Genomic DNA, 121,176 nt, shown 5'->3' on the forward strand with positions numbered 1-121,176 from the left:
ATGAAACCTTTTCTAGACTCATTGTAGAATTTCAGAAATGCTTGGCCATTGATTGAAAAATACAGCTGCTTCTCCTTAAAAGGAGAATGTGAATTTTGGAGGTACAAGGCTTTCACTTGACAATAGGTACATTGCACTGTCCGAGAATTGCAGTTTTCGTTCCTGATGACTGTTGGTAGTAGTTGGATTCTGAGGTGTGTTTCATATGTTTTCTTTGATGAAGGGAGTAAGAGCTTTGACAGGGAGAAAGGGAAACAAAGGAGTTCTTGGAAAACCTGTGAGTTTCATTAATATTACTGTTCTCTCTATCTATGTATACTATACCTTCCTTTATTTATCAAACCTAATCACCAACTCTTTAATCAAATCTATTGCTTAGGGAGCTAAAGGTCCCTCAGGGAAACCTGGTCCTGCAGGAAGATCTGGAAAACTCGCAAGTATCCCTTTTGACCACATGATTCAAATACACTTAATTTAGTTTTTAAGGTTAGTAGTACTGCAGTATCGAGTCTTTAGACGTATGGTAGAGTTCGTGTTGTGGGATCATCATGGTTGTACATGGATACAAATACATTAACAATTAGTATTCTGATCAGTGATCTGAATTTCATTGACTCACTTGATGTTGACAATTGTTTTGATATCATTTTGGGTTGTGTTCTCAGGGTGTTGCTGGCTTGGATGGTTTACTGGGGGTGGAGGGAAATGAAGGAGATCCGGTAAGATCTAACATCGATTCTGTGATTTATTGGTTGTTTGCACACTCATTCCTACATTTCATTCCTCCCATACTTAATCCAAAGGGTAATACTGGTTTCCGAGGATCTCCTGGAACACCTGGCTCCCGCGGCCCGATGGTGAGCTGTATAACGTTTATAATGTACTTATAGACTATACAATCCTACTGTAAACTCAAGCATACAGTGATAATATATTGGCACAAACAGCAGCCGTTATCATATTTTGACCCACTAGTACGTGTGATAAATTGGAGATTGGTTGATTTCAGGGTAAACCTGGGCCGCCTGCACTGAGGGGCAACAGAGGAGTGATAGGATTCAAAGTAAAGTCCTTTATCTATGTCTTAAATTGGTCATACATTGCATTGTTTAAATAGAGCATTTTGTTATGCTTTACTTTTATCTCTCAATGCTGTATCATATAGGGTAGAGTTGGACCAAAAGGAAAATGGGGACCTCCTGGACCAATTGGACCAAAGGTATGTATTCATTGTAAAGGTTTCAGCTAACACAAATAAATTACGGTTCATGTAATCTATAACTACTGTACATCACTGCTTGTTTCTACATAGGGTCTTCCAGGCCTGAGAGGTGTTAAAGGTTTAACTGGTCGTGGTGGCACCAAGGTAAACACCATTGGCTCAGTTGCTGACTACTCTATCTATCGAACATAACAGGTTTATATTTCTGAGACAATTTACACAAATTAAATGCTTAATGCATGTAGTATTTAATGCAAAATTGGTTATTGTATAGCTTAAGGATTTTACTGCCTTAGTCATGGAGAAACATCAATGAGAAACCTCACAGATACCACTTGACACCTGAGAAGCTTTGTGACAAATCTACTGTTTCAAACAAAGGGCCTGCCTGGTGATAGAGGCATACCAGGACCAATCGGACGACATGGGCCAAAAGTAGGTTGAAATGATTTTATATTCAAGATCAACAGTTTTGAAAGAGAAGATACTACACCGTGTCTGAGGATTACACACATAAGCAAATCTCTCCTTTGTATTCAATTGTGATGTTTTTGTTATCTCAGGGGAATCGAGGTTCGCAGGGGTTTAAAGGCAGAATAGGTCCCAAAGGAATACAGGTTAGTTCTATATTTTAAAATCGTGCATGCATTTTCAAAACATACCACACAAAACATACCACACAAAGAGCAAGAACAAAATTCTTGCTCTTATCCATATTTGAGGCATTTTTATAATTAATTTGTGCAGGGAGATATTGGTCCTCGTGGCCCACGCGGGCGAGAAGGCTTCCCTGGACTCCCTGTATGTACATTTTATATACTGCATTTCAACAGTACATTTTATTTTTACATTTATCTGTGGTTTCAGCACAAGTAATTTTCATCTGTCTTTCAGGGCCTCTTTGGAAAAAAGGCAAGTATCCAAGTCTGATAGTCAAGCAATATTATATCGTGCATAAGTACTGTTGTACCTTGTGCCTACCGAATTACAACTGTGGTCTTACCCATCCTTGACTGTATTTGGTTCTTTACAGGGGCTGAAGGGTATTATAGGGAAGACAGGACCAAAAGGAGTTAGGGGCCGGCGTGGATTACCAGTAAGACTAAATAAATTAAAAACACAATATTGTTTACATGACAATAAACATTTGGTGCTTGATGGCATACTTTAATTAGGTTCATTGAATGTTACATACACTGAAGTAAATGCACCATCCTTCAGATACAAACTCATGTATTCCACAGGGGAAGCCAGGTGCACCAGGCCCACGCAGGGTCCAGCAAAGACTTGGACCAAAACTGAATCCAAGACCAAGTCAAAGATCTAAATCAAGGGCTGGACCTAGAACCAATCAAAGACCTGGGCTGAAATCTAGGCAAAGACTTAGGCAAAGCCTCATCCTTGTGGGACGAAGAAGAGGACTACAAAAAGTTGGTATAAGCTTTTATCCCATCTATGGTTCATTAACACAATAACTTTATTCTGTCATTGGACTTGTTGCATGATTTATCATTAATAATTAGCTTTATTGTGATGATTTAATTATTGATGTTTTAATAGACTAGAGGTTTGGGCCGCTACGTGGCCCTCACACCTATGTCACACCGCCAATCCGACTGATATTGATACTGACAAGTTCACAAAGGTTGTGAAACAAGTGGCAAGCAAGCTTCTTCCATCTGGCAGAGTCAGGTTAGAGTCATGGTGACATGAACGTGACATCAGAGGTCCGTCCGTCGACCTGCCCGCCGGTCGGTCGGTCCTCCCTTAAGCCAATTTTAATATAGGATGAAGTAAATTATTAGCTGGCTGATAACTTGAATAATTCACTGACAGTGTAACTGACAGGTTGGCTGAATGTATTCACTTTTAGATTGGCTGCTTGAAAAACTGATTGGACATAATTGGTCTAAGAGACAGACTTGGTGACTGATTGACTTATATATGTGTTCCACAATAACAGCCTCGGTCAGTGTCCAGGAGATGGACAGAATATGTGAGTGATGAGGCTGATGAATACCTCAGCTTGCCGCAAGGAACCAAGGATAGCCCTGGTACCACCTGCCATGAGCTGGGACTCATATACCCACACCTGAATGATGGTGAGCTATGAAAAGCTTTATGACATTACCATTTGAATTGTCTGAAATCTGTGAATCATGTTATACATATTGAATTGCTTTGAGTCGATATGATAGAAAATATACAGTAATAATAGCCCTGGCCCGTAGCCTCTTTATCTTTATCCTTATTATCTACAAACTTTCATCACTTATGATTAGTTTGCATAGCTGTAATTATGTTATCAGTCAAATTAAACCTTTGTGAATAAAAATAAATACATTCTGCTAAGTATGTGAGCAACCAACAAACTGAGAAAACAGTTCATTGCAGAGCTTTAGACTCGAGACTTGGATTTGAGTCAACCTTAAATTGTGTGACTTGTGATTTGACTTGGATTGCACCTACTGTAAAGACTTTAAAACAGCTGTGGTTCATCGTCTTTCAGGGTATTTCTATATGGACCCTAACCAGGGCTGTCCTTATGATGCCTTGCAAGTGTTCTGCAATTTCACAGCCGGAGGAACAACATGCATACCGCCTCTACAGTCACAGGTATACTTGTGTTTAGCTGCTCAGAATGATATTGATATTGACTTGTGTCTACATATTTAGATTTATGCTAGTTATGTTATTGTCTCCGCCAGGCCGATAGGCATGGCGAGAGAGTATGTTTTACCCTCCGTCCGTCCGTCCGTGTGTGTGTCCGTGTGTGTGTCCGTCCTTCTGTCTGCGACCAGCTAATCTCCGCCACCGTTGGCCCGGTCGCTGTGAAACTGCACACACACACTCCCTGGATGCCACAGCAGAACCTCTGCCACACATTTTTCAGATCAGCCTGTCATAGCGCCACCATGAGGCCGACTTTTGCAAAACACATTTTTTAATGTTACTCCTACAGATTTTCTCCAAATAACACACAAATCGGTACACAGTATCTCTACAGTCATGTGATCAACACGGATCTGTCCGACTTTCCATATTCCATCCCGATTGGCTAAGATTGGCTTTCAAAGTTAGCAGGATTGGTTCATTTTTAACAAAATGCCTCAAATCATGAACGCAGCATGCACTTTCCGTGCAATTTCCACGTACATTCCCACTTGGCCCAGGAAGAAATGTCACTTGAAAACTTTAAAATCAGCCTCATGGTGGCGCTATAACAGGCCGATTCACGCTTTTAGCTATAACTGCACCGATCTGCTTGCAACTTTGCACGCACACTCCTTAGAGGCCAAGGAAAAACCTTTGCCATGCATTTTTCACATATGCCTTTTAGAGCGCCACCAGGAGGCTGAGTTTTGAAAAACACATTTTTTGCTCTTACTCCTTCAGATTCTGTTAAAAAATCACGCAAATCGGTACACAGTCTCTCTATAGTCATGTGATCAAGATGGATGTGTCCGATACTTCATATTCTATACTACTTGGCTAACATTGGCTTCTAAAGTTTGCAGGATAGGTCCGTTTTGAACAAAATTCCTCAAATCATGAACGCAGTGTGCGATTTCTGTGAAAATTGCACACACATTCCCACTAGGCCGAGGAAGAAATGCCAACCTCTTCACATTGGCCAGTTATAGCGCCCCCAGCTGGTCTAATTTAGCAAACCACATTTTTGGTCAAAATGCCTCAACTCATGAATGCAGTGTCCGATTGCCGTGCAAAGCCTAAGAAGAAATGGCACCCTTTTCACATTGGCCTATTATAGCGCCACCAGGAGGCCATAATAAACTAGCTGACCTAGCGGAGACTTGTGCTCCGAGGAGCACTTTTTCTAGTTCAGAAATGTTTTGTTTGTTTGTTTGTTTTTTGCTATATACATTATTTAGGTAAATCTATGCTATTTGCTTGTCCACAGGTGCCAAGTATGTTATTTAGGTAGTAGTACTGTATATTAGACAGCTGCTATGTTTTATATCTACCTGACATAGTTACTTTGTAGCACTCTAAAAGCTCATATTCCTGCCACCTATGCCAGTCTTGCACTGTAAGTATATTATAGTATAATATTTAGCATACATGTAAGCGTATGCTAAATATTTAAATTGTAATAGTGCTGTTGTGGTCAATGGATCTTTGGCGTAGTGATATAAGCCCCATGTCTGCAGATTACAGGTAGATGGGAAAAAGAGACAAAGAAGCCTGTTCAGTGGTTCAGCCAACTACTTGGAGGAAACAAGGTAAAACTGACAAACTAATTGACACGCTCATATAACAACTGACATGGATCAAATGTTTCCTCAGTGTGACTCAAATTAATATTTTCTATGTTGTGTAGTTTGGGTATGCTGGTCTCGACATTGTCCAGCTGAGATTTCTACGGTTACACAGCCACACATCTTTCCAGAGTGTGACAGTCGGATGCCCAGCCAACCAATCCACTAAAGCTGTTGAAACTAACACATCCAATAGAACGTTCCACTTCCTGGGAGACTCCAGTACAGAGATTGGTCCCTGCTTTACCTCGTTGACCAGGAATGGTTGTGAGGTAAGTCATTGAAGAGTGCCTTGAGTACTTAAAATCTACATTATTGCCATTGGAGCAACTGTAACTTAAAGGGGCACTATCGCAATTTTCAACATGATAAATGTGTTGAAGGACTAACTTTCCATTAGCAGCTGTAAAAGTGAGCAGTCTTCTGTGTGTCTCCGAACTATCACTGAAGATATAGTAATAAATAAACCTATTTCTTCCCGCTGGGGAACTTCAAGCTTCACCCATGCTGATCAGGAATGCACATCAACAGTGTGATAGTGTCCCTTTAACAGTTAAAGGTTAAAAAAAATCCTATTATTTTTCTAGAAGTTACTTCATACCAACAATCTTACTTTAAAAGTAAGTCCTCTTCACATGTCTGTCTGTCTGTCTGTCTGTCTGTCTGTCTGTCTGTCTGTCTGTCTGTCTGTCTGTCTGTCTGTCTGTCTGTCTGTCTGTCTGTCTGTCTGCCTGCCTGCCTGCCTGCCTGTCTGTCTGTCTGTCTGTCTGTCTGTATGACTTGTCTTGTCATGTGTCGGTCTCTTTGATTATTGACCAGGTGGAGGTAGTGGTGAAGGTTAGAGGGAGCTCAGAGCTCCATCGAGGTGATATGGAGCTCCTTCCTGTCAGAGACCTGGGAGTGGAGATGAGAGGGACATCTCTCCAAGAGCCTGAGATATCTGCTGTTGTGGGACCTCTCTGCTTCTTGTAGCCCATGAGCAGCATGTGTGTGTGTGTGTGTGTGTGTGTGTGTGTGTGTGTGTGTGTGTGTGTGTGTGTGTGTGTGTGTGTGTGTGTGTGTGTGTGTGTGTGCAGGCAGGCATACATCTGCGTGTGTGAGACTGGTGTGAGACTGTATGTGTGTGCTCCGTGCACGTCAGTGTATGCATTTATGAGCATTTTGTGTGTTAGCATTTTGTGTGTTTACGTGTCGTGTGTGTGTGTGTGTGTGTGTGTGTGTGTGTGTGTGTGTGTGTGTGTGTGTGTGTGTGTGTGTGTGTGTGTGTGTGTGTGTGTGTGTGTGTGTGTGCATGCTTGCGTGTGAGCATATTCATGTAAGCACTTTCTACAGTATGTGTTTGCATGTGAGTGCACACATATCTGTGTGACAAATGTGTGATTATGCGACATGATGAAATGTTCAAATTAACTGACTAAATGTAAATAAGTGTTTTTAATCATGAACAAATTAGCCTAGTGTTTGAATCTTTTGCATGAAATATTTTGATAGGATTATAGTGCTGGACTTGATTTTATTTATTAAATTGTCAAACGCCTTTGTAATGATGAAATACAATTGTAATATATAGATCATGGGTTGTTATTATTATGGATGTAATTTATATACTGAAATCACCATGCAACTTGATTTTTCTTTTCTTTTTTAAACTACAATCCTATACTCATTATGTGCATGATTTAAGGCACTATCATAATAAACAGATCATCATGTGAAACAAGCCATCTGCATTTGGCAGGCTACAATGCAGATTTTGTTCTTTCTGTGTAGTAAATATGCCATAACAAAATACATTTCTACACAAACCAAGCAAATGTTATGGTTATATTTGATGCCACCATATGCTCCGGCATCTGTGGTTCTGGTCTTTTATGTTCAACTAGAGGTCCGGGCGCTGGTCTTTTATGTTCAATGCTTGGAAATGGGAAATTTGTTTTTAGTTTTTATAAGTGAATAGAAATGTACCCAGCATTGCCTGTGTTCAATAGGCACAAAGCAGTTTGTACACATGTTCCGGAATGGTTAGACAGTGAATAATTTTTATAAACATTTTATTGATTCTTGATATAAATGAATGATCTCACATGTATGCGGAAGAAGCAGTACAGCTTCCGTCATGGCTTGCGAAGAAAGCACAGCATATGTCTCCCTTGTGTTTTTGTACATGCATTTTGTTTATTATTTTGGTGTCAGCATGTTGGCACTGGAAATACTGTGTTCTTTCAAATGTGTTTGAATAAGCCCGTAAGGGATGGGCTGTTGAGGTAGCCAGACACGAAAATAAAAATATTATTATTCATTCATTCATGCAGATCTACTGACTTACAGATGTACCAAATAATGTAATGAAGTTATTTACTTGAAGCTTCTGGACAGAAAATGTTGGTGGCTTTGCCATCTGTAAAGAGCATTTACAGATTGTTATCATTTCCAATGCGGGAACATCCATCATAGGGCTGACCAAGTTGAGGCCACCTACAGTATGTAGTTTGAGCAGAATATTTGGGGGGTGTAATATAGCCTAACATAATTATGAAACATGATGGTTAGAGAATAGGGATGCTTGTAGGGATGTTCCAGGAAAGTTTTTCATGGCATTCCACAGTTTTGGAATGGGTATGGGCATGTTTGGGCTCTTTTGGTGTGGGCATGTCATGGCAATTTAGGAGGCTAGGCCTGGGTGTTGGAGTGGGCTTGGCATGGCATTTTATGGGGTTTGGATTTTATACGAGTGTGGCATGGGTTTTGACCTACCCATAAATTCCCTGGATCATAGCACACCGCTATGCAAATGTGAGGGCGTGCATGAAAAAAGCACGCACGCACGCACACACACACACACACACACACACACACACACACACACACACACACACACACACACACACACAGACACACACAGACACACACACACACACACACACACACACACACACACACACACACACACACACACACACACACACACACACACACAGACACACAGACACACACACACACACAGACACACACACACACACACACACACACACACACACACACACACACACACACAGACACACACACACACACACACACACACACACACACACACACACACACACACACACAGACACATGCAGAAAAGTAGGGACGCCCAAGTACTGCTTCTAGGGAGCAGAGCCTGGGTTTGCCATGGGCTTTGCTTGGCATGACCTTGCTTTGGCATGGCATTGTGTCTCTTTTAATGAAAAGAGAAACAGGCCAGCCAGCACTCAATAATGTTCTTTGTAAAGTTTGTTTGCCTCACCGAGCACTACAATGGTTACAGCCTTCTTCAGCATCTTTTCATTGAAGCCGTGCACCTGTAATGTTGCGTGGAACACCTTGCCATGACTTTCCCTTACTTACTTACTTCTTACATCTAGAGTATGACCTTCCCTGGATCATCTGTCTCTATGCAAAGCCAACCTGGGATCATGTGGGCATGCTGTTTTAGGGGGCGTAGCTTGTGGGCATGGCCAGACAGACAGACAGCCAGACAGACAGACAGACAGAGAGACAGACAGACAGACAGACAGACAGACAGACAGACAGACAACTTCAACTTTATTATAGATTTACAATAGAAACCCTGTCCTACTCAGAAGAAAGACTGGCACCATGGGGGATTTTATTTGTGTTTGACAAAATACTACTTAGCGTCTGTCTTTCAAACAAAATACTAATTATTAGAGATGCAAATGAATGTAATCCTTATATAGGCTATATTTTTTTTTTTTGAATTACTGATGCAAGCATGATACCCAGCCCAGGTCATAACAAAAGAAGACTAAACATGGATGAGAGCAACGGTGACGTGGAGCAGGAGAAGAGACTTTTGACCAATCACAGCGAGCTGCTCATCACATCACTTCATTATTTACATAGTGGGAAGCAAGTAGGTGATCAGTAGTAGTGTTGCCATGTCTGCTTATTACAAGCGACTTTGGGCTTGTTTTTCTGTAAAGTTGCTTGTAAATATTGTTTAGTTGCGGGTTGCAGTTTTTGGGGCTTGTTTCTAAAGTGCTGTTGCTTATTTGGGCTTGTTTAAAAAAAACAAAAAAAACAGTGGTTCTCAAATATTTTCATGTCAAGGACCCCTAAATGTATGAATGTATTTGTCCCTTAACCCCCATCTGAAACTGTATTGTGCCAGGGTATCCCATACCAAATTTGTGTTGTTAGAATGTTAAAAAAAATTGGCTAATTAAAAATAGCTTATGAATATAGATTTTTATTGCTCATGTGGCTTCTTTTGGGCTTGTTTTCCTAGACCTGGTTGCTTATTTCTCTCCCAAAAGCTGGCAACGCTGATCAGTAGCACTGCTGCAGATCTGCTTTCAAGACAGAAGGAGACCTGACAACTCAACATAAATAGTGTGCGGTTTGGAACAGTCGAGAGTAACTGACTAAACTGAGGGACCTGCCGCTGGCTGCACGGAGAATCAACAAGTAAGCATTGAGGAGAGGAGAGACATCAAAACATTGAATGAACGTTGAATGAAGCCACAGCTACTCAATATCAACCTGTTTGCTACTGTTTGTCAACTACAAGTACCGTTTTCTCATGTGACATTAAGCTGTCATACGTATTTGCAGTTATAATTACTGTTCATGATGAAACCAAGAGGTTATTTACTAGGAGTAGCTTGCTGGCTAGCTGTTTAGCGTTCACTAATTGGTCACACACACACACTTGTTGTCATGCTGGCTGTCGTGAGCTACCTATTAGCTTTATGTCTCTGTCACCCTTTGATTGGTTTCATTCATAGAGGTATGGTTTCATTCCCAAGTGGGCTTCATTTGTATGTTGGTCAGGATACAGGATAGGTGGGCATTAGTAGGGACATCTGGGCACCTGGATGTAAAATTGGCTATTTTGTCTAAAATATTAACATAGAACATTAGAAAAATGGTCTTGAGCAAAGAAAAGTATACATGATAGAACATACTTAAAGTTTTTTTGTTAAAAGGTTAAAGCACTATTAATATTTTGATAGTAATCATTGCTTTTTAGTGTTAGTTCAGTTACAGTCTCCCTGTCTCTCCAGCTCTTTAATAAACAGAAAATACATATTCAGGTGGGTGACAAAATCTCAGCCATTCAGGAGAGAGTACCCATTTATCAGCTTCATTTTTATAGTGTTCCAGTTCCAATTGTGTCTGCTCATTTTTTTAATGTCTTCATTAACCATTTCACTTGTTTAATCTATATCCCGGCTGAGTTCTCTATCCTGATGGATAAAACTGGTATCCCGACCTGAAAATGCTTTTTCTGTTTAATAAAGAGGTGAAGAGACATGGAGACTCCTTACTGAACAAACACTCTATAGCAATGGGTACTATCAGAATATAGATATATAGATATATTTTTACCAAATCACTTACCCTACCTTTTAACATTTTGGACAAAATAGCCAATTTTACATCGAGGTGCCCAGATGCCCACCTATCCTGTATCCTGTTGGTTAAACCAACATCCCTGGTACTCATGATTTTTTTTTTTTAGGTAATTGTTGGTGCGAATCATAAATAACTATTACAAAATAATAGGCATAAAGGTCAGGTCAGGTGATTTGCTATTTATCAAGTGTTACCAGTAACTTACCATTAGTTTGCAACTTTCCATGATAGTTTCCAGGATGGCGAGTGAGGATGCCAGTGGTTTGAGGTCCAGGAGCAGAGCCCTCCCCAGGATGCCAATCTTCCCTGATTTAAATTCCAACTCCATTGTCGAGGAGAGCCCTGAAGATACTGACCAACCAGACAGTGGAAATGAACACAAAACCAGCAATGGTGAGACTGACTGAATACTTCTGAATTTATGCAAATATATATTGTTTGTGTTTTTAATTAGAAATGAAAATGTGAAGAATTTTCATAATGCAAATTAGAACATTTGTGGAATTTGAACTCGAATCACACTAAACTGTCCATGAATATCTTTTTAAATGTAGGATTGAGACATAGCTGCTCTGTTATCAGTATGTAAATAAACATTTATTGTGTCACACATGGGAAAGCATTGGTCAATAAACTGATTATGAGGTCATGGTGACACTGAAATCATGTTGCAAAATATAAAGGATTTTGATCTGTACTTAGTCCAGCAATGAACATTTGAACAAATTAACACATTTCCGTGTTCGATGCTTTGCATTTGCGTGATTGATTGCAAAATCTAAACGGATGTTCTCATACTTTAGGATTTTGCCAAAATGTTATAGTGTTAAATTCTGTTCCCTGTGTTGACCTACAATATGAATTTATGATTGACTATCTCTGGAAATGCTAAAAAATCTTTGACTCTTATCTTTTTGGTGCTTTATTGGGATAGTGTTGTAGAGTAAAACCAACCATTGAATCATCTGATGATAGGGAGATGATTAATAAATATGATGTGGTTTAAAAGCATTGTTATGGCTTGGGCGAAGGCCAAGGCCAAGTCATGTAAAACAGGATTTGTCTTCATGTCCCTTCAACGTAGACAAACACTGCTCATGCTGCTATAGAACCACCCATGTCCCACGGCCATAAATGAACACAGAGCATTGCAATGTGCCCCAGGAATGCCTGCTGAAGTAAAAGTCGGATTATAAGTTAACTTAGGCTAAATGTGGAAATGTTGTCAATCTATAGATTTACCAGTAAATGCATATTTCTTACCAGTGGGGTGGTTAAATCTATTGATTCCCCCCAGTATATGTGTGTATTCATTTCCTGCATCGTAATGCATGTATATATTTCCCTGGTAAAGCTAGCCCCACTGGGAAATGTAACAGTAAAGTAAATGTGTATGATTCCTGTCTTTCCACATTTATTGTTAAATAAAAGTATTGTAAAAACTTTAACTTTTTTTTTTCAATTAATCTTAGCTATACCTGCATTCAGTGCATTGCTATTATGAAGCACTGTTGTACTTGGAGCTTAAAGCTACCCTCAGTAACTTTCTATCTCGGATCTTTGAAACCCGGTCTCCAGTGCAAATGCTGACATATTTTACCACTGAGCTAATGTAGCGTTATTATACTCTCTGTCTTGTTTTTCAGAATGTTTTGCCACAAATGTCAAGCACTCAATCACTTGATATCAAACAAAATGGCCTAAAATGTAAGTCAGGATGGCATTTAGCCTAGTTGCCATTTTACATCATAGAATTCAACCAAGTGAATTGCTTCCACAACCATACCTCATCACCCCGTTGAGGCAAATCATCTCACAAGGATTGCCCAAGTCTTTAGTCATGAGATTTGACGAGGAGTGGCTTATTTACTCATTGCCATCAGACAAACCTCTGACCTGAAAACGAAGACATCCGGGAATGACCTGAGATGACCTTAAAGCAAATCAGTACTTACTCACTTGTTCTGTATAGACAACCAGTTGTCTGTTTCCCATATTCATGATAAAATGTTGGGAAACCGTAGCATGTGTGGAGGAGAACAACTTCTCCTGTTGAGATTTGGCAACATGAGGTCTTTTATAACTAGTTAAATATGACTCAGACTGATGCAATTCAGCTACCCTGAACTTTGCCGTTGTGTGACACTTGCTATTGGCTAGCATTCAATTTACTATACCACAAGATGAACTATAACTCAGTCATCAGCTTTCTGTAGCCTACTTGTTAAGCAAAAAATCTCTGAGGAAGACGCTAGAATGGGTTAAATGCAGAGATCACCTACTGCAAAGGAGTGCAGACCAAATTATTATTATTATTATGCTGGAATTAAGGGAATTGGAATTCTCAATTTACAGTTTTAGAGTTGACCAAGCAGAATCTCACTCCTTTATGGAGTGATTTGGTGCCAGGAGGAAAGTGAAGAATACTGTATGAAGAAGAACTAGATTTTGATTTGATCTAAGGCAGTGTTTTCTCTTATTATATATTTACAGTTGAAGATAATAATGACTGTCAATGCTTAAACTTCTCTTATCATTTTGGTTGGTAATGTGTTGTCATTTTAGGGAGTGGCAAAGGGTTCATCTTGTAATGTCATTTGTTGATATCACTGTTGGCTTACTGCAGGCTTTGTCTTTCTATATCATTTCAGGAAAGATAGAAGTTGAACGTGTAATCAGCAAGAAACTGCAGCTTAAGAGGAAAGCAGAGGTCAGTCAATCACATTATGGATTTGGAAAAAGACTCTTTATGTCGGAGAGAATTGATCTGCTCCACGAAACCGCTTCTTTCCTCGCACCTGTGCTGTACATTACGAAGAGATGTGAAATTGAGTAAGCCATTATCTATCATATGATGTGATTGGTAATGTGATGACCGTCTTTCAAACAATCAGCCATACATTAAGAGACTCAAAGATTGATTGACTTCTTTATTGATCATGAAAAACATATATGTGACAATAACATATAGTGTATGGCCCAGCATAAGGATGAATGCAAAAAGCTCACTGCTTGATTCCATTGCGGTCCATCGTATGAGATGTGGCTGTTTGCATGCCTGGTTACTAGACTTTAGGTGGATGTACACAGTACTTAGACCATTCCTTAGCAATACAGCTGAGTATTATTATTTTCCCCCCATGCATGTTTTGAATTTACATGGTACCAAGTCGGTGGAGCTCTCTTGTGGCGTGATTGTGAACATCACTGACCTTGGTGAAGTAATTACAGACATACTTAAGAACTAAGTTGCTAACTATCTTATGCACCCTACTTAATTTAATTAGTGATACTCTTTCTTCCACACACTTTTTCTTGGACGGTGTGAGACATGGTTTAGGCCATTACTGAAAAGGATCTAAATAAATATCAGATTGAATTATCGGTTAATCAGAAAAGACTATTTTGGTAATTTTGTCCGTAATTTTCATATCATAAAATAAATCAGTGATATTTATAAGATAGTGTTATGTGTTTTTATGCCTTTATATAAACATTTTACATAACTGCATATAGTTTTTATATTAATGGTTATATTAACCATTTATCTGTGTCTCTGTCTTATCTGTTCAGTACTTAAAGAGTGACCTGATACGTCAGTTTGACAGCCATGTAAATGAGTTTATGGAAAGTCTGATCGAGGAGTCGGCCAGCCTGGAACCTGCTCCTGTGCCTGTCGTCTTCTCACCCCATCTGTCGGACAAGGAGAAGAGGTATTGATTTTCACCATCTTAACTGTATGCTGACTCAGACGCTGTTCCTTACACAGTCACACACTGTGACTGTCTGAACCTAAGCCTGTTTTATACTTAGTTGCGTACGGGTTTCGTACACTGAAAATGGCAGATCTGCAAGCTGTGAGCTTGTACATATTTTTGTTGCCCAACACCAATGCGCAACGAAGTATAATTAAGGCTTCAGCACCCATTTTTTTGTCCTATGGGCCACCCATTTTGCCACCCAAAATGGGCACCCGATTGTTGTCCTATTGGCCACCCAACAAGCACCAACGTAGGCTAAAACAAACCATGATAAATATTTACTCATATTAATTGACCCCAAGTCTACCTTTTGCACTACAAAATCAGTAAAAATGTTAAATTAACACTTTAATCAAATGCACTCATTCTTTCAAACATACTACTGATTCATTCATACAATCCTGTTCTTAGTTTGATAAAACTGCAACTTGTGGTTGTCTCCCTTTAGGCATCTCCGTCTTCCCCATGGCCCGGGCAAGCAGTTTGTCAGCCGCAGGTCCCTCTTAGAGTGAGTTACATTTCTGAGATAGAGTGTGTGTGTGTGTGTGTGTGTGTGTGTGTGTGTGTGTGTGTGTGTGTGTGTGTGTGTGTGTGTGTGTGTGTGTGTGTGTGTGTGTGTGTGTGTGTGTGTGTGTGTGTGTGTGTGTGTGTGTGTGTGCGCGCGCGCGCTTACTTTCTCTATTCCCTGTTTGTCCACAGTGAGCTGTTTGAGGTGAACCATATCAGGACCATCTACCACATGTTCATCGCCCTCCTAATCCTTTTCATCTTCAGCACTCTGGTGGTAGACTTCATCGATGAAGGCAGGTAAGGTACAAGACCAGGATGGTACAGTAAAGAGTTGGTGGGGTTTTGAAAAAAGTGATGTGCTTGATTTGTGTCAGTGTGTGTGTGAGAGCTTCCTGTCCTTCACAGTCATGCATTTTGATGATTAAATCGGATAATTCATTCTGATGGTGAGATGTTTTTCACCCCCTGTCTTGTTGAAAGACATAGAGTCAAAGTCACAACAGAAAACAATGAAAAGTGTCCTGCCTTTAAAATGTACACAAAGTCTCTCATCTCTACAAGGTGTTTTGTCTTTGTCTCTCTGCTTCAGGCTAGTACTGGACTTTGACCTACTGGTCTATGCATTTGGACAGTTCCCCCTGGTGGTGTGTACATGGATCTGCATGTTCCTCTCTGTGCTAGTGGTTCCCTACACCCTCTTCCAGCTGTGGGCGCAGAGTCAGTCAGAGTCTTGCAGCCACGCCAGGCTTTGGAGCCTGCTGTTGGGCTCACTGTTCTTGCTGTACCATGCTGTAGGCCTGGGGTTCCTGCCTACCTATGTGGTGGTCAGTCATGCCTTGCCACCTGCATCCTGCTTCGCCATTATACTGGAGCAGGTAACTGGTGTCTGACTAGTATGGTGGAGTCTAGTCTGGTCAAAACAATTACAGCTAGAGTGAAAATCCAGTCTCTGTTGCTAAATATTGTGATCATATGTCACAGATTGTGATAATCCTGATGGTTTAGGCTTCATGAATTTAGAACATGTTTTATTTTTTCATGTTCTATTACTCTCTGTTGTTATAGCAGGCAATTCTAAATGAAATTACATTTAAATATTGGCAAATACCGGTATGTAAATATTCTGATTACTTAAACTACTTATTCTTAATAAATTATTCATTGTGGAAGTTTCTTTTGTAGTAGGAAAGCTGCCATGGGCTCATAGGCTATTCATAGGCTATTTGCTAGTGGTATTAAGGCACTAGGTATGTAACTTTTGTATTTATTTATATAAATGTTATTTTGACCAATCGGTAGAGTATATTGATATTAATACAATAGAACTTAAACAATTGCGGTGGTTGTATTTGGTCTCCCTGCTCTTCTATTGAGACCTTCTATTGGTCTGATTTCACCACTATTGCCAGGTGGTACTGCCTAGAGGTAAAACATTCCGGCATTCTCTTATACGCTCAGTGGTAAAACTTTCAGCACTTGCGCAGGTATGTGTGGTTTGAATCTGGCATAGGACATCATTTCTCTAATATGTGTCTATTTTTACCTGAATCCAGGTGCGTCTGATGATGAAGGTCCACTCCTTTGTCAGAGAGAATGTCCCCAGAGTCCTTTCCTGGGCAAAAGACAAAACCAGTATGTAACTGGCCTGTTGCAAGACACTATTGGCTTATTTGGCTAGTTTTCCTCTTCTGTATTCAGTAGAAACTATTGATTCTGACCCTTTATGTGCTCTATTATTGTTGTGTGTTGCTAGATTGGTGAGCTGTCTTCTTCTTCCCATCTCCAGGTCCAGGTCCGGTTGTCCCTCAGTTTTCTCAGTACCTCTACTTCCTGTTTGCCCCCACTCTTATCTACAGAGACAAGTACCCCAGGTAAATCATTTGCTTTTGCTTTTTTTTTATGTCATCATTGATATTATTGGAGGCACTCCTCACTGTCCTCTGATAGTAATCATTTCTATCTATCATCTATAAAATCATTTAGATGTATTCTAATATAAAACTGGTAAGGCCTCTGGATAAGTGCATAGATGAAACTATAAATATAACCCATATGATTTATGAATCTTTATACCTCACTTGTTTTGGCAGAAATCCAGTAATCAGGTGGGGCTATGTCGCCACAAAGTTTCTACAGGTAACTATCTCAGTTGTGTAACTCACTAATGTGTTGCTCACTGTGGCATTATATAAAACTAGGCTCTGGTTTCTGGAAATTGATAGTCTCTCTCTTCACATCTGCCTGACACCCCAGGTGCTTGGTTGTCTCTTCTATGCCTACTATGTATTTGTGCGGCTGTGCATACCACAGTTCCGCATCAGTCGGGGGCTGTTTGACCTGAGGGCCATGGTTCTTTGTGTCTTCAACTCAATCCTGCCAGGTAGGCCCATCATACCTAATGAATAAACGTTATATAGGTATTAACTTTTTGTACGTTAAAATAGGTTCTATATTTCTTCAAATCGGTGTAATATATTGTAATGTTGAGAGGAAGGGAGACTGAGAAGTATTTAGTGTTGTGTGCGTTATTATCACAAATGACTTCTGTCTTTTTTCCTCTCCCCTTGTAGGAGCGTTGGTTCTCTTTCTGGCATTCTTTGCCTTCCTCCACTGTTGGCTCAATGCATTTGCAGAGATGCTTCGCTTTGCTGACCGCATGTTTTACAAGGTACTGTTCTCAAGAGAAATCCTGTAGTGTAGAGTCACTCTCGTCATCTAAAACTTGTCATTAAGTATTGTTATGTTTTGCATTTTGCAAAGGATTGGTGGAACTCAACATCCTTCGCCAATTACTATCGCACTTGGAATGTAGTTGTCCATGACTGGCTGTATTACTATGTGTACCGGGACTTTTTGTGGGTGAGTGTTTGTTTTTTGCCATCTATGCAATGCAAACAAGATTATTACAGTCATGTAAAACTTTCTGCTACTGATACAAATAATCAATGTTAAACAAAGTTGAAGACTTGTCTCTTTTCTCTCTCTCTCCTCCCTGTTTGTCATTCTAGATATCACAAAAGCGCTTCAGAGCAGCAGCCATGTTTTTTGTCTTTACAGTGTCCGCGGTGGTCCATGAATACATTCTGGCCATCTGCTTTGGCTTCTTTTACCCCGTCCTATTCTGTCTCTTCATGTGCTTTGGAAGTAAGAGGAATGACATCACATCCCACTTGATTGAATTTATATATCAACACCCATTACAAACGCATAAGACTTTGACACATTAGACCATGTCAGATATTGTAGGTTTTCAATACTGTTGTGTACACTGTTCAGTGCTAATGCTGTAAAATGTGTTTACACCTAATGGATCATCTATTTCCTGTCTATTTTGTGGGTCACAAAAGTATGGCTCAAGTATGCGACTCTGCCATTTTTATTCTTTGATCCCTCCACCCATTTCCTCTTCTCTTCCTCCTCTTCTCAACAGTGATGTTTAACTTCATCCTTCATGACCAGAGGAAAGGCCCCATCTGGAACGTAATCATGTGGACATCTCTCTTCCTCGGTCAGGGGGTCATAATCTGTCTGTACTCTCAGGAGTGGTACGCCCAGCGACATTGCCCCCTGGAGGAGGTAAACAGTGCAACAACATGTTACTAGTTACTAACATAGACTGTAAAAAATCACACCCCGTGTGAAGAGAGTGGTGCCTTTGAAGAGCTCCGTATCGTATTGATGTTGTCATCAATGTTTGTTTATTGGACATACATACATACGGACACACGGACAAAGTCAGATATAGGAGTGGTTGGCACCACTAAAAAATAATTATCGAATCATGTGGATCTCAGGATCTATTATGGGAAGGACAGTAGAAGAGTAAGTTATGGTCATGGTTTTATAGTCGCTGAGTCGTTGGTGTCCTTTTGTTTCCCATGGTGCAACGTTATTCATTAGTGACTTGTCTGCTAGCTACGTAATGTTAGTCATTGGTGACAAGTCCACTAGCTAACGTACTGGTGTTAGCTGTAACAATTAAATGGGTATGAATTAAGATGGAGCTGTTCCATTATCAGAGCTAGGTCTTCTTACACTACAAGCCAGCAATAGCAGTAAGATGCTTTTGGGGGACGATCACACTGCTCACCTGCTGCAAACAAGAGTTCTTCTGTTTGGTTGGGAAAGCTGTAGATGTGTTAATTCATTGGTTCTGTGTGTGTGCGTGCATGTGTGTACTATGGTATACTTGGCAAAATAAATAACAGACAATGCTGAGCATGACCTCTGGGTTGAACTGTCAAGAACTGAGCCTAGAATAGACCTGCTGAAAACAAACACCTCATTAGGACTGACTGAGCCTTTCTCTCATCCTGATAGACATACATATAGAAAAATATAAAACATCCTGTCAGGTCGGTAAAACTATAAAATAAAACTCAATGTTAGGGCTGAGGGAGATGGTTTAAAATGTCATTATTATTTGAAGAAAGTAAGTATGGATGTGAATGAATGTATACATACAGTATGCACATTTGAATTCACAGTAATTTGTCTTTGATAGTTGACCAATTGTTATGACAATTATTATACATTAAACACATGTCTGTGTGTTTGGGACCCTGGGATACACCATAATTTCACTTTAGGGTCCCAAACTGAAAATGTATAATGCTGCGTTAACATTGGCAGCTACAAAGCTACCTGCCACCATTCATTTTCAATGGAAGCCCGATACAAACTGATGGCTGATACTTGCTGCAAAGCTAGAAAATAAAGTTGAGCTGCTTTTAGCTGAGTTCACACTGGCAGCTACAAAAGATACGAAGCGATGCAGCATATCAAGGAAAATATAATGCCTGGCGTTAAAAAGAACAGGAAACTGACTGATGCAGATTTTCTCGCTGCCAGTGTGACTGCGGCATTAGACCCCATAGACCTACTTACCAGCCATAGTGAAATACACTAGTATTTGGGTAGTGGCTGGTATTTATAACATTGTATCAGCTGGAATAGAGTTGTATTTACTAAAGTGTGATGGCGTTTTTGTTTCAGCCCTCCCTCCTAGAGTTGTTAAAACCTCGGTCCTGGAGCTGTGACCATCGGAGTCCCAGCGACAGACTCTGACAGTGCGCATAGCGGATTGACAAAGACCAATCACCGATCAGAATGAATGTGACCAGGAAGTGGACAGAGACGACCAGCCTTTCCATAACTGTCTAGACCTTTTTTTTTGTTTGTTTGTACTTTTCTGTTTTCTTTTATTGCACTAATGTACTGGCTTGATTGAATGATTATTTATACTGTAATTATGTACCGAAGGTCTTGTAAGAATCCGCCAAAACCAAACCCCCTCTTTGGCAAATTCACAAAGATGCCTTATTTATTGTAATTTCTGTAAAGGATATTGAGGACCACAATGAAACAAAAATGCAGCTACATTACAATGTTTGTTTGTTTTTTTTTTTGCTGTGATCATGTCTGTGAAAACGCACTGTGCCAATATGATGAGATGGCAGCTGAATGGAATCATTTAAGCCTAAATGCAGTAATAATTTATATGAACTAAAATAGCAATTCCTGTTATGTATTTCTATTGTCTGACAAGGTCTGCTGTTAGTGGCGGAGAAGAAATTTGCTAAACAACTACTGTTTGGTTTACTGTGTAGAATTAAGGATTTAACCAGACCTTGAAGTGAACCTCAGTGGCTACTTAAGCCTGATTTATACTGTGCTGTGTATAAGGTGTTGTGTTGTTCCTAGAAATTCTAGGTGTTGTGCAAAGAGAATAGACATTATTGTAACCTTTAAAATTGTATTGGCTTTACTGAAACGGAAAATGAAGGTATATTATTGGAATTACTTTATGTAGAGGGTGGATAGAAGAATATGATGTTTCAAATGCGGAGGCCTTTTTTGTAAACCATATAAACTCGTTCCCAGTGAACGGTTAACATTTCGGTCAGATTAAGCTATAGTTAGTATTTTTTTCTGAACATACGGTACAACAGCTGAATGCATTGTAGAATACAATTGAAGTATTGCAATGTACATTTTTCATGTTTATTCAAATATATATTTTATTCTAGAACAAAATTAAGAGTGTTTGTATGTACAGTGACTAGATACGTAAATATATTTTGGATTGGACCAGTATTGTATCTTTTGCTACTTAATTAGTGAAAAAATGTACTGTGACTGAGTAATTTAGACATGGATACACAGCATAAATATGTTTTGTAGTTTAAAGCACATTGGGATGGATCTACAAGCCAATGGGAGGTGAACTGCCTACCTGACCAGTTGTAGTTGTGTGAGCAACTATTTGCTTTTGTACAAGATTACAAATTCATTTCACAATCAATATTACCAATTCCCCATGGGAGATTCAATGAAGGTGCTGTATTTATTCTCATCCAGAATTAAATGAACAATGTCAAGTAAAAACCAATGGTCTAATGTGCACTGTCATGTGTAACCACAAGGTGGCACTGTATCACAAGGTTTTACTTTCCTTAGATCTCACTTTGCTCATACCATAGGCCTACTTGTCACTTTTTCTTCATGAATAAAGTGTAATTTTGTCAAATCTGTATAATGGAGTATGTTAATTGGGGTGGTTGTGTTTTGTCTCCCTGTTCTTTTATTGAGACATTTACATTTTGTCAAAGATCATGTCTCACTTAGACACAGGATCTGTCAAAAATGTTGACTTGATGGTCAAAATTCAGTTTATCCCCTGAGCAAGTAGGTAGGCTCTATTAGCCCAATGGTAAAAATGTCAGCACTTGCACAGGAAACCGGGTTCAAATCCGGGGTAGAAGAGGAAAGTTACATAGAGCAGCTTTAACTTATGGGCAGGTGATCTTTAAATCTTGTATATACACTGTATAAACTGTAGATATACAGTGTTTAGCCTACTCATTGATAGGCTGTGGCCTAGGCCTACATCCACTGATAGATGTATATTGTATGCTTTCATATTCACTGTATTTATTTAATAATAGATTGACTGTACAAATGTTCACTCATTCAGCGATCCAGTACAGATATCTATGGCCAGCAGTTCAGTATTTTATTTTGGAATTTATTTTATCTCTGATTACTGATATATGACTATTTGAAATGACCTGTTGGGGATCAATAATAAAGGTTTAGACTTCAAATTAGAATAATTTGCGGTTTGGCACTTTGATATAAAAAAGCACAAAGTACAGTTCTATACTAAAGGATGCTAAAAGGATTAAACCCAAGAAAGCACTTTGGCTTGTTTTCATTGGAGTCCTGTGTATTCAATTCATCGAAACATTTAATGACAAACAATAACATACAATACTATGCAAAAACATCATATAAAGGAGTAGTACTCAAAGAGAAAAATATGTACAGTAAACAGTTCGAGGGTGCATTTCTGGTGATAGGCTTGGACTTTTTACAGGGTCCAGTTCTGAAATGCAGCCACCTGTAAGTGCTGTTTTAGAGCGGTTTTGAAGTAGAGTAAGGATTCACACTTTTGTTATGACTGTTGGTAGGGCATTCAACATTTTGGTGGCAGCAGTAGAACAAATGTAACCCCTTGTTTGTGCCAAATCTGGGTTGAACGTGATTTGTGGAGCTACCTCTCTGGTGTTGTGTTTGTGGACTCTTTGACATTTTTGAAGTAGTTTGACAGATACATGGCCATGGGTGTCTTTGTGGTGTAGTGTATCTTGTAGACCAGGCCCATTGCACGTTGCTGTACTCTGTCCCCTACCCTGATCCATCCCACCCTAGCAAAATGAGCAGGGGTTAAATGAGTTGTAGGTGTGAGGCCAAGCAGAAGTCTGACCAGTTTGTTTTCGGATGTCTGAAGCCTTGTTTTTAAGGCCTTTGTGGTGCTATGGTACCATGAGGACGGTGCATGCATAGTCAAAGTGACATTGGAGTGCTCCTGCTAGAGTCCTCAATGTATTCCTACTGACCAGTGAGGAGATCCTGTACAAATATCTTGTTCTTTGGTTGACTTTTTTGATTACTTAAGTTGCCATTTTTTCACTGGAAAGATTTGCCTCTAAAATACAGCCCAGGTAGGTAATTTCCTCTTTTCTTGTGATAACATCACAAGAACTTTGTCACCCACTTTGACTGTGAAGCCATTGTCCTTGCAGAGGTTTATTTTGGACCCAAAGGCAATGGATTCAGTTTTACCCAGGTGATTTTGTTATCAACTAGCCTGTGCAAATTTTACCGAGTTTAGAGCTAACTAGGGTTTTTTCACCCTGCAATTTGTCCTTGTCCGAGGCCAGGACAGCCGAGTCATCCACGAACAGTCACAAGCTGATGCCATGTATTTTACATATAATAGGAACAGTAAGTATGCTTCCTTGCTGAATGCCACAGCTCACTGGGAAGGGCGGGGACAGGGTTCCGTTCAACTACACCACCTCTCACCTCCAGATAGGATTGCATCCAGTTCACAGATGTGATATCAGTATCAAAACCAATTGCTTTTAGCTTATCAATCAATATAGAGTGATTATGGTGTCAAATGCCTTTTGGAGGTCCAGCATGACAATGCCCCAGTATTTGCCCATGTCCACCTCATGTTTGATGTGGTCTTTCAAATAGAGTAGGCATGTGTTGAAACCAGATTGGAATTCGCACAGGTTTTTTTTTCAGCAAGATACTTTTCAACCTGTTCATATACTATGATTCTTCTGAGCATCAATCAAATCAACTTCACACCTATCACTTTTACACAATAACTGTGCAAATGTACCATGCAAATGTAACGGCAGAGTAACGGTCCCATTTGGTTAGATTTTGCACACCTTCGTCAGAGTTCATGAACTGTGAGGATGTCTGTGTGTGTAGCAGCAGAGCTGTTCAGAGGGAGCCCGGAGCCACTGCCCACTGGGGTTGTTGTTGGGTTGAGGAGGTGACCGTCCTGTCCGGGGATCACACACACCGAACCCCCTCCTCCTTCTCCTCCTCCTCCGTTCGTTCGTTGAAACCAAACACATCTCGTTCTATCCTGCGGTAAAGATGGCGGCGTCTGAGGGGGCGCGCAGTGGCCGGAGAACGGCCAAACGATCCGGATTTCACTGACTCTCGGACGTCGGGTAACAGATCAGTGACCTTGCGGGCGTTGGTTGGAATAGAGTGGATCGTTGACATAACGCCGGGTTTTTGGCTTTGTTTGCGGCGGCAGGGTGGGTGGGTTTCACTGATAATAACTGCTAACGCTAGCCGAGTGGCTAAGCTAGCGAGCTAACACAGGCTAGGCAGCTAGAGAGGGGGTTGAGGAGGAACGCTATTCGGAACAGGCCGCTCCAGTTGGGGGATGTGAGCCAACGGCGCCCTGCAGGGGGGGGTTTGGCTCGCTTTAAGTCCCGATCGTCGGTACCACAGACTGCGGGGATGGGACAACAGGTAGGCCGTGTGGGTGAGGGCACGGCGACCACCGGGCTGCAGGCGCCACAGCAGCCGCACCAAGTGAAGGGGAACCGGGGCAGCGGCGGCGCCGGGAGGAGACCCCGAGAAAGCAGCGGCACCACCGGGACACCACCGGGCAGGGCTGGGGCTGCAGCGGTGAACCTGCCCGACCCGGGGATCAACATATTCACCCAGCATTCAGGTAAGGCTATATGACACACTATATAGAGGGGCTGTGGTGTGTGGTTGGGATGAGAGGAAGGGGGTCGTTTTTTATTAGTGTGACTGATTTGTATGCGTTTCCTAGTGGAGTGACTGTAGGACGCGTTAGCGGAAATGGCAATGCCAACCAACCTTGCCATCCATGCCTCATCCACTTGTCATCAACTTCAGTCAGTGCTGAGCCATTTGCAAGTTGCAGACAAAATGCATTTGATCATCGTTATGATGACCATTGACCGGAAGACTCGCCCCAAAACACAGTCACCCCCAAACTAGTGGTTGTTGTATTCTTGTATTCGTTTTACTGAGGTTAGGAATAGTTTTACTGAGGTTAAGGTTATGCATAGTTTTACTGAGGTTAAGGTTAGGAATACGTTTAGGGTTAGGCATAGTTTTATTGAGGTTACGTTTAGGAATAAGGTAAATTTTGGGCAGTGGTGTGTTCTCTACCATGTTACGCTATACATTATGACCTGCAGAAAAACATCGTAGCCAAGCGTATCCCTCTTCTAACCATTTCATCCATTGAAAACGCGCTAGCGTATCTCCATGACGTGGAGGGAATCCGAAAAAACCTTGAACACACCACAGGTTTTAGGCATAGTTTCACTGAGGTTACGTTTACGAATACCTGGCGACGGTTCCGAGGTCGCCGGATTTGGCCCGGGTCGAGCGTGTTTTGGGCCGAGCGTTCTTGGATTCTCTGGTTTACTACCCTCAGGTTTAACTGTGTGTTCTTACATGTGAGTGTGTTTTATTCCATGTGATCTGATCATCCCACCCAGATAGATAAATAGAGACTGTTTGAGGATATATATGAAGAAATAGTCATCTGAGGATTGCACAGCTGTATCCTGCCTAAGGGACATGCCTCTGGGTTAATGCATAGCTAGTTTAAGTTCACTTTTAAGGCCCCTCTTTGTGGTACTTTGCCTGGTAAACAATGATGTTGCCACTGGGGATTGAGTAGCAATTCCACTCCATTAACTCACTATAGCAGCTACAACAGGCTCGCATTACTACAACGAGTGGTTTTCACAGGCTCACTTACAGCCACCGCCTGATAATGTCCTAAATGACTGGTTCACTGCACCCTTTGATTCTATAGCGACCTTGTGATCTTTTCTATTGGTATGTGATTGCAACCGTCCAAGTTACAGGGAGTATTATTATTACCAATTTACAACCAATCACTCATGCTTAGCAACATCTTATCAAGTCTAAACTGTCCACAACTGTCTCCTAGAGCAGATCTATAGTTATGTGTTGTGGAATGAATCTGGGTTTACAGAAATATTCCGAGCACCAGGTTAGGGGTGCTCCCTCACCTAGTAGCACCGCATCTATCACTCACGCTCTTCAGTCTGAACCCTGGCTGCAGACGAATGGTCATCTCATCTGTGAACCGTGAAGAATAGAATAGAGTAGAACATCTACATGGCATGCACAGAAGCATGGAGAAACAGCCCTAGCTTTAAATTCTTCACGCTCTGAATAGACTGACCCCTTCCTCCCAACTCTCTCTCTCTCTCTCTCTCGATCATCCCACTGCCCTAAGCCAACTCTGGAATCAGCACTGTCATGTGGATGACAGGATGTCAGTGTTCCTCCACTGGGTGACATGTCTGACTGTCACACATCCTCTGGGAAGACGTGTGTTAAGCTTTCTCTCCGCGGGTTAATGATGGCCACTTTATGCCTTCAGTTTGTCTGTGTGACTGGGCGCATTGTTTTGGGCTGTTCCTGTCTGTCTTTCTGTCCCAACAGCACTGCACTGGGTCCTCCTAGATAGCTGCGTAGTTCAAATCTGCCATGTTCCCTTCCAGTAGGTAGTAGGGAAACATTGAAGAGAACAAGGAAGACACGTGAAAGGTTACAGCAATCTAGAACTGAGTGCATTTGAAGCGCCTGACTGTCACATCCTCACAGCAAAGTTCCTCGCCTGTAAGCACGTACACAGGCAAGGGCTGCAAAACACTTACTGTCTACACTTCACTTTTCTCTCTGCTGTCCAGGCAGGAGTGGCCCTTTTTAGAGCAGCCTGGGTGCAGTCAGTCAGTCAGTCAGTCAGTCACTCTGCAGAGAGACACTGCTACTTCTCAATGCACACAATGATGGGAACAATGACTCTTAAGTGAGGAAGCTTGAGACTGTGCACTCAGTCTACTTCTGTCCATTAAAGAACCCATTTTATTGGAGAATATTTATAGCAATAATGACACAGCATTTCATTGCAGTTTTAGGTTGGTAAAAGCTGATCAAGCAGGTCTTGAATGGTTCTCTTTATGAGTTCACTTTAATCATTTCAGAATTGGGCACCGAGCTTTGGACTCAGCTCTTCATATAATTGGGTCTTGTCAGGATAAAGTTGTGATCCGGCTGATGGGATGATGTTGTCATTTGAACACTAAGGCGATTTATCTCCTTTTTTTGCCAGGGGAAGGGTGATTACCTTCTTTACCACAAACCAACACACAGTTTTAATCTTCAGCCTAATCCTGATTTATGTAGTATTTAGTAATGCACTACACCACTTCCTAGGTTTGCAAACCAGTGTAATGCAGAACTGAAGAATTAATTCTGTAAAACATGTCTTTCTGTGTGGCTTATTTCTCTGTGTGACTTTTCAGATAAGTGCCAGAGTGGGTAACTGGGTATTATTTGATTTCTTGTCACTAGTGTGCTTGAAACCAGTGAGTCACATAGGAAACAAAAGGCTATGTATCAACAGCAGGCCTACCCGCTGGCTTCATGGCCCCCTTAATCCCCCCCCCCCCCCCTCAGGTGTTGAGTGTCAGACCATAACCTCAAGGCAAGGTGAGTCAGCTGCCGCCTCTGCTCAAGCCACCCTGCTGTTTTGCTAGGATAGATGAGGTGTTGGCAGCCATCTCATGTGCTGATCCAACAAGGAAGACAGGCAGACACCTGGAAGAAGTATTGGTTGAAGTGCAGCAGTTGAAGCAGTGGCAGCAATTTATTGACAGGTCCTTCAGCCACGTCATGATTTCAGACCCCCCCCCCCCTTTACCCCTGTCACTGCAGTTGGTTAATCTGATACAAACACTGCAGTGGGGGTAGACCTTCAACTGAACTTCAACTTGTGTGTGCATCTGCTGGAGAAAAGGCATTACCGTCATTTGAGCTTCTATTGTATGTTTATGCGTAAATTATTATTTGTGTTATTATAGTAGTCGTTACTTTTTAGTAGGCAATTGGAGTTTCCTCATGATAATGCAGACATGATAATGACGCATAATGTCCATACTTGGAAAGCAGCATTAATCAGCCTTGTAAGAAGTTTAGCCAGTCTCTCTGATTACTGTATTATTGTATTATTTAAGTGTGGTGATTTTACTTCAACAGTAGCCCCAATAAGGCTCCTCTGGAGGTTCCTTTATGCATATAATCATGCAGGTTTTTTGATGGTGCGATTTAGCCTTTCTATACTCATAAGATCAAAGACATTGGGATGGATGAGAGGATCATAGTTTTTGCTGGCAGCAGTGTACGTGTAAACGTGCAGCCTGCTGAAGCTCAGTAAAAGCTGCCCAGAGGAGAGTGGAGATGACCGCATTCAGGATCCAAGGGCTGTAAGCTGATTTGCATCAGGGGTGAAATGAGATTAGAGACAAATCCACTTTTCTATAGGCTATATGGTGCAAAAGCACCCACAACTAGGATAAGGCACGCAGCTGCACTTTCTTTGGGCAAATGGAGTTTCAGAAGCAGTGGAGGTCACGGATGAGACTTTAACAAGCTTAAGAAGTTGATATCCAAGCATAATGAATATCATTATGGAAGTGGTTGGCCACTCCTAGTGACTGGAGGTTACCACTAGGAGGAGCCATGGACACACCTCCTCTTGGTGAAACTGTGGAAATTAATGGGAAACGGACAAGAAAAATCAATGGACATGGCACACAGATTGTGATTAAGAATTTCCCCCACTCCCTTTATATAAGCATAATGAGAGTATGAGGGCCACAAGTAATTCTGTCTGTGTAATGTGTGTATATGTATTAATCTGCTCATCTGCCTCTGCTCTTGGCCTGCTTGTCACATGAACATAGTTAAACATGGTTTATGTTTGAAGATTTAATGTAGCTGTGTGTTCTCTGTATGTAATGGTTGCACGTTTAATAATTTATGTCTCTGTGGCTTCAGTGTCAGCCAAGCCTCCACTACCACTGACTGCCAAACCTATCTAAAGCCCCCAGGCAAAATCCCTGCCATTAGCCTCATAACGGGCGCACTGACTGACTCTCACCTCCACTTTAGCCTTAAACATCATCTCATTCTGCATACCTATGCTTTGGATGCCTGCCATTGAACGCCAGATAAAGCCACAGATTGTATAGAAAGAGATGTACCAAATGTCAGTAAAAAAAAACTACTTTGGACTGCAAAAAGCAGTTTCCCATTATTGCCACACACAGGAAACACTGTGTATTCTATCTACCCGGTAAGCATAAATGAGGCTAAGATTTGCCTAGTGACAAAATTGTGTTATAGAGAAGTGAGAAAATGAATTACTGAAGGCTAGCTAAGGTTACCAACCCTCTTAATAAGGCAGCCTTTTCTGGATAGTACACAACTATTTCCAATCTGAATTATGCCCTGGAGATTGAAATCTGACTTTTGACCACAACCCCCAGCTCCAACCCTAGCCTCAGCATATGCCACCAGTTCACCCTATTCAGCTCCCAAACCACAATCCTCTGTTCTCCTCCCCGAGCCCCTGGAGCTCCACAGCTCATATCATTTAAGCCTGAGGATTAATCAGCACACAGAGGTAGTGAATGATTGGTATCCCATGCTGGCTGTGCAGATGGCGAAATCGTCCATGTCATGTCAGGCTGACCACTAAAGTTACTGTCTTGCCATTTGTTGCAGCAAACACAGTGCTTTCCATCCTGAGTCTTGTCAATAGAGAGATTATTTGTGATTTCTGTGTATGTACAGTAGGAGGGTTGCGCTGTGTTGATGCAGCAGTTGGAAAATGAGATTTGGGTGGGGTGGTGTGTGCCAAGCCTGTTTAGTGTGGATTTGTTTCAAGGACCAGTCCTCGTCTGCAGCCATTATCACTGCTGCTTATCTGCTGGTTTGCAGGCTGGAGACTTGGCCCAAACATGCACCCACATAAACAGATAAGCAGCACTGAGAGAGAGACACCGAGATGCACACATACACCTACACACCACCCTTTCCCTTTTCTCTGTTCTCTCTCTCTTAATCACATAAATCCTAGCCTCCCCATTCTCAACATAATAGGTGAACATAGGTGATCTACAAGCTCACAACGCGTCACAGTGTGTTGTGAGCTCAGCTTACCGATCGCATATTTTCGACGAAGAGATTTGGTGTAAAGGGGGAAAATGAGGGGCCCAAGTATAGACCCATAGGGGACACTGGTCAACAAAGTTTAATTGGTTAAGGCCAAAGTAAACCTTTGTCGGCCAACCACAGCCAGGTCCATAGGGGCAAGCATTGGCAGTGCCAGTTATGAAAAAATACCACTTCTCTGACAGAGCGCTCTCGCTGCGCCAGTGGGTCACCTCATTTGCAAAACAATGCCCGTATTAGTTCTCAGTGTGGAAAATGCTGCAAACCCCACTTCCACTCTCTCTGCCCAACTGTATTGATTGGCTCGAAATTTACCAGCAACAGGCAACGATCAAGTGCTGATTACTTTTTCAAATTGGTTTCCCCATCTCTTCTGTGACTGTGAGGTCCATATCTATACCCCAGCACCCCAAAATTAATCATTTACCAAAATTCTAGAAACATGTTTAAATTGCATTTAAGACTAATGGGCATATTTCATTAACAAACCCACCTTGTAATGCCCGACATTGAAAAAGGATTTTTTTTTTACATTTTACATTCATCGTAAGTACACTAGACTTAATTGAATTGCATCCAGCCACCCACATGTTCTCTCTCATCACTGCATCCATAAACCTCCTGCCTTCCTCTTATCCTCCTCTAGCCTGGCAGCTCCATCTTCAGCATCATTTTCCCAATATAGCCCTCATCCCTCCTCCGCACATGTCCAGACCATCTCAACCCCGCCTCTCTTGCTTTATCCCCAAACCTTCTAACCTGGACTGACCCTCTCATTTCTGATCTTGTCCCTCCTTCTCAGTCATTCCTAATGAGTATCTTAAATTCTGCCACCTCCAGCTCCACCTCCTGTCTTGTCGTTGCCAAGCCGTACACTATAGCTGGTCTCACACTACCATCTCATGCCTTCCGTCTCACTCTTGCTGGTACTCTTATGTCACGAATCACTCCTGAAACCTTCCTCTCCTCCATCTATTCCACCCTGCTTGCACTCTCTGGTTTCAAATGAGATGTGCTTTTATGTTGTTCTTATGAGCGTAAAACACATTTTAGGTTGTGAAACTATGTCAGGACAAATTAAACTCCACAGTTAATTAAGGGGAAACACTGGGGTACAAGTGGCCACTGGTTGTCTTGCTCAGCATTTTTTGTGACCAGGGTCGTCGGGGAAACAACCCTTACTGTTTTTAGCCAAAGCAACCACTCTCTGCTGCTCCCTTGGTTTCTCACCCTCCTTTCATAAAGTTCACATTGATATCAACTTTATTTGAAAACTCAGTTTTTCAATGAGAACGCCTTCTGTGGCGGTAAGTGTTGGAAAGTGCCAGGAAAGCTACCTTTAGTGTAGATTAGGGTTTAAGATTTTCTGGGAATTAGCTCATTTTAAATCCCGGGAATTTGCAGACATTTTCCCGGGAATTCCCGTTAAAGGGTAAAAAAAAGAAGTGCCCACTAAAATGCATTTATACGTAGATACTTAAATAGACAATTTTACATCGAGGTGCCCAGCTGTCCCTATATTGTGCCCACCTATCCTGTATTCCTAGTAAGCATTGACACCTATCTATTTGCTATTAAATGTGCAAGAAAACTATCAGATTGATCACATTTAGAACAAGATGTTCCATACCATATATATCGGGAGATGATTGGGGTAGCCACCTGTGTGACACTGGCACTGCTGCTGGGGTGTTCTGTGTTTCTGACGTGATGTTACGTTACGGGACTGTTTGCTCTTGTTTTGGGCATTCTGTTTGATCAGACAGACCACCATGTGTTGTGCCGTTAACACATTAACTTTAGTCTGCGTTTTCTCTTCAGTTCTGGAGATGTGGTGGAGTTAGTAGGCTTACTAAGCTATCATCGGTCTAAATACCCAGGCGCTGTGCTGGTATTCGTGGCAAAACGCTCGCCCCAAAACACAGTCGCCCCGGGACAAATCCGGCGGTATTCACCTGGTATTCCTAAACGTAACCTCAGTAAACTATGCCTAAACTAAACTTAAACGTATTCCTAATTCTTAACCTCAGTAAAACTATATTTCTAACCTTATCCTCAGTAAAACGAATACAAGAATACAAGAACCGCTTGTCTGCGAAAGAAATGGGGGTGACGTGTTTTGGGGCAAGTCTTCCGTTTACCGTTTCTACCCGAGCACAGAGCGGCGCAGACTGAACATATTCCACAGGAGGTCCAACCTGGCTGGGTCCTACGACTCCTACGACAAACTTACTGGCCTTCTCCTTGTGTTTTATTTTGTTCATTACTGTTACATTCAGTGCGTCCCATATTGGTTCAAAACGGGACGATGGGACCCTGGTCGGCAACGCGGCAAGCAACTTGGCTAAATATAATAGTAATAATTCCTCCGCTCTGTAGATAGGTTTTTCTACTAATTAGTAGTAATTTCCAACAAGAAAAAAACAACCTTCGGGATCCCGGGAACCAAAGTCAATTCCCGGGACGGTAAATACCTCCGGGATTCCCGAATTCCAGGAATCCCAGGATTAAACCCAAGTGTAGATGTAGCTTAAGTGCTGCTATTCCTGGGGAAATCTATCCTCTCCCCTCTAGTCTCTTACATTGTAATCACCCTCCAGTTGACCAGTGGGTCAGAGGTCCTTAATCTGCAATCCAGTGGCACTGGGCTGGGGACAGTAGTAACATTTCGAGTTGATGGATAGTGGTCGGCTTCCTGCGAGCTATTGCTGATTTGTAGATTGATTTGTTTGATGATTGCTCGACTGTGATTTCCTAATGGTGAGTCATCTCCTTGTTACTACAAAGCTGTTGTTGAGATTGCAAATTAAGCCAATTTGAGTCTTAGTGAGAGATTAAGAGGAAAAAATAATACAATTTATGTAAACGGAGAACCTTAATGTTCAGTTTACAGGTGACGTTAGGTGCCATGGTCTCCTGTGGTGCATTTGGCAACCATAGGGATTTTAGCTGTCTTACTGCTATAACTGTGTGGAAGTGAAGTAATCAGGGCTTCATCCTGTCTTTTATACTGTGAGTGACTCTTAAAGCAGATTAAACCTACCTACACCACATCTTAACCACACCACACACGGATTAGCTAGTCAGACATTCGGCTTAGTCTGGGATACATGTTGTCTTACGCAATCACCACAAAGACACAGAGAGGGAATAGCCTCTTCGTTGTGAATAATAACACACCTCTTACCTGTGGCATTTGGGGAGTTATTATAGATAGATGGATAGATTTTCTTTTTTAAAGATCCCCTGGGGGATTTTCAGTCGCCCAGAGGCAGCACAGCAGAGTTACAGGTATAGAGTAAGGAAAGTACTGTCGTATAGAGCGATACAAAGGCAAGAAAAACAATAAGAACAATTATCTAACATGTGTGCATGCATACCGACACACACAACCAACCTACCATAGCCATCCTTTTTTACATCATCCTGGTTGTTTGCAGTCTTGTAGCTTTACGAATGATTTGTGGGGCAGATCAGCAGTGAAAACAAGACAACGCTGACAGTGAACATAGTCATGTCGGCATCACCTTTCCACACTTTGTAGTGCTCTACTATTTCACATCTGTCTGGCTGTACAGGAACAATAGTCCTTCATTATTTTTGGAGATTGAGCGGAAATACCTGTCAGCTGCTGAGAGCCACAGTCTCACTAAATTTTCCACATCAGGGTGACTGACAATAATGAGTATTGAGTCTTCAAAACGACAGCTATGAGAAAGAGCAGAATCAAGCCTCTCTGAGACGTATCTAAGCTCTGCATGGAGTGTACGTTAAGAGGCTATGCGTTAGGCTTTAGCTTGACAGGCCATATTGCAGGCTGGCCCTGAGGTGTGATGCAAACCACAGCGGAAGAAAAGGAAGTTCCTCCAAGCCATCACAGGCCACTCTGCATCCTCTCCACTGTCACATAAAGCAGCACTTAGCCATGCTGCCTGGAGGGAGGCACTTATATCCCATTATTAACCCATAACAGGCCCTAAGAGGGCTGGGCAGCGCTGGGCTGGCCGAGCTGTGGGTTAGGCCTCCATTCATCTCCATTCTCCTTGATGATCCATTGGCCCTCAGGCCCAGCCTGGCCATTGTCCACTCCCTAATTGGTGAACATCGACTCCAGCAACAGACAGACTGGCTATATTGTATAGACAAGAAATGACTAGACAGCATTCCCAGCAAGTAAGCAAGCGTGTGTGTGTGTGTGTGTGTGTGTGTGTGTGTGTGTGTGTGTGTGTGTGTGTGTGTGTGTGTGTGTGTGTGTGTGTGTGTGTGTGTGTGTGTGTGTGTGTGTGTGTGTGTGTGTGTGTGTGTGTGTGTGTGTGTGTGTGTGTGTGTGCGTGCGTGTGTAATTACTCATGGAAACTTATGTTACGTGGATGTGTTTCAGGCGGGGCCAGGGTGTGTGATTGAGGATAGACTGAGGTTCTGGACATGAGGGGGAGGAAGTAGCAAGTGTGTACATGTACCTACAGGGGCGTAGTCGTAAGGTTACAGTAGTAGGGGGTGGCAACCTTTTCGGGCACGTGATCACTCTATTGTTGTTCAAGGCTGGCGTGATCAGTGAAAATCTTATATGTAATATAATTTGAATAAAACAAGCATAGAATAAGTAAATAATGTAATAAAACCTAACAAAGAATGAGTTAATCATTTAATATAAACATTAAACAATGCATGTAAGATAAATTCTGACTATCTGGGGAAGCTAATGTTGTTTTGTTTGTTTGTTTTTTAATCAACTCAATTGATCACCTCAATAGCCCAATCTGATTACCTGGTAATACAATCAAAAATATATACAGTATGTGTCTATCCCTCGGCAATGGACTGAACTAAATGGTGTTTTAATGGACAGTCTGTTTATCACTGAGCAGACGGGCTACATTGTAATAGTATTGACTTGATGGTGAAAACAAGGCCCTAAAGAACAAGAGAAGGCCTTCCTCATCCAATCTACACACTTGATGTGGCATCAATGAGGCTATTGTCCTGTGTCCTGTTTTCATCAACAGCTGGCTCCTCTCCTTCCGTCCCTCAGTCTCTCTCCACTCCTGCGATGGCAAGTTTATAGACTGCTCCTCGTGGGGCCGAAGCACAGTAGAGTGCTAGCTACTGGGTGTTCTGTTGTTTGTTATGCCGTGGTCAAAAGCCATCCTGACCTGTATAGAACAGGGGTTGTCTGCATGCATGTACAGTATGTATGTATGTCTGTTTGTTTGTCTGTCTGAAAAGAATACCAGTCACTGCATGATGATATGAAACAGAACCACCTCTGGCCATAAGTGAAAGCAGTATGAACAGTCGGCACAACTAGGACACAACTAAGTCGAAGTGAAACTGATATAGTGTGAAAGTTGGATCATAATTGAGGGATGGACTTTTTTTTTTTTTCAGTAGACTAATGCCAGCCAATTTTCAAGTTGAGTAGACTAGTCACATCAAGTTATCATACCCATATATGTTTTAGGACATCTGACTAAATGTGTCCCAACAAGAGCCATATGATGGCAACAGCCTATGTTTTTTAGGTGATTTCCACAGCAAAAGTTAAAAACTAGAAGAAAGAGGACTGTGCCACACACTCATGGCTCTAAAACTACAGCAGTGTAACGTTTATTTGCCCATAGTTTGACTGCCCTTAGCTTAAACACTGACCAAACTGTTTATTAATAGCGAAATTGGTGATCAATTGAAAGCCATTTAGATTGCTACAGAAATAAATGACCAGGCCAACGATAACCAAATAGCACATAAGGCAGCACACAATAAAACATTATTTTCAGTGAATCTTTCTATATCGTGAAGCACTTTTGTACTTATAAATGAAGTATGTTATCTAAATTCCATTAGCTATTAGTATTTCCATTTGGCCAAAGAACCAAACTAGTCATTGTGAGGACAATGCCATGCAGATTCACCACTGAACACTGCATTGTTATTTGTGCAGCTTATTATTAAATCTGGAATCAGTGGAAAGTGTCGGTGTGGCATATGGATCAGGGGATCACGCTGAGTGGAAAGCAGCAGCAGCTGCATTGTAGGTGAGAACTGGCCTTAGATAACCTGTACACCCCACAGTCAGGATTAGTAAACCAGTGCTTTACCATGAGGCAAAGGACATGTATGTCATTTCAGTTGTTTTATTACTACTTTCATAGATGTAGAGCAGGGTTATTATAGTTAACTAAATCTAAAAGGGAAAGAAATATTACCCTAACCCTAACTAAAGCATAAGCAATGCAAAACAAAATCAATGCAAAAGTAAAATCATCTTGGTTTTAGTTATTCCACCATCATATCTGATGTCATGCATTCTTTCATCCTACCCTTTTCAGCTTCTATAAATAAGGTGTTTCCTCAGCTGAAAAATGTAAGACTAAAAAATAAAACAAATTTTGCAGAATTTGCACTTATAAAACTAACTAAAACTAAACTGTAATCAAACGCCAAACTGAAAAACGAAATAAAAACTAAAGCTAATGAATATTTCAAAACTTTAACGACTCTGATGTAGAGGAACGCAGGTCCATCTCGTCTCCATGCCTTCTGTCAGCTATCTTCCTTCTGCCTTCCACTGTCCCCTGGCCTCCACAGGAACGGCTCCGTCCTATAGGGTTGTGTAATACCTTGTTGTGGATGTGGGTCTCATCCGTGACATTGTCTCAGCTCATTGTTAGGGGCTTCCTAAGGGCGGACAGCCGCCTATCTCCGCACACACACCATCACTCTGCTCTCCACTGTTCTCTCCTGCTGGGTTATTTCTGGATGTTCACGCTGCTTTGTTTTGTTCACCCAGCAGCTAAAAATAATTCCCCCTGTCCAGGGGCTTCAGATATGGTCTGTATTGTTTCTGATTAGGGCGTGTAAGTGATGTTGTTGTTAATATTCTGGTACAAGTGGGCATGTGTAGGGAAGGCCATATACACAGACACGGGCATGAGTGTACACACACACACACGCGTGTGTGCACTGCACACACAAACAGCTGCAAGAAGAAGCAGGGGTCCCCTATTGAAGCCAAGGAGATTCAGTATCACTATGGCGATATGTGTACAGCATGCATGCATGCGTGTATACGTGTGTGTCCCATCTTTCAGGACCAGGGTCACCTCTGTCCCAGCTGTCTTGGGGGCTGTAGTGGGGGAGGGGTGCGGGGGGGGGCACTCAGATTCACAAACGCCATCAGCTCTCCACTCCTACACAAAGGCAACAGTCTCCTCAGAACGCACATGTGCTGTGCTTCACAGCAGACTGACAGACACACACACACACACACACACACACACACACACACACACACGCAGGGACACAGGCGGACACACGCCTTGCACCACGCACACCAACTGCTGCCTCAGTCAAAACTCTCAGCGCTTAAAGCATTGATCTTTGCCAAGCAATCGGAACAGCATTTATTGATTTATTTATCCATGTATTTTTAGCAGTCGGAATTCCATTTAGGATTTATACGTGATTTCATTTATACAGCTAAATGTTATTTTCGGTATTCATGTTTCACTGGAATCGAGACTTGAGAGTAAATATGGGATACATGGAAATGAAAGATGCCAGCACTCACAGAGATGTCTTTACGGTACTTTTTTTATTTACATAGGCAGTAGGCACAGGATTGATGGGAAGCATGCAGCCGCGTTTTGGCAGAGCCTTCAATACTCAAGCGTAATAATGAAACGAAAACTAAATGTGAAACATTCCGGTGTGATTAAACATTCCAGGGAACACGGCTATTTTGATAAACATTGTCCTAGCCTGCATAGAAAAAAACCCATTCATACACACACACACACCCCCACACACATAGGTTACATTCATTAGAATGACGTATCATGAAACATACCAGGGAAGACTGCTATAGGATATCGGGAAACATTGTCCTAGAACAGTTGCAGACACGCACAGCACACACACACACACACACACACACACACACACACACACACACACACACACACACACACACACACACACACACACACACACACACACACACACACACACACACACTCCTCCAAGCTAAGCATGGGTCAATAGGATCTCTCCCCCCGAGGAGAGAGACGTGCCATCTGCTGCAGACCACAGGACTGGACTACGCCTCACACACTCCTGGAGGACCCACACAGCAGATTCATCTCATCTTTCCTCCATACCATACACGCGGCCCTGCCCCCAAACTCCAGTATTCCCCCATCCCCTTTGCAAGCCGTCCTTTCTCCCACCGGCCTCCTACCACCACGTTTTTTTGGATATGCCTCACAGTGCGTCCAACCACAGAGAGCAGCGGTCATGGCTCTATGTTCTCCCCAGATGAACCTTGGAAATCCTCACTCCTCCAGGCCACATCAAAGGCAGTAGTGAGCGCCGGTAGACCAGACCTCAGGGGCCTCCCGACAGACTCCTACTGAGCCGGAGGCTCCGCTGGAGCCTCAAGAGGTGTAGACGCTCTAATTCAGGGAGCCCGCGTGGGCAGAGTACTTCGTCTGGGGGGTCTGGGTTTCTTTCTGACTCCCTCCGTGTCTCTGACCATACTGGTATTCATCCCGTTGGAAAGTTTAGAATACCAGTCAGGGTTTGGGGGTTTTTGGTAGGGCGGTGGGGGCTTATTCTGACAGAAAATGTAAGCTCATGGTCATAGTTTTTAGCATTTGGAGGTTGGTCAGTCGCTGCGTAGTGACAGGGCGTTCTAAAGGGACTGAGACTCTGTGGTCCAGACAGGGCCAAGTGGATTACTGTGACGGTACCGGACCACACACCAGAGCAGAAGATGTACTGGGAGCTGTGGTTGAGTCAGGTCACGGCCACGGCCGCGTTGCAATGCAAGTTGGTCCAGAACAAAGGTAAGGGAGAACCAAAGTCAGATCTATAGGTGTGTAGTTGAACCTGCATCAGTCATGGCTGTAGCCGCCTTACTGTTGCACAAATAATGAAAGTCTTGCTCAATTGCCTCTTGAGGATAGTGTTGCATTTAACCCATTAAGACCTGGAACGCGTCTGTGTCACTTTAAGATTTCTTTGGCTATTCAAAAATAGCAGATATACAAGCTATGAGCTTGTAGATCTGCTATTTTTTGAAAAATCTTGAAAAAATATTTTTCTGTTTTTTTTTTCAAAAAACGTAGGATTTAGAAAACATTTTTAAACATCGCCTCAGGTCTTAAAGGGTTAATCACTGTCGGGCAGAAGCCTTGTATCTCCATATTTCATCTTTTTATAATTTCTTCGCATGACAGTATTGTGCAAAAGTAGCAAAAATGGCTTCGCTCACAATGTGTCGCATCGCGACTTGTGAGATTATAGATCTGCTATTTTATGTATATTTGAGAAATTTGGAATTCTTTGACATTTTGTGCCTTTGACATGGCCCAAATAGGGACACCATGTTGAAAGTGGTCAAGTCAGTCGGTTTTATAAATACTTCTAAGCAATGAAAATAGTTAACAAGCTTGTGACTAAACAATAACTGCTACAATGGATCCACTGGAACTCAGGTTCTTTTTTCCATTCCTTGAAAAGTAACTCTTTTGGACATAGGTTTCCACCAAGCAGCGACAATATTCTGCATGATGGTGTATATATAAGTCTTTATGTTGTAGTGTCAGGGGTAAGTTAACACACTATAACCCAGAAGAGCTCAGATGGTGGTTGCTGGTTGGGCAGCTGTATTGGCCCTGGCATACTGCTGCCACGTGGTGTAGGCTAACAGTGGACAGTGGCACAAAAGTTAAGTTAATCTAATGTTAAAATCCCTCCCTTTTAAAGGTATTTACTTACTGTACAAAACACTGATGTTGAGAAGGTAGGAGAGATGGCAGTTGTGTGCCTTGTAGTGGTCTTAAAAAAACAACTAAGCCCTCACCTTTGAAAAGCTTGGTAATTTTTTGGGCAAATCAGTTGGACTATAGCAAGCCAGCCACCTTACTTTTCATAATTATGTGTTTATCCCAGAAGCTTTTCTTATTTTCTGTAGTTTTGTGAGCACATGCAGCACTTATTTTTGTCCTCCGTTGTAGTAATATTAGTAATAATTGCATATTTCTCAGGAAAGTGAATAATTGGTTTAAACACTATTGTACTGCACACTATACTGTGTTATCCTTGTATTTCAACTGCCCTCTGTCTCACTCACTCAGCAGCTGTCGAGGCATGCGGTGGAGTTTACTAGCAGCTGTTGTGTATTTTGTGTGTGTGTGTGTGCGTGTGTGCGCGCGCGCGCTTGTCTGTATGTATGCGTGCGTGTCCACGTATGTACGGTATACTGTATGTGCGTGAATTTCCATGGAAATTGAGGCATTCTGTGAGAAAGAGTATCTTTGGTATCACATGTCATTGGCTCCTCCTCGGTCCTGCTCTCCTTATATTTAAGTGCAGATCAACCCTTCCAGATCAGTTTTTACCTGTTCAGGCTAGACACCGGGCCAACTCTTAGAACACATACGAGGAATGCGTTTGAAGTGCCTGCGGGCAAACAGCAGCTATGAGGAAGAATGGGCGACCCTGACCAGCCAGCCTTGCACTGAGTCCACACTGACAGGTAGACAGACACGCAGACCACGGGATGCTCCACGGGTTCGGACATTTACAGCATCTGCTATCTGAATCTGCTGCTTTTTGATTACAATGACTTACTCTTTCTTTCTTTCTTTCTTTGGTTACATGACTTTCTCTTTCCTTCTTAACCCATTCAATCCAGGAACGCATACTGTGTCATTTTAGATTTTTTTTTGTTGCTATAACCATTATGTTATACTTTGGGCTATTCAAAATTAGCAGATATACAAGTTCATGGCGCGGCACCGAGTGCCGTGCTATGAGCTTGTAGATCTGCTATTTTTGAAAGAAAGTTTGGGGGTCCTTGACATGAAAAAGTCTGAGAACCATTGATATAGCAACATACGTTTTTTCAGAAAACTTAGGATTTAGAAGACATTTGTAGATGCGTTCTGGGATTGAATGGGTTAACTGTCTTTCATTACTCTGCCACCCTGCTGCCTGGAACACAGCTGGTTTTTCATTCTTTAGACTTATCATGAACTGACAGTGATCTGGCCAGCTTGTGTATAATCAGCACTGGCAGCTCTATTTTGCGCAGAGAAATTCTTTATTTAAGTTGAGAACCGGGAATGCACAAATCTGCATTAATTTTTTGCTCCCAGTATTAGTGTGTTTCACTGTACATTGGCTGTTTTTATGCATGTACATCTGCAAGTGTGCTCCTCCTAGCACACCTTTATGTTCACCGTTTTCCAAGGTTAGATTTGTTCGCAGTGTGAATATACATAATCATCTATTTCACAGTGTTTTTCCTCTCGTCTCTCCCGCTCTCTCTATCTCTCTGTCTCTCTCTCCATCCTCCTCCCCCGTCTCTCCAGAAGCTCTCCACCGGCCGTTTGGCCTGGACTCTGCGGCACTGACGGAGGCGGTGCGCTGGAGCTCCAAGGAGAACCTGCTGGGGGCTGCCGAGAGCGACCCCAACCTCTTTGTTGCACTTTATGACTTTGTGGCCAGCGGAGACAACACGCTCAGCATCACCAAAGGTATGGGCTAAATAATGAATGAGTTAAGGGAACTCTTGAACCTTTTCCTGACATCTCAAAGATGAAAAGGAAAGAGAAGCAATAGATTCCGAGCCTTGACGTCAAATCTGCAAGAGTCTTCTAGCAGCATGTCAGTACTTGCAGTGAGCTAGCTACCAAATGACACAGTATGAATGCATAATTGTGATGAAACTAGGCCTGAAAGACACACGTGAGGAGATTGTGTACTGGTTTCACTGAGAGATGATACTCTATTGATGATCTCAATATTGATGATTAATTTATTCCTGTAGAAATCTCACCTGGATGAGCAATGTCACTGGTATTTACAGTTACAACAACAAAGAGAGAGGCCCTTTAACATAGCAACACTGAAACACCAGAGTCATCAGCAAGGATTTCCATGCCAGGCAAATGATTGGCATGCCATTCACTCCTAGAGAATTCATATGACGGAATGAGTAGAAGCTGAGGTATGCCAGAGGAATGCTGGGTATCAGTAGAGGTTGCCCATGCGTGGTAATTTCACCCTCTGACAACAGCAGCATTAGCTTTCACTCCTCCAGTCTCAGGGTCTCTCACTCACTCACTCACTCACTCACACACACTCTCACACTCTCACACACACTCTCACTTACACAGGGCTGGGCAATATATCAATAGATTGTCATATGAGACTAGATATATCATCTGGGATTTTGGATATTGTGATATGGCATACGCATCATCTTTTCCTGGTTTTAATCACCTATTTTATACTTTTTTGGTTATAGACCATGGCAATTTTGAAACAAGCTGCCTTTTGAACAAGTCAAGATGAGGTTTCCACACCATCATGATGAAAAAGTTTAAACAATTTGGAACATTTGAAATAGACTTTAGAATTGCAACCCCTCGGTCTGCACTGGGGGAAGGGAGGTTATCACAACCCTTAAGGTCTTTACACACCATGATGAATACTCTGAAAAGGTATCGCGAATATTTTGCATTAAACTATTCATATAGTTGATTTCTCATTCATGCATGTTGATGCTTTTATTTGTGGTGAAAAATCTACCTCGTTTCGGGAAACAAATTACGTTGTTTTATCACCACGTAATATTTGCATTCTGTTTGGATGTACTCATGACTCAAACAGCGTATTGAATTAAGGATAATTGATCTCACAAAATAAACGCTCCCAGTGTGTTAGGACCTTTAGGAAGATAACCATCAGTTTACCATATCTCCTAGTTAATTTATCTGTTAATCCCCTCCATGTGTCTCTCTCTCCCCCGTCTAAGCCTCCGCTGTCTCTCTTGCCCCGGCAGCAGTTAGCCCGTCAACCAAGCCGACCCCTGAGTAATGAGCTTAAAATATCTTAATAATATTATCCACAGACAGCCGGGCTGGTCTCCATAGCCAATATGTTGTTGGACATAGCAGAGTGTGTTAATTGTCCGTCATTTTAATACTTAACACAACAGCTGCCTGGGATGGAAGTGATGTTTAGACCCTGACTCATAACATGAATTTGAGATTTTGGCCTGTATGCATTCATGTGGGCTTGCATGTCTCTCTCACACACCCGCATACATCCCGTATGAATGTATGTACTGTATGTATGTCCCCCAAATGTATCTGTGTCTGTCGCAAACCACATAAGAATATTTTTCACATTTTAGTAAATTTCTAACCTGTGATTCACCAAATCACAGATCAGTCTTGAACAAATATGGAAACATGTGGAAGTCCATATTTGGACATCGTCAATCTGACATCATATTGTTGACACAAGATTCTCTGGCAGAGATATGCACTCCACTGAACTGCACACCTTGTAACTTTCTTTATCCATCTACAGCTACAGATTGCAAAGGGAAGCCGTGCCATTATTAGATTGTTCTCTCTTTTCTCACTCTCTCTCTTTCCATCTTTCCCCATGGCATGCCTCGTCTTAACGGCTGTGTTAATATGTAATCGACTGGAATAATAACAGGTGGATGAAGGCAGCAGGGCCTGAGGGTCGATCACACAGAACGGGACTTAGCAGGCTTGTGTCTGGGGCTAATCACTGTCTCCTCTCCACGCCCAGTCCAACCAGACCAGAGTCAGGCCAGGCTAGAACCCTGGGTTAACTGCACACATGGCTCCCACTGTGAGGCTGTGCGGGCACTCAGTCACTGTTTCCACTTCCACAGACATTGCAGACAGACACAGAGGAGACTAGTGGGTAGGAGGGCTGGTCTCGGCTTCATCCTCTGTCTAATGTAGGATTAGGCTATGACTGTATCTTGAACTAGGGGTGCAACATTAAATTGAACTAATCGGAAAAAACTAAAACAATTAATTTAAAGTTATTATCGAAAGTTCCAAGCATTTCCAAAAAAGCGAACATTGCAGACCTACAATGTAGACTGGCTATTTCCCCATTTCCGTGTGACACTGTTGTGTTAAAAAGATTAAAAACTACTACAACTAACAGTTTATTTTAAAAAATCAATTAGAGGTTATTTTGCATCAAGTTGTTTTAAAAGTCTCCAAAAAACATGCTTGTCAATTATTTAATTAATGGAAAAAGAAAATAATTGATAGTTGCAGTCATAACAGGAACTGGCATCACTGGTTAACCGGTCAGTTATGTCCTCTGGGAGGTGGTGGTGGTTCTGTCACTAAGCAGAGCAGATCTCTGCTAGTGAAATGAGTACTGCACTGTTTGCTCTCTCACATTCCTTAACACTTAATGGTGCATTACGCAACCCATATAGGTATTCCTCTTCACATGCCTGGCGGGCATATCTTAACAGGGATTATGATGATGTTGCTTGGTGATGGATGGCCTCACGAAGAAAAAAAAACACAGCTCTCATTTGGGCCTCCGGAAGTAGAATAGAAGCTGTGTTTTAATATGCCACCACCAATTAGTCTTTGCGGGGTGGGGGGGGGGGGGCAGATTTAAAGAAGAAATGCTTCTGAGATTTGAGTCTGTAGGGGCCTTGAGAGGAGGCGAGTGGAGGAGATGAAAGCAGACAGGAAGAAAAGAAAAGGCAGAGCTGAGGAGGAGTGTGATAGTATGACTTGTTAGACTGGGGCTTCCTGTGCCCATCCCTGGGCGACCCTGTCCATCTGCTGTCTGCCAGCTCAACTTGCTGTCACTGCTGCCTGCCAGTGCCCTCCATCCTTCCCTTCCTTCCATTCCTATCTCTCCATCCCATACAGTATCTCATTCCTCCCATGCTATGGCAGGATATGGACTAGTAAAGTGATGATGGTGATAATAATTGATCAAAATCATGACAATAATGATAATAGCAAATAGAATTTCTATTGAAAGCAATTAAAACTAATAGTAATAAATACCCCAAAAAATAATTAAAGGGTACAGCAGTGCTTAAATATTTAGCAATTGCAGCTGCCATTTGTAGAGACTTAAAAGTCATATTTATCTCCCCTTCAGCACGTTACCACACCGTCCTTCCAGCCTGCCGCTCCCTCTTGCCTCTCCAACACTTGACGTCAACACGCAACCAACAGGCCGAGTCCCTACATGCCTAGTTGGCCAAGCCCTCTATGACAGAGAGATATGCTGCATGCCCTGCCCTGTCATTGTTCCACTGCTTTTGATGGAGTTTCAGTGGGAGGCACATTATGTCTCTCTTGTCCTCTTGTGAATCTGATGTGTTATCTGTTATGGATGTGTTGTAACCATGGCTATAAGCTGACGATGCTATCATCTACACCTGCTTGATTTGGATCTGTGGTTTTGGACAACCCAGTTGAAAGGAGATATAAGATGGCATCTGTTGCTGGATGAAAGTTTTTGTTTTGTGTTACTTACAAATATCCCTGATTCCCTGCGACATACTAGCTTCATGTCCAGGGGGTGTACTACATCATGGCTGGGGGATCAAGCCACCTCACGCTACAGACACAGGAAATAGGCTCCTGCCCTATGGGCCACCCAAGACTACTTACTACAGTACTTGAATTATACTTGTACTTGAAATAATTCCCTTACGGTACACAACATTAGCATATATTTGCTCTAAGGGGACTGGGTCCTTCTTATCAAGGATCAATGCTCTTAATAACATCAAGCCCAGCGACGGCTCGTCAAATCACTGGACAGACAGAGGGAAGTTTATCTTCCATCTGTGGTCACTTTAATTTGAAATAAAAAGTCTGTAGCTCAACAAAACATGTACAGTGTAAAACACACGTACAGTATCTAAACATAAAATGCAAACAAACGGTATGATAAACTAAATATAAAACTATTAAGTGTCTGCAGAGTAGACCATATAGAACTGTTAAGTATGCGTATAAACACTTGGAAAGAAGCTATTCATCAAATGGCTCGTTGGACATTTCATGGCACGATTGTGTCCGCCTGATGGGAGCAAGGTTAAAGGTTCATGGTTGTGCTTTACTGTTGCAGCACAAAGGAATTTGACCTTCACATCACACGAACAAGCATCACCTAACAAGCGTCTGTTTTTCCCTCTCACGTCGACCAGGTGAGAAGCTGCGCGTGCTGGGCTACAACCAGAATGGCGAGTGGAGCGAGGTGCGCTCTAAGAACGGTCAGGGCTGGGTGCCCTCCAACTACATCACGCCCGTTAACAGCCTGGAGAAGCACAGCTGGTACCACGGGCCTGTGTCACGCAGCGCCGCCGAGTACCTGCTCTCATCCCTCATCAACGGCAGCTTCCTGGTGCGGGAGAGTGAGAGCAGCCCGGGGCAACTGTCCATCTCATTGCGCTACGAAGGCCGCGTGTACCACTACCGGATCAACACATCCTCTGATGGAAAGGTAGGCGCTGGGAGGAGCCGGTGTTTTGGTGCGCTGGTTTAAGGAGTTAGCCACTTTCAAAGGGGTGTCTCTATTTTGGGCATTATAGTTGAAAATGTAGAAATAGCAGATCTACAAGCTCACTACATATTGCATCCTAATGCTATTTTTGCGCAAGGTGTTTTTTTTTATATAAACTTATCTTCCATCGTACTTTACCTGTCCCACCATTGACAATTTGAAATTACATTTAAAGACTCACCCTTTTTTCCTCTTGTTTTAATTCAGTCTGAGGTTTTTGTTTGTCAAATCCACTCAGTGGATTGAATTTAATTGAATTTATTTAGGTTTAGTCTTGCTTTTATGGATTAGGATTATCGTTATAGGTGAATTAACATGGCTTTACCCGATTGCATCCCTCATCCTTTCTTCTCCCCTGTCTCCTTCCAGGTGTATGTGACGGCTGAGAGCCGGTTTGCCACCCTGGCCGAGCTGGTTCACCACCACTCGACCGTGGCTGACGGCCTGGTGACCACGCTGCACTACCCGGCGCCCAAGTGCAACAAGCCCACGGTCTACGGCGTGTCACCCATCCATGACAAGTGGGAGATGGAGCGCACCGACATCACCATGAAGCACAAGCTGGGCGGGGGCCAGTATGGCGAGGTGTATGTGGGCGTGTGGAAAAAGTACAACCTCACCGTAGCTGTGAAAACACTCAAGGTTAGCAGGCGCCTCCCGTAGCTTGGATGTGGATTTTAAATGGTCTTTGGCGCTTGTGAGAGCAATCGCACTTCTGTCCCATTTACAGTATCACCAATTGGAAGTGAGGTTTCTGCATGGTTGCAGCCTTTTCAGCTGTGACTGACTGGGGAAAGCTTCAATGGTGGTTACACATCACCACCTACTGGCTGAATTCTGCAACTGCATGTCTAGGTTAATCTAAATTCATATGAACTAATAATTTGATGTATTTTATTTTCCTATGACAGGAAGACACCATGGAGGTAGAAGAGTTCTTGAAGGAGGCAGCGGTTATGAAGGAGGTGAAACATCCAAACCTGGTTCAACTACTAGGTCAGTACTCGGAAGCAAACTCACTTGGGAGCCTAGGTTTTATTTTACCATTATAGTATGAGGCGTTATGCCACCCAAGGCTTCGTACGCTTGTTTTAGGTACCTCGGCTTGTTCTAGAGTCATTAGCATAGCCCCTTCATTCTAATCCAGCAGTTGGCGGTTGTTTTCTGACTTCTGTTTAACCACTTCCCTCTCCCCAGGTGTGTGTACCTTAGAGCCTCCTTTTTACATAGTGACAGAGTATATGCCCCACGGGAACCTGCTGGACTACTTAAGAGAGTGTGACAGGGAAGAAGTGAATGCTGTGGTGCTGCTCTACATGGCCACGCAGATCTCCTCCGCCATGGAGTACTTGGAGAAGAAGAACTTCATTCACAGGTATGGGCCAGCGTTCATTTGTTGTTGTCCCTGCTGGAGTTTGATTAACTTCAGGCTGAGGAACTAGGTAACTTAATTCTGATGTGAACGAGTGCGTTTTGAAATCTCTGTTCCTCTCTCAGGGACCTGGCAGCGAGGAACTGTTTAGTTGGGGAGAACCACGTGGTGAAGGTAGCAGACTTTGGCCTGAGCAGGCTGATGACTGGAGACACCTACACGGCCCACGCCGGCGCCAAGTTCCCCATCAAATGGACCGCACCTGAGAGCCTGGCGTACAACACCTTCTCCATTAAGTCTGATGTCTGGGGTAAGAAACGAAAACCCACATACACAACACGCACACACTACTCACTGATAATGATGTTATCCGTAACTTTTTAATGTTCTTAATCCTCTTCCCTGCAGCGTTCGGGGTGCTACTATGGGAGATTGCTACCTATGGGATGTCACCGTACCCGGGCATCGACCTGTCTCAAGTCTATGACCTGCTGGAGAAAGGCTACCGCATGGAGCAGCCCGAGGGATGTCCCCCTAAGGTCTACGAACTCATGAGGGCATGTAAGTAGTCGCCATACCTACCTGACCAAATGGTTGCAAAGGAATTAGACTGAGTGCATTGATTTGAATCCCGTCCAAAGGCTTCTCTCATATGTGTTTCGTAAGCTTTGTCTGAGTTTCCATTACATGGGAAATTCATCAAATATTGGATGCTGCATCCCTTCCTTTTTTTGCAAAGGAAGAACAAGATTAGTGTTCCTACACTTCATCCTGTACACAAGATTTTAAGATAATTGAATAAAATTAACGTTGTTCCTATAAGACTTGTATGTGAAGTCTTCGTACAGTGACCCATGTGTGCTGTGAAAGTAATTTCCTATAATGTATGTGTGTTCACCAGGCTGGCAGTGGAGCCCATTGGACCGGCCTTCATTTGCTGAGACCCACCAAGCCTTCGAGACCATGTTCCATGACTCCAGTATCTCTGAAGGTACGATAACATGACACTCAGGAACTCTGATTGTATAAGATAAGGATTCAAGATTTAGCTTTGATTAGTTTATTGGCAATTGGTGATGAAACCTAAGTTATTACAATGTAAATAAAATGAATGTCCGTTGCTATCTATGTTATGTTAAGTAGTTAAGTTGGGTTGGGTTTTGAACTCTCCTCCCCTTCAACCATTGCAGAGGTAGCTGAGGAGCTGTGCAAGACTGCCTCTACAGGTCATGGGGGGCCATTGCACTCCTTCGGTCATGACACGCCCCTGCTGCCCTCTAAGTGCCGCACACTCCGCAAGCACACAGAAAACAAAGAGAACATCGAGGGTGGTCTGGACGGACGGACGGATCACGGCACACACAGTCACTCAGGTACAGCCAGCAACGGTACAACCAGTCATCCTCCTGCAGGTACATCGGACCAGGCACATTCAGCGGGCGGTCCACTGCGGCGGCGCAAGGCTCACCGCCTCAAGAGAATGGCAGTCATCGACCTGGCAGACTGACCACCTGTCCCAGCTGCTCACTGGCATTGACTACTGTACATCTAGAATGAGCCAGTTCATGCTGTCACTTCACTGACACAGCATTACCAGCACAGTTATACCTGATTTACACATGGTCGCGCATCATGTTGCGGCATTGGAAATTCTACAAGCTGGATCTACTGTACAAGCTTGTAGATCGGCTATTTCCGGCACGCATCTATGAATCAGGCCTTACAATACATAACAGTAAATGTAAGTTGCTGTGTCCAACCATAGCTAAATACTACTAAAGCAGGGTCAGATTCCAGTGTGAAATTTTCCAATAAAACTGTGAAAACCATTCCAATTAAATATGTGATTGTCTGTGATTTGAATAAAGGTGATGAATGAAGAGCTTTTTCATATCTACAGTTTTAAAAATTAACCTACTGGTATGCTAATTCACACTTGCTCTGTGGTTTAGTTATTTATTTTATATGAATAAAGTTTGTTCTTTTTTGTTTACATGATATGATGGGGTCTCCCCGTCTCTCCAGCTCTGAAAATAAATGTTCAGGTCGGGAAAGCAATTTTATCCAATCAGGAGAGAGAATTTATACAGGAAATATGATCAGCAAGTGAAATTGTAAGTGAAAAACATTGGTTAGACAAGATTGGACCTGGAAAACTATAAAACTGAAGCTGATAAATGATCTTTGTTTTCCCTCCTGATTGGATAAAATTGGTATCCCAGCCTGAAAGTTTACTTTCTGTTTGCATAAGAACTGGAAAGATGGGGAGACGCCTGTTACTGAATGAACACTCCATAGCAATATTTACTGTTGGAATATAGAGTTTAAACTTACTTACTTTCTTTTCTTTTGAATTCTTTCCTTTTTTTTAATATATATATATATATATTTTTTACAAAAACAACAAACATTTACACACACCCCCACCCCATCACGCCCCCCCCACACACTTTTTTTGGTTCATTGAGTCAACATGCTGTAATACAGAAACTTTCCTAAAGTCCTAAGCACCATTAAAGGAGTCAGGAGCCAGTGCCATTCCCAAAACGGGCTCCTTGTTCGTTTTCCATAGACACTGATGTAAATCAGACAAGATTACGTTGGAAAAAATGAGGAAGGGAAATGTTAAAGCAGAGCCTGCATCATTTAAGTTTATTTTATTTCCACCCTGTTCGGTTGGTGGAATTTGATTTGAGTGTTCTAAAACAAAACCCAAAACATAAACGTTTAGCCTCCCAATAAAATGCTGTCAGTGGAAATTATTAAAACACACTATTCCTGAGCTTATCAATACTAGCTTAGCATGGTAATAACACACTTCATTTTGTGCAATATCCCATGTTGTGAGAGAATGGATTCTTTTTTGTTTGCCATGTTTACTCATCCTGGTAGTGGTATCTATCTATTATGAATCTGCTCCCTGGGGTGTATTAATCATCCCATCTTGCATGAGCTTAAGATGAAAGTCCATCATATTGGCTTCAGTTTGTTCATCTGGCGCACTCTCAAAAGATTTCCATATCCTCTCCTGAAATGTTTTTCCTCCTCTCCTCACAAGTCCCCTAGGAGGGAAGTAATGTCTTTTAGTGGGAGAATGGAAATATCTTTTTCTGTTTCCGTTACTTAGACTTTTGCCTGACAGGGTGAATGATGTTAATGCATAATCGCATATATAAAGCGAATGATTGAAAGCCTGAAAGATCCCAGGGGCATATACAGTAGCATGTGCAGCATATTTCTAGCTGGATATTAAGAAGGATAACGAGTGAAGATGGATATATTGCTATATTTAATCTATCTTGGTCTTGCCTTTCATTTGATGTCTACATAGATATTTGAGCAAAGTCGACTGCCCTTGTCACCCTTTGTGGAGAGAGAACTATCTGCTTCAGGCCAAAGGTTTAAGCTACCTCTGTCTGAATCTAGCAGACTGAAATTTACCTTGATTACACAAAACATCTTACAGATGTGCCCCCCTTTTTCTGCACGTTAATGCAATTTATTGTCTTTTTTTTATTGTTTGCATATACTGTGTATTTGATACCCTGTCGTAAACCGCATTTCCCCATTTTGGAACAACGCAACCTTCAACCAACTCTTACCATCTTGTTCTAGGTCTGGCGTCTACTCTGCTGGGAGGAGACGGTCGAACGGGCAGCTCACCAGCCCTGCCGCGAAAACAGCAGCCGCGAGATAAATCCCCCAGCAATCTTCTGGAGGACGTGCAGGACACGGGCACGTTTACCCGGGACCGAAAAACAGGCTTCTTCAGCTCCTTCATGAAGAAGAAATCCTCATCGTCTTCTTCCTCCTCTTCTCCGTCTTCGCAGCTACAGCAGAATCTCCCCACGCCCCCCAAGAGGAGCAGCTCCTTCCGGGAGATGGAGACCCAGCCTCATAAGAAATATGAGCCCACGGCTGCCTTTAGTGCTCCTCCCCTCTCTCCGACAGACACCCTCGGGGGCTTCTCCCCTTCTCCCTCCCACTCCCTTGGGGAGCCCGCCCAGGCCCAGTCTCGCTGCTGTGGGGCCACTTTCGGACAGAAGCCTGGTGGGGGCCCTGGTTCCCAGGTGGGAAGCAGCAGTAGTTGGGGTGGCCTGGCTGGCTTCTTCACCCCTAGACTCATCAAAAAGACCCTTGGACTACGGACGGGGAAGTCGACCTGTTCGGACGATGGCAGTAGTATGGTCGGAGGGCCCAAGCCTTTCCCCAGGTCTAATTCTACCTCCTCCATGTCAGCTGGGCTGCCTGACCTGGAGCGCATGGCTCTGACTTTACCCAGGAACCGCGGTACGAAGCCCCCTCTGGAGAGGACTGCCTCCACCACCTCCCAGCCGGAGAACGGCGCAGCACGGCCCTCTGAGGCCCTGCTCAGGAGGATGGACGAGGGGACGGCACAAATCAGGGAGCGGCCCAAAGCCAAGCTGCTACCCCGCGGCACGGCGGGTGGGGTTAGGGCGCCAGGGGTGGGAGGCGAGTCGGGGGAATCTGACGGCCTGTCTCGGGTCAGGGAGGGGCGAGAGGAGAGTGGGGCGGGGCAAGACAGGCATCAGGGGTGGTCCTCGCCCTCTAAAACGGGTTTGGGGGCGCCGGTTGCTGCGGGTGCCCCGCCGCACAATCACAAGGTCCCGGTGCTGATCTCACCGACGCTGAAGCATAGCCCAGCCGACGTGCACCTGGTGGGGGTAGACTCTCAGGGCAACCGCTTCAAACTGCTCTCCGAGCACCAAGCGGACCGAGACCGGCCACGGTTGGTCAAACCTAAATGCGCTCCCCCTCCCCCTCCCACCCTGCGCAGCCTCCAGCACTCCTACAGTGGCGACGGGGAGGAACAGATAGGAGGAGTACCTGTGGAGGTAAACGGAGACACATTGAAGGGTCATAGGTCGGGGCGAACATCAGGAGGAGGGTCAGGTAGACCGTCCGTGCCGCCACCGCAAGTGCCTCCCGCACCTTCGTCCTCTTCCACCACAAACAACAACACAACTCCTACCAAACTGGCTAACGGTGCGACCCCCAATGCCACGGCTTCGCACCCAGCACCCTCCGCTGGTTCCAAGGTGGCCCTGCGGCGGACCAGGCAGCAAGCGGAGAGGGTGGCCCCGGAGCGGGTGAGCCGCGAGGCCCTGCTGGAGTGCGCCGAGTGCCTGAGCAGCGCCCTCCATGCCAGCTCGGAATGCACCTCCAGCAGCCAGGTGCTGGATGCCGGTCACCAGCTGCTAGACTACTGCTCAGGCTATGTGGACTGCATCCCTCAGATGAGGAACAAGTTTGCCTTCCGGGAGGCTGTGGGGAAACTGGAGCTCAACCTGCAGGAACTGAGGGCCTCCTCGTCTGGAGGCGGGGGGTCGAGCAGTCTGGGGCCCAGCCCTGCTTTGGACAACCTGCACAGTTGTATCAAGGAGATTAGTGATGTGGTGCAGAGGTAGCCACTGAGACGAGACCAACTCTAATCCCCTCACACTACCTGACGGACCACTTCCCTTTTTTTATGATCCTGGTTGGAAAGACAGCTTTTTGGGGGACAAAATGAGAGGAATCTCAAACGTACCTCAGAGAAATCACTACAAATTGCTAAACGTTTTATTGTTTACAGAGGACTGTTTCATAATTATGCCAGTGTGGACGATACTGTTGCTCTGACCTGTACATATAAAGTGTTGTTTATACCAAACTAAATGTGGTTCAAATCATGCCATGAAATGTTCTGCCGCACACGCAATCACATACATACACTACACACACACACACACACACACACACACACACACACACACACACAGTCTCCAACTGGTCTGCAATGAAAAGGCCGTTTTTGTTGCCTGAATGTGGAGTGCATCAGCTGTGTGTAGTCAGCCAGGAGAGTAGTTAAAGAATAAGCTCATACTGTTCGTGTCAGTTAGTCTGTCATACACTGAGCAAGATTAATGGTGGTTCTTTCCATCTTCATTGAACATTCTAGGTGCCAGTTTCCCTGACAGATCAATTGAAATGCTGCATGCAACTATGGGGATCATCCAGTGAAAGTATCTTGTTTTACACTACAGTATTTTGGTGAGTGTTTGGGGAACAAAATGACTGAATGCATATTTTTCAAAGCTAGTACAGGGGTGGGATTCAGCAGGTACAGGATTCAACACATAATATTCTTGATGGCTGTTGATGTTGAAGTAACTCAATTTGATAGATTGCAATTTACATTTACTGCCATTGTTTCTGTAGGAAAAGAATGTTTAAATCTTAATCAAGGAGTTACCAAAAACGGCCTATATTGGTACCCTTTGACCTAATGGTGCCTGGTTAATACCTGGTTTAAAATCTTGGGCTCTGAGCTTCTCTGCTGAAATTATTTTTTTCTGGCTGACATTCCTACATGTCTACAGGATGAGAGACAATGGAAAATGTGGTAATTTGAAGAAATCCATTGAGCATTTTTCTTATGTGTATAAGTAGGTTCAAATGAGAAAATGTTGCCTTTCAACAATACCAAATGCATGCTCATCAAATGTATTGCTTAAGTCAAATCACAATCAAAAATCCTTCCCACCCCTACTAGTTGAAGAGTGTGGTAAATAGTATAATATTCACAACATTTATCTTTGTTCTGGTTTGACTTGACTAACAGTTCTCACTGTAACAGTGCCACAATAATGGGGAAGAAATGGTTAATCCCCAAAGCATTTCAATATTTATGTCCTGGTTTCGTTGCACAATAAGTTTCTATCTTGTTTATTGGAAAGTAGAAGAGAGTGAGGAGAGAGAGAGCACATGGTAGCGCATGAAGAGGTGAATTGGGACCGTATTTCTACAAGTGTCCTTCCAAGTATGGACATTGCTGGATTCCCTTGAGCCATGTCGTGGCCTTATGCTTAATTTATACTCCATCCTACGAAGAAGTATAAATCAGGCTTAAGTGCCTCAGCTTATTCAATGCAGAAACGCTCTTGCAAAAACACATCAGCCTACGCATAGTACAATAACCAGTCTCTCAACAAAACTGCAGTATGTCTTCAGCACATGAGTGATTTGTACAATATTTGGTTAAAAGAAAAACAAATGCTTTTTAGAATGTCTTTATGTATGAACTTGAATTTTAAATTATTATTTTTTAATTAAAAGCACAGTCCTATTTTGGAGAAAAAAAAGTTATGTAAATATTTGATTTATTTCATATCCAGGAAACAAGAGTTTTATGTGTGGTCACACATTTGTTCAGTGCAATGTTTTGACTGAAGAGATGTATTGCAAGGCTGAGGCCCATCCCAAACCCATCTGGTTATCTGCTTTATGAATGTATTATTCTGCTTTTAAGTTTTGAACCAGCGAGAATGTTCTTCTTCTGCAAGAGTCTGGAATTCTCCTCACATAAGAACGAAGGTGCCATTTTGTCCTGTTGCATTTGTTTGCCCATGGTTAATATTTTGGTCGCATTAATCTGTACATGGAGTACTGAAGCATCTGCTGTTTTCTGATTATCTTGGGTCATGTGAAAATAGACAACGATTTTACCAACATAATGTTGCACCGTGCCTACACATACAGTGCAAAGCTTCCATGTCAATAGGTCCACAATAAGGTTTACGTTTTTGTTGTGTTATTTCCTGGCTCAAATTTAAATGTACACTGAGAATAAAACAAAAGATGTCGGACACAATTGTCCATTAACACATTGCATCCCAATATTACTACTATATTGGCCATAAGATTCACTTCATTCAGCATGTGTGCCTCTGGTCAGTGAAATGTCCTACTTCTGCCAAACAGGATGTTATGAAACAAACTGGCATTCCTTTTCACTGTGAGGTTCAAATAACAAAATATGCCATTATCTTTTCTTTCTTTTTCCCCCCTTCCTCTACTAGATACATAGTGACGATTCATGGTGCCTTTTTTGTGAAAAAATCATTTATGTACAGTGCACTATTAAGACAATAATTTATGGAGTTATGGCAATGTAATATTACAGCATTACCTTATGTGTTGGAATCTTTCAGATGACTAATGCTTGCCATGAGATTGATAATGTGATAACTACGTCATGCATTTCTATGATTGGGAGGTCTTTATTTGGTCTCAAACTTGAAAAAAAGTGCAATTTGTCTCCTTTTTATTTGATAATTTATTTGTGGCCGTAAGATTCTGTTTGTACAGTGGCAACATTTAGTGTTGCCTCTCCAAAAAATGACACAAATATGAGTCTCTGGTGCACTAACCCCAAGCTGCTCTGTAGTCACATAATCTGATCAATTAAAAAGATCTGCCACTAACGTTTGTTGTCTGTCATATGCTTCATGATTTCCTAGTACTAATTTGGCCTCTTTGCCTGCATAATAACTTTTGGTTCTTTAAGTGCATCATTTGAAACGGGTTTCCCCAAAATCAACTCCATCTCCATCATAAAATGTGCATCTGCTTAGTAAACTGGTCAGTTGGTGAAGGTATATGTTGAATCAAGTTCCAGCACTATACTTGTTTACAATTTGGACTTATTGGATAGATAGATGTGCTTGGTTTAAGAAGTGGTACATAAATGCTGCAGACATCCAATCAAGTCATATGTTGTCAGGTAATAGATTTGGTGCCAATGTTTTGTTTTCAACTTAGATTTGTTATCTGAAGCCAAACCATGCTCTTTTAATATTTGAGCGAGCTCACCACAAACTTAAAATCAGTTTCTGTCCATTTTCTGCTCATTCTTATGGTCAGTCTTGGGTGTTCCCTTTATTTATGCTGCCTGTATTTAAAATATGTTTATTTTTTCTTTCTCTTTGATTCAGAGTCTCTCTGAGTCTGTCTCTCCTATTTGGTCAGAACAGTGCTGGAGAACATATTTGTACACATTATACCAAAGGCCACTTCTTCATTTGTACAAGTGCAATGAGAGCGCGCGCACACGCACACACACACACACACACACACACACACACACACACACACACACACACACACACACACCCCACAAAATATGTGAATCTAAACAGGGATGAAAATGGCAGAGATGTTAACATATTAACTTTTTTATTGTAAAAATATCTATTTTGTGTGTTTTTTTTATTTAAAGCTCACATATGATATATTACTGTGAAGTTCTCCCTATCAGTGTTAAACTTAATGTAAATAAATAAAGATGTTAACAAATAAAGTTGTTAAAAAAAACATTCTTTGCCCACTTGCCAACAGTTTTGTTAGATTGTATGAGGGACTGACTTTAAACACATATTCATTGAACTGTACTACAGTGTAAATAATTAGGTTAATAGTTTATTTTTTATTTATTATAGTTTTACACATGGGAGGGCTCATTTATCTGATGTCTGATGACAACAAATGAGTTTTAGAGATCAGACATCAGAGATCTCCATATATGGGCATAAAAGTGACAAGGACTGACAGATACAGAGATCTCCATATATGGGCATTAAAGTGACAAGGACTGGCAGATGCAGAGATCTCCATAATATATAGACATAAATCAGTGGGATTGGGGGTGTGACCTAATAGGTGTGAGCCGAACGGTATGGACTATCAAACTTCTGTGTGATGTGTTTTTATCACATGGGTCCAGAGATCATGTGTGCCATTTTTTGTGAGATTTGGACAAAATCTGTAGGAGGAGCAAAAAGCGTGTTTTGAAGAAAATTCTAAATGGTGGAAAATTGGTGTGGCCTATATGGGGAGTTGCGTCATGATCCAAGGCATACAGGAAAGATTCGATTAAAGTAGGGCTAAAGTGGTTAGCAAACTAAGTCGCCTGCTTGCCTTGATGTGACTTACAGTATATAAACTTATGTTAGCTAGGTGTTCGCTTTTAGTTACGTTGATTTAATACAACTAGACCGGTGACCGGCCTACAGAACGATGCAAGTTGGGAATGCATGCCCCACCCGATTATACAATACCTGTTGTACCCGTTGTCAGGGTACCCGTTGTACCCGTCTGTGTCCCTTTTATGCCCATAAATGGAGATCTTGGTATCTGTATGTCTGTGTCCCTTTATGCCCATATATGGAGATCCCTGATGTCATTAATTTCATGCCCATATATGGATATCCCTGATGTCATCAATTTCATGCCCATATATGGAGATCCCTGATGTCATCAATTTCCTGCCCATATATGGAGATCCCTGATGTCATCAGTATATCGCCATTGGTTACACTAGGTAACTGGCAGTGATGTTTTTTTTGTTTGTTGATGAATATTTCATACAGAAGGCAGTTCACATCCACAGTTTATTAATGATTATGATGATGATGATGGAGAAGCCACGTGTCCAGCTGATGTCTAGAGACTTTGTCCAACACAGCCAGGAGCCACTACCTGCACAGGGGTTTAGACATGTGGAGGAACTGTTCAAGTTAGACATGGAGGAGTTCCACCAACTTGGACATGTCCTTCACAAGGCAATGTTGCTGCGCCAAAAACGTAGGTCAAAAAGCCAACTGGTCAAAGAACACCATTATCCCGGCCAGCAGCCTCTGACAGACCAACAGAAGGTCAAGCTGCGTGACCATGATCACAAGGTCAACGAGGAGAAGAGGAAGTCAGCTCGGAAGATGAAGCTCATCATGACTGAGCTGGTACAGACAGAGAAAGCCTATGTCAGAGACCTGCGTGAATGCCTGGACATTTACCTATATACCAATGCCGTGGAGGAGATACCTGTTGGCATCCTCAACAAGGAACACATCATCTTTGGTAACGTCCAGGATATCTGCAACTTCCACCGTGATATTTTCCAGAATGAGTTGGTCAATTGTGAGTTACCAGAGAATGTGGGACACTGTTTTGTCACATGGTATGATAAATTCCACATGTATGTAAACTACTGTAAGAACAAACCTGACTCCACTCAGCTAATACTGCAACATGCTGGAAACTACTTTGATGACATCCGGCAGAAACGTGGTCTGGGCCTGGCTAATTCTATTGACTCCTACCTCATCAAGCCTGTACAGAGAATCGCCATGTACGAGCTACTGCTGAAGGAGTTGTTATCTGTATCTTGCTGTGAGGAGGGAGAGGGAGGAGGAGAGATTAAGGACGGTCTGGAGGTGATGCTGAATGTTAATAAGAAAGTGAATGATGCCATGAACATCGCCATGTTGAAGGGCTTTGATGAGAACCTGGATGTCCAGGGGGACCTGATCCTTCAGGACAGTTTCCTGGTGTGGAACCCCAAGTCTTTCCTCCAGAAGGGTCGCAACCGCCACCTGTTCCTGTTTGAGAACTCACTGGTCTTTAGCAAGGAGATCAAAGACTCTGACGGCAGAACCAAGTACCAGTACAAGAATAAAGTACTGACATCAGAGTTGTTAGGGGTGATAGAGCACATTTCAACGGATCCGGGTAAGTTTGCTCTGTGGGTAGGAAGGACCACCTCTCACAACAAGATTGTATTTAAGACGTCTGGTGTTGATGCAAAACAGAAGTGGATTAAGAACATCAGTAAGGTGATTCAGGAACCTCTTCACCTGCCAGAAACACCAGCTCTGTCCGAACTGTCCATTGCTGTGGAAATGGCTGACCAGCCCCGTACAAAGACCCAGCTGCGGCAGCACTGTCAAAAAGTACCCCAAACAAAAAGTAGAAGCAGACAGGCCCAGGAACAGAAAGAGAGAGAGTCATCATCACAGGTCACCAACGCCCACCAACTGCTTGTAGGAAATATCCCTCTGGAGGTGAAATAGATGATCTTCATCGACACGTTGTGAGCTTGTAGATCGGCTATTTGATTTTTTTTAAATGTTTTTTTAGTCATAATGGGTAAGGCGCGTAAGATATATAGGGCCCTTGGTGTAGAGGGAAAAAACGAGGGGGACTATGTGGCTTTTAATGACTCTTGTGTTTTAACCTACAGACCAGGTATGCAAATCTATGCAAATGTATGTGCAAAACATGGAATGTTGATAAATGATATCAATCATTATCTTACTGTAACTGTTTCCAAAAAAGTCTTTGTAACTGTAATACTACTAGCTATATTAAAGGGTGTCTCTGGATTACAATTATTGCTGGTTTTACAAACTCACGTCTTTAATGCCATAATTCATTTACAATGTATTTACAATTTAATTGGTAAAGTCTACAGGAATTCACAGGAAATAAATATGAACAATATGGAAGTATATGTCCCTGTAGATTCTCTACAAGACACACTGTATGTTTTGCAATGAATATAAAGAAAATGACCATTTCCCACAAGAAGCCTTATTCATCTCATTCTAACAAAACTAAATAAAAAAGTATACAAAATTAGCTCAAATGATAATACAAAAATCTAAGACACAATTATATTGTGTCCTAGATTTAGATATATATTGAATATATGGGAGGTATGGGATGTGGATGTTTTGTCTCTTATAATATATAATATATGACCAAAGCCATATCAATAATATATAGATTCACAGCTGAGCCAAATCATCAGTGCTATTTTTGCACCATGACTTAAAGAACAGAACACTAACGACTAACGGGTCCATTTGGTTCCATTTGTACACTCTCAGAGTTAAATTAACATTGATTTTACAATATGAATTGGGGTCCCAGAGATAGAAATGCCATTAAATGGGGGTCTGTAGCCCTAATGCATGTCAAACTGGGGGTCCTTGAAATTAAAATGGTTGAGAATCACTGCTAGAGCCGTAAAAATCTTCTCTTATGGGGGTCCCTGGCTTATCTTTTCAAATGGGGGTCCGCGGCCCAATAAGTGTCAATTTGGGGGTCCTTGACATGAAAAAGTTTGAGAACCACTGCTGTACAGTGACAGTCCACTATGGTGTCCAGACTGTCCACCAATCAGTGTTATCCGCTTGATCAGCAACAGCCACCACGTGACGGTCGTCCATATCCGACTCCTCCCCACTGGTATCCTCCTAGTGTAAAGATGGCGTCCATCATGGAGGGGCCGCTGAGCAAGTGGACTAACGTCATGAAAGGGTGGCAGTACCGCTGGTTTGTGCTGGACTACAACGCCGGCCTGCTGTCATACTACACGGTGGGTGCAACGCTGTCGTTGACAGTCGAAGGAAAGCGAGCGTGGAAGTTGCCAGCGGCTCGTCGACCTACAATCCGTGTGGGCCTAGTGTTTGTCAAGAGTTAGGATTCTTGAACGGTAACCGGAAGACTCGCCCCAAAACACAGTCGCCCCCATTTATTTTCGCGCACCGCTTGTATTCGTTTTTACTGAGGTTAAGGTTAGGAGTAAGTTTAGGGTTAGGCATAGTTTTACTGAGGTCAACCACTTAAACCCCAGCATTGTTGTTGTGGGGAAAGCTTTCTCTGAGCTTAATGATTAACAATTAGCCCCCGGGGCGAGGGTGTTTTGGGGCGAGTCTTCTGTTATTCTTCTGAACTGGCACAAAGAGGCGGACGTTGTTCCTGACGGATGAACCCGTTGACCAATCGTAGTCGTGCTTGAATGACAACTGGCCAATGAAGAGGGAGTATTCTCTCAACTTCCTCGATGTTGAAGAATTTCAGAGTGATGATGCTTTGCTAGCAGAGGTAGCACTGAAGGTAGTCTGAAGAACGCTTAGCAAACATTGCAACACTGTCAGTTAGACTTTTTCACTTCTCTTTTTGTTCCGTGGCAGTGTCTGAAACATGTACCGTTCTCTGTGCAATGCATGCTGCAGTCATTTCAGGGTGTCTGAAGTATTGCTTCAGATGCTGACATGGCCAACGGGCAACGGTATGTGACATGCCATGACGTGAGGAGTTGACAACACCTCTTTGACAGGCGCTGCTCACTTGTCAAGTTGCCTCAACATCAGAATATCAGTTCATTCCTTTGAGTTGTTCAGCTGTCAGTGAATTGCCTTGGCCTCTCATCATTGGAATTGGTGTCACAGTCTTATTATAGGTGTCTAGGTCACTGGAAAAGTGCTACCAAAATAGCTTTACAGAAAACCAATTAATCCATGATGATGACTCTCATCTTTTTGTAGACCAGGATTTGAGCTTAGAGTTTACTGCTGTTTTGACTAAACATGAACATAATGAGCACAACGTAGGCTGTAGAAAACGTTACCATGATGGTGGATGTGTTACTTATGTCACCAGCTGTGGTTATTATCATTAGACAGCAGCTTGTTGTTCAAATAGGAGCATCTGACTCTGACTGCTGCCTGATGCTAGATAGACATTAGGGTTGCAACAGTTAATTGATCTAATTGATTTAGGCCTAATCCATTATAAAGCAAAAAGATTATTTCACTACAATAATTGATTTTAAGGGCGGGGGGGACATTTTTCTTTTGCTGGTGAAAGTTACAGGTGTGCGTGGTGTGTGATATGAAATGTAAGCTTATAAACACAATAATTGTTTAAATCAATGCTTATAAACACAATAATTGTTGTTTAAATCACTGAGGCCCCTTTTCCACCAAAAGAACTGGTTCCGTTCTATATTCTTGGAACCTTGGTGCTTTCATGGAACCGGCCACGAACCGGCCTGCATTTCCACCAGTTTTAAGCAGAACCACTGTAATTGTGGGCGGCATCGCTGAATGGTTGAGAGCCCCCCCTGGGAGCAGGAGTCCCCAGTTGCCCCAGGTTCGATTCCAGGCCTGGCCAACAATGTGACGATTTATGACTTGTTGAGATGTCCATATCACGGGTGAAATTCATTCGTCAATGGCAGTTACATTTACCCCTTTCTTAATTTCTTTTTTAATGATGATTTCTTTGCTTGCTTTTGCCATTCTTTACCGGTATATGATATCGCATCTGCATCTTCTGTAGAATAGCGACACGCCCAATTTGGTTCAGTTCACAGCAAGAAAAAACAAGTACGGAACCAGTTCAACACCGGTGGAAAAGGGGCCTGACTGTTTTCCATACTATATTTAAGGGCTTCTGATCTAGACTAACACAACTTTTCAATTGCTCGCTCATCATTTCAGCTGAGATGGCACAGTGCAGTCCAATATTAAGCATATGGGGGATTCATTTTGTGTTATCATGATTTACTATTAGTCATTATTTTTAGGCTTGAGTACTTGTGATATCTAGAGATAATGTTCAGTTGAATACATATACACACAGACATAAAATGCATCCTGCGTTTGTACATGTATTTAAATAAACTACTCTAAATGGACTGTGAAGTCCAATAGGGCTGCAACAGTTAATCAGACTAATCAATGTAGTCAATTATTAAAAATGTACTTCTTGATTTGACAAAATGTTTAAACGGTAGGCTTAAGCATGATTAAATACAGCTTTACAAGCCAATGTTATACCTATTAACTGCATTAATCCTGCACATATTAATGTCTGATTTGTTTTGTCTCTTGTTTTTCAGTCAAAGGATAAGATGATGCGGGGCTCCAGAAGAGGTTGTGTGCGTCTCAGGGTAAGATACCCTAAGATGTTCAGGATGTGTACTGGCCTGACAGGTCTTGTGTTGTGGTGATTAATCAAGTCCACACGAGCTGAGTTGATGAACTGCTTTTCTGAGTGTTATTCAAATAGTGTTCAAATATTTGAGGTCTGCTTGAGCTTGGTGGTAGTGGAACTCAGGGAACAAAATAAACACCTTCCAACAGTCAATCTCTTGGCTGGTTACATAGACTAACCAGCCACTTTGGTGTGTAAAAAAGAAAAGTAATCAGGAGCCAACTTCCTGCATTGTAAAATGCAGGAAGTTGCAAATGTAAAACAGCTTCTGTTGTCTGTAGTGCAGCCATTTATAATATAGTTGTGTGTGTGCGAGCATGTGTATGTTTATCCGTTCTTAGGATGCAATGCGTGTTCCGCTCAATGACCAATCAAACGGTTTAAGTCAAGCGATCTCACTGTGAGAGTGCCCTAAGCTAGTGCATTCAGAAACTGTCGGCAAGAGTACAAAACCGTTTAAAAGACCTGTTTTCAGTGTAATGGGTAGAGTTGTGGTACCGTGGTCTAATCGTTTTCATATTTATTTACTTAAGAGTGTCTGATAGTGTTTGAGGATTGTTCTGAAAAAGTTAGTTGAGTGTATATTGAATAGCAGTTTGTCTGTCTATAAATGATAACTGTTTTAATGTCATAGGGTGCTGCTTTACATTTGCCAGGGTAGATAATCAAGCCATGATGCCCCAAACCCCCCAACAGGGGTTTGATTTCAGAACTTGTCACCTTTTTCAGTCCTCATGAGTTTAAAGGTCTGCCTTCAGTCCACAAAAAAATATGCTAATATTCCTTATGTTGTTTCTGATAGTCATTGAAAATTGCATATAGAGTATTATTATTTAGTAACTAGACCGGTGCCCACGACCTACTCGGGAACGATGAAAGTCGTGAACGATGCACGTTGGAAATGCATGCCCCACCCGGTTATGCAATACGTCCCTTTTATGCCCATATATATATATGGAGATTTATGTATCGTCTGTCTCTGTTCCTTTTATGCCCATATATGGAATTCTGTGTGAGGCTTCCCTAAACAATCCAGGCCAGTTTATGGCATCATAATGATGACATCAGGGCGGTGCATTTATGGGGAATTGCAGATTTACCAGTGTTTTTTGGGGATCCGCTGATCCGACTGACTATCCACTCAGCGCATCACTTCGCGAGCGAGAATAGTCTCCAGCCTCCGTGAACTTGAACGTGATATCACAGTGCGATGTCAGAGTGTGACATCATCAGCAGGGTTTAGATATCTGTCGGCACTGCAGATTAGTCTCCATATATGGGTATCATGTTACTTTTGTGATGCCCACCATCGACCCAACGTCCACCGCTAAGCCAATTTTAAGAAAGACATGAACAATACTACAAAACGATGTATCTTTTTGGCTGGTAAAATCTGCTTGGCTGGTAGTTTCTTTTTTTAAATCGACCAGTCACTTTGGCTGGTAAGCTTAAAAGTTAAGTTTGTTCCCTGTTGGAATGTTACTTAACATAGCATCTGATGGATAAGGCTTTCTGTACTGAGCACATGCTTAACACAGCAATAATATAAATGCTCTGGCATGACTTTCCTTCATTTCCTCAATATAAAGTATTGACATGACCCCTTTGGACCAATTCCTCTGTTGGGTAATGCAGGAATGTAATACGCATGTTGAGAATTGTCTTGTTTTTCTAATTTGTGATTTTGAATTTTTTGTTTTTGTTAGACTTCAACATGGTGTCTGTGAATATTGTCCTTCACTTACTTTTTCCCCACATAGTGCTCCACTTTTACAACCATGTTATGGTATTTTCACCCAGAATGAGCTTGCTATATAAAGGTATGCCCACTAGATGGCAGCATTTGTTTTGTGATGGTGAAATAGAGAGCAGTTTGAAAATAATATTTGTTGGATTTTTCAAATGTTGTATTTGCACTTCAGTGTGATGAAGTGCAAATAGTAAAAGTGCAAAGAAGATGACTTCTGTTACACTTCTCATGGCCTCACCTTGGCATGAACAGACTATCCTTTGTTGAACATGCTTGAGACCAGTAGGAGCCCTGACTGTATAACAGCCTCATAAAGCTGCTCAAGGCCTATGATACCAGAATAGTAGTCCCTTGTCCATGGTCACACGTAGATGTAAGGAGTTAGGTCAGCTCATGGTCATTGTATGCCTTCATGGGTTGACAAGGTGGTATGTTGACACTTGACAGCATGAGACACAGGGAGCAGTATACAGCTTCTTAAAACCAGCTGTGTGCTTACAGTCTTGGCCTTGTTTTAGAATTATTCTTATTTTTGTATAATTTATTTTCATTTATTTATTTAAGAAGTCTCTGTATTTTTTGTGGTTTATGTCCGCACTGTGTCCTTATCTTCTCCTGGGTGCGGCAGTAGGGTTTCTTTAAGAGACCTGTTGTTTTGAATTCTCACTCCCGTCCTTGCAACATAGTACTGTCAACCCTTAGGCAGTTCCATGTTAGAGCCTGCTCCTGCCCAGCTGTTTGTGAAATGCCTCTCCCTGTTTTTTTTTATAAAGCAAGAGGCCTCTCCCTGGTTTTTATATGATGTAAGTGGCTGAGAGATTTTTTTTGATGTGATTTAATTTATTTGAAAAGCAAAAACACATGGATACAGCAGTTCAAGCATTACACAAGAAAGTCCATAAGAGACTTATTTCCATTGAGGTCCTCACACATCCTCACACATTTTACAGTCAAAGTTACAATTATTCATTGTTCTTAAATATTCAGAAATTGAGTAGATGTTTGGGTTGAGGTTCTGAGCGCTGTAGAACATTTTCATATTGATTAACATCAGATAAAACAGATGTGAGGGAACACTTTATTTTTGCCAATTGTATTACTTTTATAGCGGTGTATCAGGTGTAATCTCAAATGTGCACAAGGGCATTTATTTAGCTAGCTTGAAGTTGCTGATAGATCAGAATATGGGCCATATTATCCAGGTGTTGTTTGTGTAATAACATATTGGCTTTATTAGAACACACACACACACACACACACACCCACACACACACACACACACACACACACACACACACACACACACACACACACACACACACACACACACACACACAGTCTCTGTTGTTAATTCCCAATATGTGTTCTGCGGTGCTTTTTGTTTTTCCCCCACTGTTCATTACTGGTTGCTGGTCCCTGGTGTCTGCCTCCCTCCATTCTTCCCTGCCTTTCTGCCTCCTTCCCTCTTCTAGATCCCACCTCCTCCCCCCTCCCCTTTTTCTCTCCTGAGGTCCAAACTGGTGTGCTATGAGAGAGGGAGAGAGAGAGATAATATGTGTGTGAGAGAGACAGTGTGAAGGAAGAGCGAACGAGAGGAAATAGACCACTCACAGAGAGAGTGAGGTGGCGAGACAAAGGGTAATTTACATCAGCATGAGAGAGAGAGAGAGAGAAGAGTATGTGAGAGAGTGAAGGACCATGTGGAGGGCAGAGGGACTGAGGAGATGAGAGTATGACGTGTCCCTGTGTCTGACTGCCTTCTCTCTGCTTTCCCAGGGAGCTGTGATAGGCATTGACGACGAGGACGACAGCACTTTCACCATCACTGTGGACCAAAAGACGTTCCATTTCCAAGGTGAGCAGTCCCCCCCCCCCCCCCTCTCCCTCTCTCACTCACTCTCAGTCTCTCACTCACTCTCAGTCTCTCACTCACTCTCACTATCTCTCTCCTTTTGGCTTTCTTTTTTTCCAGCACGCTGTCATTCTCTCTTTTTCCACTAGGCTGACGGCCCTGACTGTGGGTCTCTCGTTTGCAATTTATCCATCACTGTTGCTCACTTGCTCTCCCTCCATCTATCGTATCTCTCTCTCTCTCTCTTTCTCTCACACACACACACACACACACACACACACACACACTCTCATCTTTCCCCTCCCTGCCCTTTTAAAGAGGTTGGTTGTTCTGCCTTTGTGCCTGGGAATACATACGTATATGCACACTGTCAAGGTGTGCTGTGTGAATTTGATGACATTCTCCTAAGCAGCGTGACTCCCAGCTTTTTTGGAGCAGGACTGACACAAATTACTGCACAAGGACAAGTCTGTTCCTCAGCAAGTGAGTGAGATTCCTTTGGAAAAGAAGGAGCAAACGAAGCTCTTTTTCTTTTTTTCCCCTCCTGCTCCTCCTCCTTTGTGGCGTTAGAGGAAGATTTCTTCCTGTTTGCATTTTGCTGCAGTTAAGCCTCTGGGAATAATACAGGAATACTGCTGAGCTGGAAACTGAGCTATCTTCTCGTCGTCGCTCTGCCGCCGCCACTTGCTCTCCGACCACCAGTCACTCTGCAAGGGGGGAAAGGCTGGCGTACACCCAGAACCCTTCCCTCGTTGACAGGGAGCTGCCCAGTCCAGTCTCGTCTACCCGCGGACCCCCTCTCTCTATCGCCTTCACCCCACCAGGTCTCTTAACTAACCTCGGGTTGGTCCGTAGCTGTTTCCATCTCTCTGTCCTTCCATCCATCCATCTGTATCCATCATCCCTCCCCCCCCCCCCCCCCCCCCCCGCACTCCTCTGTTATAGCAGCACCTCCTCATCACCATCTCCTCGGGGTCACCAGCCACTGTCCATGGGCCCCCCGCCCCTCTCACCTTCTCCATGCCTTCTCCCATGTCTGTGTTCCGAAGCTGTATGCTGTGGTTCTACAGGAGGAAGGGTAAGGCGATAACGATGTACGTCTCGCGCTTCATGTGTGCATGCCAGTCCCGCGCCATTGACAGTTAGGATGGAGTGTACTATGGCAGTGTGGAAATTAGCCATTTGTTGTTTGCCATGTTGTGGGATGTCGGAATGGACCAAGTCGGCTCTCCGACAATGAGGTGTTTTTAAAAACTTCTTTATTCTTTATTTTTTGCATTGAGGGACTGTTCAGAGCAGTTGTGGTGGGTTATTTCATATCGGCTGTATTGACAAAGTAAGACTTGAGTATTTACTATCCAGTATCAAGTGTTTGATCGTGTGGCTCTAGAAAAGGATGTTATTGTTGTGTCTTACCTTGTTCTTGATCGAAGAGAAGCATGCAGAGTGTTGGGGAATGCCCTGTTTTGACTAGTTATGTCAACGTCATTGTAAGCTAAGCAGTTTCCAAAGAAGGATGAGAATGAATGGTTGGACTGTAAGCGAAAGATGATGCCAGGCTCACAGTTTTAATTTGTTCTGGAATTTTCTATGCTACACCAGACCGGTGTGTTTGGCCTCATTATCATCCAATTATATTACATTATTTAAAGGTGCATTCCTTCTATTAGTTGCCTGTGACCTTATACTTAACATTTAGCTCTGACAGATGTCTGGAGGCAACAGCCAAGGACAAAAGACCGTTTGTATAATATATTGATATTCTTCTTGAACGATACTAAAATAGTGAGAACCTTCGGGTGATCTGCTAGCTATAATACCTGGATCCGCTATCTTGATACCAAGGGATGCATCGTAGGGATGGGGGCGGTTACACGGATAAACACCATGTGAATTGTGAACAAATATATTTTCCAGGACAGATGTTTCCAAATATGGAGGAAAACATCCCCAAATTCTCCCAAGTTGGCCCATCACAGGCACAGCTGCACCCTGTACTGACCTCATAGAATGGCCTCCAAGTGACAACGGAACTGACGTCATACTACTGACGTCATAGAATGGCCTCCAATAACTCTGGCAATGGTATTGATGTCATGCTACGTCACAGTACTGACATCATAAATGACTGACGTCATAGAATGGCCTCTAAGTATTCTGACAACGGGTGAACTCATAGATGACTGACCTCCATGTGACTCACCTGCACCACGAAGTCATACTACTGCCCTCCAAGTACTTTGTGCCTATTCACACAATGCCGGGCAACACCAGGCACCCAGCTAACACTGTGATACAGTTGGTCTGTCCAAGGCTTGTGATGTGCAATGCAATGTTAATTTGTATAGATATGACGCCATGATGCTACGGTTAACCACGGATAACCCCTAGCACTGTACATGACTCTTTACAAGAAATCTAATGCTCAAATGCACATCCTAAATTCACCGGATGTTGGGAGATGGAGTTACTCTGTTGCTGTAACATGATATAGGTCTGCATATGTTACATCCTTGGTCTGTGCAGATTCATGGAGCTGTACAACTTTCTGTACATTCACATGCTCGTCAAAAATGCATACAGTACGTGCACACTCACCATGTACCATGTACTGCTGAGTCAGGCATGAGTGTGGGGTAAGTCACGAATCTTTGTGCAATAGATGATATGCCCTTGTCAGAGGATGCAGGGCAGGCGTTGAGAATAGGACAAGTAGTTTCGGGGGTGATCAGGCTGAAGTAGCCTGGATAGCAGCTCTGTGCTTCTCTGTCTTTCTATTTAGGGAAGCATCCATTATTCATCAGCCCCCCCCCCTCCCCCCTCCCCCAGGCAGAGCTTGAGATCTGCCTGAGAGCCTTTTAGCCTCTTCGTCTCTCTCACCTCATCTCTGGTCCTTCTCTTATCTGTTGTAGCTATCAACATGGCCTCATCTCCGTCTCTCCACGTAAGGCTTTCTAGCTTGCCTAGAGCATCAGAACTGGGTAAGAGAGACCCCCTTCCCTCCCACTCATTCTCTCCTCTCCATGTGTTTTTTTTTTAAAACATCCAAAACATCCCCTCTTCCCTGTTCTCCTTTCTCATCCCTTTTCTCCCTCTAGACTGTACCTGGTCCTTTCCACCTTCCCTTTAGGCCTGTACCTGATTTGGGTTCATCTACTCACATGGTTCTCCCCAACAGAGTACACTGTGTCCACTGTGTACAGTGGGTCGTGTTTTTTTACACTCTGGATTTTGCAGTTTAGCGATAGCAGCTGTCACACTATGCACAAAACCATTTCACCATCTATCAGTCTAAATTAGTGAAGGTAATGTATCAATATACGAACCATGACTGTAACATCATGAAACATTTCCTTCCCCCCAGTGTTCTACATTGTATTAACCATTTTAAAGGAAAAGCTCACTCTTGCTGCTAAAAGCACTTAATTTTGCTCTTTGCTGACACTGTATCACACGTTGAATCAGCTTACCAGGATATTCCATCTTAAAAGGATGCTTTTATCCCCTGACACATCAGGGTACCATAGTTCATAGTATTGACGGGCAAGGCATTGCATTAGAAATCAGACAGCCCCCAGTCAATATTTCCGTTAGCCAATATTTACCGGCCATTGGCCAACTAGAATTTCAGTGAAGAACATGAACATAGCAACATACATTGACTGGCAAATTGCCAGTGAATACGTTTTAGTGTGTGCCTTTCTGAATGCATAGTATATATAGAGTATGCACTACTGCACTCCTGCCATATACACTCACAACAATATTACAATTTTATGCGTGAGAGTCAGGGAGCAATAAATGATCATAGTCAGTGCTCTGGTCGAATTGCAATTACATCAGTGCATTTAATGCAACAACAAAAGGCCATGAAGGGGCACTGCAATAAAGCCAAGCAGTCATCTGCAGATGCACTCGTATTGCATTCACCAAAGTTGAATAACATATGTCGCAAAATTACATAATTCATCATCAATTTGTTGTAATGCCCGAGTTGCTAAAATATGTAAAGCCCCCCCCCCCCCCCTAACTTTCAAACTGATGGGATAGTGACTCCATTAACGACATGGGGAGAGCATTGGAGCAATCCCTCCTGCAATCAAGTACAGTAACTACGTGACTTCCTTGGCATCATCATTAATGAAACAGTGGATTTGTCCAGTAAATTAGAATCTTATCGGCAACAATCAAAAAGAAAAGTTAGCGGAAACCTCGCCCCTGCTGTCTGTGTATGCACCGGAACAGTCCATGCTTCCTTTTGAAAGATAATGTGAGTGGGAAGAGGGAAAGGATAAATAAATAATTAACTTTGGAAGAAGAAGGCAGTAGCATAACGAGCCAAGTGTGTGTGATGACTGACCTCATCTTAGAGATGGGAGAAGGAATCATCTTGTTATGCACTACTGCTGTTGTCAACACAGCCTGCTGCAAACCTGGAGGTCTGCTTGTTTGTGTTCCTAACAGTGCCTCACCACCACAATTTGCTGTTGAATGGGCGGTGGGTACACTGTCGCTTCGGGTCGGAGGTTTTATGGAAGCTTCGAAAGCAGACTGAGCAAGCTTGTCGTATACAGTCTGCTTTCGACCGTCGGTTAGCAGGCTCAGGCTGGCTGAGAAGAGATAGAGCTACTCTCTGGTTGGCTGATATAGGGACCCTTTCTGAAATGATGATACATTGGAGCTATTTATAATTTCGATCATTAGTTGAAGCAAAATGATATGGCCATGTGTGCATTGCGCTGCCGCTTGCAGGCACACAGTGTTTGTTTTAATTAACATTAAATATGAAAGATGATACACCAAAATAGTTTAAATACAGATAACCTTGTGCCCATGCCCTAAGCACTCTGCAGTGCAGTAGTTATCTTCATAATTTCTCAAATGATTTAAGCATGTACATGTTTGTTGTTGAAAAAGACATCAAGCCATAGGCTATTTTTAGCGCCATAGTAGCCGTCTGTCGGTGTCGGCTTTCAGGCGCATTTAGCAACTTTTTCCAACCGACTGATCACCCGACTTCATTCGCCTGCCAGTCTGTAGTAATCTGTAGTAGTCTGTTTGGTGGAGAGCTACCTTTACTGTACAAGTGTCTTAAGGTCTGTTAGCACTGCTTTCTGGGTCTCTGTCTGCATCATTCATCTCCTCTCCTTAATTGTTCCCACCATAGATCTCAATGGCTTCAATTTGTGCATGAAAGATGACTGAGTTGAAGGATAACGCCATTAACCCATTAAGACTGGGAACGCATCTGTGTGTCATTTTTAGATTTCTTTGGCTATTCAAAAATAGCAGATCTACAAGCTCATAGCGCGGCACCGAGTGCCGGCCTATGAGCTTGTAGATCTGCTATTTTTGAAAATCCGTGAAAATTTGTGGCAGAATCTTGGATTATATATTATTTTTTAAAGCGAACATTTGTAAAATATTTAGTTCCAGGAACCCCCAGAAGCAAAGATTTGAGTTACAAATGTCTGCCAAGAAAAATATTTTTTTTCTTCATAAATAGCAGATCTACAAGCTCATAGCACAGCACTCGGTGCCGCTCTATGAGCTTGTATATCTGCTATTTTTGAATAGCCAAAGAAATGTAATAATGACACACAGATGCGTTTCTTGTCTTAAAGAGTTAAACCTCTGCCTTGCCTTGCCTCGCCTCTTAAGATTTCTTCTCGTACAATAATCTTATAGGCTGTAGTTTGGCCTTGAGGTTAACCAGGGAGGAAGGAAGGAACCCCCCCTCTCTTCCAAAACAGAGCAAAATCAAAGGGACTTAAGAATGATTGAAAGTAAGTCATTATAAGCTATCCACAACTGCCAAATAACCCAATGCCTCCCATACACAAGAGTTTTTTTGGGTATACTTTTATTGGAATTAGTTCATATATTACATTTCATGTTGCAGTACGCATATTACATCTTCTTGCAATTGTTTTGTTTTTGTTTTTATATACACCCAGTGTTACAAACTAAATTAAAATGCAGTAAACAAAAAACATAATTACACAAATCTAAGTCTGACATGAGTCCATATATCTATTAGCCTGGTAAACCCTCCCTCCGGAAATCTCATTTACATTTGATTTCAGGAGTGAGTCTGACCTGAAGGCTTCTCTGGGCGTTTCTAGCCCGTACACCAAATGGACGAGCCTATCAGCGCCGTTTCTCATTGTTCTGTGATTGACAGCTTACGGCCAATCAGGTGGCGAGTTCGAGTGAGCCCGAATGAAGCCGAGTGCAGCCTGAGTGCAGCCGACAAAAAACGAACGGCAGCCATTGTTGTTGTGCGTTGTCTTCTTCACTTCTTACTTTCGGTTTTAAAACGCTCTCAAACTTCTTTTTTGAGGCACGGAATTTACTTATAAGATATCGTTTGTATAGAATTTAGTTGTTTAACTTCATATATGTGGTCAATTAATCATGACAGAGCCTATTTAAAAATAAAAATTCAGAGAACCGGCAGGGGCGGGCAGTGACACGCATGTATCCGAATAAGGCAACCTATTTTGGGCATGGCCATCTCAAAAGTCCTGTTGCGTCACATTAGTCTGGAGGTGGTAAATATGCACTGCAATTGGCTGAAGGGGAACAACGATCATTGGCTGAAGGGGTTGTCAGTCAACAGTATTACTCCCACCCAACTCCAGCCCACAGCCAATATTGCAGAATGGGCGATCATGCCAGACTCACTCCTGAAATCAAATGGAAATGAGATTTCCGGAGGGAGGGTTTACCAGGCTATATATCTATATCCATTACCAATATGTGTCATTTGACTTTCACAAACGGAAAGAAACAAAAATGGTACATGGTGCATTTATACAGCGCCTTTATCCAAGGCTCTTTACAATGATTGTGCATTACATTCACCCATATATATATATATGGAATACATGCAGTATGAGAGATGGAGCACTGCTGTGGAATATCGCCTACCATAGAGCTACATGCAGCATATGTTTCAAATCTTTTTTATTGTGAAGCACAGGTTATGGTTATACATTTCTGTTCATACATGGATAGCTTCCTTTTTTAAACAAAAACAAACAGACATATACACAAAACAGACAGGTGACATGAAAAAAAACTACATGCAACATATGGAATATCAACCATTCTAGGGTGCTTTTCAGTTTATTGTAAAGATGAACTGAACTTGTGGACAAGCTGGCAGATCTAGGAGCAGTGTATTGCAAGCGGCCATACAGTATCTCCTCTGACCTTTTGTGCGTGTGTGTGTGTGTGTGTGTGTGTGTGTGTGTGTGTGTGTGTGTGTGTATGTATGTATATATATACATACACTGTATATTGTGGAATAGTGATGCATTTTTATTAATAAAAATTTGCCTTTCTCAGAGGGGAAATGTGTCTTGGGCACAATGCTAGACTGTTACATCACATGAAAACAGAAACAAATCTTACAACATAATGGAGACATGTGACTACACATTTGGCATCGACAACAACACGATTGCTTAAAAGCTAAACTGTCAGTCAGTTGTAACTGTCAGTTGGTCCTAACAAGACAGCTTGGTGTATAGGGGCCTTTAGTGTTCAGCAGCCTGATGGAGGCTGTAACAAACGATGGCTTCAAGCGGTTTGATTTGCACTTTTCCACACAGGAGTGTTCTTCTTCCTGATGGCAAGGTTTGTTTCAGAGAAGAGGGGAGACCCAGGAGAGTCAACAATTACTTCTGTTGCTCGTTTCATGGCTGCCCTGCTCGTACAGGCAATTTATGGGCTCATATTCTCTCTTCCCCATTACCTTCATAGCTGTATTGTGCATGCTGGAAAGCTTGCTTTTCAGTTGTGCGCGCGCGTGTGCTGTGTCTGTTGGCTTGTGTGTGTGTGTACGTATTTGCAAAAGAGCTTGTGTGAGAGGTTCTTTTAGTTTTTACTTTTACTTTGTGCGAGTGTGTGTCAGAGAAAGTGCTTCTGTAAGAGAGTTGGACAGAGAGTGGGAGAGCATGCATGTCTGTCATGTAATGGCCTGGCCGGGAGTGCCTTTGGAGGCATTAGCCTAACAGGGTTACACAGCACACCTTTCTCAGTTAAGACGCCACTTAGAGAGGCTGTGTTCTTTTACTGAGTTACATTGGTTGCAGCATCATAAATCGCTCATCATTTCTGTCAGGCAGAAACCTTGTATCTCCATATTACAACACGCTGCCCATTGTGAGCTTGTAGATCGTCTATTTTAAAAGTTTTGAAAGTGAGAGTAAATACACTGGTCACAAACTTCTAAAAATCAAGGTTTGCAGTGTATTTAACAAGAGCTTGTGACTAACCTAAATAATAACTTCATTAGATCCAACACAGGTTATTTTTTCCATTTCTTATGTAATGGTTTTGGACATAGATGCTTGTCCCCAACAGCGACAAGTCTAGTCTGTGCACTGGCACACTATTAAAACTTGGATATATACCACACATGGGCAACATACGGCCCGGGGGCCGGACCCGGCCCTTTGACCATCTCAATCCGGCCCGCCAAGTCATAAAAAAAAAAAACTGCCCCCCCCCCCAAATTTTTTTTAAAAATGTCTACATTTTAAAAGGCTGCCATATGTTACGGGTTTTGAGACAAATGAATTAAACTCCAATTAATATTAATTCATATTTGCCATTTGAGTACATACCTGCATTCCTCCATCCGTATGTACTCAAATGTTTTATGTTTATAATGTATTAATGTAACAGTGAAACAGTCTGCTGTGAGTTCATCATATAATGAATGCGATGTGAATGCAATGTGTTTTATCAGTGACCTATGGAGAGGTGCATATCAGATAAGATAAGATACGGCATTGACGTGGATTGTTTCATGTGATCTATTCATTGTAATCTACACCAGAGTGATACAAAAAGAAAGAGAAAGATCAACATTTTGTTGATGAACATTGTTGTTGTGAAAGCAAGGACCTTATTCTAATGTAGTCTGGCATGTCTACCAAATTCATGCAGTTTCAACATCATTCAGCACTTACAGTATGTGCTTCAAGTTTCAATTCAATTGTACAATGTGGCCCTTCACTCATTTTATCGAAGTCAGTGTGGCCCTCTGGAAATAAATGCTGCCCAACCCTGATATATACTGTACGTAGATCTGGCAATGCAAGACAATATATTGTCATGTTTGTGTGGAGTCTGAGTGGTTTAAACTTTAACTTCAGGACTTCAGACTTTCCACTTGTGCTGACTGCAGTGCTCTAGAATAGATGGAAGAATGCCAGAAATGCTACTGACTCAGTAGCTTCACTTGTTCTTCACTTGATAACCAGTGTCTTCAGAGAATACTGTATGTCATAACTTGGACTATAATCTCATTAGTGGGAGAATGCAACTTTTATTAAAACAAGACTAAAACAGCAGGCTTTGCTGCTCCTTACTCCAAACCAGACAAAAGTGGCCTGAACTGACATCGCCATTCCTAGAGCCCCTTGCTCTCTATATATTATATTTCATATAATCATTTGACTCATCTCATTGCTCCACTTGAAAATAGACTGTCAGTGTTATTGTTTGTGGGTGTTAGCTTGCTAAATACAAGTGCGTAGAGCCTCAGCAAAATGTTTTGACTGACAAATATGAGGCTCTGGACAAAGCCAAATCATTGTGCTTCCTCTTTCCATCTCTCTACAGTAGTATTATATGATTTGGCTTAATTGTAGTTCAGAACAGCCAGCAAACGGTACGAGTGCTGTTGGAAATATGTCACATTTGAGGCGGATTAAGGACAGGCTATTAACATAAGAAATGTAGCACATTTGTTGCACTACTTTGTACCAGGATTATAATGATGATGATAATGATGATATAGGCCTACTCTACTCTAATATCTATTTGCATAGGATGGATATAGTGTATTCCATCATGGTGAAAGTAGGCGCGTGATGGATTACGGACAGTGGTGGCATAGGCGGTATTAAGAGTTGTTCAATCTGACACTGATACCAGTATCGGAAAAGCTGCCAATACTGCCTAAAATGCTGGTATCAGCGAGTATGCCAGTCTATGCCAATCTGATACCATGTCATTTATCACATGATGGTATTTCATTTACACTAAACAGTTAATTTGTATTTTGAATACTTCAAGATGTTGCACTAAAAAAATATTGTGTATTTACGGACTGTGTGTGTGTGTGTGTGTGTGTGTGTGTGTGTGTGTGTGTGTGTGTGTGTGTGTGTGTGTGTGTGTGTGTGTGTGTGTGTGTGTGTGTGTGTGTGTGTGTGTGTGTGTGTGTGTGTGTGTGTGTGTGTGTGTTTTGACTGTAGCTGCATTTGCATTATTTTGATAACTTGTGGCTGCAATTTAAAACATCACTATGTCACTTATATTCAGCTGCACCGCAATTATTAATTAATAATTCCAATCATACCGAGACGGCCGATTTAAATGACAAGGGCTGTACCACACGCACGCACACACACACATACACGTACACACTACACAGAAGCAGACTAATAACCATAAAACTAAGTTACTAATCCAGCTGTAAATGAGGAAATAAAGTGTTATGGTCTACCTTTCTTTGGTGTGAACAGTGAAGAACGATGTTTCAAACGTTATATTGTACCCAACACGCCAATAATTGGAATATAGAGAACACTTATTTTAATGAAGAAATATCTTACAGTAATACCCCCTTTAACTACAATAACGTTTGTGATGAGACTGAGTCTTTCTATCTCCTTCCCCCTGGGAACGTTCACATGAATTCATTTCCCCCAAGAGTGTGAATTGCTGTATCAAGGTAAATGCTCTAGTGTCGGACTGGGGGTTGTGTCAGGTGACCTCTTATCATCATGTGTGTCCCCTCATGTGACTGCTTGGATGGCTGTGTGCCTAGATGGCTGGATAGCCGTAGACATTTGTTTTGCAACGAAAATATCATGGGGGTGTGGGACATAGCTGGCTAGCTGCTAACACCTACCTTAGAAGTAAATAGGCCATGCATCATGTGATCCACAGGCCAGGGCAAAGATTAGCCTTGCGATATGAGTCTTTGTGATGCATACAGTCTATAAGGGCACTGTTTTGCTTGTTTTTTGTTAGGTGGAGTGGAGCTAGGCTGTCATGAATATACCTACAGTACACCGCATTAGCTGTAGTAATCTTTTCCTCTGGAGAGTTGGTGAAACTTAGAGAAGAGGAGAGAGAAAGGGGAGTGAGTGAACTGGCTGAGTGGATTGGCGCGAGCCCCTGCTGCCTTTAATGTCTTTAAAAGCTTCTTTGCGGTGGTGCTGCTTAGCGTTTCACCAGCCCAGCCATTCATCTCCTCTACAGTCTGTTCCAAGCTCAATGAAAAATGACTCTGGCACTGCATGCCATACAGTCAGTTCGCAGATTTAATAGCATAACTTATAGCATAACTTATAGACCTGTTGATATTGTTCATATTTTTTTCACTGTACAATTTTACAGTGTGTTTAGCCTATCATCGTCTTTTTTGTTACAAAGTCGACTTACAACATTCCTACATGAACATTTTTAGATTTGGTATATTTTATTTTTAAGCAATTTATCTGTTGGCAAACAAAGGCTTCCCCCCCCCCGAACACGGGTCAAAATTGTGTTCCTGTAGAAGACGCTCGACAAAGCCAGATGCACCAGGGTGGATTTTAACCCATTTAGGGCGGGAACCCCTATTTGTAACTATACTTTTCATGACGGGAACCCCTTTTGGGGTGGTTGTTGTTGCTATGTACAGTATATAGCAACATACTTTTTTTGTAATTTTTGGGGAAGTTTTTCAGAAAACTCTCAGCTAGGGGGTCCTTGGCCTGAAAAGGTTGAAGACCCCTGGGTTAACCCACAGCCTCCGCAGTGGTGGGCAGGCACTTTACCACCACGCCACCCGAGCGCTCGTGCGCATGAGAGTTGACAGTTATGGTATGATGGCCTGAATTCAAAATCGGGTCTCTGTCAGTCTCGTTGCATTGGACAAAATATTGCTACTTTATGTGTGCGTGTTGGAGAGATGGATGTGTGCCTCTTTCATTTCACCACTGCATACAAGTGGGTATGCAGTGGTGTAAAGTAACTAAGTACATTTACTCAAGTGCTGTGCTTAAGTCAACAAGCAACAAGTCTTAACATTACCCCCCACCAGTATGTCTGCAGCTACTATGCCACGGGCATTTGAAAATAGCCGATCTACAAGCGTTGCACCGCAACGCTTTGTGAGCTTGTAGATCGGCTATTTTCAAAAGATTTTATACGTTTGAAAAGTTGGGAAATGGGACATTCTGCATAATGAGTACTTTCTACTTTGAGTACATTTTGATACCAATACTTTTGTACTTTTTTGTACAAGTAAATTTTGAATTCCTGACATTTACTTAACAGAGTATATCTACATTGCGGTATTGATACTTTTACTTAAGTAAAAAATGTGTACTTTTTCCACCACTGTGTGTACTGTAGCTGTCCAAGGCGGATGGTCTGGTGTTTAATATCCGTTTGATATCACTGGCAGCCTGTGTTTGTTCTTCGTCTTTACTGTCAGGGTGCAGCCCAGCCCAGTCTTGCCCTGCCTGTGTTGAACACCAACCCTAGTGCAGCCTGCAGGTTGGGAACCTGGCAACAGTGGCTATAGCTGTCTTATCCAACCTCACTCCTCAAAAGTTTGTTTTTCAACTCCTATGCCCTGCAAAGGATTTCTCCATGGAACAATGTGGAAGAATGGCTTTTTTTCCCCTTCCTTTTTTTTATGTTTGTTTAATTAAATCAAGAGATTTTCTTCCAAGCTTCACAGAGTAACCTCCTCCTGTAATGGATGTTGTACCAATTTCAGGTTTTTATTGCTCAAGAGTGCGCTTTCCTTGATCGGTAGCCAGCTAAACTAACAAGACAAGACGGCCTAATAATCACACGTAGTTATAGTAACCGTTGCTTTATTTGTAAAATTGCCTGTGGGTATTCTGGTTATGACTCCGTAAAGTCCTGAAGAATAGGTTACCTGGGAAACCAGTGTATGAGTTTGTCTGCTGCAAGGCTTGGATGCCAACAATAGTAATATAAATAGTACAAGAAGAACCTCAACTCAAAACTGCACTTTGTTGTCTCATCACAAGTTTATATATATTTAAAAAAAATAGTGGGTGAACATCATGAGCTGCTGATCTTTCCTTTTCCTATGATAGGAAGACTTCTCTCCTGATGGTGGCTGCCTGCCAGTTTACAACGTGGCTCACCAGGTGTGTGTTTTGTGTTTGTGCCCTCAGCCCGAGATGCAGACGAGCGAGAGAAGTGGATCCACGCCTTAGAGGGGACTATCCTCCGTCACACCCTCCAGCTCAGGGTAGGCCTGTCACAACTATTGCATAATATCCTCCTGATTGCAACTATTCTACCCAATCACAATTATTTTTGCAGAATCGTTTCCATTCATCTGTATGAAGACAGCTGGATGAAATGAACAGGAATTTCATATTTCCATCATTATTTACGCATTGTTGTCCACGCACCTTTTAACTACTTTCAACCCGACATCCCTGTTTTTCGCTAATAGGGGACGCCAAATTATCACAGATATTGAAATATATTAACATTTTCGAAAACAGATCTACAATGCGATGCATTCTCTTTTCTTTTTTGGAAAGTACTTATTAAGGATATGGCTTCTTTTGGCTGTTTGATTATTATTGGTACCAGTCATTGTCAGTCAGGGCTTTATATATTTAAGTTCTGCCCTGTGCAATTTTTGTTTACAAATTAAATCCTTAATCAAATATTTTTTATGCTAATTAATCAACTAAAATGTCATGATTGTGATGGTCCTAGCTCATGGTAAAACACCCTAGTTTGCCCTAGCCTGGAAACAGATGAATCGGACAGTACAAAAAATAAAATTGCCCTCTGCGATTTGGGTCTGGCACCGCTCCGTTGTGAACCCAGTTCCTGCTCCCGAAGTTTGGGGTGACCAATCAGGGCCCAGTATTCAAATATGGGAGACTGTAGTTGGTAGTTGGTTGTAGATCTAACCCAGGGGTGGGCAGCATTTATTTCCAGAGGGCCACACTGACTTCGATAAAATGAGTGAAGGGCCACACATTCATTGTACAATTGAATTGAAACTTGAAACACATACTGTAAGTGCTGAAGGATGTTGAAACTGCATGAATTTGGTAGACATGCCAGACTACATTAGAATAAGGTCCTTGCTTTCACAACAACAATGTTCATCAACAAAATGTTGATCTTTCTCTTTCTTTTTGTATCACTCTGGTGTACTCTGTACGAGATTACAATGAATAGATCACATGAAACAATCCACGTCAATGCCGTATCTTATCTTATCTGATATGCATTATGCACCTCTCCATAGGTCACTGATAAAACACATTGCATTCACATCGCATTCATTATATGATGAACTCACAGCAGACTGTTTCACTGTTACATTGTAAACATAAAACATTTGAGTACATACGGATGGAGGAATGCAGGTATGTACTCAAATGGCAAATATGAATTAATATTAATTGGAGTTTAATTAATTTGTCTCAAAACCCGTAACATATGGCACCCTTTTAAAATGTAGATATTTTTAAAAAAAATGGGGTGGGGGGGCAGTTTTTTTTTTTTATGACTTGGCGGGCCGGATTGAGATGGTCAAAGGGCCGGGTCCGGCCCCCGGGCCGTATGTTGCCCATGTGTGATCTAACCAGTTGCGTCCAGAGCCATTGTTTTGATCCCGCCCCTTGGGAAAATAGGAGCCTCATAGCCTCATAGAAGCACCAGACTCCACGCAGTGATATAGTCTAGCTACGCCAGGCTAAGTTTGCCCTTCACCCATCTCACCATGTGTCTGTGTGTGTGTATGCATTTCATATTATTTTCCTCTAGAAGCAAAGTAGAGGCACTGAAAAGTATCAAATGGGGTGTTGTGATTAATGTTTCAGGAAAGACATGTTTAGGAACACAGATGTTGACTTGCGTCAGCTTGGTAACCTTGTGCTTTATCTGCTGTCTGCAAATAGTCGTTTCCACTTGCCATCTGTTTATTTGGCTACTTTATTTGACATCCCTTTCTATTTGCCATCCATGTGAGCATGTTAATACAGCGCTTAAACACCAGCTTATCATACATGTTAATGTATCAGGGAAAAACGTCTCGTACCGGCAGTATTATATCATCGCTGTCGAGTCCAAAATCAAAACGGTTACTTTTCAAGAAATGGATAAAGAAACTGTGTTCCAGTGGAACTTATTATTTAGTCACAATCTCTTGTTAATATTCACTGGTTAGATATTATAAAACCCACAGACTTAACAACTTTCAAACTGACGTCCATATTTTGGGCATGTCATTATTGGTGGACATTTTCAAAAATTGTCAAAATAAAAAATTAGATCTACTGGCTCACACAACATGTTACACAGGTATTGCCTGTCCACCGATTTCTCGGATTTTGTATTTTACCCCACCATAAAACTAGACCTATCTATTGCATTTCTATGCTTTATAAATCACCATACATCCATAATGATAGCTCTATAACAACTACTCATGCTCAAGTATTATTTTCACTATCATTTCATTCTAGCATCTATGTGACTCCCTTTCCTGTAGAAATAATCTGATCCCTGTGGCCAGCGGTCAGCACGCCAGTCATGGTTTAGGACACATCATTTCATGAAAGGAAGTGAATGTGAACCTGGTAACATGAGCGTCCTTCATTGGCTGCTGCAGCTGTGCAGTGATACAAGGGAGGGTGGTGAGAATGATGGACTTGGGTTTGCCGGTGATAAAGCCTATAATTATTTTATTTTTTGGTGGATTGGCATTTTTGTTTCTTCCATCCTACTGACTTGTCCTTGATCTTGTGCTCAAAATTGTCTTTATTCAAATATATTTTTGATTAGTTCTGAAGAGCGGCAACATGTTTGATATTTAGTCTCCTATAGTTAGTGTTTCAGAGCATGACTGGTGTTAAGGACTGAGCGTGCCCAGAGCCGTTCCCATGGCCCCCACTCCTCTCCCCCTCCAGTTGTTATTGCTACCTTATGTTCTGCTCTCCTTCTCTAACCAAGCCTCCCACCTCTCCCTTTCATCCCTTACTGCATCTAGCTCTAGTCTTCCTCTCTCATTCTCAAAATGTTCCCTTCCCCTTTGCATAGCCGACCCTTTCATCTCACCCCCCTCTTCTTTCGTTCCCCCTTGTAACAAATCTTGCTGACAGGCTGCGTGTGTCTGGCTGCTTGCAATTATAAACACACAGACGCACAATGTACAGTACATTAGCATACTGCTGTCATGGCATCATATGACCACAGTAGCCAATGAAACTACTGCTTACTCCACCAAGCCAGACATCTGCCCTGTATGTTTCAGCCTATCAGGGCAGCTGTTGATGTCAGCACTGGCTGCTGCTTTGTGTTTTTTTTCCTCCCCACTCTGCCTGCGTGAGAGGAAGTGCGCGTTTCCTGCCAGGGGAGGGTCCAGGATTAGCTGGGCTTCGTCTACCCTCATACCAATGCTCAGCTGATGCTGCTGTGAGAGAATACTTTTAGCCAGACCAAGCTAGCCAGCTAGCTTTCAATCTGAATGCTTTGCTTTGGTTGGTGTCGGATTATATCAGCAGACCGCGGATAGGAAAACGAGTAGGGTTTGATAGTCACTCTCTGTCTCCGTTGGGGAGGAAGGAAGAGAGGAGTTAGAAAGTGGCAGCACAGCGCGTATTTGGTCGCTGTAGGGCAGGGAAAAGCAAAGAACACAAGAGGCAGAGAAAGAGGGGAAGATCCAGTGTCAAGCTCAGGGGCTCGGCCTGGCTGGATACAGAGGCAAAGCTCAATGAGGCATGTCCATCCGAGCAAAGCGCATTGTGAGTAAAACACACACACACACACAACACACACACTCACTGACACCACTGCACCACCGTCGCTGGGAGAACATAACGGCTGCTGCGCACCGCTGGGACAGCGGCGTTCTAAAGTGGGTCACACCGCATGGAAAGACAAATAGAAAGGAAGGTGGGGGTAAAAAGTACTTGTGTTGTTTGAAGGAGGGTGGTGAGTCGTGTGGTGGGTATGTGAGCATTATGTGTTTGTGAAACTTAGCAAGTGTCTTTAAAAATCCACACTCCCTCTACCATTGACACAGTATACTGGACAAAGTGTCCAAGCGTACGAGTGTAGACATATCACTGGTTTGGGCTGTTTCAGTAAAGAAGGGAGGGTCAGGAAAATGTGACAGAGTGACTGTTTTTAACCCACACCCGTTCTCTGACGTTCTGTTTCCAAGTTAGTCTGGGCGGCCGGAAAAATAACTTCTGTGTCACAGATGTTGACATAAGAGTCATACCGTTAGCTACATAATAACAGGGATGCTTTCTGTTCACCCCTTTGTTGTCAACTTGACTACCTTTAACCATGCCAATGTCATCATCCTTCTGTGATTTTGGGACTCCACATGATCTGTAATGGTTTGTCTTCAACCATTAAAGTCTCCTGAACACAATAATGATGCAACTTTCACAGGTTTACAGGTGTAAACAAAGCGGGTGAAATAATAGGTTGTACAAGCTCCCAATATTTGCCGCTTCAAGAAAGGGGTAAAGAATAGATAAAGAAAGAAACAAGGAAAACAAGTCGGTTATGTCAAATGTTCCTGATATAATACGAGCAATGTCAAACCTATACATAAGTTGCATGTTTAAACATAGCTATAAAATTAGGTAGTTAGATATGGCAGTAGATGTAGAAATAGTCTTGTTCAAGGTTAGAATAGCAATAAATGAGGCAGATATGTTTCTAGTGCAAGTGGATTGCAGCAGAATAGAATCATTGTCTCTTGTGTAGGTGAGACATCACTTAGCGGCAGGTATCAAACATGTTGGTGTGTACAAGTGCCAGTGCAGCAGCGGAGCACAACCACAGTCATCTATACAGTGTATATATACACAAAATGTCATCTATACAGTGTGTGTATATATACACAACAAATAATCTTATAAGTACAGTAGATGTCTTTGAGTAACTGTGCTTGCAGTGTTGTTTTGAAGTGCCATATGAATACAGATGTGTGCTGCTGTGTGAACATGAGTCAGGTTCTGTCTGAAGTTTAGAATTATAGCCAATTCCAAAAGTGCAGCTCTGTCCTGCTGTATGTATATCAATGCTTGTTTTATTTGCAGGTGTTTGTCTTTTCTTATATTTATGGTATTGTGTGTTTACTGTTTGTTAGGGGTTGAAATATGATATGGTCAGTCCCTTGTACGGTGGTTGGTTTATTATGATTTAAACATTTGTTGTCAGACTGGGCCTCTGACTGGCACCCCGGCCGGCACTAACACCAACCAAACCTCTATACACTGCAGTTTCAGTGTGAAAACCAATCCTGGGAAGAGTAATCTACCCTCCGACAGGACAAATCTTAATGTTCTCGGGCTAGCTAGATTGTATCACAATGACAATGCATATCCCAAGCTAGAAGAGTGCGGACGATTTGCAGGATTCTTGCCGGTGCAAATTTCATCCATTTAATTCACTGTCTTTGGACACGATTGGCTGAAGGATGGTTTTATGACATTGTTGTTGCGCAGGTTAATTTGAGATATATATAACACACACACACACTCTCTCACCCAAGACATGCACACGTAGGCCAATACTGCTTTCTACATCAGCTGTATTTTGTTTGCTTCTTTGATTTTCTTTTGCTCAGGCACCTGAGCGCCCAGCTGTAGGCCTGTACTGCATTCACACTGACAATGAAAGCAAAGAGCACCTTTGATCCTTAGAGGAAGTTTAGACCATTCGGCTTGTCAGTCAGTAAGCTAATTTAGACTTTGTTCTCTATAAAGTTACCAACCTTCCACTGTTATAAACTGCTGTTGCCGGGGTAGTTTCGTTTGTTGATGGCTTTTCTTCACATCCCTATGAGAGCAACTTCACTCGGGAGAAAGAACCCTTCCACCTCAAGACACAGCATGACTCCCCACCGTGGTAAAGCCAAAGAAGCAGTAGCGCTCAGAAAGGTTAAGTGGTCTCGGTTTCAAACCCAACCAGGCATTAGCTGATTGCAGTCATCTGCTGTACCTTGCAGCATTCTCTCTGCTTTTCCAATTTCTGCAGTGATATTTTATGTTGTACTTTAGTCACTGTTGTGCAGTGAGAAGTGAGAACTGTTAACCCTGGCTTTGCCGGTAGATACTTTGATGCCTTTAACGTCTTGCTGTACAGTATGTAGGGGTTGCTTTTGCTTATTGTCGGATATTTTCTTTAAGGGAAGTACTATTTAGCATTTAGCCATTTAGCAGATGCTCTTATTCAGAGCAACTTACGAAATTTGTGTAAGTTGCTCTGAATAAGAGCATCTGCTAAATGGCTAAACTGTAAGCTGTAAATGATGACAGATGTCTGTACAGGCAATACCCTAGTATCTGTAACCGGAATAATAACATTATGTAGCACATATCATAACAAAGTTAGAAAGTGCTTTACATAAAACTGTAGAAAATATTGTTTTGTGTGCGTGTGTTTGGGCAGCTGTTTTTGGATAGAGCTTATATAAGGTTAACTAATTGACAGAATGGACAAAACCCCCTTTCTCTCATGTGAAGAATGTCCAATGGTTCTCTTTTACTGTGTTAATTCTCTTTAGCCAAGGCTTTCTTGATTCAGTTGTGCTGAAGCCTGAAATGCGCTGACCTCTAGTCAGGCAGGCAGGCAGACCTGTCCTTTTATGTAGGCTAGCCTTTAAACAATGCTAGTTGAACTATTCATATTAGCCCCTGCTACAGTGCTTTGCTGGAAGATTCTCCTAAACTGTTGATGTTTCTGTCCACCATTTTGTGTAACAGTTTTAAAGCCTACCCGGCTAGGAGTTAACAGACGAATGGACAGGTCTATGTATATCCTCCGTATGGGAAAAAAAACACACCATTTCTGACATGTCTGTCACATAAATTCTTCCATCTGGATTGTATTTGTTTAGTTTTGAGTTCCACCACCGTTATCCTTTTCTTGTGGTTTTAGATAAGACAAGATTATCTTTTATTTGGATAGTGACAAATGCAACGGGGGTGTGTGGTAACATTCTGGCATTTTGTTTCTCTCCATCTCCAGGAGGCAGAGACTGGATTTGTCCCTAGCGTTCAAGACTTTGACAAGAAGCTTGCCGAAGCTGACGCCTACTTGCAGATTTTGATCGACCAGTTAAAGGTGAGACAAATGTTTAACTGTGCACGTGACTTCACAGCTGACACAAGCAGTTTGTCACGTCTTTTTTTTTCTTTTCTTTTTTTTATCTGGCTCTCCGCTACATTGGTGCCAGAGTTTAGTTAAGTGTTTTGCAATTTTGATTGTTGTTTTAATATATGCAGTTTGTAAACTCCATGTTCAAAGCGGATACTTTCAGTTTGTAAACTACATGATCAGAGCAGCTACTTTCAGTTTGTAAACTCCATGATCAGGGCAGATACTTTCAGTTTGTAAACTCCATGATCAGGGCAGATACTTTCAGTTTGTAAACTCCCATGATCAGAGCAGATACTTTCAGTTTGTAAACTCCCATGATCAGGGCAGATACTTTCAGTTTGTAAACTCCCATGATCAGGGCAGATACTTTCAGTTTGTAAACTCCATGATCAGGGCAGATACTTTCAGTTTGTAAACTCCATGATCAGGGCATACCATCAGGGCATACCTTGTTTACATTTCTAACACTTTTCAGGCTAAGTAATAATGGTACTATGGAAGTTGAGTCAATCACTTAAGCCACACATGGGCAACATACGGCCCGGGGGCCGGACCCGGCCCTTTGACCATCTCAATCCGGCCCGCCAAGTCATAAAAAAAAAAGAAATGCCCCCCCCCCCAATTTTTTTTTAAAAATATCTACATTTTAAAAGGCTGCCATATGTTACGGGTTTTGAGACAAATTAATTAAACTCCAATTAATATTAATTCATATTTGCCATTTGAGTACATACCTGCATTCCTCCATCCGTATGTACTCAAATGTTTTATGTTTACAATGTAACAGTGAAACAGTCTGCTGTGAGTTCATCATATAATGAATGCGATGTGAATGCAATGTGTTTTATCAGTGACCTATGGAGAGGTGCATATCAGATAAGATAAGATACGGCATTGACGTGGATTGTTTCATGTGATCTATTCATTGTAACCTCGTACAGAGTACACCAGAGTGATACAAAAAGAAAGAGAAAGATCAACATTTTGTTGATGAACATTGTTGTTGTGAAAGCAAGGACCTTATTCTAATGTAGTCTGGCATGTCTACCAAATTCATGCAGTTTCAACATCATTCAGCACTTACAGTATGTGTTTCAAGTTTCAATTCAATTGTACAATGAATGTGTGGCCCTTCACTCATTTTATCGAAGATAGTGTGGCCCTCTGGAAATAAATGCTGCCCACCCCTGACTTAAGCCCTATTTTATACTTTTTGAAATAGTGAAAAATGTTTCAAAATCTTGAAAAAAATTGGAAAGTAAAAAAAAAAGTAAAAAGAGTGACGTCAGGGTTAATGTGGTTAACCATAAACCTTTAGACCTATCGGCATCAGCACCACATGCATCTTGACACATTCAGGCTGAAACCGTGAACCTTTTCTAGTATTGTATGATCTCATTCCTTTCATCTTTCCGTCCATTCCCATTGGCCACCATCTGATAATGGTAGAGGTGCCATACCAATAACATGCAGATTTACACATTCACTTTTACAACGGATGTTAGTACATGAAGTACACATCAGGAAAACAAACGTGACTAATCTGAATGGCTGCTCCTTCTCATTCTGTGTCTATCTCCTGGGTAAGAATAAGCTCAGTAATTGCCAGCACATGATCTCAAGCCACGTTGCTGTCCGCACATCATTTTGAATGCATGTTTCACGGCCTCTCCCTTCCTGCCCATCAGCAGCTCATATTCCATCTCACCTTTATCATTTTTTCGACTCTTCTCTTGTTCTCTCTCTCTCTCTCTCTCCCTCCCTCCCTCCCTCTCCCTCTCACTCCCTCTCTCTCTCCCTCTCTCTATCTGTGTCACAGCTCTTTGATGAGAAGATCAAGGACTGTAAGGAGGATGAGTCACGCAGAGTGAGTAGCACCACTCCTGATCTTGTCCTTGTATTGGTCCTGTGGTCTTTTGGTCTAACAATGGCTGACAGCTGGCTGACAGCAGGGAGATAACAGATAGCACCATAACAGATAGCGTCATGTATCTAATATGCTGTAAAATCTTTAGCGTTAATTTATTCATTTGTATACTCAGAAATGAATTAACACAGGATTTCCTACTTCACACCTTATGATAACATAGTCTCCCCCCTGCTTATTCTGGTGTTAATATTAAAAGAACACTAAGGATTTTACAGTGTGCTGTATAGACCAAGGTCATACCCACTCATTTAAATGAGTCTTTTACAGTAAGAAAGAGATGTTGTAAGTGAGCATCAACTTCAACTACTTTATTGTCACATCACATGTTTACAGGTGAAAAAGTGGGTGAAATTATTATTCTTGCATGCTCATCATTCCCAGGATGCTATTGGATGATGTGAAATTGTGAGGGGGAAAGAAAAACAAACCTAGAATTTCACATTTTGACTTGAACATCCTATTTGCACTTCTTCTTTTCTGGTGTGCTTAATATCACTTCAGCGGCTCAGCCTATCCAGTTCCTTGTCAGGCATTCTTCTGTTTCTGTGAACCCTTCAGTTTCACGGTTAGTGTGTCAGAGGAGGCAACTGTGTTTTTTCACACTTAGCTGCTGTGTGACTTCCTCCTTGACTTAGAAAGAAATAGTGCTGAACTGGACTGTGGCGCTGATGTTTACCTGGTATCCTAGTTTATTTATTTATGTGACAAATTAGTCGTTGTTTACTAGGGTTCTTATCTTGCCCAAATTGTATATTGTAACCATTGATGTTGTGAGATAAATTCCATATATGTAGCCTAATCAGAAATGAAAACATGTTTTATCTTTTTTTCTGTTTTTCTTTAGAAAATTGAAAATTTGAAGGAGACCACTTGTGTAAGTTGAAACCTTTTAAAAACGTTTAAAGCCTGTTACATTTTTCCTAATTCTGAGTGTGCATGGGTGTGTAACTCATCTTCCTCTTTTCTTTTTTTCAGAGTATGGTAGAGTCCATCAAACACTGTATTGTATTGCTGCAAATTGCCAAGGTAAACGCATGATCAGACTATGCTTCATTTTGCCTGTTTGATGTTGGCACTTCCATTGCACCATGCTTGTGAGGTCATGCCACTGTGTGCACTGTATGTTAACATCTGTGTAAACTCCCCAACTTGAAGCAGCTAGCTTCTTTGATGGGCTGGTGGTTGATGAGGGTTATGGGTGGGGCCCAGTATTCATTTCATCACATGTCCCATCCATTACTTTCAGAGGAAGTGAGAGGAAGTGGTGCAATCATTTCTGCTTTATGTGGTGGTTAGGTGAAACCTTTGGCTTTGTTTAAAGTTACAATCCAGGACTTTAATTGATAAAATATAATTTTAACCAATCTGTATGGTAATATATTACTTGCGACAACGTTTCGATCTCACAGGATCTTCATCAGGTCAGTATCAGGATACTGACCCGAAACGTTGTCGCAAATAATAAAGTAAATCCTTTACCTGGAAATTGGTGTGCGGGCTCTACCTCCTTTCATATTAGTTTCATTGACCCAGGACCCACCGTCGATGTGCGTGTAAATAAGTATGCTTTGACAGGGTTTCCTGCAGGAAAAAAGTTAGGCCCGGTGCTATGGCTGGGGAGAGTCATGTGCGCGGGCGCGCCGAAATTGTGTGCACACGCACAATTTCTTTTTTGAAGTTCATTTCAGAAATGGACTGCCGGAAACCCTGTTTGAATATTAAAACAATATAACAATATAGTACAATGATTGAATGTGGTCTCCCTACTCCTCCATTGCTAAATTTAGAGCCTGGTGTCCGGTAGGAGTCAGACACCAACTAATTGACAGTGTTATTTGAAGCATACGGTGCACCGGATTGAACACTAGATCCGCTGCCATCTTTATCCTAGTTCAGACATTGTTGCCTTTTGCTCTCTGCATTGTGTGAGACATAAGTCCTACGGATTGTAGCTTTAAAGAAAACCTCCACACACCAAAAAAACTCCACTACCAATGAATATGAGAGACTGGGGTTATTTTGTTATATAATATATAATATGTATAATTATAAATATTCTGCTTGTATTTATATTCTGATGGAACTTGTGGATTTTGCTATGTGATGAAAGAAATGCCACACTGGCTGGGTTATTGGCTGCATATTACTAATGAATGAATTGAAGTGTTTTATGTTCCAGAGAGGGGTAGACCTCAATGGCATTCTTGACTCTGAAGTTTGGAATGTGGTTTTCACTTTCCTGTTGGCTTTCAAAAGGTCTTACAATGTTTGAGAGTATGTGCATAAGCTGGTAGCACCGTTATGAGTTAAGAGATGAACCGTCCTTTACAAAAAAAGCCTAACATTTTCTTCTCAAAATTTTAAGGATCAAAGTAACGAACAGCAACACGCAAACGGACTTATAGTAAGTTTGACGTTCTCTGCCTATGAAAACAGCTGGAATCAACCAAACCTCTGTCCTTTTCTGCTTTAATTGACTCTCCACTGTTGAAAAGGAGATCAATCAGACGTTTATTAGTTTAGTGCATGCCATCTAATTTGGTGATAAGCATTATCTGTAGTCCGCCTCTCTCTTCTGCCACCACTACCCCCTTTTTTAATCAAATGTTTCCTTCTTTTCAACTCGGCCTTGTAATTTCACTAACTGGGAGTGGTTCTCTAATGTACATCACACAGTCTGTGTGTGCTGTATGTATTGGCCAGAATGTGCATGTGCTTGTTGCAGAATAGATCATTAATTTTTACTCTGAGAGTGTACAAATGTAACCAAATAGACCTGTAAGGGTCAATTTAGTTACATTCAGAGTTACAAATGTATAAATTAACACTGAGGCGTTTGTGTGGGAGCACGTGTTACAGAACACGTACACCTACATAATTAGAGTCATCTAATTTCACCATTGATTTATCCATGTACAATGAGGGCTGATTATTATTGAACCATCAAGGACTTATAGATGTCAGGCCATCCAGAGAGCTGTTTACAGAGCCCACTAGCCTCCTGCTTTTAACATAACGTGAAGCAGGAATCCCACAGGGTCAGAGCAACTTAGGCCCCCAGAGCTCTTATACAGCAGACATAATCTCACTGCCATTAGTATTATGTAGTATTAATAGGACCATAAGCTATATGGCTCACATTCAACTACACGTGTGCTTCGCATAATGTAGCCTTCTAGCGACATGCATCTTGCCAGATAAATGTATGGCTTGTGTGTGCAAGGTCACACTTTGCTTTTAAGCCGAAAGGGAATATTTTCTGGTCCCCACAGAAAGGGGACATTACTTTTACTGCTTCACCCAGCAGATGACTGCTCAGATGGCTCAGATGTGCACACAGGGGGAGCTGCTAGGGGTTCGACACATAGACGGTGTCGATGAGCCACGGGTCGATTCCCAGACGGCCTCGTTAACCACTCGGCTACGGCCGCCCCACAGTGCAGACATTAGAGTGAAGTCACCGCTGAGTCGCTGACCTTATAGTTATTAGTAGACCTCAAGTTTTCAAATGGGTGGTGTGCTTGAGTGGTCGTGTCAAGTGCAGTGGTACCGATGGGATTGGTTTCGATGTGTGTGGTCATTAGGAAACAATTACTTAAAACAAGCACATGTCATTTCAGTGGATACTTGTCGGTCCTGATAATGTACTGTATGTACGTACCCTAAGTGGCCCAGGTCCCCTGTGTTATTCTAGTTAATTGTTGCATTAATATTACATTCAGTAAAGTAAATCCGTTGGTCAGTAACCATTGCTAACCATTGCTTACAGCGGTCTAAAAGCTGAATCCCATTCCCTCTGTCCTGCGTCATCGCTCTCCTGCTATTGGTTTAATCAACCTTCTCTCTGGTCCCACCATGACAATGCAACAGTCCTCTAATTGGCTATAATCAGGAGCCATTGTCTTACTTTCCTCGAGGCATGTGAATATGAGGAAGGTGGGTAGAGGAGATGGAAGAAAGGAGAGTGGGTGGGTAGGGGGGGGATAAATGGAAAAGTTGAAAGACATCGTACCCCACACTTTCTTCTGAGCCTGAGATTTTGCACCAAGTCACTGCATGTTCTTTCCCACCTCTAATCATATTTATCTCTGGTGATCGTCACGACGTTATGACAGTTTCCCTGGGCACACAAACAGATACTTAAGCCTCAAATTAAATCATTGCTCATTTGTCACATTTGATTGTTAGATGTTTCATTCTATATGTCCCTCAGGGAGGGCCAGCTGGCGCTGCTGGAAACTGTCTTACTGCCGGGCGATCATACTACATGACTTTCTCACGTCATTCCTATTCTTCTTTGCTCGTCTTCATCTTTCACACAGCATGCTGATCACGTTTCAGTCACAGGGTTCTGCAGGTTTGCTGCCCTTTGGCTGGTTTCTAGGATCTCACCTTGGTATTTCTATGGCTATTGTTGCATGACCTTCCAGCATCGTGTCAGTCAGGACCAGATTGAGGAGTCTGTTCTTATCCTTTTTCTGACTGACTGTCTTCTCTGTTTAATCTCATTGATCTGAGATGACTTAATACACACCTGCATAAACAAGGGATAAAATCAATCTTACAATGTTATAACAGCCTAAATGTGACATAGTAGTGTGTATATTAATATCTGCTTAAATATAAGTAAGTGAGAATGCTTTTTCTAGCACAGTCAGTGGTAAGCCTAATTAATGCTTTGTTATCCCTGTCAGTTGCTGAGAATAGTTGATTTTCAATTGAAAAATATGCTGAAAATTGGTCAATATGGTTATTTAATGTTGATAATAAATCCTGTTGGCATAGTCTCACATCCATCCACTGCTTGGAAGTGCAGTTGTACCAAAACTCCTAACAGGGCCAACGAGTTGTCATAGCTATGGGGTCGATAAGTTTTCCGATGTTGCATCATATTGTTTACAGAGGTCCCATCATTGAATCAATGCTTATGTTGACCCCATTACAGCAGGGCAACGGGCTGCTTTGTTTTTTTACTGTGTGCCTGCTTGTCTATGTTAACGTATAGAAGTGTTGATGAGAGCAGGTCACATCGGTTCACCTCGTCTCTGCAGATTTATGTTTTGCCACAGGGAAATCTCGGAGTCAGAAAGACATGTCTGCAATTATCTCAGTAGTCGGTACAGGTCGCGGGGTTCCTCAGAGTTCAACAGACAGTTTATTACCGTGTAGGCTGTTCCCAATGTTATGATGTCAAGCTGTGGAGCTAGCACTCTATTGATTATCTTTAATGGAATCTAGTAATCCCACACTTTTCCAGGAAAGAGAGAGTGAAAAGTAATCGAGCTAGTCTGACTGGGAGGTGCATTTCACTGCCTGTTGTTGACGTGGTTATGAAACTGATATGTACAGTATGTATATATCAATATACAGGGTTTGATGACTGTCCTCTGACAGTGAAAGCTTATAGAGGCCTGCCTTGGTAGTATTGGAGGATATAATCAGGGTCCTCAATGCACATCTTTTCTAGCTATTCGTCTTGACTTTTGAATAGTACAATACTTACTCACCCTCCTTAGACAACACATTGGTGTGGCTTGTAGGCTGTGGCACAAAGTTGTTACTGTGGCAGTAGTGTCAGGTTTAATCTGTAAGCCTGATGTTTTAAGGGGTTTGATGGCAATGTTTTTTTCTTTGTTCACTCCAGAGCACCATCAACCCAGTGGATGGGATCTACCAGCCTACTCTGGATACCACTGTAGTCAACACCACCATGCCAACACAGACCACACTACCCACAGGTATTGCACATCCACTTAATTTCACACGAATAGAATCGGGAGCCTGTGTGGGCTGTGTGCGAGTGAACAATGTGGTATTGTCACTTGAGATCTATAAGACTATAAGATCCCACAAATGTGGCATGAATAAACACTGACATTAATTTAGGAAGGTTAAAAATAATTTGTTGTGTTCTGGTTTGGTGTTTACAGTTGGAAATAGCACCCCCTGGTGTTTATCCATTCTTCCATAAACCTGTGTGTCAAGACTAGTGTGATGTAATAATCTTTCGATTACTGGATTCTAGAATCGTCCCATTAACAGGTCTAGACCTCTGTCTGTCCTAATCATTTTCTCAGGTCTATAGAACTGAGTCTGCTAAACTGTGTTAAAGAGACTCATTTATTTTATGAATCCCTTGGCAGTCCATGTGCAGAGGGCCAAGCAAGAGTTCTGTAGCATACTTCTTAACTCCCCTGGTCTTTGGTACTCTATTCATAACCCTGTGTGTTATTACCTGATTACTCTTTTTCTTTATTTTTTATTACCGTTGTATCGGCTGTATCTTTCTTCTGTATTCTGCCCTGTGTTTCATAACTGTGGTATTGCTATGACACCTGAATTTCCCCTGCAGGATCAATAAAGGTCTATCTATCTATCGTCCTCAACAGACTGTTCTCAGGTGTGTAAATCAGACCTTCGGCCCTCTACGCTGCCTGTGGGTCCTGTCGTCACGGTGATGGGCAGCCTACAGACCCCAACACCAAACAGCACAGGTGAAAAGTCCTTTCAACTACTTTTCACGATCATGACATTTTACTTGATGATTAATTGTCATACAAATGATAGTGATTAACGGTTAAATTGGGTTTTTGGCCTTGAACATTCGAACATATACAGAAAATAAAAATTACATTTCTGTTTGCCTTTTAGTCTTTGCAAACAACTTTCACAGGGCAGATATGACAAATAACTTAAACGTAAAGAAATGACTGACAATGACCGGTACCAATATTCTAATTAAATATGTACTATGTACAGGCCATATGTTTAATAATTTAATACTTAAAAAAAGAAATTAAAAAAAGCTGATCTAGAAGCTGACAACGTGTCATATCGCGATGGGTTGTGAGTTTTTAGAGCAGCTCTTTTTCAACAAATTAACTTATACTGGTGGAAACGATTCTGATCATTATGCAAACTAATTGTGATTATCTCAAATAATTGCAATCAGAGGATTATGTAATTATTGTGACAGGCCTTCTTTCAACAACCAGTCTCTTAGCACCGGACAGGGCCATTATGAATTTCACAGGTCTATAGTCTTTTTTTTCCTTTTCTTTTACCATATAGTGTTCATGTAGCTTCATTTCAAACCCACAGTCCTATAGTTAAACGTACTTCTATTTTACACACACCTGTGTTCATTTTAAAAGGCTAAAACTACTACAAATATCATGTGTTTCTTATATACTGTAATTGGGTGAAAGAACATTGTGTACCCACTACCCATATTCATGTCCATGTTTCCCAAACACATATTATTTACTAATTAGTACGGAAAAGAGGACAGAGGAATAATAAGAAATAGATGAACAGATGTAATGTACTTACATAGCAGTTGTTCCATGTTCCAAGTTCAATAAGCTCTCAATACATTTAAGGTAAAATAATAATAATAATAATGCAGCAGGATAAGGTTAGTGGTTGTTGTTTGTTTGCATATCTGCTGAGGCAGCTGTATTAAAATGCTGCGCTGTGCACTAAGGAGGCAGGCTATCTGCTAGTGGAACACAGGCAGTATGCATTATTAAAGAGGACTGAACAGTACTGTGTGAGAAGTAGAGTGATTGAATGCCCAGATGTGACTGCACTGTTTTGTTACACTACAACAGTGGTTCTCAAACTTTTTCTTGTCAAGTACCCCCAAAATAATATGTATTTGACTGCGGACCCACCATCTCAAAAATACTTTGTGCCGGGCTATGAGCTTGTATATCTGCTATTTTTGAATAGCCAAAGTATAAAATATGGCTAAAGTCGTTAAAATGATAGCAACGCTATATTAACTAATTTTGCTGTGCACCCCAAGGACCCCTGGGGGCCCCCCATACCACTTTGAGAACCAACGCACTACAAGATATGAATGAATGCCTGCATTGGTCAAGTTAATAGCTAGAATTGCTTTGTATTTTAACCCTCCTACTGTCCCCTTCCCTCTCTTCTCCCCTCCATCCCTCCTCCCTTTTGTTGTCAGGGAGTGGTGCGTCAGGTCCCAGTAGTGGCGCCCCCTCCCCCTCCCGCCTCACCCTGCCCTCTCACTCGGTGCCAGATTTCTCCTACTCCTCTAGTGAGGACGAGTTCTATGATGCTGACGAGTTCTCCCAGAGCAACACTTCTCCCAAACACTGCATAGAGTGAGTATAGCAACAAGGTCCTGTACCACTGCATAGACTAGCATACACTGCATAGAATATACAGTAGCAACACCGTCCTGTACTACTGCATAGAGTGAATATAGGAGCAATTTCCTTTAGCAATGCACAGCGTGTCAGTGAGTATAGTAACACATCCCTGTACCGTTGCATAGAGTGAGTATAGTAACACATTCTTGTATGCAGTGGTACAGGAATGTGTTACTATACTCACCCTATGGCATAGAGTGAGTATAGTAACAACTTTCTGTACCACTGCATCTAATCAAATCAATCAAATCAAACACTATTTGTATAGCACATTTACAACGACCCAAAGCTGACCAAAGTGCTGAGCATGGTTGAAAACAAAGCAATTCAAAGCATAAAGAAATATCAACAAATAATATGCATTGACACAGAACAGCAAAAAACAATGCAGAGTTAAGACAGATCGGGAGAGCTAAATACAACTAAAAGCAAGAGAGAACAGGTGAGTGTAGTGACACATTCCTGTAACACTGCATAGTGAGAATACATCAGCAACACCTTCCTGTACCACTGCATAGCATCTTCCATCTACACACTACACTGTGTCTATCTAATAGTATGTTGTCATCTCCCTTCCTCCCCTACACTGTATAAAACAAATGTGCTGTCAGAGCATTTTACTGTACAATTACACTGCATAGCACCTCTATCATGCAGGCAGGTACTGCATAGGAAGCACAGAATAGACTGAATAAGCTGTCATGTCTAATGCAATCATACGTTTTCAACTAAGTTAATACATATGGAAATAAATTCTCATCCCACACTGACTACTCACTCAATTCAATTCAATTTCACTCACTCACTCTCTCTTTCTCATTCTCTCTCTCCATTTCTCTTTCTCTGTTTCTTTCTATCAGTCCTTTGGGGCCTCCAACAAATTTGCCACTTGGCGATGACGGAACAGTGCTGAAACGACCTGACACCAATGAATCACTCAACTCATCCATGTCCAACGGTACCACAGATGCAGGTAAATGCATATGCACACACACACACACACACACACACACACACACACACACACACACACACACACACACACACCTTTTTCTACACAAGGGTAATGCATTTTGGGGCAGCGGTGGCCTAAAAAGGTTAGAGGAGCGTGTTTGTGAATCCTTACAAATAGCACTCAAACCAGAGCAATATTGTCTAGGATATGAAAGTGCTAGAGTGTGAGGCTTATGATATCACTGGAGGTGATTGTAACCTGCCGTCCGCTGTTGTTGTCAGATCCATTTGACAGCCATGATGACCATGAAGACATTGGCGAGTGCGAGTCGGTGGAAGAGCACAAAAGCGTTATCATGCACCTGTTGTCTCAGGTCCGTCTGGGCATGGACCTCACCAAGGTAATGCACCTACACATGCCTGTGTCTAGGGCTGTCACCATCATGACATTTTACTTGATGATTAATGACTTAATTGTGTTTTTCCATTGGAACATGGAAATTACATTTCTGTTTGGCCTTTAGGCTTTGTAAACAAACGTTGCACAGGGCAGATATGACAGATGACTTAAAGGAATGACTGACGATGACCGATACCAATAATCAAAATAAATAATGTACTATGCCAAAATAGGCCATATTTAACAGTTTCATACTCAACATTTGTTAAAACATTTTTGGACATAGCCATTTTGGACATTTGTTAAAACATAATATGGACATATTTTGGACATCTAGAAACTCATAGTGAGCTTGTAGATCTGCTATTTCCACTATTTTTGAAAAATGTATGAACATTCTTCAACATGGAAACGTTTGACAATTATGCAAAATAATTGCATATTAACTCATTTTCTGCCAATCACGCATATATGCATTCTATTGAATCCATCACTTGCCTGCCAATAACGCATAAATGTGTTTTTTAGAAGAAAAAATAACATTTTTTCCATTTAAAAAAAAAAACAAAATGACCCAAAGACCAAGGAGATATGATTTTTCGAAGATCTAGACTCCCATCCACTTTGTTAACTTAAAACTTAAAAAATCTGTATCTCGGCTCCTGAGTACTTTTTTAATTTCAATGAAAAATCTCTGGCAGACAACTGCAAAAAAATCTGAAATAATTCAGACAGGTTAAGTCAGGGATGTCAAACATACGGCCCGCGGGCCGGATCAGGCCCGCTAACTAGTTTAATCCGGCCCGCGAGATGATTTTGCAAAAATTAAAAAAAAAAAAAAAAAGTTTTTTTTTTTTTTTTTTTTTTTGCCCAAAAATGTTTTAATTGCTTTTTGGCCAAGTCTACACCTGCAACCACACGTAACTTCCACTTTCCTCTTCTTCTTCTTCGTCTTTGTATTGATATTGTCTGTGTTGGAGCGCCTCAGTGCGGCTGCAGAGTTCATGTGCAACCTCTTCCAGAGAGAGATAGAGACACTAGAAACTCTGCTGGAGACACAAAACAAACTGTGTAGACTTGGCCCTTTGAAATAAAATGTTTTTTATAAACACATTTTTTTTTCTTAACGGTAATCGATTAATTAATCGGTAAGGCCTAACGGTAAACGGTTAATAAAATGTCTCCATTTGGCCATCCCTATTTGTGAAGTTTACATTTTCAGAATGTGCTTGTACTAACTAAGACTAAAAGTAAACAAATAAAACTATCTGAAGTTGTTGTTATTGTTATTATTAGTTATTATGCCATGATTTTACCGGTCCGGTACCGGTCCGGCCCTCTGGCCCTCTGGCCCTCCTCCATGTGGCCCCTGAGCTAAAATGAGTTTGCCATCCCTGGGTTAAGTGTTAAGACACCGGTCGACCTGTGTCTTTGGCAAATGGGCAGGTAACTGTACATTTGTACAGTTTGTTTGCCAGTTTCTATGTTTGATCTTGCTGTTTTGGTTTTAAGCTAACCATCTACAGATGGTTACACTTTTGACTTTATAATCTCTTTGTATCTATCTTCTGTAGTGTGTAATAATATTTCTTAATTTTTCACAGGTGGTCTTACCAACTTTCATCTTGGAGAGGAGGTCTTTATTAGAAATGTATGCAGACTTCTTTGCACATCCAGACTTATTTGTCAGGTATGTCACTCACTTAAGTGCAGTTCTTTGAGCACAGGTTCTTTGGTGCCTCTATTGTTGTTGCCCTGGTGTTGCTGCAGTGTCTCCCTGCCCTTCTGTCATATGTAATGCACTAGAAAGATAGCAACACAAATCTTTATTTACCTCTATAGACATATTCATGGTTTGGTTTGACTACTGTACATTAGTATTGTCCCAATTAACATACAGTGCTTACAACTTGGTGGAGTTGCCACGTGGGATGAGACAACAAGTTAACAACTCCCAGAAGTTCAGACAATCAAAAGAAAGCATTTTTAAAATGTAGTACTTTTTCATTGAATGACAATTGATAGATTTAAGGCACAATCTGTAATTCAGTAAACGCAATTAGCCGTGGCATGTCTGCAAGTGGGATGCCACTTGGGAACTGCACTAGTGACTCCTACAGGTTGGTTGTGGTGCCTGTTCAGCAAGGAGCAGAAATAGGATAACTGCGCACTGTCAGGTGAATAGATGTGTATTTGAGGAGATGTGTGGTTATCTGCACCTTCCCCAGAACAACAAGCAGGGTTTGACAGTGATAGAAACTACATACACATGGGAGTAATTTGATCAATGATCAAATTGGGGAGAAAGAATAAACCCTAACAATATATTAATTGTCCTGATATGACCAATCCCACCCATCTGGTACTTCATGAAATAAAAATGAAATAAAAAATAATAATACAAATATTTGTAATAATTTGCTGATGTGTAAATGTTATTGTGAGATATGTAAAAAGTGAAATGAAAATGCAAGCAAGTTCATCTTAAGTGTCTTCCGCTCTGTGCCCCCTGTAGCATTGCTGATCAGGAGGAGCCCCGGGAGCGCATTGTACAGGTGGTGAAATGGTACCTGTCAGCGTTCCATGCAGGAAGGAAAGGCTCGGTAGCCAAGAAGCCCTACAACCCCATCCTGGGGGAGGTCTTCTACTGCCACTGGGATCTACCCACCGAGACAGAGACAGAGGAACCCAGTCAACCCACCCCCCTGCCGGCAGTAAATCAGCAGGTAGATGTAGTGTTATTTCTTTCTTGTCACACTGAATGAAAATTATAATTGTGTACTGAATATTACATTATGATATTAAGTTACAATATGTTATGTACATTTTGCATTGTTTTCATCATTTGTTAAATGTATACAGGTACCTTCCTCACAGGAGACTCTATCAGATGGTCCACTTCCGTGGTCTTCGCCAAACAGTGTGTGTTTTGTAGCAGAGCAGGTCTCTCACCACCCTCCCAGTGAGTATCTGACCCTCTCATCTCCCCTCCTGGCATTGAATTGATGCTTCATAGGACCCTCTCTTAAACATTTATACAATGTCTCTGGAATGCTTTGATTTGTTGATAACCTGGATGGCGATAAAAACATCTCCACCCTCTTCTCTCCAGTTTCTGCATTTTACGCAGAGTGTTACAGTAAGAAGATCCAGTTCAACGCTCACATCTGGACTAAGTCGAAGTTCCTAGGGATGTCAATAGGTGTCCACAATATCGGCCAAGGTATATAGAACTCTGGAGGACTCGCTCACACAGTGAAAAGCTTAAGTCACTTTCATGAACAGCCACACATTTAAACAAAAAGTGTTGTGCTGTGTGTAACACTCATTTGTGTTTTCCTGTTTGTGGTCCAGGCTGCGTTTCATGTTTGGAACATGACGAACACTACATCCTCACTTTCCCTAATGGTTACGGCAGGTACTTCTTCTTCTTATTAATAATAACATCTACAGTATATTTACAAAGGGTTTTTCATTTCTATATAATACCACCGTTAGTGTTTTCCAGAATAAATAATATGGATGGGTGTCAGTTTCATCTGAACATTAGTGTGTAAGGGATAATTTATACTTTGTCGGGCGACCATGGTGCTTGATTAAATGGATTTTCAACTGAAGCTTGTATAGCTTCAGTTGAAAATCCATGTTCCATCCGTGTTCACACCCGCTTCTATCTCTTCAGGTCAATCCTGACGGTGCCATGGGTGGAGCTGGGTGGGGAGTGTACCATCAACTGCTCCAAGACGGGCTACAGTGCCAACATTGTGTTCCATACCAAGCCTTTCTACGGTGGCAAGAAACACCGGGTCACTGCAGAAATTTTGTAAGAGGTCCCCTCTCAAATTGTGTTGTTGCACAATTTTAATGGATTTCCGTGTCATCCCAATAATAAGCTGTTAATTTAGGGTGTGTTCACACTACTCGCCTGTTATGAAGAAAAAGCACTGCCTAAAGGGCTTTTTCTGCAGAAAATCTTTCATCTTCCACAACCTCGTCCAGGAGCTCTGTTTGGATGAAGCTTGTTCTAAAGCTTACTTCAGGCTAAGCTAGGGGCAATTTGAAGACCTATTGTGGAGGGTTGAACCAGCAATCTCGAGACACAATATATCGTAATTGGTCAACTAATAAAAGGTGGCCTTGACACAACATAAGAGCATTTCTCAAAACAGTTACACTACTCAAAATGTTTTGCTTAGCCCCCCAAAAAATTGCAATGACCAGCGTCTTTTAAAAGCAATTGCCTATTGTGCTATCTACACCATAAAGTTGCATTTTGGTTATTTCTCCTAGATTTTAATGTAAAAAGGAGGTGCCTATTTTTTGAATGGAGGATAGTGTGAACATGCCCTTCTGTCCATAATTTCACTCATAGCCTCGAAACTACAAAGCATTACATTAACCTATTTGACTTGACAGTTGGTTTGAATGTGTCCCCTCTGCAATATCATCAGTAGGGTGCTTAATTCCATGTAGTATTAAATGCATGAAATGATGTGGCCCAATGGCATTTAAAACGCTGAGGGATTCAAAGGACCAAATTGCATACTTTTTAGGCATTTGAATTAAAACAAACATTGTTCTTTTCATGTGCTTTTTGCAGTGGACCTAACGATAAGAAGTCTTTCTGCTCCATAGAGGGAGAGTGGAATGGAGTGATGTTTGCCAAGTGGGCATCTGGGGTAGGTTAATTTTAAACTGACTTTATTAGATTTTATTTTTTGGCACTTTTCACGTCAAGGTATCCTGACCAAGGTGTGATTGGCAAGCAGATCCTCTCCAAACACTGCTGATGAGTTATCATCTCCTAACTGCTGTTTTTTCTTTTTTATTCTGGCAGGAGAACTCATTGTTCATAGATACTAAAAAGATGGGACTCATTAAGAAGAAGGTTCGGAAGCTGGAGGACCAGCTGGAATATGAGTCTCGCTGGTGAGAATGAATGAACATGTTGCTATGGGGAAATTATTACTTTGAATCCGACACTTTATAAACATTAAGTAATAAGAGTATCAAACTTTGGTGTCTATTGCACCTGGTCTCGTTACACATCTTCGCTGTTCTGGACATGTGAACATTTCTCCTGTTTGCAAACATTATTATTAGAAAACCATAAAGACGGGGTGACTTAACAGTTAGGGTGCATACCACATTGGCCCAATACCCTGATCAGTGGGTCCCCAGTTTGATTCCCGGTCAGCCGGACAATTTGCGGAAGATCATTCCCTTACTCTCTATTCACATTTCTCGTCTCGCTTTTGAATAAAGGCTTAAAAATACCAAGAGAGTAACTTTTTTTTTAAATACTCCTCTTATACTTTGGTACAAATTTAAAAGTGTGCATTGTGGAAATTCCACAACTATATTCTTAACTGTTGTATACTAACATTATTATGGGACCCGTCCAGAAATTAACAGCTGGTCCGCAGTATCACTGAAGAACATCAGGTTCTCAACATTTTACTGCTGTAAAGTAGCCAGGAAAGAGTTTCTTTGTGGTACATTTCATGAATACTGTGTTGTTGAAACCATACTAGTGATCTTCGCCTATGGGACTGCTCATGAAAACAAAACGGTCTCTTATTGTGTATTTATATCTTGACCCTTCAGCCTGTGGAAGGACGTGACACTGAACCTGAAACTGAAGTACATCGATGCAGCGACAGAAGCCAAACACCGGCTTGAGGAGAAACAGAGAGCTGAGGCCCGAGAGAGGAAGGAGAATGAACAGCAGTGGGAGACGAGGGTGAGGCTTACTTACCATCTAAGCGGTTCTTCATTTGTCACTGGGTCATGTGACAATTCAGAAACCAAACAACACATGTTGCTGACCAGCTGTCCATGGGGCTGGCTATATTGTATATCGTTATTATTCCTGATAAATAGACAGATTCGTATCTTTTGCTTCAGTAGTAGTCAAATAGCTAAGTTGGATATTAAATGATGCTGCTTCATATGATGTAGTTTTATTTTAGGAGCATTTTAGAATAGACTTTGTTCAACTAAATTGAAAAGGGTGCACTTTAAATGTCTTGAATCATGGTGATGATTCTTTGTTTTCCTCTTTTCCAGTTGTTCCACGAGGATGGAGAGTGCTGGATCTATGATGAGCCTCTACTAAAGAGATTAGCCTCTAAGGAAGAGCACTAGGGAAGACGGCACACAATCTGACACACCCATCTCACACACACACACACACACACACACACACACACACACACACACACACACACACAAACACGACACCAGAGTCTTCATAAGAACTCTTTTGCAAACCACTTCTTATCCAAGCCTTGGAATGACTGACTGATGATTGAATATGTACACAGCTTTGCATTTGACGATAAAACAATGTTGAATGAATTCAATGGGGAAAAAAAAACTTCAAAGATGTATAACGAAAATTAGTAAAGCTCCTCCACTCGTTTGGTCAACTCCACCTCCACCACCAACGATACTGCTCCACCCTCCCTCCGTAAGGCCACCTGATGCAGAGCTGAGATCGGATTTTCCATGCATCTCCACTTCCTCTGCGTGCCATCTCTCAACTTCAACACCGAGCCCTTCAGCAATTCCACATGAGGAACCCAAGAAGCTCTCTCCCTGTTTTTGGGTGGAGGTGATAGTGTTCAGATCAAAAACAAACCTCGACAAACGAAACAGCATTCTACATCTCAGGGAATCTGTGAGGAAAGAAAGCTGCTGTCCCCCTCCAAGTGTCTGACAGCTTCATACCGTGGTGGGACTCAATCATCACAACAGGGTGGGGGAGGATTTAGCCACTTGCCTAAAACTAGTTACAACTGTTGTTTATATATAGATATGTATGATCAATATATAAATATATATTCTTTTTTATTTTCCTCTTTCCCTCTTTTTTTTTCATTCTTTCAATAGTTTAAAAATACTTGAGGATAATCATTCCACTTTACTTTTGACATTCTTTCTGACCCTGTTTCTCATACACCAACATTGCCTCTGCCTATGGATTAACCATATTAACCCTGACGTCCCTATTTTGGGCATGTCATTATAGGCGAGAATCTACAAGCTCACAACGCGTCACATGCGATGAGTTGTGAGCTTGTAGGTCGGCTATTTTCTCTCTGCGACATTGCCGTGAGTATAAAATGGGGCTTAAGTGGTTAATGCTTCAACATCCTTTTTCTGTCTATGCTGCTATCCAAACGCAAGCCCAGAGTTAAGTTGTAGGTTCTAAAAACAATTAGACTGGACAAAAGCTGTGATAGATTTGTTAGATGTAGGCAATATATAAAGCTGTTTTTGTGTCATCAATGGATGCAATTATACATTGACTGCACTTGTATCAATGAGCTCCAAAATGTGTAAAAAACGACAGACAAAATACCGGGCTCTTATGGTCCACAGGAATTGGTCTGGAAATATTTCCTGGTGGGTTTTAAAGCCATTTATGGCCATATGATTGTTTACTCATACTGTAGTGTTTCCAGATTATTTAATAGCCAGGTGATGAGGCTAGCGATGGGCAAGTAAGTAAAGTCGTGTCTTATTCTATTCCAACTCTCACCTGCAGTCATTCTTTCAAAACACATTGCTTGCAGAAATCAATGTGTGTTGAGAGGAAACGTAACGAGGATGCAAATACAAGCTTTTGAGTCACACCAACTGTTTTTAAAGGTAATGAGTCCAAATTGTTTTTGATGGTTTTGGTCTTGTTGGCTGGCATGTTAGCCTATGTGTAACGTTTTTCTATCAAAGATATATGACCAACCAAAAAATGGCTTACTGCCCCAACCTATTTAAATCCTAGTTCAATCTCCCATACATACCCACTTTAGTCAAATCTTAATGTGGAGTAACAAAGAAAATGATGGCTTACCTTGTAAAGTGTGATGACAGCTGCATTTTGAAAATAAAATAAAATGGGACATTCTATAATAAAATGATTGCTGGCATAAATAAGCTGCTCATTAAGAAATACTATTTGTTAGGTAGCCTACTCGCTTATAACATTTGCTTACACAATAACACGTCTGAGGCAGAAATAATTCTGTGAAGTATTGAGTAATATGTTTCAGGTAGGTTTTTTTCTAAATGCATATACAGTATTTTGGAATAAAGCCCTTAAAATGTTAACTTTTCATGTGATATGAGAGACCAAGAGTGATATATTTTAGAAGTTTACTGAGACATTCAGTGTGCCCTGTTACCTTGGATATTTCAACAACTAAGGTTTTGTTTATTGTTCCTCATAGATACTGTATTTGACTAGTTGATAAAGCACGTTGATTCACAATTTGGCCTTGGGAGTCTCTTAAAAGGTGGTTTTGACTATGGAAAGTTATAATTATGCATATTTGGTGATGTGTGCCTACCCACCCAATGATATCCTATGGTGAAAAATCAACATGCAGGCTGTACTGTAACAGTTCGATTTAATTTATCATCTGTCAAAGTCAGTTTTCTGGGAATATGCCAATTAAAATTAGCAGAGGTTGTACAAAATTCCAAGCCATTGTTTTTTTCTCCCTTCATGTTATGTCTGTAAATTATATTGAACTGAGGCTTTGCCACACATTTCAATATCAGTATCGCTTGATAGAAAGCAATCAATACAAAATGTATTTTTTATTTCATTCTGATCATAACCATTGATTGTATCAAAGTTTCCTGTTTGTTGATGCATAATAGGCCTATTAAATCTCCATGAATTTACTCTTAAGAGGTATTGTGTTTACTTAACAAGCCAGGTACATGATGATAGACATAGTTTTTGTTTTTGTTATAGCCTAATGTTGAGGCCAATGGTGTAAGAGCATTATCAAGAGGTGTCAATCAGAAACATTTAGGCCTATTCCAGATATTTACATGTACTGGGAATTTGACTTGTCCACTGTAAATAAGTAGATCAGTAGCTATGCATTGATTGATTGATGTACTTTATTTAGTAAGACATGAGAACAGTACATGACAGTACATAACAGTACATGGAAGTACAAATTCGCAATACAAGGTCTACTAAACTGGATAGCTCATTAAGCACTTAGCTTGTTTAAGATGAGATCCCCATGCACACAAATCATGTTGACATATAAGAGACAGACAGATATACACACTACTATACAGAATGTCATACAATCAGTTTACAGGTTACTGGTATGAAGGGTGAAAAATATGTACAAAAAAAGAAAGAGAGGGGGGGGGGTAGGTTAGGTTAGGACATGGGGCCATTTTTGAATTGCAGCCTCCTGAAGGTGTATCTTTAGGGCATTTTTGAAAGTGAGTAGGGTTTTACACTCCTTTACTCTTTTTGGTAGGGCATTCCACATTTTAGATGAATAGCATGAGAAAGAGTTCATTCCCTTTGTTGTGCCAAATCTGGGTTGAACATGGTTTGTGGAGCTGCCTCTGGTGTTATGATCATGGACTTGATTAACATTTTGGAAGTATTTTGACAAATACAGGGGGATCCCAATGTTGTGGTGTATCTTGAAGACCAGGCCCATAGCAAGTTGCTGTACTCTGTCCTCAACCCTAAGCCATCCAAGCCTAGTAAAATGATCAGGGGTTAGATGGGTTTTGTAATTGAGGCCAAGAAGTAGCCTTACAAGTTTGTTTTGGGATGTTTGGAGCCTTGTTTTTAGGGCCTTGGAGGTGTTGTGATACCATGAAGTACATGCATAATCATAATGACCTTGTATGAGGGCCCCTACAATAATCTCGCATAACCATGACGCACAGGACGGACAAGTTAAATTACAAGATACAAAAAACATAAGACATAGTCTGTAATGGGGGGATGGTCAATAATGCAGTACACTTTGTTACATATTTAAGGCAGCAAAGAAGAATTTGAGAGAGGTGTCAATCAGAATCGTTTGACTTGTACAGTGTTGTACTGCTGCTAAGGAACAGTAGGTGGTGCAATTGGGAGCAGTAAATGGTCTATGGATGGTTGCTTGTTGGATGTTCTGTTCTGTTACATTACGTCTGATGGATTGATTGAATACTTAATTTAGAAGTTTGCAGGGAAAAAAAGTACAGTTTAAATACAAGGTCAACTAAATAGCATTGAAAAGCCCATGAAAGCCTAATGACTTGTTTCAAATGGGGTCCCCATGTACTCAATTCATAGTGATGTACTCAATTCATAGTCTGTCTAACATGACATTTGATATTTCCATATTAAAACGACATTTCGGCAAAAGATTAGCTCACATTGTTTATTATGTTATTGCACTTATGTTTTACATTCTCTCTAAATTGGTGAGAGTAGGCAGCACTCATCAGCTACTTTAGATAGTTTAACATGACTTTATGGCTTTGTGGAGGGAAAGTAGAACCGCCCTTTCCCATAAGGCTGTGCGGCTTGCCTATATAAACTCCATCCGCCTCATCTTATCCTTCTCTTTCCCTCTGCTTGTTCCTCTGAGGTACGTTGAATGTGGCTTCCTTCTTGGCACGATTTCTATGAGTTTAGTAGTACATTCTGGTAACATGTCATTATTTCTGTATACGTTTTTAATGTGTTGTTACTTATCCTGTGCAGCACTGTTAACTTCAAGATGCTTGCAAACAGTCTTAATGTTGCCAACTTTGCACTAGCATTAGCAGGCCTGCTTCACCACGTGTGTCCAACACGCAGTAACGTTGTACTTTTTCTGTAGTTGCAATTATTGGCAGTTGCGAATGTTATCTTTATTTCTAAAGTGTAGTTGCTTATTTAGGCTTGCTTAAAAAAAGTGCTCATGTGGCCTAGTTTATTCTTTTGGGCTTCTTTTCCTAGCCCTGGTCGCTTATTTCTCTCGACTCTCGCGGTAAGCAGGCAACACTGCTAGCTAACAAGCTAATGGCCTGATAGCTCATACAGCAACCCTTGCAACAGTGACCCATGCTCTAAATGATGATTATAAGTGTTGGTAGGGACATCTGACTATTGTTGAGGAAACGCCAACCATTCTGATCGCATGGGTCAAGAATACTGAAAGCTTAAGTGCCATGAGGGGGCGGCCATGCATATATCTAACTATGTATAGCCTAGTTGTGGTTATACGAATGGTTTGTCTAAATGTGTTTTCACCTCGTTTCAGGCCTACAATTGACAACGAGATGGATGCTATCCTTAGGTAAGCGACCTTAAAGTGATTTGGTTGTGTTGGTGTATTGTAGAACAGTGGTTCTCAAATGATTTTCGTCAAGGATCCCCAAATTGACACTTATTAGCCCACAGCTCTAGCAGTGGTTCTCAACTATTTACATTTCTAGGTTTCAGTTTGATATGCATGCATTAGGCTATGGACCCCATTTGATGGCATTTCTATCTGTGGGGCCCCATTTATATTAAGTCAATGAATGTTAATTTAACTCTTGAGTGTACAAATGGAACCAAATGGCTTCCATTTGTACACAGAGTTACAGACCCATGCAGTCTATTTGGTTCCTATCATTTAGCCGGGGGCCCCCTGGAACTCTCAAGGACCCCGGGGGGTCCCCGGACCCCACTTGAGAACCACTGCTGTAGTAAAGTTTTATCACTTGACTATGACCCAAATGACACAGCCTAACCTTTTGTCTTAAATCTATATCTTGTTGGCAGATGACTAATTGTCTTAATTCTTGTTATCAGGTCTAACATCTTGTGTTCAGCACGTGCAAGTCATGGAAGCGGCAAAGGTACAAAACATGACTAATGAATAATGGCTCATCTAACACTGAAGTCAATGATGAATTTATATATAAGAGTAGTGGACAGATGTGATATCTGATTAATTATATACTGAGACTTAGCTGTGAATAACGTCCTTGTACCATTATCCATCATTGTGTAGTAAATTGAGTTTCCTTATTAGGTATTGGCTAGACTGAAGATATGGGGATACTAATGGTTGAAGGTATGTATGACTTAAAAGCCATATGGTGAAAGTAGCTGTGCCGATGATGACAATTATTTGCTACTCTTGACAAAGCATGATGATTCAATACCACATTTCTCAGTTCTGAGGCACATATGATCACCTGTAATTGACTGATCTCTGAAGTAAGTTGATATTCAGCTAACCATTTGTATACATTTTTACAGACTGTGGCAGCTTTGCTGACCAGAAGCACTGCAGCATACAGAACAGGTAATGAGGATATTGTGTCTTTAGCCTGTACTTGTACTGTCAATGATGATTGTTTAAAACAATGGGAATCTCTCTGAAATTAATGAAAGATGCTTGTTTTCCTGATGGCAGTAGATGCTGCACAACTCTTGCACATTACTTTATGCAATTTTTACTTAACAGTTTGGTTTCATTTTGCAGATGACCGTGTTGTCTAGGAATGATGACTTGTGGTCAAGTGAAGTTTGGAAGTCAGTTTTCCCAGGTAATTCTAACTTGTCCATTGCCGATATTCTCTTGCACATTGTAATATTACATTTGGATGATAGAATATACCCATGCTTAAATGATGAATATTAATGTTGGTAGGGACATCTGACTATTGTTGAGGAAACGCCAACCATTCTGATTGCATTTTCTAAATGAAACATGCATGCCTACGGTACATGGCTATTTGGAAGCAACGCTAATTTTCTTACTTTCTTAGGCTGGCGACTGGCTCCGCAGTGAGAAGGCCGGGCTCCTTATGAAAAGGTGAGTTTAGAATTTGGATCTGTAGTGTTGATCCATGATATAATGATGATCGCATAGTTCAGCTGATAATCTGTGATGAACAATCAGCATAAGTCTTTCGCTCCTATCTGATGTATCATCCTGTCTATATAAACCAGTGAATTATCACTGCATCGTATTGATTGTCAAATCTGTAACAGGATTCTGGTTGAAGATGGTGAAGGTCCCCAGAGGTTGCTTTTTGGTGACTCCCCAGTGAGGAGGCCGGGGCTACTTATGAAAAGGTCAGTTTCGAATTTACAACTCTTATGGGTTTCTGCATGATACAATGATGATCGCATAGTTCAGCTGATATCTATGATGAACAAGCAGCTTAAGTCTTTCGCTCCTATCTGATGTATTAATCCTGTCTGTATTAGCCAGTTCATTATCACTGCACTGTATTGATTGTCAAATGTTTTACAGGATTCTGATTGAAGGTCCCAGAAAAGGATTTTGTTTTTGGTAGGTATTATGGTCCCTTTCATGCACTTGACACTGTTTCTTGATACGATGATGATCGCATAGTTCAGCTGATAATTGTGATGAAAAACTAGCATAAGTCTTTCGCTCCTATCTGATGTATCAATCCTGTTTATACTAACAAGTACATATGAACTGCACCATGTTGATTGTCAAATCTATTCTATTATAGGATTCTGGTGAAATGTGATTTGCAGCTCGCCCACAGAGGTTGTTTTGGTAGGTATGGCCATTTAAGCACTCAGTGCTTTTTCGTTGACAATCTTGACATGATGATTCTGAATCAGGTCTCTGATCCTTTTGAGGATAATTTTCTTCTATTAACTGATCTAGATTGTTAAAGTGTACACATAATTTGTTCTTGAAGTCGAGACTGCTAATAATGTATTCCTGTGTTGCCTTTGCAGGTGATGTGCAATTCATTGAACTGTGGAAGTTGATGGAGGTTACCAGAAAATCAGGAGTGAGTGCAGAAACTGTTGCGTCTGTGTCAGAACAAGTTATATTGGATCTTTTCCTAGCATGGCTGGATACGATGACTATTGGAAACTTGTATTGATTCATATAAACTGGGTTACAAGGCTTTTTCCCAGCTGCTCCCGTCGTGTTCTGTAACTTTCTAGTTAAAGAATCCAATATAAGCATGCATCATACTTTAGAAGTGAGTACATGGACTGACCATGTGATTACTGAAGTACATGCCTAGTTTTACGTCTGACCTGTGTGATGATAAAGTACATGCTGACCAAACCATGGAGTCGGTGTAATATTAGCTCTAGCTGAACTGGTCGGTCTTAAGATGTGTTTGAATGAAACATCTGCGTCTTTGCACTTTTTCTAATGTCCACCTTTTCTTCAGGAATGGCGACACCCTTTGGCAGTCTGGTGGAATGGCACAATTTCTGAGGTAAGACTCCATAAATGGAAAAGTCATGGCTCTATATGGGTTCAATGATGTCTTTACAAATGTCTGACCTGAACATCAATGTGTGGACAAAGCGTTTACTGAGTAACCTTTTGTGTAATGAATTGCTCATTGACCTATTGGTAACCTTTTATAACTTGGTGTTTGTGCTCTTCAGGTGACTGGAATCTGGATTGACATGGTAAGAATTTCAAGAAAATAAATTAAAGTTTACATAAAGCCTTTGTCTTTAGACTGGCACGGCCAAAAGAGCCTGTTCATAATTTGGTTGTGGCTTGTGTACCAGTACCCATTTTCTGCAAACTTTGAATCCAGGAGCATTATGGGTTACTTGCCCTCTAAGCATACCCAATCTTGGCAATCGCTAAACTGAAAGCGTTTCACTACATGAAATTAGACTGACTTGGATCTGGGTATTCAATGCTTCGTGGGTATTTGTTCAGGAGCCACTTCCTATATTGGCTTGATGCTCTGTTGCCATTAAACCCAATTAACCTATGATGAAAAGATTCTGCCAAATGAATACCATGATTATACTCCTACCGTTCCATATTTCTTCTGAGGTTGTGTAAAAAATGTAAAGACAAGTGTTTGCTAAATATTTTTAGTTACTGATCATTCTTTGTCTTGTCTCATCAGGTTGCTACTGTCAGGGGATTCCTGAAGGTGGCTAGACTCTGGATTGACATGGTAAGCGTTACAAGAAAATAAAGATTACACAAAGCCTTTGCCTTTCTCTAGACTGGCATGGCCAAAAGAGCCTGTTCTTAAATTGGTTATGGCTCTTGTACATACCGTTATCTGTAAGCTCTGAATCCAGAAGTATGGGGTCAGTCCTATGGGTTAACTGTCCTCCCATATTAGTATACTTGACCACACTAAGCATACCCCATACAAAACCTTAACACTACATGAGATAAGTCTTGGCTCTGGATATTCCAATCTTGACAATCACTAAACAAAACCTTAACACTACATGAGAAGTCTTTGCTCTGGATATTCAATGCTTCATGGGTATTTGTTCAGGAGCCATTACCTATATTGGCTTGATGCTCTGTCTCCATTCAACCTATGATGACAAGATTCTGCCAAATGAATACCTTGATTATACTCCTACCGTTCCATATTCCTGAGGTTGTGTAGAAAATGTAAAGACTACAGTGTTGGCTACATATCGCTAGTTACTGATCATTCTTTGTCTTGTCTCATCAGGTTGCTGCGGTCTGGGGGATTCCTGAAGTTCACTGTTTATATTGTGCCTTGCTGTGTTGTGCCAATAAAACTTTCATAGCTGTTCAACAATGTTACAAAGTGCTGTACAGAAAAGGAATGAATGAAAATAAAACTATGCACTTGATTGAAGCATACTTGTTTACTTTTTGACAGTTACTTGGAACAGCAAAATTTGTGAAGCTGATGTGGTTTAAAACCCCTGGGGAAACTAAAGTTTCAGCCTTGTATTACTTTAGTTCATTATGAAACTGTTTCAAGTTGTGTATAGCTAGTGTGTCATTTCTTGCTTAGATCTTCCAGTCTGGATTTTCCATGTCGGAACCGAGCCACGTTGCGCAAATCTACAATGTGCTTGGACTCTATACAGTTCCCATGAAGACTGTACGTAGGGTTTGGGTGTTTGTAATTTCTATTCAGGAGTTAAATTATTAAATCTAAGGATAGGGTTTCTAAACTGTCTGGAATACTTGGTGAGGTCACTAGAATAGGTTATGGTTGTGGCCATTGATATTTTTCATCAGGGATTCCCAAATTGATCTAATGTTCAAAAAAATATGTATTGCTGGTATGTATATAGGTTAAATGTGGCTGGGCTGGATGCTATCAACTAATTAAGCTGAGGACCCCTGAGGGTCCTCAGACCCCACTTTGAGAACCACTGTACTAGAGCAGCACCTGCTACAGACAGGATGTGACGCAATCATGGAGCGCGTCCTATATTTTCCACTGTTGCCATGTCTGCTTATTATAAGCGTTTTTGGGCTTGTTAAAGTTGCTTATAAATATTGGTGGTTGCGTTTTTTTGGGGGGCCTGCTTCCTAAATGTCTAAAACGGTGGTTCTCAAACATTTTCTTGTCAAGGACCCTCCCCCTGTGACACATATTTTGTGTAGGGGGCACACAATACCATCTAAAAGTATTGTGTGGCCCCTACCCCTACCAGAGTAGTGTTAAAATGTTTTTTCAAAATGTTTCACTTCAAGATCGTTTTGGAAAATGGCAGCTCACAACGCATCGCATTGTAGATCTGCCATTTTCAAATATCCGAAGCTCGTCTGACCTAGTCTCTTCTTTTGAGCTTGTTTTGCTAGACCTGGTTGCTTATTTCTCTCGCAAAACCTGGCAACACTGCCTAGGAGCGCGTCCTAGAATAGAATGCGTAGGCCTGTTTAAATGGATATAAGAGTAATTGAGCTACTCGGCATATTTCATTGACGGACACAAATTGGCCGCATCATCACCGATGTTTCTGTTCTTGGTACCTGTACTTTGGGCTGTGTCCACAAAGGCAGACTTCTTCCAATTTGACAGCATTTCCAACGCGTCCACGTACTATTTCAATTATATCTACTGTAATATATGGGAGGGGGAGTGTCAGCCAAATCAAGATGATGCTACTCAACAAGGTAGGAATTATGAACACAGTCAATCTGTCATATATTCTGTTTTACGTGTTTTAGCCTCGTATATTCTTCCTTTTATAAATGAACGTTAGCTAAGGCAGTGCTGTAACGGATACAGGATAGGTGGGCACTATAGGGACATCTGGGCACCACGATGTAAAATTGGCTATTTTGTCCAAAATGTAAAATATGTATTACTTAAGTAATGTAAAGTGTACATGATGTGAACATGCACGGTACATCGTTATAACAATAAGTAATGTAAAGTATACATGCACGGTACATCATTATAATAATAAGTCATGTAAAGTAGGCTATACATGATGTGGACATGCACAGTAGCCTACATCATTATCAGGCTTAATGTTAACTTCTTGTTTATGCCCCAAAATGACTGGATATACAGGTTTTGTAGCAATTTGTTGAAATATTAGACCTTAATTGTCGAATGTTTAAGCATGTTCTAATCATGTATACTCTACTTTACTTAAAAACATTTTCCAAATATTGTATTTTTTTTTTTACAAAATAGCCAATTTTACATCGAGGTGCCCAGATGTCCTATAGTGCCCACCTATCCTGTTACCCTCTGAATGATGTACTGTCTGAGCTCTATCTATTACCCGATCTGTGCTTACAATGTATTGTAAATGGTCCATTATCAGTTCCTACACGGGACCTTTGGGCAGGATTTCCTCAGGACTATGTTAGCCTGCTTCACCAATGGTATTGCAGCCTGGTTCAGTGCTGTGATTCTGGGGACTGCAGGATAACTAACAATATCACAGGTATCACATTCCACATTCTTATTTTGCATGTGTTTTAGCAGTTTTATTATGCCTTAATTGTCTATTCAGTTTGTTTCATTGAGAGACATTGGAAATACATATAGTGTTTCTATGTTTGGGATGATATTTTTTGTTTGTTTTATGTTATGTTGATGATTTTTTGTGTAAATCCTTTTGACCAAGCTTATGACTGTACTCCTGCTGTTTGCGTTTCTGTCTAATAAAACAATCAATCAATCAATAGGCTCTAAATATTATTTAAAATTTGCCTGCATGTATGCTATAGTATATTCAAAAACGTTTAGATATTTGCATAATTCTAATTATATCTGTAGCCTACTACGGTCATTTTATTTAGCAGAGGATACAATTGTGGGTTATGGGCACTTCACCTTTATGTGTGGTTATTAACTTCCAATATAATGTGCACATTCAGGCCTTGCCAGTGATCTGCAGTTGAAGCTCCATGGGCAGCACCTAGCTCAGTCTGTGGTTCTGAAGGCTGTTCAAGGTTTTGTCGACAACCCAGAGTCCAATAAGCCTCTCACCCTCTCTTTCCACGGTTGGTCTGGCACGGGCAAGAACTATGTTGCCCGGATTTTGGCTGACAACCTGTACCGGGACGGGGTGAAGAGTGAATGTGTGCGCCTGTTCATCGCCCCCTTCCACTTCCCGCATGCCAGGCTCGTGGACACATACAAGGTGAGACAGACTGTCCAGTGCCCCAGTTGGCATAGAGATGATCAGTACATGCCCAGTCCATGGCAGAGAACCATGTGAAATTTGTTCTATGGACCCTGCAGTCAGAACTGTGTTTTCTATGTTTCTGTTTGTTTTGTTTTATTTATTTGCACAATAAAAAAACAGTACAAAGGTAACATTAGTAAAAGACACAGAAATAAGTGCAGGTGAGAAAGGAAACCCATATAGGGCTTATACAATGTGCCGATCTTCTTTTGAATAGAGCAGCCCGAGTAGCCTTACATGTGAATGATTATGGTCATGGTCAACATGGATACTTAAATTAATGCTTCAGATTAAATATAGGCCCTTTGTATGTACAGTTTGTATGTATGTTTTTTGGAACCTGTCAACCAGGCATTCTTCCAACTAGGTAATAGAGCAGGGCATATGTACACCAGATTTTACATAATCTTTGCACTGGATTTCAAAATGATGTTGACACAGTTTTATTTCACAACTCAATCAAGATTATACTGGTATACTGAGTAGTAGCCTTTTAAATAAATAAGATAAAACTCTACAAATGTGAACTCTGTAACATTTGGCATCCTCTTATATCAGTGCTTGGTCCCTGGGGGAAAAAAAGAAAGATAACAAAATAATATTTTTACTGGAAGATGAACCAAAATATTAGCTTTTTTTCGTGTTGATTCGTGTGTGTGTGTGTGTGTGTGTGTGTGTGTGTGTGTGTGTGTGTGTGTGTGTGTGTGTGTGTGTGTGTGTGTGTGTGTGTGTGTGTGTGTGTGTGTGTGTGTGTGTGTGTGTGTATGTATGTATGTATATGTATATATATATATATATATATATATGTGTGTGTATATGTATATATATATATATATATATATATATATATATATATATATATATATATATATATATATATATATATATATATATATATATATATATATATATATATATATATATATATATATATACATATATATATATATATATACATATATATATATATATATATATATATTTATATGTTATGCTTTGACAGCCCTAAAGTCAATGTCCAGTGAACAGTACACCTCAAATTGGGGATCAATTAACCTCACAGAAGATGTTATGCCTAATCCTCCTAACCTAGAAATATAAATCTTAAGGAATCTTGTGATCACAGACTCTTTTCCCTCTTCCCAGGTCCAACTGAGAGAGGCTATCCGGGACATGGTGTTACGCTGCCCTCAGACTCTCTTTATCTTTGACGAGGCTGAGAAGCTCCACCCGGGCCTCATTGATGCCATCAAACCGTACATGGATCACTATGACAATGTAGATGGTGTCAGCTACCGTAGAGCCATATTCCTCTTCCTCAGGTAAAACTGAACTACAGGTACAACTTGTAGCGTACAAGTCCAAAAATGTTACACTTTAAGGGCAAGACCACTTTGGTAGAGGTTTGGGATGTGTAGTTACCTTGCCATGATGTAACTCCAAAGGTGGACAAGAAAATAATTGCTCCATTGATTAGATTAGATTGATTGTAAGTCTGTTACATATTAGGTATGAGATTTGAGTGGGCAAACCTAAATGCCTCAAACTTCAACAACCAATGTCTGTTTGTTCTCTCATCAGTAACATAGGTGGAGCAACAATCAATGATGTCGCATTGGACTTTTGGCACTCTGGTCAGAACCGCGAGGATATTGGCATGGAAGACCTAGAACATCGGCTCCGAGCTGAAACCATGGATTCCCAAGGTACATATTGTGTGCAAGTGTTTTCTTTTTTGTTTAAGGTGAATTTTGGGGCTTTTTATGCCCTTTATTATTGATAGGACAGTAGGCTGACAGGAAATGGGGAGAGAGAGATGGGGAGTGACATAAATGGTAAATGGTGCATTTATGTAGCGCTTTTATCCAAAGCACTTTACATAGATTGTGCATTACATTCACCCATTCACACACACATTCATACACCGATGGCAGAGGAAACCATGCAAGGCACCAACCTGCTATAGGGAGCAATTAGGGGTTCAGCACCTTGCTCAAGGACACTTCAACACTAACTCTGGGGGAGACCGGGATCGAACTGGGAACCTTTAATTACTCTTTAAGAGCTAGTTCTTCCTACAACACAATGACTCTCCATTTTTGGGAAAGACTGACTTCATCATAAATATGATGTCAGAGATCCACAAGGGAGTCCAGCTGTTTCTGGACTCCGTCTTGTTATTTTACAGAACCAGACAGCAGAAAAGCTAGGGAGAGGGAAATGTAACTACCTTGGAATTTCTTGGTTACTACACTGTATTTACACACCTGTTGTTTGGCCTGAGATTTTCTATGCGTAACTGTTTCCTGTGCAGGTGGATTCTCTCAGAGCGAGCTAATGTCAGGTCACCTGATAGACTTCTTTGTGCCATTCCTGCCACTGGAGTATCGTCACATTAAGCTGTGCGCACGCGATGCCTACGCTGCACGAGGTCTTGAGGCAAATGAGGGTACACTGGACGAAGTGGCTAAAGCAATGCTTTATGTACCCAAGGAGGAGAGGCTGTTCTCAGCCCAGGGCTGCAAGTCCATACCTCAGAGGATCAATTTCTTTCTCCCCTAGACAGAGAGATAGAGGTAGATCTGGAGGAGTACTGAGTTTGTATTACTAGCCAGCCCATCTGCACACAGCGCCACAGATGAGGTGGGCCTTCTCTGCTCTGTTCTCAGTACCCTCCCCCCCACAACACATCCACACACATGTCTGCCCCACCACACCAAAACACACACACACACACACACACACACACACACACACACACACACACACACACACACACACACACACACACACACACACACACACACACACACACACACACACACACACACACACACACACACATACATGTGTCTGTCCAGCTCCCTACACAGAATCAAATATGGAGCGTTACTTTAACACAGAGGGAGTGTCAAAGTGTTTTCCCCTCTCAGAGTGAAAGTAACCCCTCAGATTTTACTGTGTAGGTTGGAGAAAGCCGAGTGGCAGGGCAGTTTTTCCCAGTATTACTGAGAAATACACCATGCCCCCTCTTGCAGACATGAACACTGTTGCAGAGGAGCATGGCCGCTTGTCTCCACCTGTCTACAAAGAACCTATGCACTGCCGAGACAGAGAGGTAACGTGGATTTTCACATCCCGAGTGTTCCTTTCACTAACAGTAAAATCCTGACATTTAACTCTGATAGTGTACAAATGGAACCAAGCGGACATTTTGGTTCCATTTGTACACTCTCAAAGAGTTAAGTGCATTTCCATCATGACACACAAGATTTTGTTGTCCTCTAACCTCAATTCATATCTGAGATGCACTGTTTTTATGTTTAAACAAGGTCAAAAGTAATATTTTAGTATTTGCATGTCTAAAATTGTGTTTGGTTGTCATCTATTATCTTATTTGCTACATAACTGTACCAAATGTATTTGTTATCTTGCATAATATATGTGTTAACTTGCCTCATATTGTTGTATGTATTTTTGTGGAGTCTGCACATGCACATTATATAGATTCATGCCAACTTGGCATGTTGTGACTATTGGAAAGAAATATGATGTGGAATTATCGTACAAGCACTGTCTATGATACAGAATGTGTCATAAAAAAAAGAGAGAAAAGTTGGAACTATGTGTATGAAGAGGAATAATTCCATTTTAACCTCAAATGTTTCATTTATGTATGTTTTTTAATAATGGTGTTTTAAATAATTTATTTGGTTGAGATTGATCATGCTTTGGTCTTCTTGCTTATATCAACTTCATAAATATATGATCATCAGCCATTCTGAGTTCAGACCATCATCTGTGTCTGTCTTTCATTTCTGGTACAGTTTACTTGGTTTTGCTTTGATTTGCTCTAAGAAGAAAAACAGCTTTGATTTTCTTCGTGTCTCTTTGTCACCCTCTCCCATAAAGTAGCCTGCCCTATATACACGCCTCTGTATTAGTCTGAATTAATTATTCCAAATTCATGATGCTGAATTGTTCTGAGACTGAGTTATCAGGTACCCTGGTGGCTGGTGCTCAATCAGTCGAATAAAAACTAGATTGCATTTGGAGAGAAATAAAACATCTCAGTTGAACAGTTAAGATGTTTGAAATTATTGATTATCTTTAATGTTTAATCTGAAGCAGAAATGTGCTTTTTGATGTCATCCATTACTTCTACCAATTCAATGGCATGATGAATTAACAACATCCATTCATTTATGGTTGATACACACTCAGCCATCATCTTTTCTGGGGAGTGAATGATCGAGCAGACGCGTGGTCTCCTCTTATTGGCCATTATAACCTCTGTGGAAAGCATGGTTGCTATTTTGAATTAAAACGTGTGATCCGGTTTAAAGCCCGCCTATCGTAGTCGGTTATTTGCACACGCTCACACATGCATACATTGT

The 121,176-nt window shown here is 41.6% G+C and overlaps 5 protein-coding genes across 18 annotated transcripts; all 5 read left to right on the plus strand.

Annotated features, from left to right (window-relative positions):
* Window positions 1-9,885: 9,885 nt before the first annotated feature.
* On the plus strand, window positions 9,886-21,623 carry soat1 (sterol O-acyltransferase 1). Of its 2 annotated transcripts, none has more exons than XM_084066626.1 (16): window positions 9,886-9,975; window positions 11,158-11,319; window positions 13,578-13,636; window positions 14,500-14,639; window positions 15,136-15,195; window positions 15,387-15,494; window positions 15,787-16,072; window positions 16,751-16,829; window positions 16,984-17,068; window positions 17,288-17,333; window positions 17,451-17,577; window positions 17,768-17,865; window positions 17,958-18,056; window positions 18,206-18,341; window positions 18,628-18,773; window positions 20,193-21,623. In XM_084066626.1, exons 2-16 carry the CDS (start codon window positions 11,166-11,168, stop codon window positions 20,262-20,264), a joined length of 1,695 nt encoding a protein of 564 aa, XP_083922752.1. In that variant the 5' UTR covers window positions 9,886-9,975; window positions 11,158-11,165; the 3' UTR covers window positions 20,265-21,623. The 2 variants fall into 2 exon arrangements, with proteins under 2 accessions (XP_083922752.1, XP_083922751.1); XM_084066625.1 differs by having other exon boundaries at window positions 9,909-9,975; window positions 11,138-11,319.
* A 2,370-nt stretch (window positions 21,624-23,993) lies between these two features.
* abl2 (c-abl oncogene 2, non-receptor tyrosine kinase) lies at window positions 23,994-56,891 on the plus strand. Of its 4 annotated transcripts, none has more exons than XM_084067676.1 (11): window positions 23,994-24,753; window positions 41,495-41,659; window positions 46,156-46,451; window positions 46,881-47,153; window positions 47,423-47,507; window positions 47,709-47,886; window positions 48,009-48,193; window positions 48,292-48,444; window positions 48,785-48,874; window positions 49,074-49,256; window positions 51,499-56,891. In XM_084067676.1, the coding sequence occupies exons 1-11, from the start codon at window positions 24,537-24,539 to the stop codon at window positions 53,310-53,312; spliced, it is 3,639 nt and encodes a 1,212-aa protein (XP_083923802.1). In that variant the 5' UTR covers window positions 23,994-24,536; the 3' UTR covers window positions 53,313-56,891. The 4 variants fall into 4 exon arrangements, with proteins under 4 accessions (XP_083923802.1, XP_083923803.1, XP_083923804.1 ...); XM_084067677.1 differs by having other exon boundaries at window positions 41,498-41,659; XM_084067678.1 differs by lacking the exon at window positions 23,994-24,753 and adding an exon at window positions 40,500-40,656 and having other exon boundaries at window positions 51,499-56,884.
* A 3,876-nt stretch (window positions 56,892-60,767) lies between these two features.
* osbpl9 (oxysterol binding protein-like 9) lies at window positions 60,768-107,259 on the plus strand. 8 transcript variants are annotated; one of them, XM_084065676.1, is made up of 25 exons: window positions 60,768-60,883; window positions 63,194-63,244; window positions 66,815-66,893; window positions 69,803-69,871; window positions 80,117-80,193; window positions 86,967-87,062; window positions 88,918-88,965; window positions 89,873-89,902; window positions 90,004-90,054; window positions 91,394-91,432; window positions 94,673-94,766; window positions 95,418-95,522; window positions 97,004-97,163; window positions 98,072-98,184; window positions 98,448-98,566; window positions 100,170-100,255; window positions 101,081-101,297; window positions 101,428-101,527; window positions 101,678-101,788; window positions 101,920-101,983; window positions 102,248-102,388; window positions 103,166-103,244; window positions 103,403-103,494; window positions 104,173-104,308; window positions 104,635-107,259. In XM_084065676.1, the coding sequence occupies exons 1-25, from the start codon at window positions 60,773-60,775 to the stop codon at window positions 104,710-104,712; spliced, it is 2,346 nt and encodes a 781-aa protein (XP_083921802.1). In that variant the 5' UTR covers window positions 60,768-60,772; the 3' UTR covers window positions 104,713-107,259. The 8 variants fall into 8 exon arrangements, with proteins under 8 accessions (XP_083921802.1, XP_083921803.1, XP_083921804.1 ...); XM_084065677.1 differs by having other exon boundaries at window positions 101,081-101,291; XM_084065678.1 differs by lacking the exon at window positions 91,394-91,432.
* A 1,697-nt stretch (window positions 107,260-108,956) lies between these two features.
* LOC311051894 (uncharacterized protein) lies at window positions 108,957-113,970 on the plus strand. 3 transcript variants are annotated; one of them, XM_084066610.1, is made up of 14 exons: window positions 108,957-108,977; window positions 109,635-109,670; window positions 110,171-110,217; window positions 110,394-110,435; window positions 110,624-110,669; window positions 110,850-110,913; window positions 111,136-111,182; window positions 111,362-111,445; window positions 111,627-111,665; window positions 111,856-111,902; window positions 112,091-112,146; window positions 112,543-112,590; window positions 112,766-112,789; window positions 113,248-113,970. In XM_084066610.1, the coding sequence occupies exons 6-14, from the start codon at window positions 110,869-110,871 to the stop codon at window positions 113,317-113,319; spliced, it is 462 nt and encodes a 153-aa protein (XP_083922736.1). In that variant the 5' UTR covers window positions 108,957-108,977; window positions 109,635-109,670; window positions 110,171-110,217; window positions 110,394-110,435; window positions 110,624-110,669; window positions 110,850-110,868; the 3' UTR covers window positions 113,320-113,970. The 3 variants fall into 3 exon arrangements, 1 of the variants encoding a protein (XP_083922736.1); XR_014601444.1 differs by having other exon boundaries at window positions 112,543-113,298; window positions 113,821-113,970; XR_014601445.1 differs by having other exon boundaries at window positions 112,543-112,789; window positions 113,821-113,854.
* A 1,096-nt stretch (window positions 113,971-115,066) lies between these two features.
* Window positions 115,067-119,341, plus strand: tor3a (torsin family 3, member A; the record flags this gene model as incomplete). The annotated part of the gene is made up of 6 exons (XM_084066975.1): window positions 115,067-115,247; window positions 115,910-116,032; window positions 116,469-116,734; window positions 117,926-118,101; window positions 118,361-118,485; window positions 119,094-119,341. The coding sequence occupies exons 1-6, from the start codon at window positions 115,085-115,087 to the stop codon at window positions 119,339-119,341; spliced, it is 1,101 nt and encodes a 366-aa protein (XP_083923101.1). The 5' UTR covers window positions 115,067-115,084.
* Between the last annotated feature and the right edge of the window lie 1,835 nt (window positions 119,342-121,176).

Source organism: Gymnoscopelus microlampas (genome assembly GCF_963454915.1).
Source record: "Gymnoscopelus microlampas genome assembly, chromosome: 9".
Lineage (NCBI taxonomy): Eukaryota > Metazoa > Chordata > Actinopteri > Myctophiformes > Myctophidae > Gymnoscopelus > Gymnoscopelus microlampas.

Bases quoted from the DNA above. Each gene is read 5' to 3' on its own strand.
- soat1 (XM_084066625.1), top strand. From the start codon at position 11,151: ATGATAGTTTCCAGGATGGCGAGTGAGGATGCCAGTGGTTTGAGGTCC. The intron at 16,073-16,750 runs GTAACTGGTGTC...ACCTGAATCCAG, and splicing joins TCGCCATTATACTGGAGCAG to GTGCGTCTGATGATGAAGGT. The intron at 18,774-20,192 runs GTAAACAGTGCA...TTTTTGTTTCAG, and splicing joins GACATTGCCCCCTGGAGGAG to CCCTCCCTCCTAGAGTTGTT.
- abl2 (XM_084067676.1), top strand. From the start codon at position 24,537: ATGGGACAACAGGTAGGCCGTGTGGGTGAGGGCACGGCGACCACCGGG. The intron at 47,508-47,708 runs GTCAGTACTCGG...CCCTCTCCCCAG, and splicing joins AAACCTGGTTCAACTACTAG to GTGTGTGTACCTTAGAGCCT. The intron at 49,257-51,498 runs GTACAGCCAGCA...ATCTTGTTCTAG, and splicing joins CGGCACACACAGTCACTCAG to GTCTGGCGTCTACTCTGCTG.
- osbpl9 (XM_084065676.1), top strand. From the start codon at position 60,773: ATGGCGTCCATCATGGAGGGGCCGCTGAGCAAGTGGACTAACGTCATG. The intron at 100,256-101,080 runs GTATGTCACTCA...TGCCCCCTGTAG, and splicing joins CATCCAGACTTATTTGTCAG to CATTGCTGATCAGGAGGAGC. The intron at 103,495-104,172 runs GTGAGAATGAAT...TTGACCCTTCAG, and splicing joins CTGGAATATGAGTCTCGCTG to CCTGTGGAAGGACGTGACAC.
- LOC311051894 (XM_084066610.1), top strand. From the start codon at position 110,869: ATGATGACTTGTGGTCAAGTGAAGTTTGGAAGTCAGTTTTCCCAG. The intron at 111,183-111,361 runs GTGAGTTTAGAA...AATCTGTAACAG, and splicing joins GCCGGGCTCCTTATGAAAAG to GATTCTGGTTGAAGATGGTG. The intron at 112,790-113,247 runs GTAAGAATTTCA...TTGTCTCATCAG, and splicing joins CTGGAATCTGGATTGACATG to GTTGCTACTGTCAGGGGATT.